This window comes from Lutra lutra, chromosome 6 (assembly GCF_902655055.1).
Source record: "Lutra lutra chromosome 6, mLutLut1.2, whole genome shotgun sequence".
In the NCBI taxonomy this organism is placed as follows: Eukaryota; Metazoa; Chordata; class Mammalia; order Carnivora; family Mustelidae; genus Lutra; species Lutra lutra.
The window spans coordinates 32,619,292-32,759,023 of NC_062283.1; the positions used below are offsets into that span (position 1 = coordinate 32,619,292).

The 139,732-nt window shown below is 48.5% G+C and overlaps 5 protein-coding genes and 1 pseudogene across 36 annotated transcripts; 4 read left to right on the forward strand and 2 right to left on the reverse strand.

The window, feature by feature from the left end:
• Positions 1-3,774: 3,774 nt before the first annotated feature.
• On the reverse strand, positions 3,775-13,131 carry LOC125101568 (diphthine methyl ester synthase-like; annotated as a pseudogene).
• KIFC1 (kinesin family member C1) lies at positions 12,864-26,353 on the forward strand. 3 transcript variants are annotated; one of them, XM_047733380.1, is made up of 11 exons: positions 12,864-12,986; positions 18,179-18,319; positions 18,431-18,530; positions 19,504-19,557; positions 19,675-19,725; positions 19,931-20,328; positions 20,987-21,766; positions 22,417-22,707; positions 22,810-22,883; positions 23,011-23,086; positions 26,203-26,353. In XM_047733380.1, exons 2-11 carry the CDS (start codon positions 18,293-18,295, stop codon positions 26,245-26,247), a joined length of 1,896 nt encoding a protein of 631 aa, XP_047589336.1. In that variant the 5' UTR covers positions 12,864-12,986; positions 18,179-18,292; the 3' UTR covers positions 26,248-26,353. The 3 variants fall into 3 exon arrangements, with proteins under 3 accessions (XP_047589336.1, XP_047589335.1, XP_047589334.1); XM_047733379.1 differs by lacking the exon at positions 12,864-12,986 and adding an exon at positions 13,006-13,178; XM_047733378.1 differs by lacking the exon at positions 12,864-12,986 and adding an exon at positions 13,014-13,178 and having other exon boundaries at positions 19,934-20,328.
• A 666-nt stretch (positions 26,354-27,019) lies between these two features.
• Positions 27,020-32,527, forward strand: PHF1 (PHD finger protein 1). 10 transcript variants are annotated; one of them, XM_047733382.1, is made up of 15 exons: positions 27,023-27,619; positions 28,346-28,521; positions 28,614-28,695; positions 28,806-28,901; positions 29,297-29,397; positions 29,502-29,650; positions 29,851-29,946; positions 30,097-30,165; positions 30,301-30,424; positions 30,537-30,604; positions 30,766-30,870; positions 30,994-31,183; positions 31,273-31,367; positions 31,639-31,716; positions 31,877-32,527. In XM_047733382.1, the coding sequence occupies exons 2-15, from the start codon at positions 28,363-28,365 to the stop codon at positions 32,163-32,165; spliced, it is 1,701 nt and encodes a 566-aa protein (XP_047589338.1). In that variant the 5' UTR covers positions 27,023-27,619; positions 28,346-28,362; the 3' UTR covers positions 32,166-32,527. The 10 variants fall into 10 exon arrangements, 7 of the variants coding, with proteins under 7 accessions (XP_047589342.1, XP_047589344.1, XP_047589339.1 ...); XM_047733381.1 differs by having other exon boundaries at positions 27,024-27,620; positions 28,348-28,521; positions 31,636-31,716; XM_047733386.1 differs by lacking the exon at positions 30,994-31,183 and having other exon boundaries at positions 27,020-27,619; positions 31,877-32,088.
• A 105-nt stretch (positions 32,528-32,632) lies between these two features.
• CUTA (cutA divalent cation tolerance homolog) lies at positions 32,633-34,482 on the reverse strand. 2 transcript variants are annotated; one of them, XM_047733656.1, is made up of 6 exons: positions 34,346-34,482; positions 33,742-33,950; positions 33,309-33,368; positions 33,152-33,197; positions 32,980-33,029; positions 32,633-32,860 (listed from the first exon to the last, which is right to left on the reverse strand). In XM_047733656.1, exons 1-6 carry the CDS (start codon positions 34,445-34,447, stop codon positions 32,734-32,736), a joined length of 594 nt encoding a protein of 197 aa, XP_047589612.1. In that variant the 5' UTR covers positions 34,448-34,482; the 3' UTR covers positions 32,633-32,733. The 2 variants fall into 2 exon arrangements, with proteins under 2 accessions (XP_047589612.1, XP_047589613.1); XM_047733657.1 differs by having other exon boundaries at positions 34,211-34,346.
• A 367-nt stretch (positions 34,483-34,849) lies between these two features.
• On the forward strand, positions 34,850-68,146 carry SYNGAP1 (synaptic Ras GTPase activating protein 1). 20 transcript variants are annotated; one of them, XR_007128190.1, is made up of 20 exons: positions 36,509-36,651; positions 39,935-40,056; positions 42,172-42,277; positions 48,450-48,541; positions 48,960-49,081; positions 50,869-51,022; positions 51,242-51,340; positions 52,806-53,432; positions 53,582-53,726; positions 53,956-54,100; positions 55,619-55,855; positions 55,994-56,195; positions 56,396-56,574; positions 57,248-57,289; positions 57,686-58,760; positions 59,156-59,329; positions 60,932-61,143; positions 62,262-62,365; positions 63,431-63,510; positions 66,213-66,266. XR_007128190.1 is itself a non-coding variant. In XM_047734259.1 (20 exons), exons 1-20 carry the CDS (start codon positions 36,585-36,587, stop codon positions 66,253-66,255), a joined length of 3,945 nt encoding a protein of 1,314 aa, XP_047590215.1. In that variant the 5' UTR covers positions 36,509-36,584; the 3' UTR covers positions 66,256-68,146. The 20 variants fall into 20 exon arrangements, 18 of the variants coding, with proteins under 18 accessions (XP_047590214.1, XP_047590215.1, XP_047590211.1 ...); XM_047734259.1 differs by having other exon boundaries at positions 62,275-62,365; positions 63,431-63,441; positions 66,213-68,146; XR_007128189.1 differs by having other exon boundaries at positions 36,510-36,651; positions 62,275-62,365; positions 66,213-66,341.
• An 822-nt stretch (positions 68,147-68,968) lies between these two features.
• ZBTB9 (zinc finger and BTB domain containing 9) lies at positions 68,969-71,944 on the forward strand. The gene is made up of 2 exons (XM_047734252.1): positions 68,969-69,238; positions 69,420-71,944. The coding sequence occupies exon 2, from the start codon at positions 69,505-69,507 to the stop codon at positions 70,921-70,923; it is 1,419 nt and encodes a 472-aa protein (XP_047590208.1). The 5' UTR covers positions 68,969-69,238; positions 69,420-69,504; the 3' UTR covers positions 70,924-71,944.
• The last annotated feature ends 67,788 nt before the right edge of the window (positions 71,945-139,732 follow it).

The window sequence follows — 139,732 nt, forward strand, 5'->3', positions numbered from 1 at the left end:
TCAAGGTCCAGGGGCGCCTGGGTGGTTTAGTCATTAAGCATCTGCCTCCTGCTCAGGTCATGATCCCAGGGTCCTGGGATCAAGCTCCGAATTGGGCTCTCTGCTCAGCAGGAAGCCTGCTTCTTTCTCTAGTTTCCAAAACTTTTTCATCACCCCATTAGACCACTCCACATTCATTAAGTAAACACTCCATTTTCCCCCTGACTTCATCCCCTAGTAACCTCTAATCTGCTTTCTATATCTATGGATTTGCCTATTTGCCTATAGACTGCATATATCTTATGAAAAGGAATCACGCATGGGTGCCTGGGTGGCTCAATTGGTTGAGCGTCTGACTTTGGCTCAGGTCGTGATCTCAGGGTCATGACCAGGGCAGGGTGTCTGCTTGTCTCTCTCCCTCTGCCTCTCCCCCTGCTCATGCGTGCTCTCTCTCTCTCTCCCCCAAATAAATACATAAAATCTTAAAAAAAAAAAAAAAAAAGGAACCACGCAGGGCATCTTGTTGCCTCAGTCCATTAAGCCTTCCACTCTTGGTTTTGGCTCAGGTCATTATCTCAGGGTCTTGAGATCGCCTGGCATTGGGCTCCCTGCTCACTGGGAGTCTGCTTCCCTTCTTTCTCTCCCTCTGCTCGCCCACCCCTGCTCATGCTCTCTCTCTCTAAGATAAGGAAATAAATCTTTAAAAAAAAAAAAAAGGGAATCACACTATATGTGATCTTTTGTGTCTAGCTTCTTACATTTAACATAATGTTTTTGGGGTTCATCAAAGTAGCCTGTATCAGTATTACATTCCTTTATATGGCTGAATCCTTACTATTCCATTCTATGTATATATCATAATTTGTTTATCCATTCATCAGTTGATGGACACTTGGGTTGTTTCTACCTTTTGACTATTATAAGTAGTGCCGCTACAAACACTCTTGTACAATTTTCTGTGTGGACATATGCTTTTATTTCTCAGGTAAAATTGCTGGTTCATGCACAAAACGACCCTACTTAAAGGGGTAAGGACAGTTTCTAGTTGGTAGTAGGATACTGTTGCAGTAAGGAAAAGAGGCCAGCATGAATGAAACTCAGCTCTGATTTGGACAGAAGTAACTGGGCATTTATAAGGGAGAATGAGGGAACAGGAAGGAGGGGTGAATAGCTGACTTTGTAGAGTGGAAGTGAAGAATTACAAAAAGCAGGAAGCGGAGTGGTTGATCATGTGACATCCATTTAGGTTTATTAACTGGTGCTTATCCAGGTTAGGCTCTCACACTCCCACAGAGGCTGGGAGACAGGGGCATACCTTTACGTGTTGGCTGGAACAAACAATAAGTTCTTTGGTAGCGTCGAGTTTTCTCAGGCAGGCACTTTAAATGGGACAAGGGTCATCCTAGGAATGTGGCCTTGAACTCTTAGAAACAACGCTGTGGCATTTAAGTCTTTATAGGGCTAGATGGAAAGGGTTTAGAGGAACATGGCTGGAGTTCGGTCAGTTATACGGTAATTCTGTACTTAATTTTTGAAAGAACCCTGGTTATCTTTGAGTGCCTTTTGAAATACATGTGAATATACTGCTATTTCAAAAATTAAAGTAGTAATAAAACGCACATTATAGAAGACATCATGCATAGGCATATAACCAAGAAGAATTACTATCAAGAATTTATGGAGAACTTCCTCAAATCAATATGAGAAAGACAATAAACCCAACAGAAAAAGTGAAAATAGTACGAAAGACAACTCAAAGAAGAAACAAAAACTGTCAATTAAAAATAACAACGAGATAACATTTTACATCCATCAAATCAGCAAAGATGAGTCCGCTAATAGCAAATGTTGGTGACTATGGGGCAACAGGGACCCTCTTTTCTTTTTAAGATTTTATTTATTTATTTGAGAGAGAAAGAGAGAGTACGAGCTGGAGAGAGAGCGAGAGCAGAAGCAGGGTGGTGGGGGAGAGGGAGAAGTGGACTCCCCGCTGAGCAGGGAGCCTGACATGGGGCTCACTCATCCCAGGACTCTGAAATCATGACCTGAGCCAAAGGCAGAGACTTGACTGAGTAACCTAGGCACCCTGCAGGTTTGAGGAATTTAAGGAAGCTTTGTAGCTGGATTTGTCCTGGAGAAATCTGGCCATGTGGTCATGATGAGCACACTGGACCATTTAAGCCATGGTGACAGAAAAACATATGTAAGGCCTTATCTTTTTTTAAGGTTTTATTTTTAAGTAGTCTCTACACCCAAACTGGGGCTTGAATTCACAATCCCAAGATCAAGAGTCACTTAATCTACTAACTGAGCCAGCCAGGCACCTCTTTAAGGCCGTCTTTAGGGGTGTCTGGGTGGCTCAGTCAGTTAAGTGTCTGCCTGCAGCTCAGGTCATGATCCTGGAGTTCCATTTCAAGCCCTGTGTCGGGCTTCCTGCCCCGGGGCCCGGGGGGTGGGGGGGGTGCGGCAGTCTGCTTCTCCCTCTGCCCCTCACCCCGTTTGTGTGTGCTGTCTCTCTCTCTATCAAGTAAATAAACAAATAAATAAATAAAACTTTAAAAGAAAGAAAGGTATCCTTTATAAAGAAAATATAATGGGCACCTGACTGGCTCAGTTAGTAGAGCTAGCACCACTTGATGTCGGGGTTGTGAGTTCAAGCCCCAGGTTGGGTGTAAAGATTAATTGAAAGTAAAGTCTTTTTTTTTTTTAACTTCAAGTTTATTTCTTTATTTTTTTTAAAAGATTTTATTTATTTATTTGACAGAAAGAGAGGTCACAAGTAGGCAGAGAGGCAGGCAGAGACACAGAGGGGAAGCAGGCTCCCTGTCCCTGACTTTTTGTTGTTTTTAAGATTTTATTTATTTATTAGAGAGAGAGTGTGTGTGTGTATGGGTGTGAGCATGAGGAGGAGGAAGGGGAGAGGGAGAGGAGAGCCCAACTTGGGGCTTGATCCCAGGACCCTGAGATCATGACCTGAGCCAAAGGCAGAGGCTTAACCCACTGAGCCACCCAGGCACCCTTGAAAGTAAGTCTTAAAAAAAAAAGAAAAGAAAAGAAGTCTTAAAAAAGAAAATAGAAGACCAGATATGAATTTTTCTTTGAAGAACGGAAGCCTTTTTTTTAATTAACAAAGGGCTCACTAACGAGATTCGGAAAACTTCAAAGAGCTAAATAGAAATCTCAAAGTGAATGCATTTTTACGTTGCACTTACTGCTTTCCAGATTCTGGCCCCCCGAGGGAAGAGAATGCTCACTACTGTACGTGTTGTGCTGAGGATGTCACATCCATGATCTCTGAGTTCAGGTCGTTGCCTCTCTACCTGCTCATCTACCGCACTCCTCAGTGGGTGAGAACTTCCAAAAGGGCAGGGACTAGCATGCCTGGGTGGCTCAGTCAGTTAAGTGTCTGCCTTCAGCTCCGGTCATGATCCTGGGGTCCTGGGATCAAGCCCCAAGTTGGGCTCTCCTCTCCCTCTGCCCTTCCCCCTGCTCATGCTCACACCGCCCCACACACACTCTCTCTCTAATAAATAAATAAAATCTTAAAAACAACAAAAAGGCAGGGACTGTGTCTGTCCTGTCTCTGCTGTGTGCCTAGCACTTTGTGTCATGAGCACAGCTGTGCCCCTGGCTCTTTGCCACAGCTGGCCCCCAATAAAGACTTCTTTTTTGTGTTTTAATTGCTGAGTCAACAGCTATCTTCTTGGTCTCTTGTTTTACATTTATTAGATAAACCAAAAGAACTGTTCAGCTTGTTGTATGAACACGTGTAGAGGCATATATGACTGAAATTAATTATCTAACAATACAGAATGTATTGTTTAGGATGTAAAGTCCATCAAGGCTTCGGGATTCTGAGCTATTTTGCTAGAATGGAAAACCGCCTGAGCCATCTCCATCTCCAGCAGATGCATGTTGTTTCCTGTGATAATTAAGGCATGTGATGGTCCTCCCAAGTCCATAGCACGCGTTTGCTGCAAGTGCCAGTTGCAATTTTCTGGTCCTGGCTAAGCTAACACGTGTCTCCTTGGTAACTACTGATTCTTCTCCTCATATTCTTTGATTCCAAACAATCTCCAGAAGTTGCTGCGCTGCTAGGTTTTCATTCACATAACAAGAAGGTTCAGAGGTCTTCCTTCCTTCGATGAAATTTTCCAAAGACTGCTCCTTTACTTCTATATCCAGGACAGTATGTGCATGCTGTTCTGTCTTTTCTTCACTTTGTCAAAGAAGCTTTCTGGTCTCCGAGTGCCCCAAAAAACAACAGAAATTATCTCTCCAAATTTACACAACTGTAAGCTATAGCAGCCTATAGCATTTATTATGGAACCATTTTGAATAACTCCATAAGAGATTCCCAGTTTCGTTGCTCTCAGAATAAGATCCCTGTATGTTGTAGCCCCAAATGGATCATCAGCCTCAAGGAAGGCAACACCATTGATATCGGCATCCTTCAGAATATTATCTGCTTCTTGTTCCACTTCTTCTTTATGATCAGGAATCAATTTTTTTTCATAAGACTCTTCCAGGCGTTCTTCCCTACTGTCAGGACTGAGGTATAGGCGTCTACATACACTTAAGTGTGTTGTCTTCCAATTTCTGGCCCCTTGGATGTTGTTCTTGGCATCACCCAGGCCCAAGTTGACCAGGTTAAATACATTTCAAATTCCAGGGGCAGGGAGGCCACTAACGGCTGCCTTTCTGAAGAAGCAGCTACTGATCAGAGTGCTGCTGCTTCTTCTTCTTCTTCTTCTTTTTTTTTTTTTTTTAAGATTTTAGGTATTTATTTGACAGACAGAGATCACAAGTAGACAGAAAGGCAGGCAGAGAGAGGTGGGGGAAGCAGGGTCCCCGCTGAGCAGAAAGCCAGATGCGGGGCTTGATCCCAGGATTCTGGGATCATAACCTGAGCTGAAGGCAGAGGCTTTAACCCACTGAGCCACCCGGGCGCCCCTGATCAGAGTGCTTCTTACACTGAATTTGCATCCTGCATAAAAATGAAGCAAGACATTAAGTGTAGTAACACTTTTTTTTTTTCCTTTTATGACTAATTTTTTTTCTGAGGAGCACTGACCAAAGAAAGGAAGATGGTTTCTTAGACCTGTTTTAAAGGGTGTGTTTTCCCTGGATTTTTGACATTGCTTTTCAGAGGGATAATTGACCTTACTCTTTCACTCTCAAGACAGGAATCATGTACATTCACCCCCTTTTTACTTAACACCTTTCATTTCCCATCAAAGAAATTATGCTAAAATATAGAAAGCCACATTTCCTTCTTCTAACCCAATCTCTACCCTACTTTTATGATTAGTTATTTCCCAGTCTGGATATGAAAATTTATGAGAAACTCTGTAGGACATTCAGTGTGCTTTGTAGTAGTGGAATTTTGTGATCTGGACACATGGTGGAAAAGAACATTCTTGTAGCAGTTTGAGATGGAGCCTAGACGGTCCCTGGCCTTTGAAAGTGCCCTCACGCCCAGTGTCACATGGGTGTTCTCATCCCCCATCTTGCTTCCCCTGCTATGTGAATCTGTGCGGTTATCTGTGTTTGGATAGTCTGGAAGAGCAGGGAGAAGAAGAGATGGCAAAAGAGCATCCAGCCATCTGTTGTAGTTAATGTCAGGAGCTCTCTTATCTCTCTGAGAACTGGAAAGTCACTGGGGGAATAATTACCACATGGACTAAAAATCTCTATTAGTCTTTGGGTAGAACAATGCAAACAGGAATTTTCCAATGTTCCCCATCCAATCTTTGTGTCCTCAAAAACATCTCAACGGATGTTGAGATGGGGTGAGGGGAGATGGGGCGGGGTGAGATTTAATCCTCCATCTCAGGGCAACTAGGTATCATAACCATGTCACATGACATTTGAAAATAGTGAAAAGTTTTGCTTTTTGATTATTTTTCCCTACTCTTTTTCTTACGCTTCCTCTTTTCTCCAAACACAATTTTTAATGTAGTGTATATACCAGGGACTTCTTCATGTACTTTGCATCCTAAATGCTTTCCTTTGTGGAGAATCCAGAAGCAGTGATGTGTTTTTAATTTAATTTATTTATTTGAGAGAGAGTGAGTGTGAGAGAGCAGGGAGAGGGAGAAGCAGGCTGCCCACTGAGCAGGGAGTCTGATGTGGGGCTCGATCTCAGGATCCTGGGATCATGACCAGAGCCTAAGGCAGATGCTTAACCTATTCCACCCATGAGCCCCGCAGTGATATGTTTTTTGAAAGCAACTGTGCTATAATACCTTTTTTTTTTTTAACTTGAATAACTCACAAGGAGGGAAACTGTAGATTTGGAATTTAACTTGGCAAGATAATATGTAGATATGATTAACTATAATGAAATCGGCAAGGTCTCAAACGGAGCTATCAATATAAGGTTGATGTGCAAATGTAACTTCATATAACAAAATATAATTTTAACTTGAAGTGAACAAACACAATTTTCTATAACAAATGGTCTGACAGATGCAATTTTCTATAATGAAAAAAGCCTTAAATTTTAGGTTATAATTTCTGGAGGTAAAAGTAGCCTATCACAGAGGCTACCTGATTTTATCTCACTTTTATTTATTTATTTAATATTTAATTCAATTTAATTTAAATCCAGTTTATTTAAATTCAATTAACATACAGTATATCATTAGTTTCAGAAGTAGTGTTATTATTCAGTTGTGTTTATTTATTTATATTTTAAAGATTTTATTTATTTATTTGACAGAGAGAGAAATCACAAGTAGGCAGAGAGGCAGGCAGAGAGAGAGGAGGAAGCAGGCTCCCTGCCAAGCAAAGAGCCCGATGTGGGGCTCAATCCCAGGATCCTGGGATCATGACCTGAGCCGAAGGCAGAGGCTTTAACCCACTGAGCCACCCAGGCACCCCTTGGTTGTGTTTAATACCCAGTGTTCATTACATCACGTGTTCTCCTTAGTGCCCATCCCCCAATTACCCCATTGCCCTCATCCGCTGCTCCTCCAGCAACCCTGTTTGTTTCCTCAGTTTGTCTCCCTCTCTGATTTCATCTTATTTTATTTTCCCCTCCCTTCCCCTATGAGTCTCTGTTTTGTTTCTTAAATTACACATTTATCCCACTTTTTAAAATGAAATGGAAACAAAAAAAAAAATGAAATAGCAGTTACTCTTTGGCTAGAGACAGAGCCTACCTAAAACTGATTTTGAAAAAGCTTCTTCCCCTTGGCCAGATGTTGGTCTGTTGTAACCTGGAGTCCACCTTGACACCTACTGTCCATACCTATAGCTTTGCTTGTACGTGTACCCAAGCTGCACTGAAAGATCTCAGGTCACTGAAGTTCTTTTCTTGTAACACTTTCCATTAGACATCACTGTCACTTGTAACTGATTTGAACCAAAGTTGAATTACAGTCTTTTAAAACTTATAATTTATTTTTTGCCTGTTACTGTGGAGTCTTCTAATGATATGGCCCTGTGTTTAAGGTCCATCTCTTTAGGGACGCCAGGGTGGCTCAGGGGGTTAAGTCTCTGCCCTCGGCTCAGGTCATGATCCCAGGGTCCTGGGATGGAGCCCTGCATCTGGCTCTCTGCTCAGCGGGGAGCCTGCTTCCCTGCCCCCACCGCCGACTGCCTCTCTGCCTGCTTGTGATCTCTCTCTCTGTCAAATAAATAAATAAAATCTTTAAAAAAAAAAAAAGGTCCATCTCTTTAATTGGCTCTAAGTTCCCTGAGGGCGGGGCTATGTCAGTTTGGGCTCCAGGTTGAATCACTGGTAACAGGACACAGAAGATGCACTGCCCCAATACGTGTACTGTATGTAATATATACATGGTATTAGAATTATATGTAAACTAAATTTGCATCAGGTCATAGAGTTTTGTCATCTTCTATTTAATAATCATCCCCTGAGGAAGGGACGCCTGGCTGGCTCGGTAGAGCATGCAACTCTCGATCTCAGGTTTGCGACTTCAAGCCCCATATTGGGTATGGAGCATACTTAAAAAAAAAAAAAATGGGATGCCTGGGTGGCTCTGTCGATTAAGTGTCTGACTTCAGCTCAGGTCATAATCCCAGGGTCCTGGGACCTAGTGTCACATCGGGCTCCTTGCTCGGCAGGAAGCCCACATCTCTCTCTGCCTGCCACTCTCTTTGCTTGTGTGAGCTCTTTCTCTCTCTTGCTCTCTGATAAATAAATAAAATCTTTAAAAATGAAATAAAATTAAAATTTATTTATTTATTCATAAAGATTTTATTTATTTATTTGACAGAGAGAGAAATCACAAGTAGGCAGAGAGGCGGGGGGCGGGGGAGGGGCATGAGGGAGCAGGCTCCCTGCTGAGCAGAAAGCCAGATGTGGGACTCGATCCCAGGACTCTGGGATCATGAGCTGAGCTGAAGGCAGAGGCTTAACGCACTGAGCCACCCAGGTGCCCTAAAATTAAATTTTAAAAATTAAAAAGATAATAATCATCCACTGGTAGAAATTTTGGTTGTTTGCAGCACTTTACTTTTGTTAGTTTTTGTACACATTTCTGATTATTTCCTTAAATTCTTAAATTGGAACGTTACTTTATGAGGCATCGATGCTTTTGAGTTTCCTAAACTTCTAGGAAAGAAGTTCCTAGCACTAAGGTATGGGGGGTACCAATTTGACAAGGAAACATATTTCATTTTTCTCATTTTCTTTTCATTTTTTTATCTTATTGTGTAAGGTATTTGTATGATATAAATGTAAAAATATTCCCCCTGCCCCGGCACACTTTGAATTGCCTGGTCTTCACTTCCTGCTCAACCCAGACAATATGGGTTTTTTTCTCCCACTCCAAATACTTCTTTCCCTGGAGGACAAAAGGCAGATAGTGCACCTCAGACCTAATGGTAGTTACATTCTTCTACCATGGGCTACTCAAATCTCGGTGCCTGAAGAAAGACCCGTAATTATCATTTGTGGATTTGGGGCAAGTGATCTAGAATAGGGCTCCTCCTCCGCTGTGTTTTCGGGAGGTGAGTGTGTAAGGGCCTCTGGAGAGCTCCTCGGCACCCTTTCCCCTACAGTCACCACAGTGCTGGAATTCTCTGGGAAAAACTGGAGGTCTTCCTCTCCAGAATAAGCCACAAAACCAACTCCTCCCCATGACTTCCCGTGGAAATGAGTGGGTTTCCCTTCACAGGACTGGTAGCTATCCATGCCTTGGATATACTACAAAATAACACCCTGGGATAAAGGGAGAACAATGTTAGGGGAAATCAACCACCTCTGGCTGGGTCCTCTCAGACCCACAGAACTAGACCTATCCTTTGGGACCTCAGTTCCTGGCCTGTCACATCTCCACTCCCGTCAGGATGGAAGCTGCTCTTTCCACTCACTTACTTATCTCGCTGCTCATAGCCAAGAGGAGCCCTTCCTCTGGAAATCTCTCCTCCGGTCCTCACTTCTGAGAAAGGTGACCTGACAGCACTTGTCTTCCTTTTACCATATAGTAGTATTTTATTGTCTGTTATCCCTTCACTCCCAAACTGGAAGCTCTGAGAAGAGATTATGTTTGTCTTCATCAAAGCCTAGCACAGTACATGCCAAGAGTGGGCACTTCAGAAATGTTGAATGAATTGTACTTGAAAACTGAAGGACCCATTAAAGCTTTTCATAATAGTTTTAAGAAATGAAATTCATCCTTAAAGTGTACAAATCAGTACATAGTCATGGAATCGTCCAGTCGTCACCCTACTCTGAGACCAAGGGGTCTGAGGATCAAGGTAGTGACAACCAATGTTGTGGGCGACAGTAACAGAGGCAGAATACCTGCAAGGGTTAAGGCCTAAGTAATACACCTTCCAGGAGAGTGACCACGAGAATTTGCTGATGTAGGATGGGGGGTAAAGGGTTGACACCTTTCAGACAATCCAGATAACTTTACTGTACACCTTGCCGTCTGTGGAGAGGTTTACAAAGGGCTGTGCAAGAAAGAAGGAACCTGCCAGACAAGCCAGAAAGAGAAGCAGGAGGAGGAAGGGATGAAGGTTTCAGGAGTGTGATTTCCAAGCTAAAAAATCCTCCTCAGCTTGCAGGAGAAAATCTGAGAAGGAGTGAAGGACCACCAAGGGCAGTCCCACTCAGCCTGCTCCTGCCATGAGCAGATGGGTGAGACTTTACCAGGACTAGGCATGGAGAACTCTCATTGTCCCCTTTGGCCCAACACCAAGGTGGTGGAGAGAACTGACATGTTTACAATGTCAAGTCTTTCTCTGTAAGCACATAGTATGGCTTTCCATTAATTTAGATTTTGGTCAATATCGTTCAATAAAGCTTATCATTTTATCCATAAAGGCCTGCATACCTATTGTTAAATTTATTCTCAAGTACTTTATATTTTTGTTGCTATGGCAAATGGTATATTTTTATTAAAATGTTTATCACAGGGGCGCCTGGGTGGCTCAGTGGGTTAAAGCCTCTGCCTTCAGCTCAGGTCATGATCCCAGGGTCCTGGGATCGAGCCCCACATCGGGCTCTCTGCTCGGGAGGGAGCCCGCTTCCTCCTCTCTCTCTCTGCCTGCCTCGCTGCCTACCTGTGATCTCTGTCAAATTAAAAAAAAAAAATCTTAAAAAAAATGTTTATCACAACCTAACAAAGTGCGCAGATCAAGTGTACACCTTGACTTCATATATGTATATGTTCATGTAACCAAATGGCAAGCTATTTTTAAATATTTATTTATTTATTTGTTTGATAAAGAAGGCATGTGTGTGGGGAGGGGCGCAGAGAGGGAGAGAGAAACTCTCAAGACGACTCCCCAACTGAGTTCAGGGCTAGTCCTCACAACCCTGAGATCATGACCTGAGCTGAAATCAAGAGTCAGACCCTTAACTGACTGAGCCACCCAGGTGCCCCTCAAATGGCAAATATATTTTTTTAAGATTTTATCTATTTGACAGACAGATCACAAGTAGGCAGAGAGGCAGACAGAGAGAGAGAGAGGAGGAAGCAGGCTTCCTGCTGAGCAGAGAGCCAGATGTGGGGCTCGATCCCAGGACCCTGAGATCATAACCTGAGCTGAAGGCAGAGGCTTTAAGTGCCACCCAGGCACCCCAAATGGCAAATATTTTTTAAAAGTTATACTCGCTGATGGTTGCTGATGCTAGAAATGCAATAGATTTTGTATACTGATTTTTTTGCTATATTGATTTTATACCCAGCAACCTTGCTAAATTCACTTACCAATTTTATCTTGATTTTCTTTTAGGGTTGCTACACACACAATTATATCATCCACAAATACTGATATTCTTGGTTTTTTCCAATCCTTATATATTTGTTGCTGCTGTTTGTTGGGCTGGCTAAACTCCTTGCATTGACTAGGATTATTGAGAGCAAGCAGTCTTGGCTTGTTTCTCGTCTTAATAGAAATGCTTTCAACATTCCACCATTATTATGATGTGTGCTGTAGGATTTTTGAGGATGTCTTTTATCAGTTTATGAGATGTTCTTTAACACCAGCAGATGTTGAATATTTTGAGTAGTTTTTAATGCATCAATTGACATGAGTAAACTGTTTCCCCTTTAATATACTAATGGGTCCATATTTCTCCTGGTCTAATATTTCATTATAACTTTGAGAAATGTCTTTTGCTGTATTTCTTCTCAGTTCTCCCTCTTTGCCCATCCCACAAGTTGTTGATCTTCTTGTTTCCTCCCTCACTCCTCTTCTCTCTCTCTCTCTCTCTTATTTTCAAGCTCCTACTTTTTGTAGGTTTCCTAATCTATCAAAGGTTGGGGGATGACCACCCGGTTTTCAGACACTGTGTTTCCCCACAGTCTGCTCCCTCCACAAGCAGGTTTCAATCCAAGCACTGGAGTAGAAGATATGTGGCTTAAATTCCAGTTCTGTCAATCTCCAAAAATGCACCAAGACAGATTCCCCCCTGCCTTTTAGTCTCATCCATAAAATCCCATCCCATCTGCAGGTTGGTTGGAAACTCCGACGACCAAATGCAATAGAACCTCCCTGCAAATTACTCACAGGTAAGGGTTTGGTGTCTTTGACACTAAGAGGTAGTGTGAGGTAACCTACAGCTTGGATTTTGAAGCTAATGGAATCTAGATCGACTCCCACGCAGCAGTGTGACCTTGTGCTTGTTACTTTCTAAACCTTTCTAATCCTGCCTCCTTCGTCCAGCCTGCAGAAAAAAAGATGCAAAACATTCGACACATAGTAAGAGCTCAGTGAATTTAGCAATTAAGAGATAATGCACGTGCACACAGCCTGAAAAACATCAAATATTCCATAAATGTAAGCCGTATGCCATCGGTGGGTTCGAGGCTCCGAAGGCCCGAAGTCAGCTCCCCAGCACCAGTATCAGAGCCCGGGTACCTAGTAGGTAGGGTGATGAAGGGGACTGCAGAGAAAACTCCTCTGAGCCTCGAATCCCCACTTCCGGGCTTCCAGGAGCACCAGGCTGTAACCAAGCTCCCTAAGTTTGGTGAAAAAAATGCCAAAATGACTGGGGAAGGAGCAGCTGCGGCCACTCTCACACTCGCGGGAGGGCTCCTGCTCCCACTTTCTGGAAGCTTTCCCGGGAGTTCAAACCCGCGGAGACGCCCCGCACCACCAACAGCAATCATGACGAACCAGTCGAGAGTAACGAGTGCGCTCCCGGATGCAGTCGCTAGGGGGGGGCTCGTCGCGTCCCGCCCCGGAACCGGGTCCCCGTTTGCGCACGCGTGATTCCTTTCCTCTCGCGCTCCGGCCCCCACACCAGCTACGTTCGTGCGGCGCGTTCCAGGCACTTTTCTGACGCAAGGCGCGGCAGCTCGGAGCCGAGCGGAAGTGCAGCGCGACTACTGCTACAGGAGGGGAGAGTGAGGGAGGTGGAAGCGGAGCCGGAAGTGTGACAAACCAGCGTGTCTCCCCGACGCCCGCGAAGCAGGAAGGAGAAGGAGCCCGCCTGGCGGGGTGTGGCTTCGGGAGGCGGAGGGCGCTGCGATTGGCCCTCGGCTGTGGCGACGGCGACGATTGGCCCTTGCGTGCAGAGGGAGGTGAGAAGGGTGGCGGCGGTTGGAATTCAAAAGTGGCGGGTGTGGCATCGGGATAGCCACCGGAGTCCGGAGCGCGCGTGCTTTGTGTCGCGAGCCGGCGAGAGAACACGGGTGCCAGGAGCCCCGGCGCCGTGTCCTCTTCCATTGTGCTCTCCTGGAGCGTGTGGCACGGAACTGGACATGGAGCCGCAGGTGAGTAGAAGCCGCGTTGGGTCTCCTGCCCCCGATGCTGACGAGCCTCCTCGGCTCCCGGCCCGCCTTGGTCCTGCCTGTTTGGAGGGCGAAAGTCCGTGCGTCCCTGCACAGTGGATAGGACGGACGGAGAGGGCGGGAAGCAGCCCCAGGAAGTAGGAATGCATGACAGCCCGTCCTCCCCTGATTTCAGGGAGCCCCATACACCCTTCCACACTTTCATGTCTCTAGGATTTCCCACTTTGGATTCTCAGGCTTGCCTGGCTCCTACCTACTCGGTTCCTACCCACGATTGCAGTGTGTGATTGAGAAGGGAGAGATCTGAGATTCCGTCTGCCATTGGGGAAATGGTACCTGAGGCCAAATCCCCGCTGAGGATCTTTCCAGTCCTCTCTTGTTGCTGTCGCTTTGGAGTGCTGGAAGGGATTGAGGGATTGGGATAATCTGAACGGAAGAACTCCTCATTCTCTCTCCTTCTCCAGGTTTTACAGAGATCTCTGCCCCCCCGAGACTGGTTTGACTTAGTTTCTTTTCTTATCAGCGACCTACTGCGCCCCACAACCATCTGCAGTCTCCCCTCCCCAGTGGAAAGAGATGTGTGACAGCGAGAGTGTATTGACAGAAAAAGGCTCCTGTCTGGATTCTCTGTTTACTGTTTACTATAAGATTTACCCAAAACAAGTTTCAGCCTGAAGAGATGTTCTTTGTATCCTGAGAGCTGAAGAGCAGAGCAGTATGATTGTAACATGTAAAATAATGGAAGCCTTCTCATGTTTACTGAGCACCTACTGTGTGCCAGGCTCAGTTGTAGATACTTGGCATGCAATGATAAACAAGACTAATCCCTGTCATCTCTCTAGATGCCATTCTATGAGAAGCTGCCATTCTGTGGGGAGATGGGAAATGTGTCATGTTAAATAACTCTATTCTTGGTGCACATTTCTGCAGGCAGTAGGAAAAATAATGTCACCTCCTTTTTTCCCCCTCCCTTTTTATTTGTGTAGAAGCCTGTGGTCTGGATATATCACAGTTTAAGTGTTCCCCAACTGGTGGACTCTAGTTTCATTCCTTTAAAAATGTATTGAGTCATGCCATATAGCAGACATTATACTAGTTATATAGTTGTGAACAAAACAGATACGTTCTTATGCTCACAACCTAATGTAAGGAAAGACAATAAACCAATAAACTAAAATTTAAAACACCAGGGCATCAAATTGTTCCAGAGTTTTCTCTATAGGGATGCACTGTAAACATCCTTGAATATATCTCATGGTATTTGGAATCTCTTCATGTTGTTTCTTACAACTTCATGTGAATCTGCAATGAGTTTTGTTTTTTTTTTAAAGATTTTATTTATTTATTTGACAGAGAGAAATCACAAGTAAGCAGAGAGGCAGGCAGAGAGAGAGGAGGAAGCAGGCTCCCTGCTGAGCAGAAAGCCCGATGTGGGGCTCGAACCCAGGACCTGGGATCATGACCCGAGCCGAAAGCAGTGGCTTAACCCACTGAGCCACCCAGGCGCCCCTGCAATGAGTTTTAAATGAAAAGTTTAATTAGGAAACAAGAATAGGGGCGCCTAGGTGGCTCAGTCAATTAAACGACCAACTCTTGGTTTCGGCTCAGGTCATGATCTCATGGGTCATGAGATCAAACCCCATGTAGGGCTCTGCACTCAGTGGGGAGTATGCTTGAAGATTTTCTCCATCTGCCCCTCCCCCTACTCAAGTGCACTCTTTCTCTCTCCAGTAATTTTTTTTTTTTTTAAGATTTTATTTACTTAGGGGCGCCTGGGTGGCTCAGTGGGTTAAGCCGCTGCCTTCGGCTCAGGTCATGATCTCAGGGTCCTGGGATCGAGCCCCGCATCGGGCTCTCTGCTCAGCAGGGAGCCTGCTTCCTCCTCTCTCTCTACCTGCCTCTCTGCCTGCTCTCTCTCTCTGTCAAATAAATAAATAAATAATCTTTAAAAAAGAAAAAAGATTTTATTTACTTATTTGACAGAGAGCACACAAGTAGGGGAGAGCAGCAAAGGGAGAGAGAGAGAAGTAGGCTTTCCTCTGAGCAGGGAGGAGCCCAATGTGGGGCTCGATCCCAAGACTCCAGGATTGTGACCCCAGCCGAAGGCAGATGCTCAACTGACTGAGCCATCCAGGAGCCCCAAATAAATTTTTTTAAAAAAGAAAAGCCAGCCCTTCCTCTTGTTCTCTTGATTGTTGGAAATGTGGCAGGGATCATTGGAATCAGCCTGGACTCCTCCATCTCCCTCACTGCCTGCCCTCTACCTTCCCTCACCAGGCCTGCTCCTAGTTAGATCAATACTTGGTTTCCAGTAATCCAGCCCTCCTCTTCATTCCCACTGCCAGCCTTCTCTCAAATGGATTTTTACTTAGCCCTCAAGCTCCTAAAACAGCCCCTCTCGGCTGAGTTCCATGAAAATTAAGCTCTATGCATCTTTTATATCTAATGAATTAACTTCTCTCTTATGCTTCTAGAAGGGTAAGAGGTGTATACATCTTTGGGAGAATTGAGAAAGTGCATCATTTTTTGAAGAGCTTAATTTTCTGGTACTCCAGTTTGGAAAGAATACTCTATAAATTTACTTCTGGGAGAGCAGGGATTTTATTCATTACTCTCACCCCAGCTTCTAGAACAGTGTCTGGTACAGAGCAGTCTTGCAACAAATCTTAGTGCAACAAATCCTTGTTGGATGAAGGAAGAAAGGAATGATACATTCTTTCTGCCTGTCATACCCCTCATCTACTTCCATTCATTCCTCACATTGCTATTTTGGTATAAATCTAGTCTTACTATTCTGAAAAAATCATCAAGGTCCCTCTTGACTTCAGTAAACACTAGACTCTTCATGGCATGCTGACTGCCACAATCCCTTCCCTTCATCTCCCCACTTTCCGCGCATACTCCATGTGTCAGCTAAACAGAACAACTTGACGTTCCTTGCATGCACCCCTCCTTGCTTTCTGCCTGGGATGCTCTTCCTTGGCCCAAGCTCCTTGGCTAACTCTTTCTCATCCTCAAGGTTTTGCCTTAAAAGACCTTTTAGAAGTATTCTCTGTCACTCTCCCCTCTGAACTATATGCTCAACCCCTCCTTGGGGCACTTTTTATGGTAGCTGTCAGTAAAGTTTTAATAATCTCTTTAAATGCTTCTCTTCCCCATTTTTTCATGAGTATTTTGGAGGCAGGGATCACATCTGTTACTCCCAAACCCAGATCATTTTCTGGCACATAACAGGGCACTAAGTAAATATTGAATGAATGAAGTAAGCCAAAGGGCAGAGACACTGGCCTTGGAATTAAAAGTTAACTATAGTGAAGATCAGAAGTTGATCTGTCTACATAGTGCTCTCCTGATTGTGGGATCAGAGATGGTTTTAGCACTGAGAGTTCTGTGTCCTCAGAAACCCGTTAGTTCTGTGCAATCTAGAATGGTTGGTCACCCTAGACAGGAGTAGCCATGAAACAGACATAATCTCCAGGCACTGAACTGAGGTGCTTAGGAGAGGGTCTGTCTTTCCCACTGCTCCCCCCACCCCCGACACACACCTCTACTTTGGTGATCTCCATACCGGGTCATGTTGCTTCTTAGTCTTCTCCATGCAAGTCAGCTTACTTACAACTCGTTATTTTTTATAAGTAGGCTCTTTTGTATATTTTTCCTGTGCCTGATCAGAAACTGTTATCTGGTTTTCCACATAAACAAGACTAAAACCTAAACTCCCCCTTAGCCTGGCATCAAAGTCCTACGGGTCAATACAGTCCAGCAGTTAAACACATGGCCTCCAGAACCAGGCTGTCTGGATTCTAACCATGGCTCTGCCTTTTACTCACTGATGACCTTAGACAAGCTATTCTACCTCTCAGTGCTTTCCTTCCCTCATCTGCAAAATGAGGCTAATAATAGCTCCTCCTCAGTGGGCTGCTGTAAGGATTAAGTTGATACAGAGGAAGCATTTAAAACAAATTCTAAAATGTTACCCACTTGAGGCGCCTGGGTGGCTCAGTTGGTTGAGCATCAGACTCTTGATTTCAGCTTAGGTCATGATCTCAGGGTCATGAGATTGAGCCCCACATGGGGCTCGGGCTGGTTGTAGAGCCTGTGTAAGACTCTCTCTCTCTCCCTCTCTAAAAATAATTAAAAAAAAAAAAAGTAAAATATCTGCTCCTCCCATCTAGTCTTCAGCCTTTTGGATCATCCGCTCTCTCTCTCAGTTATGATTCTCCACTGCAGCTGAAAGAGCCTATTGGTTTCCCAGCCATATCATGTGTGTGTTTGAGGTTTTGCCATCTGAAAAAAGTGTCCATTTCTCTGTGCTTGTTTATTTATTTATTTAAGGTTTTTATTTATTTATTTGACAGAGAGATACAGCGAGAGAGGAACACAAGCAGGGGGAGTGGGAGAGGGAGAAGCAGGCTTCCCGCTGAGCTGGGGGCCCAAGGCAGGACTCAATCCTAGGACCCTGGGATCATGACCCGAGCTAAAGGCAGACACTCAACGACTGAGCCATCCAGGCACCCCATCTCTGTGCTTGTTTAAGTACTACACTTGGGGTGCCTGAGTGGCTCAGTCAGTTAAACATCTGCGTTTGTCATGATCCCAGGGTTCTGGGATTGAGTCTGGTATTAGGCTCCTTCCTCAGCGGGGAGCCTGCTTCCCCCACTCCCTCTGCCTGCTACTCTCCCTCTCTCATGTACATGCTCTCTCTGTCAAATAAATATTTTTTTAAAAAATAAGTACTACCCTTAAAGTTAGCTGAAGTCCAGCATCTAACTTTTCCCTTAGATCTTTCTCCCACTTTTGCATTATATCCCGCTTCTCTCTGTGCCTTTTCACTGGCACATGATCTGTTGGCCTCGGTTTGTGCACAAGAGGTCCTCAGTCAGTGCTTGTTGGTGGTTGAGAATTAGGCTAGGGGACCAAAGAAGGGAGTTCTTGGGACATTTGGGCTCTAGGGTGTGTCTGAAGGGTCTCTCTTTTCCCAGCAGAGGTCCCCCTTGTTGGAAGTGAGGGGGAACGTAGAGCTGAAGAGGCCCCTGGTCAAGGCTCCTTCTCGCCTGCCTCTCCCGGGAACCAGGTTTAAGAGGGGACCTGACCGGATGGAGGCTGCCTTGGAGCCAGAGAAGGTGAGCTGGGTGTGGAAAAGCTGTGTGTGTGCGTGTGTGTGTGTGTGTGTGTGTGTGTGTGTCTAACCCAATCAGGGAGAGTAATTGGACCCCATTCTTGTCTATCTCCAGAAAAGGACACGAGGACTAGACACAGTGACCAAAATTGCCACGTCCCACCCCAGACCACCAGCCCTCACTGTGAGGCCACAGACACAAAGCCAGACCACAGGTGGGTTCTAGCAGTTGGCAGAAACCAAGGTCATAGAAGTCCAGTGCTCTTTAGCTCTCTTATTTCTTGTCTTCCAATTTTAGCTTATTTTAAATAGGTCATAGGTCTCACTTGTTTCAAAATTCCAAAGACACAAGGGGTACCTGGGTAGCTCAGTGGGTTAAGCATCTGACTCTTGATTTTGCCTCAAGTCATGATTTTAGGATCATGAGATGGAACCCCAAGTCAGGCTCTACTATGGGTGTGGAGCCTGCTTGGGATTCTCTCTCCCTCTCCTGCAACGTCCCCCACCTCCAAATTCCAAAAGCACAAAAGTCATTACACAGTGGAAAGTCTCCTTCCTACCCCTGTTTCCCAGCCACCCAGTTCCCCTCCTCAGGAGCATTCTGCGGATGTTCTGTCCCTTCCAGGGCGTTCTGTGGGCGTTCAAACAAATCTGGACATGTTCTCCAATTTTTTTTTTTTTATATATATATAAATGGTAATGCACTTGACACATGGCTCTGCCCCCTGCTCTTTTTGCTTATCTTGGTGTACTTTTTTTTTTCTTTTCTTTTTTTTTTTAAGATTTTATTTATGTATTTGAGAGAGAGAGAGACAGAGAGTGTGAGAGAAGAGTGAGCAGCAGTTGTGGGCAGGAAGGGCAAAGGGAGAGGGAGAAGCAGATTTCCCTCTGAGCTGGGAGCCCGATATAGAGCTCCATGTGGGGCTGGAGCCCAGGACCCTGGGAATATGACCTGAGCTGAAGGCAGATGCTAAACTGACTGAGCCACCCAGGTGCCCCTTTCTTCATGTCTTGAGTAATATCTGCCTTGGGAAGGATATCTTCAGAATCTGGCCAGACTTCAGGGAAGAGGGAAGTTATCTTATTTCTAATCCTCAGAAAAAAGCAACTACTCTGTGCCTGGCCCAGCCAGAGTTCATGTCCCCCTGAGACTGATTGTCTATTTTGTCCTCTCCCATCTCCCAACAGCTCCCAAAGTTGCCAAGAAGGCAGGACCCCGCTGTTCCACAGCTATAGGCACAGGTAATAGTTCTTCAGAGCTGGGGCTGAGAGGAGATCTGGGGTATGTGTAAAGGGAGATGATGGAGGCAGAAGGACAGTGGTGCTGTGATTCCTTAAGTTAACTCCCCGATTCTCTAGTGTTGAAGAATCAGAAACCAGGCCCTGCCGTTCCTGCCCAGAAACCTGGAGGTAGGTGCCAAGCATAGCCACCAGGTGAGAGGCTGGGATAGGGAAGAGAGGAGGTGGTGAGCACCCAAAAAAATTCATTTGGGTCCTTCCCTCTGTGGAGGGCAAAGAGATGTAGCAGCAGGTGTGGAGGCCTTAAAGGCTGGGAGGGAGGAGAGATGGAAAGCCACGACCTCCCTGACCTTTGTCCTTTCTGTACCCATCTTAGCAGCTGCCCCTCCCGTGCTGGGAGGGAAGAAACCCACCAAACGTCCAGCCTGGGACTTAAAGGGTCAGTTATGTGACCTAAGTGCCGAGCTGAAGTGCTGTCGGGAGAGGACTCAGACACTGAACCAGGAGAACCAGCAGCTGCAGGACCAGCTCAAGGAGGCCCAGCAACAGGCCAGGGCCCTGGGGGCAGAGTGCAAGACACTGGAAGGGGAGTTGGCCAGGGTGCAGGCCCAGGCCGAGCAGGGCCAGCAGGAGCTGGGGAACCTCAGGGCCCATGTCCTGGAGCTGGAAGAGCAGCTGGGCACAAAGCAGGGCTTGGTGCAAGAGCTCCAGAAAGAACAAGTGGGATTGCAGGAGGAGCGAAGGGGACTGGCTGCCCGGCTGGAGGAGCAGGAGGTAAGGGCCACCTTCTCACCAAACGCCAACCCTCCTTTCTGGGTTACCCTGAAGCTCTTTGGGCTTGGAGTCCCTGGCCACCTCTTTCCAGCAGTATTCCTCTGTCCTTCTCCACCCCTGCCCACTTCCTGACTATATCTTGCCTTTAGCCCCACTTCTCCCTACCCTGACTGCTTTCGTAGCAAGCACCCCCCCATCTGTGTCTCCCCTAGTCCTCCAGCTCCTCCTCTGTCTCTTTGTTTGCTGATCAGAAACCCCCACAGTGTTTTCTCTTCCTCTTCTCATGTCTGTTTCCCTACTTGGTGAGCACCAAATAGATGGAATTACTTGCAGCTTCTCAAATGATTCAATCTTCTCTTCAGGATGTGCAAGTGCACGTCCCTCTTTGTGGAAAATTCTTCCTGTTCTCCGTCTTTTCTTTGGTTTATTCTGATACTCTCAGGCATTAGCTTAACTACCATTGTCCCTGTGCCCCTTTTGGGGATCCCGTAGCACTCCCTAATCTGGTACCATGATTCCTACTTTCCTTACCTCTTTCCCTAGCAGACTGTGAAGTCCTCGGGGACAGGGACCACCCTGGCTCCACCCCCTGCCTCATCATTACTTATCCTTATGCTTCGCTATGTCTCACCCTCTGTGTCCATTCCGTTCTGGACAGAGGAGGCTGCAGGCGTCGGAAGCGGCTCTGTCGGGCAGCCAAGCGGAGGTGGCATCTCTGCGACAGGAGGCTGCCACCCAGGCGACCTTACTGGTGGAGCAAGGAGAACGTCTCCATGGGCTAGAGATGGAACGCCGGCGACTGCACAACCAGCTGCAGGAACTCAAAGGCAATATCCGCGTGTTCTGCCGGGTGCGCCCTGTCCTTCCGGGGGAGCCCACCCCATCCCCGGGCTTCCTCCTGTTTCCCTCTGGCCCCGGTGGGCCCTCGGATCCTCCAACCCGCCTCAGCATCTCCCGGGCTGACGAGCGTCGTGGGACCCTGAGTGGGACGCCAGCCCCCACCACCCGCCACGACTTCTCCTTTGACCGGGTTTTCCCACCCGGGAGCGGACAGGACCAAGTGTTTGAGGAGATCGCCATGCTTGTCCAGTCAGCCCTGGATGGCTACCCAGTATGCATCTTTGCCTATGGCCAGACAGGCAGTGGCAAGACCTTCACCATGGAGGGCGGGCCTGGGGGAGACCCCCAGGTGGAGGGCCTGATCCCTCGGGCCCTGCGGCACCTCTTCTCTGTGGCCCAGGAGCTGGGCGGCCAGGGCTGGACCTACAGCTTTGTGGCAAGCTACGTAGAGATCTACAATGAGACTGTCCGAGACCTGCTGGCCACGGGGACCCGGAAGGGCCAGGGCAGTGAGTGTGAGATTCGCCGGGCAGGGCCGGGGAGTGAGGAACTTACTGTCACCAATGCCCGATATGTTCCTGTCTCCTGTGAGAAAGAGGTAAGCCCCAAAGGGCACTGGGACTGGAGAAGTGGGGAGGAGTGTTCAGGGTGGCCCAGGATGCAGGTGGATGGGGGAGGGGACAGGAGAGAGTGGAAGGGTGGGGGAAGAGTAGGTCTTGTGGGTGGGTCGACACATCAGTCCTGGCCAGTGGGCTGTGAGGTCGATCTTTCTGCCTTAGGGAACGAGGGGGTGGAGTGACGCACCTGCCGAGGGCTTCCTGGCCCCTGCTGGCTGCCTCTCAGGTCCCATTTCCTGCTGCTACTCTTGCTCAGCTCACTCTAGCCATGCTGGCCTCCTGGCTGTTCCCTAGCCATCTCGTCAACAGTCTCCTGTTGGGGCTTTTGCCTGAATGTTCCTCTCCTCCAATGGCTTGCCCCCTCACTGCCTTCAGAGTTTAAGGCACTGAAGCTGTCCCTGGCCATCCTGTTGAAAATTGCAACCCTCACCTTACCTTCACACTCCTTACTGTTCTATCTCCCTCCTTAGTACTCTTAGCCATAGCTGTACGTTATACTGCGTCATTCTGTCTCTTCACTGGCTAGAAAGAAATCTTCAAGAGGGCAGGCGCTGACTCTGGTTCATTGCTACCAACATAGCTGTATGCTGACCCCCTGACTGCTTTTGCCGCTTGCTGTTCCCATCCCCAGGTGGAGGCCCTGCTCCAGCTGGCCCGCCAGAACCGGGCAGTGGCCCGCACATCCCAGAACGAGCGATCATCACGTAGTCACAGTGTGTTCCAGCTACAGATCTCTGGGGAGCATGCTGGACGAGGCCTGCAGTGTGCGGCTCCCCTCAGCCTTGTGGACCTGGCTGGGAGTGAGCGGTTAGACCCTGGCTTAGCCCTTGGCCCTGGGGAACGGGAACGCCTTCGGGAAACACAAGCCATTAACAGCAGCCTATCCACCCTGGGGCTGGTCATTATGGCCTTGAGCAACAAGGTGGGAATGGGGATGGGGGGGCTGGTGGGACCTGGGGTAAATTGAGACTGCTCATGCCTAACCCTATCCTATCCTAATCACCTGTCTCCCCCAACCCTCTAGGAGTCCCACGTTCCTTACCGGAATAGCAAGCTCACCTACCTGCTGCAGAACTCTCTGGGTGGCAGCGCTAAGATGTGAGTGAAAGGGACAGACAGAGTGGTTGGGTGGAGACTGCGACGCTAGGGTCAGGGGCGGGAAAGAAGCAACAGTGTCCACCCAGCCACTGATGCTGGGGTTTGGCCCCCTCTCCTCTCTCCACAGGCTCATGTTTGTGAACATTTCCCCCCTAGAAGAGAACGTCTCTGAGTCCCTCAACTCCCTACGCTTTGCCTCCAAGGTGCAGTTACCACCAAGCCCAGGCGCCGTTAGGACGCCTGGGTGGTTATAGACTTCTTCATTCTGACCCTTTAGGAGCCCATTCAGCCCTTCAGGCCAAGGGCACATTCATCTGGAAAGGATTGCCAGGCATCTGGGGCACCACCTCTCTGGATCCATTTTCAGCTATTGGGTCTTGAGGTTTTTTAATTTTAAAAAATAGGTAGTTAAAGAGGTCAAAAATGAAGTTTTACCACTGCCCCTGTGCACCCCATTCTCCCCACCTGTCCTGGTAGAGGTAGTCGTTTTTAACATTTAACATTTTACTTTCTTTTCGGTGTTTCTTCTTGCAAATAGAAACAATATGCATGTGCTTATTCCCTCCTCCTTATACGGAAGCCATCTCTCTCTCTTTTCATATATGTATGTTGTTCTATACTGTGTTCTGCTTAGCAAGACAGCCCTGAGATTACTCCCCACCAGCACACGGAGATCCTCCATTATTTTTATGTCCGCCTGGGACTGCACTCTGGCTGCACCAAAGTTTATTCACCAGTTCCCTCTACTGGACACTTGGATTGTTTCCACCCTTTTTTCTATTATAAACAAGACCATGTTGACTAACCTCGCCATACACGTCATTTTGTATTTGTGTAGTTCTATCTAAGTAGGAAAGCTTCTTAGCAGTGGGATCGCTGGATCAGAAGAGACTTAGTGCAGGTTCCTGGGTGGCTCAGTCAGTTAAGTGTCCAACTCTCAGTTTCAGTTCAGGTCATGATCTCAGCGTTGTGAGGTCAAGCCCCATGTTGCATGGAGCCCACTTAAGATTCTATCCCTCCCCCTCTGCTCCCCTGCCCTGTGCATGCACACAGTCTCTCTCAAAAAAAGAGAGAGGGGCACATGGGTGGCTCAGTCGCTTAAGCGTCTGCCTTTGGCTCGGGTCATGATCCCAGGGTCCTGGGATTGAGCCCTGCATCGGGCTCCCTGTTCATCGGGGAGTCTACTTCTCCCTCTCCCTCAGCTGTGCTTGCCTCTCCCTCTGCTTGTGCTATCTCTCTCTCTGTCAAATAAATAAATAAAATCTTAAAAAAGAGAGAGAAAGAGAGAGACTTAGATGTTTTTCAGACCATTCCAAGTAGTATGAAGTCAGGCTCCAAAACCCACTTAAATATTAAGTGGAGGGAAGGCATGCCCTGAATTCTCTAGGAGACTAATGCTTCTGCCACTACAGTTTCTTTACTGTCTGTCTCTGGAGGATAATTTTTCCCTCTGACTACTCCTTTCTTGAGGGTATAGCCCTATGGTGGGTTCTGGCTTTATTCAGCATCTCTGGTCAGGTGTGCCCTTCTGCTGTACCTGGGCTTCCCCGCAATGAGCATTTGTTGCTGCCAAGGAAGTAGTCTGTTCCCTTGGTACCCTGCCCTGGGCTTCTGTTTTGATCAGGATTCCCCTTGCTATCGTGCAAGTTCAAGTAAAGTTATATCAACATCATTAACAGCCAACAGCATAAACTCTTTAGTATCCTAAAGTTATTGCGTTATTAAATTTCTCCTGATTGTCTCAGAAATGTCTTGAATTTATTAGGCTTGTCCCAATCCGGCTCAAAGCAAGGGGCACCCATTCATCTTGTCGAAATGTCTCTTAAATTTCTTTTAATCTGTAATAATCTCACCTCTTTCATGGTATTTATTTGTTGAAGAAATAGGGTCATTTATCCTGTAGAATATACCATATTCTGGATTTTGGCTGGTTGCTTCCTCCTTCTTCCAAACTTTTTGTTATCTAGTCGATTTAGGGGCTTGATCAGATTAGAATCAGGCTTATATTTCTTGACAAGAAAACTTAGACAGTACCGTATACTTTCTATTGCATTAGGAGGCACCTAATATCCAATTATTTTATATTTAATGAAATAAAAATCAATCATGGGATTTGGGTGTTACCAGCTTGTTACCATTTGAAAACTCCCTATTGACTTAGTGATTTCACTTAGTGATTTTATAGAACAATGATCGCACCTACATGTATTATTTCATTAGGGAGCTTAATTTTCTCTAAACTTTACATTTATTAGTCTCGTCTCTTTTATAAAGAACTTTCCCTTGCCGTGTATTTGGTTACGCTGAAATCCAGTCTATATAGGAAAGGCAGGGTAAATGCTAGATTGTTTATCAATTTTCAGTCTTAGAAGTTGGTATCTTGGTAACTTCCAAAGGTGACCAAGTGAGATTTTTTACAGGTGTTATGGATTTGATATATATTCTTTGTAGTCATTATTCTTTCTGATGCTCAAATTGCCCCATCTTTGGCCAGTGGGAGCTCTTTTTGGTTGGCTCCTGTGTCCTTTAGACAGGACCCAGTAGTCTTTTTTTTTTCTTTTCAGCGTAACAGTATTCATTGTTTTTGCACCACACCCAGTGCTCCATGCAATCCGTGCCCTAATACCCACCACCTGGTTCCCCCAACCTCCCATCCCCTGCCGCTTCAAACCCCTCAGATTGTTTTTCAGAGTCCATAGTCTCTCATGGTTCACCTCCCCTTCCAATTTCCCTCAACTCCCTTCTCCTCTCCATCTCCCCTTGTCCTCCATGCTATTTGTTATGCTCTACAAATAAGTGAAACCATATGATAATTGACTCTCTCTGCTTGACTTATTTCACTCAGCATAATCTCTTCCAGTCCTGTCCACGTTGCTACAAAAGTTGGGTATTCATCCCCCAGTAGTCTTTATTCTAGATTCATCTTGTACATATTCTGCCGAGACTTGGGATCATTTATGTTCCAAGGAGACTTAGTTCTTAAATGAGTGTTATTCATGTTTTGTCTAACTTATTCACCGGTAAGTGGTGGGAGAGCTTGGGGTCTCTGGGCTACGGTATTCTGAAAATGGACACTCCATCTCTCTCTGCTCCTTCTATCCCTTCTCAAGCAGGCCTCTTCACCAACTCCAGACCTGGTGTGGTTAGTGGGCATAGACCTAACCTTAACTGAGACCAGCCTGAACCTGCCTTCAGAGCCCTTGTTTTAGTATTTTCTGAGGGCAGCCCCAATACTGGGAGTGGGAGACAATCTTGGAGAAAACCGTTATTTTGGTTATTCAGAAAACGTTTTTATCCTGTCTAAACCCTCTGCCCGCAGGTGAACCAGTGTGTTATTGGTACGGCCCAGGCCAACAGGAAATGAAGACAGATCCAGATCCTACATGTGTGTTTCGGGGTGGGGTGGGGCGGCTGAGGGATGCTTTGTTGGGGGGGGAGGGGCTCTGTGTGACCTGGGTCTATCAAATAAAGAACAGTTTTTTGTTTTTTTTCTTTAAATAAAGGCTTTATTAGCGATGGCCCATATCTGTAAAAATGGAAACTGTGGATCTACTCTGCCAAGTATTTGTGTTTTGCAGAGCAAGGGGCTTCAGCTTTTCTCCCTATGAGGCCATCTCCTGGAATCTCGCCTAAGCCTCCCATACCACCCCCGCCCCCCAGTTGTCTTCCTCTAGGAGATGCGCCGCAGGCCCCAGCCCCACTCGGGAGCACTCTTCTCGTGGGTGTGGGAGGGTGGGAACCCGAGCCCAGGGGCGGGGCCGACGCGCCCTCCCACAAACTGCCGGCTCTTCCTCCCGCCCTTTCCCTGCCTTCCCGTTCGAACCGCCGGGGCCAGCCCGCCCGCTGCCCATTGGCTGGCTCTCGGCGGCGTTACCGCCTCGCTGCTAGCTCTCCCGGCCGTGCACCCGCCCTGGAAGCGCTGGGCGGGACGCACGCCCGCTGACTCGCTCGCGCCAACAGCTAACGGCCACCGCCCCATAAAGGAGGGGCTCAATCTTCCCAGGTGCCGCGCGCGGGAGGGGTCACGCGTGCGCAGAAGCGCGGCCGTGGCGTGTGGGGGGGGGGGAACTTGCCACGGGGAGGGCGGGGCCGGGGGCAAAGGCGGGAGGAGGGCGTGGCGGGGGCGAGGGAAGGGTGAATGGAGGGCGGGGTCGTGAACTGGGGCCGGGGGGCGGGACTTGGAGTGACCATGGAGGTTGGGGGGGCAGTTAACGGATGTGGCATGGGGCGGGGGCCAGGCTGGAGGCCGGCTGCCGGGAAGGGGGGGGATTCCCTCCTGCCCGAGGGCGGGTCTCCCTCCGAGGAAGGGGCTGCGGGGATTCCCTCTCCCTCTGGGCCTTGACTTCCCACCCGCCCGGTACGCGGAGAGGCCACCACTCGCTCGGCGCCCTCCAGGCCCTTTGGAGGTGAGGGAGGTGGGGTGAGGTGGTGCCCGCCCCCCCCACCGGCTCCTCCTTCCCCCCAGTCCTCCCCTCCCACCACCCTCCCCCCGAGCCGGTTTGTCCCTCCCCTCCACTCCCCTCCTTCCCCCCGCCGCCTCCTCCTGCCGCTGCCGCTGCTTTGGCTGCTGCGTCATACGCCCCAGAGCTGCCGGGACGGAGGGGCTGGGCCTGGGGACCCCCCGGCCCTTGCCTGCCCGCCCTCCGACGCCCAGACGTGCCCTCCCCGCGCGGGGGGTTCGCCTCGGTCTCCCACGTCTGCCTCTGCCCGGCTCCCGGCGGCCCCAGCTGTCACTGGTAAGGAGGCGGCGGGAGGCGCCCGTGGGGTGGGGGGGGGGCAGGGAGCCGGGGGTCGGCGCGCAGGGCGCGGGCGGGAGAGCCTCGCCGCCAAGCCATCGGTTAGCGCTGGGCCGACTCAAGTCCCCTTTCGGATTCACCGTCATGGGGAGTAGAGACCGGGACTGGGACACGCCCCCCTCCCGGGGCACTCAGGGAAGTTATCTAACCCGGGGGCAGGGAGCCCCGTATTTGAGGGTGACCTGACATAACCTGGCGTCAGGATGATTGTTCTGAATGAGACACGCGGGCCCAGGGAGGCATCCGTTTCTATTCTGGAAAACATTTCCAGAAAAGCTCCCAAAACACATCTCGGTAGCAGAGCACCCCAATTATAATACCTCCAAACAGGAGAAGGTGACAGAAACTGAATGGTAACCTTTGCTTCTGCAACCATCATTTCTCCTAAAACCTCAAGGCCAGGATATAGTACCCCAGGGGAGCTCTGGAAGCTGGGAAACTAGAGAACTAGGTTGGGGGATGTGGGAGGGGGTGTTAGGGAGAGGAGAGCCAGTCACCAGAGTTGGAAAAGCTGGAGTCAAGAAGCTTGGGAGGGGTGCTGTGTGGTTTCCTATCAAGGTGTCTCAGATGTGGAGACTGGAACCACGGTTACTTGAATCCTTGAGGCAAAGAAAAATGGGGAGTTGCTCAACATTCATAACCTTCTCCCATCCCACTTCTGGCTAGGCCCCCCCCAGGATGCAATGGCACAGCCCCCCCGGCTGAGCCGCTCTGGTGCCCCCCCACTTTGGGACCCAGCCTCCCCTGCTCCCACCTCAGGCCCCAGGCCTCGTCTTTGGGAGGGTCAAGATGTGCTGGCCAGGTGGACGGATGGGCTGCTATACTTGGGGACCATCAAGAAGGTAAGGGATTTGACCTCTGACCTATTATCTTTCCCCCATTCTCCTTATGGAGTTCTGATTCCTGTGTCATCCCCTGTGCTCATCCATTCCAGGTGGACAGTGCTCGGGAGGTGTGTCTGGTCCAGTTTGAGGACGATTCCCAGTTTCTGGTTCTATGGAAAGACATTAGCCCCGGTGAGACCCTCGAGTCCCAAGCCTGTGCATGCCATGAAAAGCAGAAACCTGGCGTGGGGGATGGAAAGGGGGCTTAAGGATAGGCCCCACAACACTGTGTTCCCTCACAGCTGCCCTCCCCGGGGAGGAACTTCTCTGCTGTGTCTGTCGCTCTGAGACTGTGGGCCCTGGGAACCGGCTGGTCAGCTGTGAGAAGTGTCGCCACGGTGAGAGGGCAGGACACCTGAATGGTCCAGCTTGCTCTGAGCCTTCCAGGCTGCCTCTCAAGTCTTCCCTCCACCACTGGTCCTTATGCTACCTGTCCTGGCTGAGTCCCCAAGCCACTTGCTCTGGGCCAGTCTCAACTCTGTAACCTCACTCCCTTCCAGTACAGGGGGAAACAGCCACGGAATGGGGAGGTGTGAGGTTTATAGACAGAGGGTGGTTTAGATACACCCTTTTCTAACCATAAGACCTCCCCAAACCCTTAGGAGTCTGTCCCCTAACCTGTAAAATAAGGGTAATTCACCCACTACAACCAGATCATGGTCAAGGATGAAATGAGGTGGCTGAGACTCCTCCTGTCCCAGTCGCTAGCACCATCAATATTATTGTTATTCAGCTTATCACCAGGACTGCCACGTTCCAAGGGCCCCTGCCCCTGGAGAAGGAGAGGGCACATCCTGGGTCTGCCGCCAGTGTGTCTTCGCCATTGCCACCAAGGTAAGTCACTTTCCTGTGGGAGCCTCCCATCCACAGCCTCTCCCAAGCCTTTCCATGCCCCCCCCGCACCCCTCTGAGGCAGGCTGTCTGTTCCCTGTCTGCAGAGGGGGGGTGCACTGAAGAAGGGCCCCTATGCACGGGCCATGCTGGGCATGAAGCTGTCACTGCCGTACGGACTAAAGGGGCTAGACTGGGACGCTGGACATCTGAGCAACCGGCAGCAGAGCTACTGTTACTGTGGTGGCCCCGGGGAGTGAGTAATGACAGATGGGGGGCAGCGGGGGTTTAGGGAAGGAGTGATGGCAGTGCGGGTAGGGGGAAGCCCAGGGAACGAAGGAGAAAGAACAGGATGAGGGGAGTGCTGAAGAGGACAGAAGGAGGTGGTGCAGAGGGCATGGGGCGCCTCAGGTGGGGGCAGTGTCTGGAGGTCACAAGGCCTGTGCCACCCCTCAGGTGGAACCTGAAGATGCTGCAGTGCCGGAGCTGCCTGCAGTGGTTCCACGAGGCCTGCACCCAGTGTCTGAGCAAGCCCCTCCTCTATGGAGACAGGTGAGCCAGGAGCGCGGCCTCGGCTCCCATTTTCTCCCCAGCCTCTGAAGCTTGACTCCCCTGCGCACCCCATCCTTGTGAATCCTCCATAGCCTGGTATGGTTTCCTGGCATAAGGTGTGTTCTCTCCTTCCCTCTTGCCCACTTCCAGGTTCTATGAGTTCGAATGCTGTGTGTGTCGGGGGGGCCCTGAGAAGGTCAGGCGGCTACAGCTTCGCTGGTGAGCTGATATGACCTCAGCATAGGTCCTCTCAGCAGCCCCAGGAGGTCACCCGGTGTGCCCCAGCCTCCCACCTCAGGACCCTCTGGGCTTTTGCAGTGCTGCCACAACCCTGACAACTTAATATTTCTTCAGGGTGGATGTGGCCCATCTTGTCCTCTATCACCTCAGCGTTTGCTGTAAGAAAAAATACTTTGATTTTGACCGTGAGATCCTCCCCTTCACTTCTGAGAATTGGGACAGTTTGCTCCTCGGGGAGGTAAGGGGTGGTGAAGCTTTGGGGGGTGAGGGGGGAACAGAAGTATAAAAAAAGGGGGGGAAGGGAGAGGGACCACTGCTCCCCTGACCCCTTTTGCGCCCCCCTTCCCCAGCTCTCAGACACTCCCAAGGGAGAACGTTCTTCCAAACTCCTCTCTGCTCTCAACAGCCACAAGGACCGGTGAGTTGGAGGGGGGCTCAGAAAGAGAGACAGATACAGAGGCCTGGGAGGAAAGGGGCTGCAGCCCCCTGGGAAGATCATTTTTGAAAAGCACTGAGTAATGGCATAGAGGGACCCTTTATTACTGCACTGACCCTGTATCATTTCTCTCCTCACCCCAGTTTCATTTCAGGGAGGGAGATTAAGAAGAGGAAATGCTTGTTTGGTCTCCATGCTCGGATCCCTCCCCCTGTGGAGCCTGTTACTGAAGATGGAGCCCCCACCAGGTCACTGGTCCAGGGAGGATGGGGAAATCCTCAGGGTATTAATGGGGGAGGCATACCTATGGAGATGGGGAGGTCTTTGGGGTGTCCGGGAGGGGGCTGGGGGGATAAGGAGGCCTCTTACAGCTTCCCTTCAGGGCAGGGCCCTGGGGGAGGGGTCTCACGTCCCCTGGGGAAGCGCCGGAGGCCGGAGCCAGAGCCCCTGAGGAGGAGGCAGAAGGGGAAAATGGAGGAGCTGGGGCCACCCTCAGCAGTGCGCAATCAGCCCGAGCCCCAGGAGCAAAGGGAGCGGGCTCGTCTGCAGAGGGCACTGCAGGTACAGGGGCAGGGGGAACCCCATGAAGCCAAATGGTGGTGTGGGAAGGAATCAAGGGTTATCTCTTAGTGCTCTGCTCCTTCTTTTAGGCCTCAGTGTCTCCACCACCCCCCAGCCCTAACCAGAGTTACCAGGGCAGCAGCGGCTACAACTTCCGGCCCACAGATGCCCGCTGCCTGCCCAGGTCAGTGTTCCTTCACCCTCCAACCAGTTACGTACCCCTAGAATCTCTCTTCCAATTTTCTACATCCTCTGGACTTTCTTACCCAGAATTATTTTCCATCTCCCCCTTGGCTACTCACTTCTTATCCTAGAGACTTTCAGAACCAATGTCTGATCCCTAATATTCTGGGGCTGGGGATGCCTTGGGGCTGTTTGAGCTCTGTTCTTCTCAGTGGGAGAGGGTCCTCTTCCCCTGCTTCAGGTCCTGACTTTCCCCTCCCCAACCCCAGCAGTCCCATCCGGATGTTCGCTTCCTTCCACCCCTCTGCCAGCACCGCAGGGACCTCTGGGGATGGTGAACCCCCAGACAGGTGAGATTCTTCCCCTTTACCTGTGCCACCCCTCTTCTTCATGTCTGTACTCTTAAGTTCCTCAGTCTCTAACCCGATTTCTTTGTGCCTCAGATCCAAACGTGAGCTCCATTTTTAGTCCTTATCTGCATCTGGACTCACAACTGCCTTCTCTCCCTAGGTCACCCCTGGAACTTCACATTGGTTTCCCCACAGACATCCCTAAAAGTGCCCCCAACTCGATGACTGCCTCATCGTCCTCGGTCCCAGCCCCCTCCCCAGGTCTTCCTAGACGCTCAGCACCCCCTTCTCCCCTGTGCCGTAGTTTGTCTCCTGGGACTGGGGGAGGAGTTCGAGGTGGGGTTGGCTACCTGTCCCGAGGGGACCCTGTCCGGGTCCTTGCTCGGAGAGTACGACCTGATGGTTCTGTGCAGTACCTGGTTGAGTGGGGAGGTGGGGGCATCTTCTAAACAACCTGCCTCTGCCTACCTCCCCATTCACACACACCGGCACTTTCGTACCCTGACCTCTGACCTCACCTACAGCTGGGATGTACCTGGGGAGGTGCGAGGGGGTGGGTAGTTGTCCCTACTGCCCAGGCTGGAATCCAGGTGGGAGTTTGGGGAAGAGGCTCTCTCTTCTCTACTCCCTTCCCGATTCCTGACCCTTCCCCCATCCCTCTTCCCATTTCCTTTGATGTTATTTTGTTACAGCTTTTTAAATATTTTTTAAAATTATTTAACCCCTGGGGATGGAGACTGAAGAGGGAGGGGGGGATGATAAAGGATCCCGGACTCTGTATGATTGAAATAAAGGTAAACAAACAGATCTAGCAGCCCTGGGTCATTCTGGAAGATGAGAACACAGGGACTAGCGCACTTTTAGTCTTCGCAACCAAATTCACACACCTGACAAGGAGAAAGGAAAAAGGCAAAAGGCAGAGAAAACCAAAGACAGGATTTATTAGGGGCCCAGTCATCTCCTGGAGGTCAAAGGGCATGAAGTATACAAGGGAAACAATGGCAGAAACAGGGTTCCTCATGGTAGGACTGTGCTGGAGTCGGAAACAGACTCTGTAACCTGGCGTACCCAGTGCAGGTATGGGGAGTTCCCCTGCTCCACAGGCAATGCAATCACCTCAGCCACTTCGTAAGGGTGCACAGAACTGTGAAAACATGGGGGGGGGGGGGGAATCACTCAAAGATCTACCTAAAGGAGCCCACCCCACCAGACTGCCCAGCAAATGGGCTCACTTGGGACCACTACCCACGTCAAAGTTCTCACCGAACAAAATCTGTCAAAGCTGGAACCAAGGAACTTTGGGTTTTAATCATCTGCGAGGCAAAACACAAACACGACTGAATCAAGGAATGGGGCTGATTTCAGGATCTCAGGTGAGGGAATGGGGTCAGTGTCAGGGAATCCAGTTTTCACTGGATGGGGAAATGTTTCTCACCATCAGCACCTCATTGTCCTCCTCAATCTTTCCTTTCCACTCATAGCTGAAAAGGTCAGGGAGAGAGTGTTGAGGGAGCAAAGACTGCCCTCAGGGAAAAGCACTGCCAATCAGCCCCTAGAGTTAGGTTAACCCCCCAACTCCTATAAGGACTCACATGGATGTAATCTGAGGGATGAGGTTAACGCAGGCTGCCAGGCGCTTCTCCACCACAGCCCTGAAGGAGAAGAGAGAGCCCCATTCAGAACGCCCCACGACCCGGATTTTTTTTTTTTTTTTTTTTTTTTAGGAGGTTTGTTTTAGACAGAGAGTGAGAGAAGGAGAGAGAGCACAAGTGGGGGTAGCAGCAGAGGGAGAGGGGAGCAGAGAGCCCGATGTGAGACTCGATCCCAGGATCCTGAGATCATGACCTGAGCCGAAGGCAGAGGCTTAACCCACTGAGCCACCCAGGTGCCCCACGACCCGGATTTTTGCACTGGCAGCCCAGAAGCACGGTTCCAAAGCCGGAGGTTAAGCAGGAAGCTGCTGGAGTGCACTCTTCTCTCCCACCCCCAACTCGCTCCTTCCTCGCTCCACACCGAGGTCCCCACCTGGCGATCTCCTTGGCGACCTTCTCGTTGGGGCAGGTGACAAAGGCTGCAGAGACCGAGCCGGGAACATAGCCGGAGCTCGAGGCGGGCGGGGGCTGGGACGGGGGGCTTCCTGAAGCCATGGACAACAGAGCTCGGGGGAGCAAGAGAAGGCGGGAGGCCACAGGCAGCAGCGCCGGCATCCAAAGAAGCGGCAGGAGCAGAGCGGCCTGAGAGCACGAAATGAACAGGGTGTCACCCCACAAATACCCGAGGAAATTGCATCTCGGGAACCCTTCACTTGGATAGACAGGCTCTGCCCTCCCTCTTCTGCACCCCGAAAGAAAAGGTCCCTGAAGCTGGGAGAGAAACTTGAGAAATGAAGGCAGACTCGGTCTCCACTCCCTCTTCAGGAGCCAACCTCTAGGATTTGGGGTGAGGGTGGTGGTAGAGGCTTCGAGGACCGGAAGGGGCGGGGCCGGTCACTCACCCCTCCGCCGAGCAGGATTACGGGAGCCCGCCCCCCCCTCATGCAGCCTATGCTGGTTGAGGAGGGTTGAATATCAACAACCGCACGTAACGCCGCGAAGGGACCCCAAGCCCAGGAAGAGCGGCCTCTTCTTACCTGGGTCGCACCCACGTGATAAGAAAACAGGGCACACCACGTGACAGTAGAAGCCCACCCGAACCTCCAGAGCCAGCCAATCCTGGCCCTCACGTGGCACATCTTGCCCCGCCTCCCTTCGGGGGAGGAGCAAAAGGGAATTTGGCCAATCGACGGACGGTTCTGCAGTCGTGCACGGAAATGGCGCGCTCGTTTCCCTGTAAACCGGAAACGGCCAATGGCAGGCTGAGGAGAGCCGCAGCGGCGTTCCACTGTCACGTGAGGGAGCCGGTCTGTCTCAGGCGGCTGTCCCTCCAATCGCAGGCCAGTCCCGCAGGCCACGTGATAAGAGAGCTGGCTCTAGAAAGAGGGGCTGGAGACCCCGCTGACTCGATGCGTCAGGTTGTGGAGTGGGGAGATAATTCTTAAATCCCAGAATGTGCCAAGTTAGAGCCCTTAAACTGTTTCCGAGGCCTTAAGGAGTGGCAGGGTCTGAGAAGATTGAACCTCAGGGGGTGAAGAGAGCGCCCCCTGCCTCTTTGGTTAGGAGTGACATATGCCTAGGTTGGGTAATGAACGATAATCTGAGAAACCAGCTGTCCCTGGGCAGGGGATAGTGGTTAGGCAGGGATGGGCACGGCGACACGATGGCTAGGTGGGGAAAGAAAGATGCATTTTAAAAGGACAGAGAGAGACCCTGCAAATGGGATAGAGGGTGATGAAAATGGGGCTGAGGGCAATTCAGCCTTCTTAACCGAAACCCCCAAAGGTTGAGACAGACTGGTGAATGGGCGGGGGATGGAGAGGGGGAGAGAGAGGGCTTCAGGTTGGAGATATGGAGGACTCCAGGAAGTAGTGATGGTCCTTTTGTCCCTTACCCCTCTCCTATTTAATTCTCTAGGAGTGGTATACCTCTGAATCTTGGGTCTCCTTCCCTTAACCCATCCCCCTAGGAGCCAGGACCTGTCCTACATAACTTCCCTGGGGCCCAAGCACATCCAGTGACCCAAAAATGGAGAGAGGGGCCAATGAGAGGAGAGAAAGGTGGGAGGAGGCAGCAGAGAAAAGGCTCTTGCCACTCCCCCTCCTCAGTATTCCCCCTCCTTTCAATGTTTGGGGTCTCCAGTCTGCTGATGGGCGTAACTGGGCGTTTATAAGAGTTCTCTCATACCTGTGTCTCTGGGGATGGGGTCTCCCTGAGATCTGTCTTTGGGTTTGGGTTTGTTTCTGAGCTAGATCTCTGTAGGGCCTTTCAGTATTTGCAGTGGATCTTTCTCAGGACTGAGTTTCCTTTTTGTTTGGGGAGTATCTGTTTGTGGAACTCAATCACTCTCTGAGGTCTTTCAGACTCTTCTTCATGAGTTCGGGGTCTCTGCATTCTATATCTCTGAGCTGCATGAGTGTCTGTCCCTGCCTCTCTCCCTTCACCCCACGCTCAGCCCCCAGGTCTGGAGTTTATCTCTTGAGTTATCAGTCTCTGAATCTGCAGTTTCTCTTCTCTGAGATATGAGTCTGGGGTCTGGTATCTCTCTCTGGATCTGAGTCCTCTAAGAGCTAATTCTAGGTCTGGGTTTTTTCTGAATCTGGATCTCACCTTTTTCTTTGACTCTAGGTGTCTGATCTTGTTCCTGAAAACCACCACCTGATTCTGGAGTCTAAGATTTCTGTAGCTGTGGAGAACCTTTTGAAACTGGACACTCATATTTTGACCTCTGACCCTTCTCTCAATAGGGGATCTGGGATTTTTTTTCCTGAGATTGGGGTCTCTTTTCCTCCAGATTTTGAGTTTGTGCCTCAGATTAACCCCCCCCCCCGCCCCCCGGGGGTGGGTAGCAAGGCGTCTTTCTCTGTGGGTCTGGGGTCTCTCTGTCTCAGCATCTTAGGTCTACATCTTCAGAACTGCACTCTCTCATTCTGGTGTGTTTTTGAGGCAGGGGTCTCTCTCCCTGGTTCTCACTGTGTAGGGGTGGGGGGTGCAGAGTCTCTCTCTCTCCTCCTCCTCCTGCTCTCTCTTCTGTCGCTCGCTCCCCCGCCCCCCTCTCTCTCTCTCTCTCTCTCTCTCCCGGCTGCCGCTGCTGCCGTTGGCTCCTATTCTCCTCCTCCTCCTCCTCTCTCCTCCTCTCCGCTCCTCTCCGCTCCTCTCTCCTCCTCTCTCCTCCTCCTCCTCCTCCACCTCCTCCTCCTTCTCCCCCTCTCTCTCCCCCTCTTTCTCTCTTCTCTTTCTCCCCCGTCCCCCCCCGCCCCCTCCCCCCCAGGCCTGATGAGCAGGTCTCGCGCCTCCATCCATCGGGGGAGCATCCCCGCGATGTCCTATGCCCCCTTCAGAGGTACGGTGGGGAGGGGAGGGGGAGGGCCAGTTGGGGGGGGGCAAGAGGGGGAGGGGCAGGGCGGGGGGGGGGAGGCAGAGCCGGGGCCAGGGAGGGGAGCAGCTGAAATGGAGGGAGAGAGAGGAGGACTGGGAAGGCAGGGATGGGAGCAATGGGGAAGGAGGGATTGGAGGCCAGAGGATAGGGGTAGATAGGGGCCGGAGGGGCCAGGAAACAGGCTTAGAAGGGGGCGGAGGGCAAAATGATGAAGGGGAAAGAGATTGCCAGAAGGGGTGGGATGATAGAGGGAAAGGTTTGGGGGAAGAGCTGCAGAAATAATTTGGAGGTGGGAGCTGAGAGATGAGGAAAATATTAAGGAAATAGACGGACAGTCTTAGGAAAGGGGCTGGGGGGGAAATGAAAACATAGGGGTGAAAGGAGAAGCAAAGAAGATGGGGGTAGAATACTGTGAAGGGGCCCAGAGAATGGTAGGGGGTTGAAAAAGAGAGGAGGATGGAGGGAGAGAAGAAGGGGCCAGATGGAGAGAGAGGGAGGCAGTGGGGGGTGGGGGGGATGGAGGGTCCAGATGGAGGGAAGTGAGGAGAGAGGGAAGGGCTGGGGGAGGAGAGACCAGGGCAGGGGGAGGGCCAAAATTATGTGTGTGTTTATTGAGGGGGGAGGGGGCAACAGAAGTAAGATTGAGTGATGGAAGTAGAGGGCAGGTTAGGACCCTGCCCCAGACTCTGACCCTTCTTAAGGCCTTTGACCAGTGAAATGTAACCCCTGGGGTCCTATCTGCCCCCTTCACTTCACCACTTTTTACCCCCTCCCCCACCTCCAATCCCTATTACCATTCCCCCTCCCTCCTCTGGTGTCCATCACCTATATCTTTCCCCCCATATGGTGTCCGTTCCTTATATGAGTCCCCCTTCCGTCCTTCTCTTGTATCAGTCCTTTTTCTGGTCCATTCTCTCTCCCTCTCTTCTGTCTGGTAGCTCCCGTCTATCTCTACCACCTCTTCACCTGTCCTTCATGACCCCCTTGTCCTAGTACCCCTGTTAGGTATACCTCATTTCTTCTGCCCCGTGTCCACTTGGGCTCTTCTGGTATATTTCCTTGTCCCTAGGGATTTACTCTCCTTTCTCCATTCTCTTCTCTTGATCCGTCCCTATGATTTGTCCCCCAGCCCATCCTCTATCCCTACCCCATTCCCTGCCTTGTCGCTGCAAGTCTGTGCCTACCCACTTTCCCCTAATACCTCAGCTCTTTACCACCCAGTCCTCTTTTCTCATCTCCTCTACTTCCTGGGGTGTTGGAGATTTGGGTGCAAAGATGGCAGGTTTTGATGGTTGGAACAGGACCTAGAAGACCTCCTCATCTGAGCCCTGTGGGACTTCTTATCCTAGTAAATTTTTCCCTTTTCTCAGCTGTGTTAGTCTGTCTCTTGCATCTGCCTCCCGGAATCATCCTTACTTAAGTCTAGACAGTGTGTGTGTATGGGGGGGGTGTGTTTCCAGAGTTGCTTCTAAGCTGAGTTCCCTGGGGCCTTCTCTGCTCCCAGGTGGAAGGTGTCCCCTGACCTCTAACCTGCCACCCTGTGGCTGCAGCCTGAACCAGCCCCTCCCAGAATGATCGTATGGGTTCACGGCTTTCTCCTCTGGGAATCCTCAGAGCCTGAGTGCAGCAGGTGCGTTGCCTGCAGCGTGTGCAGCCTCAGAGCCTAGGGACTGGTGATCTCTGTATCTAGAGGGTTTCGGATAGACTCTCTGAGATGGCTTTGAGATAGTGAAAGTCTCAAAGTATTGGGATTTCTAAATAAATGTATTCTAGGGGTTCATCTCTGACTCTGATCTGCAGGTTGGGTAAATTTGAAGAACACGTTCGTAGACAGAAAGGGGCTAGATTTTTCAAAAACTTTTCTACTCAGGTAATCAGTTAGAATGGAGCTTAATGACCAGTTCTTTTCCTTCATGATACCCATGATGAATTTTCTTGTAAAGGTGACAGAATTTGATTTTTTTTCCTCTAAATTCTTTCTCAGGGCGGTACCTTAAACCTATTTTCTCTCACTTTGAGGTCACCAATTTGATTTCTTTCTTACTTCCATAGTGCCTCTTCCCTGTGTTCCTTTGATGGTATGTGGCATTGGCATTTAAAGGAGAGACAGTGTGCAGAGATAAGGGTGAAGGAAGAACAGCTAAGTTGGGTAAGATGCCCCTGGGGGCATCTCCTAGTATGGGCAATGCTTGGTCTACTCTTTGTCCCCACCCCCAGCTTGAAATTTTGGGAGGCCCCCTCTCTGTCCCAGGCCTGGATCTTCCATTCTTCCTTCCCCATTTCTTCCTCAAGCTCCTCACTGTACCTTGGAGAGTTTCCTCACCAGTGGAGTTGGCTTCCATCCTGTCCTTGGAGACTAGGGGAAGTAAGGGGTCGTTATGGAATCTTTGATCTCTGGGCATGGAGTGGGAAAAGAGATCAATTCAATCTCTGTTCATTCAAACAAAGGCATGTTTCCTGCCTCCTCACTCTCTAGCCCCTCCCAAAACCAGATGTTGGCAAGACCTATCCTCTCCCTACCACCAGAAGAACCAGAATTTTCCCAGAGTTGAGCAGGGCTGGGCTAGAGGAGGAGGGAGCTGAGAATAGAGGAGAGGCGGGAGGAGAGGCCCTCTCCTGTCCCGGACTTTGTGAACTGGTAAGCTCCCTCACATCTTCTCTTTTCCAGATGTTTAGCTTTCAGAATTTCATGCCCAAATGTTCCTATACCCCTGGCCCATTCTTCTTTCCCACAGCTGTGTAGCTTTCTCCTCTCACTCTCTTATAGCTGGGGGAGCCACCTTCCCTCCAAGTCCTTGTCTTCTGTGGTTTTTTGGGTGCCCTCCCTCTTCCCAGGCCCCCTGCCACCACCATTCTGTGTGCTTCTCTTCTGCCAGTTCTGCTGCACCCTCCATCTTTTCATTTTTTGGATGTGGAGAGCACCACCACCTTTCTCGGCCTCTGAATATGTGCCCTTTCTGTCATGATATAATCCCCCTCCCTGAACCGCCCCTCTATATTTTTTTCCTGCAGTCTACAGAGCCCCCATGTGATGTGATTTCCCCTCCCCTCTCTCCTCCCAGATATATAGGCTTGTCTTCTGTTCCTTTAAATAAGTTACCATGTGCCTCACCCCCATCTGTGATCTCCAAGGCGGGTGGGGTCTTATTCTCTTACTTTGTGGACTCTCTTCTTGCCATTTTGGGCCTCTGTCTCCTAAGTGCATAGAACCTCCCTTACCATTTCTGTGTGTCTCTGTCCCCCCCAGATGTACGGGGACCCCCTATGCACCGAACCCAATACGTTCATTCCCCATATGATCGTCCTGGTTGGAACCCACGGTTCTGCATCATCTCGGGGAACCAGCTTCTCATGCTGGATGAGGACGAGGTGAGCAGAGTGGGAAGATTGGGGAGACTTCTGGGTAACATGGGAGAATGTGGAAAGAAAGATGAGGAGAATCCTCATTAGTGAAGGGGTGAGAGGCACAGAGAAAGCAAAGGAGAGAGAAACACTTGCAAGTGGTCTGAGGAGGGTGGCCATTGAGGTTTGGGTTGGGGTGTGCAAAAGGGTAAACATTCTGTCACCTTCGCTGGGGGATCTTTCTGGGCCCATACAGTGTTGGGGAGGAGATGTGGTTCTGAAGACTTGGGGGTGGCTCCTGTTGTGGTCCTGGCCATATTGTGGGATAGGTTAGGATGGGAAAGGGAAACTGAAGGGCTTGGAGAAGGGGTGGCAGGAAATGGGCATTGCTTTGGAGGGATCACCTCCCAAGTGGTCCTCGGGAACCCTCTCCTGTTCTTCCCCCATGCCAGCAACACCCATCACTCATCACTCCCAGGCCTGCCCCTATCGTGAGTGGGAACTGAGGGAAACCGGGACCAGGAAAGGGCCAGAAGGTCCTAGGAGAGATGACAGAAGTCAGTGGATCTTGGTGTGGATGGTGATGAAGACTGGGAAGGTGCCCAAGGTCAGGGTTTGGAGAGACCAGGAGAGCTTTCACGAAGGACATCAACCAGGAAAAAAACAAGGAAGGAGATGCCTGGGGAATGAGGGGAACTGAGAGTAGGGGACATTTTCTAAAGCAGTAGGAGTGGGAGAGGGACAGGGACTAGCCAGTGTGTGGGAGGTGGGGACCAAGCAGGGCCATTAGAGCCAAGAGAGTATGGGTTCTAACTGGTCACGGGATCAGCAGTGGAGGACCCATCAGAAGAAACAGTGGGTACAGATATGAAAGGTAGAGGCCCAGAGGTGTGCTTCAGCGAGTGGGGGGGATTTGGGGGGCCAGCTTTAGAGAGTGATAGGTAGCCTTGGAGACCAGTGAGGTGGTGAGAGGTGTTCCTGACACTGTTGGGGAGGGTGTGGTGCGGCAGGGCTAGAACTGGCTGGGGTTAACCGGGGTCTGGAGGGACCTGAGGGTCAAGGGAGAGTGTGGAGAAGCTGGCTAGAGCTTCCAGGTCACAGAGTGAAATCCAGGTGTCTAGGGGAGGACATGATGACTTTAAAGGAAAAGGTGGTTTGGGAGTCCAAGTTTTAGGCATTGGCCATTTGAGTGATTTACTAGTGGCCGCCAGTCTTGACTAGGTTGGGGACTGTAGGATCAGTTAGGGGAACTGGAACCAATAAGAGTGGGGACTGTTGTGAGGATTGAGAGGGTGGGATAATAAAGGAATGACAGAGCTGGACAAAAGTCCAGGGGAGGTGGCCAGCAAGCTGAGGGGCAACTGAGTGGCTAGAGTCTGGAGTGGGAAGGGTGTGGGAGGGATGGACAGGTGAGCAGTGTGTAGGGCCACAGGGGGCTGGAAGTAGGTGGATTGTGGACCTGGAGCTAGGGACTAGCAAGGTGGGGTGGTTCTTGTAGGGGTGGAGAAGATTGGAGCTGGGGATGAGGCTCAGGAAGAGGGAATGGCTCAAGAGAAGGAGGCAAGTGAAAGAGGTTGAGCAGGGGCCAAGGGAAGGAGATGAAGGGTGGGGGAAGGTGACCAGGTCCTTTGAGCAGGGCGTGGAGGTTGGGTCCCAGTCTGGCCGAAAGCCGGGCCGTGGGAGGGAGACAAGCTGTAGATCCTGATTATAAATGCAGCTTCTGCTACCCCCGTGACAGGCACGGAGGGAGGGAAGGTGGTGAGGGAGGTGGGAGGTTGGGAGGAAAGCGGGGAGAATGGAGGAACTGAAGGTCAAGGGGACAGGGGATTACCAGAGTAGCAGACTCCTGCGGGGTTGCGGGAAGAGCTGAGTCGGGTTTGGGAGAATTTCCCGGAGGGTGTTTCAAAAGAAATGAAGGGAGGAAAGAGGAGGATGGGACGGGAGGGAAAGGAGGGAGAGAGACTTGGAGAGAGAGGGGAAAGAGAAACCGACTCATCCCGAGACGCTTAAAGAGCATGCAGGAGCAGGGGCCGAAGGTGGGCAGGCCCAGTGGAGAGGGAGGTTCATCCTTCCGTGGTGGGGGAGGGAAAGAGGAGGGACGGCCTGGGCCGGTGAGGTCTGACACACCCCCGCATCCCCTAGATACACCCCCTTCTGATCCGGGACCGGCGGAGCGAGTCCAGTCGCAACAAACTGCTGAGACGCACGGTCTCCGTGCCGGTGGAGGGGCGGCCCCACGGCGAGCATGGTACGGCGGCCGAGCAGGCTCTCGTGCCCCGGACAGTGACGGGGAGAGGGCTGAAGGTGGACGGGACTGCAGGGGAGGGGGGAGTCGGGGAAATGAGGGAGCTGTCAGGGGGTGGGAGGAGGAGGAGACACGGTCTCTCATCCTGCGAGTGGGAGCCTGGAAGGAGAAGGCGCCCTCCTCTGGGATCTGGAGCGGAACTGGGGCTGTGGGTGAGAGGCCCCAGTGGTCTTTGCTGTGTTTCGCTCCCTTTTTGCTCTCCAGCAGCGAAGTTTGCCTGTTTTCCTGGTGCTTGTAAAAATAGTCTCCTTAGATCTTTAGCTTCCTGTCCGAGCGCTCCTGCCCCTGCCCCTCCCAGCCCTTGGTCTGGGATCGTGGAGAGAACGACCTAGTTCCTGCCCTCCCCCGCAGACCTCTGCCCCACCCCCACGCTCCTGATTCCTCTTCCAGACCTTCTGGCCTGTGGGCCCTCCCTCTTTTCTTGCCCCCCTTTCTCTTCTCTTTAACTGCTTCTATTGTCTGCAGTAATGTCACCCCCTTTCTCTTTTCTCTCCCGATTTCTCTTATTTTCCCCATCCCTCTTGATTCTTCTGTCGCTCCCCTCTGCTCCCGGTGGAACTTCATCAGACCCCCATCATCTCCTTTCTGTCTGTAGAGCTATCTGCTCAGTCTGTCTCTCCAACTCTCTCCCTCTCTCCATCTGTCTCTTCCCCTCCCTCCCTCTTTCTGCCCCCCCCTCCACCCCCCTCTTTAGTCATTTAAAAAAAGATTTTTGTCTTCCTGAGAAGTTCGCTTAAAAGGTTTCCATGGGAACAGTGAGGGGAGATGAAGGCAGAGAACAGAGATCTGCAGCCAAGGTGCAGAGAGACGCCCTCAGCCCCCAGAAACCCCTTATCACTGCCCCCTACCACTGCATTTCCCTTCCAGGACTAGGGATCCAGTTCCTCCATCCCCCCAACCCCTGGTGACCCTTTCTTCCACCAGCAGCCCCTTCCCTTAGGGATCCAGGCTCCCAGTTTCTCTTCCTCAAAGAGATCCAGTGTCCTGTCTCCATCCCTTAGCTCCCTATATATAGCCCTCTTCTGATAGGCACAGGTCTCACTGCCCTTGGGGGCCAGCTCTGGGACCCTGGGTTGGTAGGTGGGTGGGTTGGGATGTGTGTCGTTGTCATGGAAACCTCTGACCATGGGGTGGGGGGTGTGGAGAGCACATTTCTATGAGGCAAAGCCAGGTGGTGGTGATGGTGTGTACAGAGAATGTGTGTGATGTCTGTCACATCTGTGTGTGTGCGTGTGTGTGTCATGTTCATGTCTGGGAAAGATTTGTGTGTGTGCACATGTGCATACCTGTGTGTCCAGGCCAGAATGGTCACATGCTCACGGAGCATGTTTATCATATGTCGGGTGGTTGATACCTCTACCCACATAATCCCCATGTTTCTCCTTATCCTGAGTCCTTGGGGTCTGGGGTCTCTGGTGTGAGTCTCCGGTGTATTTTGGGTGGGGGCATCCGTGTTTGTTTGGAGTTGGGGATGATATGTGGAGGTCGTCGTGTTGAGGGTTCAGTAGGGGTTAGAAGAGGGTCCTGGAGTATATCTAGTTGGGGGGAGGGTCTAGTGAAGAGTTGATGATAGCTGGTGAACGTCTGGGATTTTCAGGGGGACATGGAATCTGTAAAGGGCATAGAGGATATGCATGGACACAGGGATCTTTAGGGGCTTGGGGGCCTGGGTCCGCGAAGGTATGTGCTGAAGCTGTGGACGCTGGAGCCCAGGAGAGGTCGCCGGACCTTTGAGGGGCATTGGAATCCAGGGCTCCTCCTCTGCTGGGTGGAGCCGCCGCCCCTCGCTTCCTCCGCGGTTTTGGTGGGGGGTCCTGCTCGGGAGGAGATGGTGGGAGGCCCGGTTGGTTTTGGGGGTCCCCTTGCCCCCCTCCCCCGTCTCTCTCGCGCTGTCTCCGGGCGACGGGGCTCGTGACAGAGGCGGCCACGGCAGCAGCGGTCGCCTAGCAACGGCGGCGGGGCCCGGGCAACGGCGGCAGCGGCGGGAGCGGCGGCGGAGGGAGCCGTTCCCGCGGCCGTCACCGCGCGGCCGGCCGTCCCGGGCCCCGCCGCCGCCCCCAACGCGCCGGGCGGTGCGAGCCGGGCCGCGCCGCCCCCTCTCCCGCCGCACCCCGCCCCTCCCCCGCGCAGGGGCGGGGCCCCTCCCCCACCGGGGACACCCCCGACCCCCCCCAGGGGGCGGTGCGAGGTAAGGGCGGGGCCGGGCGGACGAAGAGCGCGCGTGGGGGCGGGGGCGCGCGTGTGCGTGGGCGCGGGGAAGGGGGTGGGGAAGCCGCGGCGGCGGCGGCGGCGGCGGCAGCTGCTCCCTCCGCATGTTCTCGCTGCATCTTCCGAGTGGGGGGAGTTATGGTAACTGGAGGGGGACAGCGGAGGTGGGGGGGTCGGGGACCGGCCTCCGGGGGGCCAGGGTCGCGAGCTCGCGGGGGAGGCCGGTGTGGGGTGGTCTCTGAGCTCCTTGGTGGAGACAGCAGCCCGTGTGTCTGTGTATGTTTTCGTGTCCATGCTCCTGTCCCCCGTGTGTCGATGCCATGTGTACCCGGGGCCCAGTTCCTCATGCACACATGTGCACCCAGCCGTGTGCAAGCCTGTCCTCTCTCATCGTGCCTCTGTCCGGTTCCTGCCTAGGAGGCTGCTGGGCCATCCACTGGCCATACTGGTACATGTCACCTCTGACCCTGAGCTTGCATGTCCCTGGCTGGAGCTCACCTCCAGGCAGTCTCCTGTGTCTAGGGATGTGTGGCAGTCTGAGCAAGATTTTCTCTGCCCTGGTGGCAGGTGTGTGTCTTTGCATGTGTTCCATCATTGGCCTGGGTATCTGTGTCAATCCCAGCACGGGTGTCCAGGGCGTGTCTGGATGTGGGTGGTGTGCAAGTGGGGGAAGGGAGTGCGTAAGTGGGCTTCTTGGAACCCTACTATATGTGAAACACCTTTGGGGTGGGCAGGTGTGAGCCCCTGCTCTGTCTGGGAGTGGGGACAGAAAAGGTGAAAAGGAAAGGAGTGGAGAGAAAGTGGAAAAGTGGGGAGAAAGGAGGTGAAGAGGAATGAGGGAGGTTTCGCTAGGAGAAAAGAGATAGCTGGAGAATGGGAATGTGGGAGATGTTTGAGCCAGACTGAGGAAAAAAGAGGATAAGAGAGCTTAAGATGGGGAACTGGATGGGGATGGAGGGAGAAAGGGTCTGGAAGCTGGGGAGGAGGAGTGGGGAGATCAGAGAGGCCTGTGAGTAAAGCTGTTGGAGAGAAGTAAGGGGCAAGATGAGAGAGGCCACTGGTTCATGTAGGCTGTAGGATCAGGCTTAGTTGGATGAGGGATGGCCCCTCAGGCATGGAGCCTGGCTCATGGGGCCTGTCACCGCAGGGACTGTCAGTAGAGCTTCCTGTCCCCAGCACAGAGTTTTGCCCCCCATTTCTCTGCTCTGTCCAACTCTGTTCCTCATCCTGCTCTGGGGAGTACAGTGACAGCCTCCCTCCTTGGCTCCCCTCGAGAGCTGCCAGCTGGGTATGACAGGGAAGAAAGGCTGAAGGGAAGGTTAGGGATTTGGCGAATTGGAGGGCAGGGGGAGATTCTGTGGGTGATGGCAAGATTAGAGAGGTTGAAGAGGCGGGAGTCCAAGCCCTTGCTGTGTGTGTGTGTGAGAGTGCGATTGTGTGTGTACACAGGGTGTGTACATGTGTGGGTGTGTGCACAATGCCTGTGTTACGGGTATGTGTAGGTGGCTGTTATGTGTGTGCATGCGTGTATACATCGTGTAGGGATGGGACATGGAGACCCAGGATTGCAGGATGCACTGACCAGGTTTGCTCTGTGTGTGTACACGCGTATGTCACTGTATGCAGCATTCATAACAGAATGTCCTGTGTTTCTGTCACTTTCTTTTTTTCTACATGTTTTCCTTTTTTGTGGCAGCGAAAGGCTTTGTAAGCATTTGTGTTTGTCGCCTCCACGTACCTGTGACTTACGTGTGAGTTCATGGGTCTTAGTTCCTGGTAACGTGTAAGGTTAGATTACTTCCAAGAGCCAAGGAAGCCAGTTCACAAATTTGTTCTCTTTCTGTTAATTCTGTAGCTCCAAAGTAAAATTTTAGTTGATTTAAAGTTAGTCTTTGTGCCTTTATTAGAGGAGCTTGCATGTGGAAGTAGCGGCTGAGTTTGGTTTCTTTGGAACGGGAGTGAAGGCAGCCATACTGAAGAAATGGAGAGACTAAGAAAAAGATATCCTGACCCCTTAGATGCATTGTTGAATGTGTCCTAGATGGGTAATTGATGCATTTGCTCCTCATTTTCTCCTCCTTGGAGAGCAATCATGGATGCTTGCGTCGGAGTCAATCAAGGGCTCGGGGAGAAGAAGGGGTTGTCCTGAGATGAAGTGGATGTGGTCATACTTCTCATGTGAATGAATGATGTTTGTGCTTTCGGGGTACCAGGATACCTTGCTGTGATTGGGTCCACAGTATACTCAGGCATGTATCTTAGAGGTTAAACCAACTTCTTGTGTGTGTGTGTGTGTGTGTGTGTGTGTGTGTGTCAGGGTTAACTGTCCATTTCTGTAATGTGCTGCCCACATGATTGCCCAAGGGACTGGGGCCACATGTCCACACCAGTAGCTCTCATGTGGGTGTCTGGGTCAAAATGTGTACTCTCCTGTTGCAGTGTTCACATATGTCTAAGCATGTATCCCGTGGGGTATGTGGGCCTCAAGGTCTCAGAATGTGGATCTGTGGCACGCCCGTGCTCACAGTTGTCTATATGTCTCATAAGCACCTAGATTCCTATTTTTTGTACTGTGGTTATATACACGTACCCCCACAGTTCAGTGTATGTTTCTGTGCTCTACACACTGTTCCTAAGGGTCTGGCAAGGGTTCCTGTGTTATGGAGCCCACATTTCTGTAGACAGACCTTCTAACACCTGGGTTTTAGAAGCAAAGGGAAGCTAGAGACTGATTCTAGGGCAAGTTGCTGGCTATTTGCAATTCTGGAAGCAGACAGTGAAAATGTAGCTGTGGTCCTCCCTTGTTCCGGAACTTAGAGAGTTAACAGGCAGCTCTTCCGGTCCCACCCCTCCCAGTCTGTAGCTTCTTGTTGCCGTGGAGATGGTAGCCCCGCCCCTGATGCAGCACCTGCCCCCCCATTGGCTGCAGTGGTGACTGTGGGGCTGAGGGGGGAGCCCAGGCCTGGGCAGCCATTCTGGAGCTGGAGCCGGAGCTTGGCATCCCCCCACTTTCATTCTCCTCTAGCCCCTTTGCCCCTCTCAATTCCCTGGCAGCAGAGCCTCAGCTTCCCTCCTCGAGCTGCCTCCCCTCTAGACTCTTGGCAGTCCGGCCTTCATCCGCATTCTCCTCCCCTCCTCCTCCTCTCCCTACCCTCACTTGGGAGTCCCCTGAACCTCCACTGCTCATCCTCCCCGCTCTCTGCCCACTCCCCCACTCTCCTGCATTCTTCTCTTTCCTCTACCCCCTCCTTCCCTTCTGAGTCCCAGCCACTGCAGTGCACGTGGAACCGGCCCCTTCTCCCCTCCCCCCCTCATCTGCCCCTTCCTTGGATTTTCTGTCCCCAGGCTTTTTCCCCTGCCACTCCTCACAGGTCTCTTCTAAGACTTCCCCCTCCAGACCAGGGAGGGGGTCATGGGAGGCAGCCCTGGCTCTTCAGACGGACAGGGGTTCCAGGAGAGGGGAGCAGGTGAAAGATGTGCCCAGCTGAGGGGAGAGGAAAGCCTGCCTATGGGCAATGACCTTTAACCCAACTTCCCCCCCCAGCTAGCCCCTTCCTGGGGGGGTGGGCACCAAGGACCTAGCTTCCGTGGATCTTTGGTGTCCTTCTACCACTGGGGTTTTACTGACCCTCTCAGCCATGCCCTTCTGCTGACTGCCAGTCCCAGTCATGGGCCTAAGGCCTCCCACCCCGTCCCCCTCGGGGGGCTCCGGCTCGGGTTCTTTACCCCCTCCTTCCCGCCGCCAGCCTCTCAGCCGCCGCTGCTCTTCCTGCTGCTTTCCGGGGGGTAGGTGAGGCTGGAGCTGAGGGGCAGAGGGAGGTGGGCAAATGGGCTGGGGTCAGAAGTGGACACCTGGGCTAACAACGACCCCTCCCAACCTCCCTTCTGGCTCTTTTCCCCTCTCCAGAATACCACTTGGGTCGCTCGAGGAGGAAGAGCGTCCCAGGGGGGAAGCAGTACAGCATGGAGGCCGCCCCCGCTGCGCCCTTCCGGCCCTCGGTGAGTGAAGGCGCCTGCCAGATGTGGCTCAGCTGGGCCCCCTCCCCTCCAGTCCCAGCTGGAGTCCCAGCATTCTGAGAAAGGGGGCAGGAGAGAGAGAGAGAGAGCACGCACTTGCCTCTCCCCACCTCTTTGGTTTCCCCCTCCTTGGCTCTGTCCCCCTGTTTCTCAGACCAGCCCTCCCACCTTCTCCAAGCTGGTGTGTGTGTGTATGTGCATGTGTGTGAGTGCTTGCACCCGTTGGGAGCAAAGGAAGACAAATTGGTAGCAAGGTTCCTATCTCCATTTCCTCACCTCTAGAGGCTTCCCTTTTCTCCCACCCCACTTTCATCCAGGGACTCTTTCCCAGGTGAGGGGTGAGTAGGTAGAACTGACCCTGCCCCAACCCACCCATATCCCCATTTACAACCCACCCCAGCAAGGCTTCCTGAGCCGGAGGTTAAAAAGCTCCATCAAACGCACGAAGTCACAACCCAAACTTGACCGGACCAGCAGCTTTCGCCAGATCCTGCCTCGCTTCCGAAGTGCTGACCATGACAGGTACAGGGGATGGGGTGAGTGGGGTGAGTTGGATGCAAGACAGGGGGTCCTTGGGTGAGATTGGAGGGAAGGGGCTTGTCTGGGTGCAGAGAGTGAAGGCCCTGGATTGGCTGAGGGAGGCTTTGGGCCAGGGGACAGAATGGAGAAGAGGCAGCAGCAAGAGAGGGGCAGGGGATAGGGAGAGGACAAGCAGAGAGGCAGGAAGGGGAATGAAGGTGAGGCCAAGGAGGGACTCTTGTGGCCAACAGAAGGATGGGCTCCAGCCCAGGATTGAAGGAGCTGTATAGGACAGAGAAGGAGTAGTGGAGCCTGGAAAGAACAATGAAGGAATCCAGGGAAGGGGGCAGTGGGTTGGTAGGAGAGGGAGCAATGTGACCTAGGGAGAAGGGTGTGAGGGCATGGCAGCTGCTTGGAGTGGGGCTGGGGTTGGCAGATACCAATGGACGAGGGAAGGGGAGCATGAGGGAAGGGGAGGCTGGCACAGCTACACAGGTGGACAAAACAGGGAGGGGAAGCTTTAGGGTTAATCATGGATTGAAGTGCGAGGAAGAAGCCCTCAGAGAATTTCTGACGGTACTGTCTCTGAGGCTGGGGTTGCAGGAGATCTGATACTTGCTTCTGTTGTCTGCTTCTTGGGGTCCCTCTTTGGGTTTCCCCTCACCCAATCACTCCCTAGGGAGAACCCTGTCCTTCCTTTTCCCCCATGTCTGGCCGCCCCCAGGATTGGGCAGGTAGGGAGGTTGGGATAGGTGAGTCACACCGTCCCCTGCCCCCCTCCCATGTCACCAGAACTGGATTTGGGCCTGGGGGCGGGGTGAGGGCATGGTATTCCTGGCCGCGGGGGCGGGGGGCCGGGGGAGCGTAGAGCTGACGGCAAAGGAGCCCAAGATGACGGGGCTGCTATAAATAGCTTCATGGAGGCTCCCACACCCGAGCTCCCCCTCCCGCTTTCCTCCTGCTCTCCACTCTTCCTCCCCTAGCCATCTCCCAGCCGCTCACTATCTTATCCCTCTGTATTGTGTGGCCCGGCATCCATTCCCTCAGCCCCCTTTACCTTCTGCTGTCTAGTGCAGTCCCTGCTTGGCCCCCAATCTCTGTTCCCACGCCCCTCTTTCCGGCTGCTCCTCCCCATTCTCCCATCCGCTCTCCTTCTGCACGTGGCTTTGCCTCCACCTGCTCCCTCCTGCCCTACCTCCCCCTCTTTCCCAGGCCCCATTTTCCAGCTTTTCCTTCACACTTCTCTGCCCACAGCTTTCTCCTATTTCTTGTGATTTATCCCCCCTCTTTTTCCTGATTCTGCTAAAACTTGTCCTCTTCTTGCATTCATTCATTCTTCGAATCATTTAATATTTCTTAGGTACTAGCTGTGTGCCAGGCCCAAACAAACATCTTCTTTGTACTTCTGGTTCTTTACTTCCACTTTTTCCCCCTTATATTGAGGCTCTGGTTTCAGCTTGAAGTCCCACCTGGAAGTGCCCCAGTTCTCTCTCTCTCTCTTTTTTCCCCTACCATGGTCTATTTCTGGGTTGAGATATTTCCAGGTGTCCCCAGTCCTCACAACCCCTTAGGTGTGAATTGGGGGGGTAGGGGATTCTTAAAGGGTCCTGGCTTCTCTCACTTTGCTCGTGTCCTTCCCCAAGGATAGGCCAGCTTTCTTTCTGTCCCTGTCCATATGGGAAGGGGGTTCAGGAGGCTCTTTCACCTAGGATAGGTCTCTATCCTAGAGCTGGCCCTGGTGTGTCAGAAGAGTGAGGCCCTGATCCTGTGGTCTGACCCTTCCCTGCCAGGGCCCGGCTGATGCAGAGCTTCAAGGAGTCACACTCGCATGAGTCCTTGCTGAGCCCTAGCAGTGCAGCCGAGGCCTTGGAGCTCAACCTGGATGAAGATTCCATTATCAAGCCAGTGCATAGCTCCATCCTGGGCCAGGAGTTCTGTTTTGAGGTACTGAGTCTAGGGGGCTGGAGAGGGCAGGAGTGATGGAGGGTGAGGGCACAGAGGCCTGGAGAAAGTGGCACAGGTGGGGATGGTAAGGAAACAGAAACTTCTGGGGCTGGGAGAGAGGAGGGTAGGTAAGGGAGGAAGACATGGTGATGGGGTCTTGGGTGCTTAGGAGTCACCTCCCCTCTGGATCCCCATCTCAACCCCCCCACCCCTCTTTAGGTAACAACGTCTTCAGGAACAAAATGTTTTGCGTGTCGTTCTGCGGCCGAAAGGGACAAATGGATCGAGAATCTACAACGGGCAGTGAAACCCAACAAGGTATTGGGAGTAAAGGAGACACAGACAGCATGGGCAAGGCAAAGGTCAAACCACAGGGGAAGCAGGGGGCCTAGAGGGCAAGGTGAGCTAAAGGGAAGTGGGGCTTGGGGAAGAGGGGACCTGGATGAGCAGGAGGTGACCCCACATTTCTCTGAGTCCCCATTTCTTTTGCCATTCTTTCTGCCTCAGGGTCTATTACCGTAGAAGTCATAGACTTATAGTGTTGATCCATCTTTCCTGGAGGCAAGCAGTGCCCACCAGTACCCTGACAGCTGGACACCTAGACCCTGCTTGCCATGTTTCTGGGAGACTCAGAGTTGTCAGTTAGCCAAGCTTCTAGACCTTAGTTTCCTCTCCATAAAGCTGGTGGGAATGGGGTTTATATGACAATTAGATGATCTCTAAAGTCCTTTTGGCTCAGAGATTCTACAAGTCTGGGTTCTTCCCAAAGCTTCTATCTCCCAGGAGAAATGCTCCCAGTTCCATGAGCTCTTCTCGGATCCCAGGCTCCAGTGAGCTCACAGTCCTGGCAGCCCTCTTCTGGGGGAATCCCTTGTTTTTCATTGTCCATAACTAGACCCAAGAGGCTGGGTGCAGTCTGACCCATGCGGAGTCGGAACACCGAGTTCTGTTCGTGCGGCAGCCTCCCCTGAGCTTGACCAAGACCTTGTGGTCCTATGCATCCCCGGGCCCTTTCGCACTGACTCCGCACATAGCCTTGCCCATCCCGTATTTATGTAACTCACTTTTTTGTTTGTTTTTGTAGTCAATCCCTGATTGTTTTGGGGGGACTCCCCAGTTCACCCCTTCAAATTCCACCTTACTATTTTTGGTCTATTCTTTGAGCTTTTGAAACTTTTCCCAAGGCTGATTCTGTTGTCTGATGTAGGAGCCCCTTGCTGTACTAGTTGTCCAGGGCCGCAGTAACAAATTACTGCAAATTAGGTCACTTAAAATGAAAACTTTATTCTTTCAAAGTTTAGAAGACCAAAGTCCAAAAAGAAGGTGCTGGCAAAACCCTGGTCCCTCTGAAGCTCTAGGAAGAACCCTTCCCTGCCTCTTTTTGTTTTTCTCATTTTTTCTTCCTAGCATCTTGATAGCTCTTTGACTTGTAGCTGCATCTGTCCAATTTCTGCCTCTGTGTGCCTTCAGTTTAGGTATCTAAATCCCCCTCGCATATAGAAATGAGCCATTGGATTTAGGGCCCACACTAATCCAGAGTGGATACGACTTGATATGAGTAGATCAGCAAGGACCCTTTCCTCAGTGAAGGCCACATTTATAGGTTCCAAGTGGACACGAATTTTGAGGGGGGTACACTGTTCAACCCAGTACACACATCTTCTCAGCCTTCTGACTGCCGTCTTAGAGATCCTGTCACGTTGTCTCATTGCCTCTCGCCTTTTGGTGTCTCTGTCTCTCTCTCCCTTCCCTGTTATCCGCTGGGCCCACCCTACTCCCCTAGGACAACAGCCGCCGGGTGGACAATGTGTTGAAGCTGTGGATCATAGAGGCTCGGGAGCTGCCCCCCAAAAAGCGGTACTACTGCGAGCTGTGCCTGGACGACATGCTGTATGCGCGCACCACCTCCAAGCCCCGCTCGGCCTCAGGGGACACCGTCTTCTGGGGCGAGCACTTCGAGTTCAACAACCTGCCGGCTGTCCGTGCCCTGCGGCTCCATCTGTACCGTGACTCAGACAAAAAGCGCAAGAAGGACAAAGCGGGCTATGTCGGCCTGGTGACTGTGCCCGTGGCCACCCTTGCTGGGCGCCACTTCACAGAGCAGTGGTACCCCGTCACCCTGCCAACGGGCAGCGGGGGCTCTGGGGGCATGGGGGGCTCAGGAGGGGGTGGGGGCTCGGGGAGTGGCTCCGGGGGCAAGGGCAAAGGAGGCTGCCCGGCTGTGCGGCTGAAGGCGCGTTATCAGACCATGAGTATCCTGCCCATGGAGCTGTATAAGGAGTTTGCAGAGTACGTCACCAACCATTACCGGATGCTGTGTGCGGTGCTGGAGCCCGCCCTGAATGTCAAGGGCAAGGAGGAGGTGGCCAGTGCACTGGTTCACATTCTGCAGAGTACGGGCAAGGCCAAGGTGAGCACTGTGACCTCAGGAACAGGTGACCCAGCAGTGGGCACTTGCTCGGGGGCGGGGGTGGGGTGGATAGTAAGGATAGGGCACTTTGTCTTTGGAATGAGCTTGGGTTGGACAGAGGCCGACCCTTGGATTTTCCCGGGCCTCAGGACTTCCTTTCAGACATGGCCATGTCTGAGGTGGACCGGTTCATGGAACGGGAGCACCTCATATTCCGCGAGAACACGCTCGCCACTAAAGCCATAGAAGAGTACATGAGACTGATTGGTCAGAAATACCTCAAGGATGCCATTGGTATGGCCCACCCTCCGGTCTCCCTCCTCCCAAACTTACCAGATGTCCATCCCAACCCTAAACCTGACTACTCCAGACCCAAGGTCACCCTTCCTCAGCTTGATGCTTCCCAGCCTCGAGTCCCTGGCCTCTGGCCTCCAGCCATGGGATTCCGCGATTCTCCAACCCAGGCAGCCCCCATCCCTGCCCTTGGCAAGTGTGACCACCCTGTGTTGTGCCCCCACCCCAGGGGAGTTCATCCGTGCTCTGTATGAGTCTGAGGAGAACTGCGAAGTGGACCCCATCAAATGCACGGCATCTAGCCTGGCCGAGCACCAGGCCAACCTGCGGATGTGCTGTGAGTTGGCCCTGTGCAAGGTGGTCAACTCCCACTGGTGAGACTGGGAACGCTGGGTGGGGGCCGGGGCCGGGGGCCGGGGTCGTTCGTTCATCTGTTCATCCATTTGTCCATCCACAAAGAGGACTGAGTACTGGGTATGGGCAGAGCAGTGTGCTGGGGGCTGTGAGGCAGACAGACAGGATTGAGGCTTGGCCCTGCCCTGAGAGGGCATCACCCGGAATGAGTAGGGACGGAGTAGATGCACAGAAGGCCACAGAACAGTTGTAGTAGGTGTGAAGTGTCAAGTGAAGCTTCCCCCAGGAAACGTAAGGTCAGAGAAGGCAGAGCTTTGATGGGGACAAGCAGGGAAGGCTTCATGGAGGAGATGTCCCTGGGGCTGGGCTTTGAAGACTGGGTTGGGTTCTGATACATGGATATGGTGGGCAAAGGAGACATTGCAGGAGAAGGCTGTGGGACGGGCACATGAGTGAAGGTGAGCAGCCCGGGAGCTTTCGGGGGTCAGTAGTTAGCTCAGGTTTCGTGGAGCCCGCGGCTCCTAGTGGAGAGTGGAAGGAGGAGAGAGGTCCGGACAGGGGGGTTGGAGTTAGAATCTGGAAGTCCTCAGCTGTCAGGCTAAGGAGACTGAGTTCACCGGTGGGTCATGGGATGCCATTAGTGGTGCTAGTGCCAAGAAGTATCACAATCAAGAAGATTAATCCTTAAGTGGTGTAGAGTGCAGGGCGTGACGAGTAGGGAGAGCATGGTGCAGGCTAGCTGGAGGTGATTGTTTTTGGGTGAGATATGGATCAGGATGGTGGCAGGGAGGGGAGAAAAGGGCCTGCTGTGAAGGCCCCTCTGAGGAAGGGATCACCTGGAGTTGTCAACTGACTGGGAAGAAGGGAACTTGTCTTTGGGGAGTCATGGATGACTCGAGAGGCCATGAGGCTGGTGTTTAAGACCTGCGGCCTCATTGACAGAACCCAGGGAAGTCAGGAGGAGGAGCTCAGAGGTGTGGGGGCGATGGTGAGCTCTGTTTTACACTACACGAGTCAGAGTTTAAGGTGTCAATGGGATGCTGAAGTGGAACGGGGAGGTGGGGGAGTGAGTGCTGAGCCATCGCAGGGAGTGGGGATCACGCAGGGGCACCTCCATCCCCATTTCCCTGGAATCCAGAAGAGTTGGGGGGTCCGAGCTCCCTGTACCTCAAGTGACCCTCCATCTCTCTCCCATCTCTGTCTCTCCCTGGTGTCTGTTTTTCTTCTACTCCTCTCCTTGTCTCTCTCATACACCCTCCGTCTCTCTCCCGCATGTCTCTCTCCCTTCACCTTCTCTCCCCCTCCATTTCTCTCTCCCCGATCTGTCTGTTCCCTCTCCCATAGGCCTCTTCTTCCAGCAGCCTTCCGTCTTCCTGCTGCAGTCCCTCCCTCCCTGTCTCTCCCTGACTCTGTTTCCACACCCTCACCTCCTACCACCCCCCTCAGCATGTTTCCTGGAAGCTGAGGGTCTCTGGGGCTCAGTCCCGGTCTCTCTCTTTCTCTCTCTCTCTCTCTGTCTCCCCACCCCTTCCCCTCAGCGTGTTCCCGAGGGAGCTGAAGGAGGTGTTTGCATCTTGGCGACTGCGCTGCGCAGAGCGGGGCCGGGAGGACATCGCTGACAGGCTGATCAGCGCCTCGCTCTTCTTGCGCTTCCTCTGTCCAGCCATTATGTCGCCCAGTCTCTTTGGGCTCATGCAGGAGTACCCAGATGAGCAGACCTCACGAACCCTAACCCTCATCGCCAAGGTCATCCAAAACTTGGCCAACTTTTCCAAGTGAGGGAAGCCTCAGGCAGGGGTAGGGTGGGGCTGGGGGTGGCCAGGAAGGGTCTCCCGAGTCCCCAGAGACCCTCAGACGGGTGGGCGTGAGGCCTTCTGTGTGCGTGACCTCTACTTTCTGGACACCTTGGCCAGGTTTACCTCAAAGGAGGACTTTCTGGGATTCATGAATGAGTTTCTGGAGCTGGAGTGGGGTTCCATGCAGCAGTTCCTGTATGAGATCTCCAACCTGGACACGCTGACCAACAGTAGTAGCTTTGAGGGTTACATCGACTTGGGCCGAGAGCTCTCCACACTCCATGCCCTGCTCTGGGAGGTGCTGCCCCAGCTCAGTAAGGTCAGCAGATGCCCATCTGCCCCCTCCCCAGGTGTTTCCAGAGGCTCCAGTGGCCCGAGAGACCACCCCTCGCACAGATTTTTCTCCCCTCCTTATCCCCACCCCGTCTCTACCACTCCCCCAGTTCGGACACCCTTCCCCCCGTACCCTCTGGGGCCCTCTTAGAGCTGTGCGCTCAGGTAACAGCCTCACCCTTCCAGGAAGCCCTCCTGAAGCTGGGCCCACTGCCCCGGCTCCTCAACGACATCAGCACAGCTCTGAGGAACCCCAACATCCAAAGGCAGCCGAGCCGTCAGAGCGAGCGGCCCCGGCCTCAGCCTGTGGTGCTTCGGGGCCCGTCGGCCGAGATGCAGGGCTACATGATGCGGGACCTCAACAGGTGAGCACCGGGGACCCCCATGCCTGTGCCCTAGGGACCCCGACTTCTCTGCTCCGGGGACATCTCACTGGGCCCCTGTGCATCTCTCTCGGGCGTGAAAGAAAGGAAAAAGAGGCAGGCTCTCAGAGAAAATGGTAAGGAGACGGGTTAGGCTGAGAGCCCTTTAAGGCCAGGGGGAGCAGGCATCTCCGAGCCCCAGGAAGAGTGAGGGGGCTCCTCTGGCTCCAGCCTATTGGAAGCCTGGGGCTTCCTGCCACGAGCTCTGCTTTGCCTAGCCCCTCTGCCGGCCCATGCCTGCCCCAGAGCCGAGGTTCAGCCACACATGCTGGATCAGCCGTGTAGCACCCAAACACTGAACCGTCTCTGGTCCGGTCGGTAAATAAGTACCACCCCGGCCCCCACCAGAACCTAGCGGACCTCAGTTACCACCCAGCGCTGGGGAAGTAATGTGGGGATCCTAGCAGGGCCTCCTGAGCCCAGCATCCATTTCGATGCGGCGGCCTCGGCTGCTGCTTATTCTGCTGACCGCCCTGCTTGTCCCTCTGCCCCGGCCTCCCTCCACGATGCCATACCCATTCCACCATTCCCACCTCTCCTTCCATGCGTCCACGCCTTCTGCCCACCTCTCTCCTTCTCTCTGTCTGTGCTCGCCCCTCTTCCCATCTCTCTCCAGCTCCATCGACCTTCAGTCCTTCATGGCTCGCGGCCTCAACAGGTGAGGGGCTCTCCCCTCCCCCGTCCCCCTCTCCTCTCCTCTCTGCTCCCCCCTCCCACTCCAGTGGCCTTCACCTTCCTCCTCTCCTCTTCTCCTCCATGCACCCTCATCTCCTCCATATCTGCCCGGACTTGCCCCTCATCCCTCCTCTTGGTGCCCCCATCTCCCCTCCTCTAGGCCTCACTCCCTTCCTGGAGGGGTCTCTTCCTTTCCTTTTTCCCATGTATCCCCTCCCATGCTCCCTGCCGGCCCTCTCCAGAGCTGCCACCACCAGCTCCCCGCCCTTCCCTACAGGTCCCGCTTCTCACCCCAAGGCCTGTGCCACCCCACAGTAGGCTCAGTTGCCAGTGGCCACGGCCTCACCTCCTGCTCGTATGCCCCTTTCCCTTCCCGCAGCTCTATGGACATGGCTCGCCTCCCCTCCCCAACCAAGGAAAAGCCACCCCCACCACCCCCCGGTGGGGGTAAAGACCTGTTCTATGTAAGCCGTCCACCCCTGGCCCGCTCTTCGCCGGCATACTGCACAAGCAGCTCGGACATCACAGAGCCGGAGCAGAAGATGCTGAGTGTCAACAAGAGTGTCTCCATGCTGGATTTGCAGGGCGACGGGCCCGGTGGCCGCCTCAACAGCAGCAGTGTGTCCAACCTGGCGGCCGTTGGGGACCTGCTGCACTCGAGCCAGGCTTCCCTGACTGCGGCCTTGGGGCTGCGGCCTGCACCCGCAGGACGCCTCTCCCAGGGGAGCGGCTCGTCCATTACCGCGGCTGGCATGCGGCTCAGCCAGATGGGTGTCACCACGGACGGTGTCCCTGCCCAGCAACTGCGCATCCCCCTCTCCTTCCAGAACCCTCTCTTCCACATGGCTGCTGATGGGCCAGGCCCCCCAGGGGGCCACGGAGGGGGTGGTGGTCACGGCCCACCTTCCTCCCACCACCACCATCACCACCATCACCACCACCGAGGTGGAGAGCCCCCTGGGGACACCTTTGCCCCGTTCCATGGCTATAGCAAGAGTGAGGACCTCTCCTCAGGGGTCCCCAAGCCCCCTGCCGCTTCCATCCTTCACAGCCACAGCTACAGTGATGAGTTTGGACCCTCTGGCACTGACTTCACCCGTCGGCAGCTCTCACTCCAGGACAACCTGCAGCACATGCTATCCCCTCCCCAGATCACCATTGGTCCCCAGAGGCCTGCCCCCTCAGGGCCTGGAGGTGGGAGTGGCGGTGGGGGCAGTGGTGGGGGTGGCGGGGGCCAGCCGCCTCCATTGCAGAGGGGCAAGTCTCAGCAGTTGACCGTCAGCGCGGCCCAGAAACCCCGGCCATCCAGTGGGAATCTGTTGCAGTCACCGGAGCCGAGTTACGGCCCTGCCCGTCCACGGCAACAGAGCCTCAGCAAAGAGGGCAGCATTGGGGGCAGCGGGGGCAGCGGTGGCGGAGGGGGTGGGGGGCTCAAGCCCTCCATCACAAAGCAGGTACGTGGGGGTGGGAGGAAGGCCAGATGGGGGAGGGACAGGAAGGGAAGGAGGAAATGGGTTGCGGAAGTGGGGGGGCAGAATAGTCTGGGGTCTGAAGTCACACTATTCTCACCTTCTTTCATTCATTAGCTGTATATAGAGCTCCTGCTATGTGCCATGTCTTGTTCTGGGCACCGTGGCTTTGACAGTGAACGCCACCCAAGCCATGCCCTTGTGGAGCTCACGTCTCCAGAGGGGAGACATGATAAATAATTAAACAGCATTCACAAGGGCATCGGCACAAGAGCAGGGGAGCAAGACTGGGATGGTTATCTCCTTTGGCAGCACTCTCTCCTAAATGCACCCTGCCTTCTCCCACCTTTCCTCTCTACCCCCACCTCGCCCTGTCCCAGCATTCTCAGGCGCCATCCACTTTGAACCCCACCATGCCAGCCTCCGAGCGGACGGTGGCCTGGGTCTCCAACATGCCTCACCTGTCCGCTGACATTGAGAGTGCCCACATTGAGCGAGAAGAGTACAAGCTGAAGGAGTACTCCAAGTCGATGGATGAGAGCCGACTGGATAGGGTACGCTGGGCCCCTGACCTTCCCAGTACGCACAGGGGAAGCACCGGGGGTCAAGTAGTTACAGGGGGAAGAGACAAAGATCTGATCCCCCTTTCCTGAGAAGCCTTCAGGCTTCTAGGGGAGGCTGGGCATACACAGTCTGTTGGAAAGCCAATTTCCAACTGTATTTTGTGGCTTATACTCATCATAGGCTGTTGGCGGAGAAATGGTCTATGTTAAAGCTTATTTCTGTGTTCCTCCCCAGAGAAAACATAAGCCCTGGCTTCTGTAACTACCCAGGGAAGGGAGGGCTGCTCTACCAGCGGTGTGAGCTGCTGAACTGGGTGGGGACAGATAGGTTATAGGTGTACTACAGATGATGTCCACCTTACCCACCTTACCCAGGTGACAGAGGGTCGCTGTTGGGAAGTGGTACTTATTGGCCCATGTGTGCAGAGACCAGACTCCGCTCGTGGTGGCCCAGAGCAAAAGACAACAAGAGCTCCGGGGCCCCACACAGATAACTTAGCAGAAAGTTCCTTGGGGAAGCTGTTGGTCCAAGGACTCTGAAGAAGAGGCTGGCTGTAGGATTAGGTTGATGTAAAGACTGTAGGACCCCATCTTGTGGAGGCAGAAAGAAGTTTCTCAGGAGCTGTGGTCTTTGAGCATAGGAAAATGTTTGGGACTGATCTAGATGGATTTGGCGTAGCAAGTTCCATGAGAGAATTAAGCCTTAATGCCATAAGGTAGCCACCTGAGGTCATAAATAACATCTCTTCTTTACGTCTAGAATGGAGTTGATTATGTATGTGTCCTCTTTGGAGAATGAGCAAATACTCTTTCAAATCATATTTTCTGTTCTATGGCTCAGATGAGATATTTTTGTTGAGGAAGGCTCCAGACTGGAACCGTCCAGTAGAATTTTCTGCAGTAATGAGAAATGTTCTGTGATCTGCACCATCCAGTATGGTAACCACTGGCCATATGTGGCTGATGCTATTGAGGAACGAAATGTTTAGTTTTACTTACATTTTAAAGAGCCACACATAGCTAATGGCTGCTGTATTGAGTAGCACACACAGCTACAGACTCTCGAGCCAACAGGGCAGATAAAATGGCTCTCCTATGCCCTTCTAGCCCCAGAATTCCAGGATCATTATCAACAGAGACGCAGTCCTAGATTCTCAGCCTGGACTTGTCTGAAGCCCAGACCTGTTATCCCACATAGCCTCTCCTTATCCAATGTCTTGTCTTCCTGGGTATCCCCCTCCCCTGCTCTGGTTAGATTGAGCAGTCACCTTAATCTTTAATTTCTGGGTGCGGTCACTCAAGGTGTGTCCTTGAGTCTGTCTAGGTTCTTGTGTGGGCCCTCATACGTCCAGATTTACATGTGAGGGCAGGTATGTATTTCTCAGGGTATGGGACCATATAGTTTGCCCCATGGAAGGACCTTCTCAAAAGCCCCCATGTCTGGTATGATCAGCAGGCAGGGGAAGGACTGGAGAAGGCCGCTGGGATGTCCCTCACCATGCAGTGGCTGCATGGAAGGCAAGGACAGAGACTGGGTGGTGGGGTCGGGGTGAGGCACCCCTCATAGTGCGGGGTCTTGTGCCCGGCGGGCAGGTGAAGGAGTATGAGGAAGAGATCCACTCACTGAAGGAACGGCTGCACATGTCCAACCGGAAGCTAGAAGAGTATGAGCGGAGGCTGCTGTCCCAGGAAGAGCAGACCAGCAAAATCTTGATGCAGTATCAGGCCCGACTGGAGCAGAGTGAGAAGAGGCTAAGGCAGCAACAGGTGGAGAAGGATTCGCAGATCAAGAGCATCATTGGCAGGTGAGGGGCGGCCTGGGGAGGGGTAGCAAGGGAGAGCCTGAGGCTGAAGAGAGCCAGTGAGCTCCCTCTCCAGCCTCCAGTCCCAAACTCAGGACACCAGGAGGAAAGCCCATGACCCTGCTCCCAGAGATTGCCACTCACTCACCAATCACCAAGTAGGGAGAAACCTCTAGTTAGTGCATAAATGTCCCTGTGCCAAATCCTGATTTCTCCCCTGACAGAGTAACTTCTGAACCCCTAAGAAAATGTGCCTGTTACTGTCCCATCACTGTGTGTCTGGCCCCAGCCTAGGCCAAGACTCCCCACTGGTTTTTCTCAATCAAGCCTATGACGTTCTCCCCGAACCCATGAGGAGATCCCTAACCAGAGTAGCCCCTAGCCATCCCTATCCTGGGTAAACCTTCTCCAGCCCTGAAAAGATGTTCCATTAGAAAATGAATGACCCTTCTTTTAGCATGTGCACATTTTCAACAGCTCTGTCAAGCCCTGGCCTCCAAAGGTGTCTCAGACAGGGGGTCAGCTATCCTGAGAAGTGGATGGGACCCCAGGCCCCACTCTAACTAGAGCCAGTCCCATTTTGACCCACTCTGAATGTAGCTTTGAGTAAGATTAGTTACAAGAAAAGAGCTTGACTTGAAACTTATTTTGAAACCCCCCTCTAACGGATATCCTTGATGAGAAATCACCTTGAGAATCTTCATCAAAGGCAGGGAGGTGATGGTAAATGATGACTGTAGAGACCCCTCTTGGGCTATGGGCATCCCAAGGGAGGCCCTGGAGGTGTCCTAGGTTCAGTGAGGTGGAATGGGAGACGTAGAAGCCAGGCTTTCAGCCATAGAGGGGCTGCGGGAGGGCATTGTCCTGAATGAGAGGGTGGAGGGCCAGGGGGTGTCTGGGTGGTCGAGGTCTTTGAGGCCCAGAAAGCTTCCTTAGCAGGGAGATGTGAGGGTCCCTGAGAGGGAGGTTAATACAGGGAGTCTTTTGGGTTGTAACAATGGAAGGATTCTGAGGGCAGAGGAGGACACCAGAGGCTTTTCCAGAGAGCTACAGGGGTTCCCCAGGATCAGGAGTTCCCCTGACAGGCTCCAAGCCCGTGCGCGCCACTAACCCCACTGAAGCCCGTCCCTTCAGGCTGATGCTGGTGGAGGAGGAGCTGCGCCGGGACCACCCCGCCATGCCTGAGCCGCTGCCCGAACCCAAGAAGAGGCTGCTCGACGCTCAGGTGGAAATTACAATGTCATTTATCTTCTCCGTGTCCCATCCCCATCCATCCCACTGTCCTTCGTGCACTCACTGCACCAGCCACCCAGCCCCATCGCCATCTGTCTCCCACTGTCCTCCGTTTGTCCACTGGCTGCTCTTGGCAGCACCCCCCACCAACGACCCCATCTTCATCCCGTCGTCTGTGCCTTTGTCACTCCTGGCAGTGTCAGCCCCACCCCTGTGCCTTCCTGCCCCATCTTTCCCACTCCTGTCTGGGTCTCCGAACATCCACCAGAACCTCAGTCTCTCTGCCCCCAGAGCCCACCCAGTTCCCAGCACCCCTGCCCTGTCTGTGCCTGCTCCTGTTCACATCAGGGAATTCAGCTTCTTCTGAGCTCTTCTTGGGCCGAAGGGCTAGAGGCTGTAGTTTGCTGGAATAGAGTATGAGTTCTAGCTTCTCAGGCTCTGAATGGTGCTCATCACCTCTGTTCTCTTGGCTCCCCAATTTCCCTGTGTCCCCGGGGAAGCTCTGAAATAGCTTCCTGTTCTGACTCTTTAGCTCTTGAAGGCCCCTCCCACCCCATAAGCCCTTTTTCCCTCAGTATTTAAATCCAGTGAAGGCCTCTGGCCTGTCCCTCCCTCTGGTCCTCACACCTGTCCAGTCTCCAGCTCCCTGCTGCCCTCCCTCTCTTCTCAGCCAGCTTTTATTTATTTATTTATTTATTTATTTATTTATTTATTTATGTTAAAAGATTTTATTTATTTACTTACTTGAGAGAGAATGAGAGGAGAAAGGTCAGAGGGAGAAGCAGACTCCCTGCCAAGCAGGAAGCCCGATGCAGGACTCAATCCCAGGACTCCAGGATCATGACCTGAGCCGAAGGCAGTTGCTTAACCCACTGAGCCACTCAGGTGCCCTCTCAGCCAGCTTTTAGGACCTCCCTTGTGCACCCTTAACCCTTGCTCTCCCCAATTCTGCTCCCTTTCCCACCCACGCTCCTCCTTCCTCTGCTCTGACCGCCAGGCTTCCCCACCACGACCGCCAAGGCTCCTGACCCCGTGACCCCACTCTCTCCCCCTGCAGCTCCTCATCAGGTAATTCTCCTGGTTCCGCTTTGACCACGGGCGGAGGACACAGGGGGAGGTGACTCCGGACCACTGCAGGTTGGTCATGAAGCCCACTTCCCTCTGACTCTCTGGAGCGTCTCCCCACCGCTCCCCAACTGCTGCCTCCACACCCGAGAACCTCCACAGACCCTACCCTCCTGACATGTCCTGCACAGACCCATCTCCAAGCCACTGCCCAAAGAGAGCACTTCCTGCTGCTCCCCAAACTGTTCAGTGACACCCTACCCACTCCAAGCATTTTACCCTGGACAGGCCCAGCACATCCCCCCATCTCCTTCGATAGAACCCACCGCCCAGCCTCCTCTCAGTCCTCTTCCTCTGCCTCTCCAGTGTATGTCTGTCACCCCCCATTTCACCAGAGCGTCCTTGGGAGTTGGGGAGTTAGGGGTGGGGTTTGTTAAGGGGTGGCAGTGATGATGGGTTGGGGGACCCTGGCTAGAGGGGCTGAGCTGACTGCGGCAGGTAGGTGGGGGTTTCCTCTTCCCTCCCTAACCTTGGTTCTCCACCCCTCCCCTGTTCCTCTCTTCCTCCTCCCTTACATCTGTGAGGTAGAAGGCATCTGCAGCTCCTGCTGGGCCCCACTGGTGGGAATTAGGAATGGGTAGGCTACCTCTGGAAGACTTTGGGAAGGGGCACTGGAAAGAATGCTGTTGGGATGTCAGGAAACTAGGCAGGGTGAGTGGAACAAGAAGGAACAAAAAAGGAGCCTTGACAGATGTTAGGATGCAGACTGGCCTGTGTGGCGTGGGAGTTGGAAGTGGGGTGAGCCGTCTTCCTAGATAAGATCATGGGCTCAGTAGCCATGTGGATTCCCAGGCAGAGATGCCAGGAACAGCATGTTAAATAATCTCTATTCTTCTTGTCAGAGCTTACTCCCCCTCTCCCGCCACCCAGTGGCCTTGCCGGACGCACAGTCCTACCTAAAAACCAGTAAATGGGAACCTGTCAGCCACTGACATCATTTCTGAGATGCTCTCTTTTCTGTGGGATTGATCTGCAGTGGGCAGTGGCTCTTCACACTGTAATTTTAACTCTCTGCCTGCCCAGCCTCTCTGCCAAAGTAGTTCGTGATCTGTAAACAGATGCTAGAAGGCACCAGGGGACCGCACCATTTAAAGGACTCCTGCAGTGAATTCTTTTGTAAAATGAATAACGGCACCCTCATTTATCTACTTTCTAAATTTGGGTCCATGGGGGTGTAGGGGGCATGCCTGTGCTCTGCTGCCAGCAGACAGGCAGAGAGGAGGGGATCTGAGGTTCCCTTCCCCTGCTCTCCCACCATACTCAGGATCCCCTACCATACGTAACTTCCTCTCTTGCTGACTTTGGGAAAATGTTCGAGGTGCTCAGTAAGATAAGGGGGAGGTTTTGCTCAAGGCTGGGGTTTTGGTGACCTTCGAAGAGGTGAGCTCTTTGATTTGGAAGGGAGACCTGACCTGGGAGCCTCTACTTGGGATGTTCTTCTATCCTACAGAGATATGGTTACACCTAACAGGCCTAAATGCCCAGTGGCCCGGGAAATAAATAGGACCCTTCCTAAATCACTTTCAGGTTTTGGTCCCTCTGCAATGCAGCCATTGGCTTAAAAATTAATTTTGTGCCTGTATTTTAAAAAGCCAAGTGAGTGACTGGAAGTGTAGTTAGTATAGACAGCTTGCTTCTCTCCCAGCAGAGGAACAGAGGAACAGCAGAAGCCAAAGCTGAGGGCAGGAGGCAGGAGCTAGCTGGTTTGGGGTGGGGAGTAGGGTCTGGTACCCCTCTCCTTCTAACTGCGATCCCAGGGAGAGGGATTGAAAGGAGCATGGGGGTGGAAAGGAATGAAGCAGTTCTGCTTCCTGGGGGCACAGAGATGGGGCCATGCTGTGCCTCTGCAGACGCTCAGTAGCACAAGAGAGAGGCAGCCCTCCCACAAGGTTTTTACCATCCCCCATCACTTCCCTGAATCCCTTGCCCGCCCCCCCCAGTACAGTTAAACCTCTCTCTGATTTGGAATGTTTCATTCAAGAAGATGACCACTCTGAACAAGTGACAGAATTGGAATGGCGGTGTCTATTGAAATGCACGTCTTCAAAACACATCCACTTAAGTAGGACTCAATGAACAGGGCTTTTCCACTCGAGGTCCTCAGGGAGCATGTGTTCATGAATAGATAGGATTCAAAAGTCTGTTGGCTGGTACCCTCCTACAGACACGTTCCCACCATTGATTTGCTTAGCACACCCTTTCTTCAGAGCTGAAGGAAAATTCAAGCCCAGTTTTTGTTCAAATTATGAAAAAACTCCAAATCCATAGGGGTTCGGATTAATGAGGTTTTGCTGTACTGCCTCCCCTTGTTCCCTTAACACAAAGTTCCTACCTTGGATTGGGGGTGGACTGGGAGGGGGTTCCAAGAGGAGGAGGGAGGCTGGGTAGGGGAAGATACAAGGGGTTAGGTTGCGGGTGAGATAGGAACTCGTTTCTTTTGAACTGGTTTCCTGGTATGACTCCCTGGGTTGAAGGCCCGTTAGGAGTCAGGGGGTGAGATTCTCTTCTCCCTGATCCCAGAAGATGTACCTTCTACTTCAGGTGAGAAACAAAATAGGAAGATGGAGGTGGGAGGGGTTGTCCTGGGGGCAGGGAGGGGGACATGATTTATGGAGTGGGCTGGTCATGGAGGGGGGCATGGCTAAGGGGGCTGGCACCCAGGCCCCCGCGAAGCGTCTCAATAAGTCCGCGCTCTCCTCTTTGGTGTCTTGCAGGAGAGGCAGCTTCCCCCCTTGGGTCCAACAAACCCGCGTGTGACGCTGGCCCCACCTTGGAACGGCCTGGCCCCCCCAGCACCGCCCCCCCCACCCCGGCTGCAGATCACCGAGAACGGCGAGTTCCGAAACACCACAGACCACTAGCCCACCGAGCATCATAGACCTTCCTCTCCCTCCCCATGCACCCTGCCCTGGAACAGCACCCACCACCAGGACTGGATGTCGCCGAGGGACAGCGGGATTGCCTCCCTGAATGCCTCCTTGGGGGGCACCAATCCCCCACCCCCACCGCACCATTTCCAGGGGGGAAGAGTGCGGACCCTTAGCTGTCCCCTTTTCCTTCCTGTTGGGGTGCTGCCCCCTGTGACCCCCAGGGACCCTTGCCCCAGGACACCACCTACCCCACACAGACCCCTTCACTCCGGGGTGCTATCCCCATCCTCTGCCTCATCGTTCCCCTGAGCACTGGGGGACAGACCCTCGCCCCCACCCTGGGGGTGTGGCACCTCCAAACTTTCAACTTCAGGGTGATTTTTTAGCAGTAACCAGAGCTGACAATCTAACTCCCCTCCACCGCCCCATTATGGCCTCCCCTGTCCCCCTTGCTATGGGGAGGGGACCCCGGGTGAGGGGGCCCTAATACCCCTTGATTTCTCAGGAGCGTCTGGGGGGGCTCAGCACGCACAAACTCCTTCTCCTCCTACTACTCTTAAATTTACTCCCTCCCCACCCAGAACCCAGATGGGGTGGAGGGGCCACCGGGGCAGGGAGGGGGCGGCAAGGGGGGAATGGGAGTCATCTCCCCTTCCTCCCACACCTGATCTGCTCTTGGCTGGTCCCAGAGCGGGGTGAGGGGGCTTATGCCCCCCCCTCCCCCAGTGTGTTGGGTGGGGTGGAATTGAGGTTGGGTGAGGGGTTAGGGTCTAGGAGGGTGTGTATGTTAGGGAGGACAGACTAGTTGGTCTGCCCTACCCTGACACACACAGCCCCCCTTGCCCCTCCCCTCTCTCTTCTTGGTCTCTACTCCCAGGGGGAGGGGGGAACTTACTCTAGGAAAAGCCATGTCTCTCTCCCCCAGGGTGGGGGGACCTGTGTTGGAGGAGGGGTGTTGGGGGCCCCCCCTTCCATGACTCTGTCCCCCCGGGGGAGGTAGGACAGGGCTGGGCTTCCCTCTCATCCTCCCCCCTCCCCAATCTCCCTCCACCGCCCTCCCTCCCGCCAGCTCCACAATTTTTCGGTGTTTCTCTGTACATAGCTCTCTGGCGGGATAGGGGAGGTAGGATGGATGGGGTTTAGGGTGGGTAGGTCATGGGAGGGGAGAAGCCCCTCCTTGGCACCCCCTCTTCCCTGACTGCTGTCCCCTACCCAGCCTTGCCCCCTCATCCCTTCTTGCGTTTGGTATTGAGACTCTTTCCAGACTTCACCCTTCTTTCTTTTGTATGGACAGTTCCCCTTCAGTCCCATCCCCCTACACATATACACCCAGCCGGGGCCAAATTTATACTTATATAAAAGTTGTAAATATGTGAAATTTTATCCCTGTGCCCTTTCCTTGCTTTCCCAACCTTAGACCCTACCCCTGGACCCTCTTTCCTCCTCTCTTTGGCTGTTGTAATTATCTGGGGTTTGTACTGTACATATTGGGGGTGTGTGTGTGTGGGCTGGGGGCAACCCCTCTGTACAGAGCTTCCTGGCCCCCTCCCCCCCACGCTTCCCTCCCCCTCAATCACCCTAAGGGTAGGGAGATGCTCTTCCTACCTGTTTTATTTTGTTTTCTCGTTCTCCCTCCCCACCCTATCCCACCCCACTCCCAGCCTTCTCTGTCCTCCCCCACGATCCCTTTTTCTCCACTCCCAGCCCCATTTCCTTTTTTTCTGGAGTGTGTGGTGAAACAGAAAAATCATGTTTAATAAACGGAGATTGTTCTTTTATCGCTGTGCTGACTTTTTCCTAACCGGGGACCTCCAGAAGGACTAGCAGGGTCCTGCTTTTTGACAGGAAGCTGACAGCCTGGGAGAAACCATATCCCTGCACGATGCCAAAGCCTCCTCCAGAATATAATTCTCCGGACCCAGCGATTTATCAGATTTATTCTGTTTTTGAGCAGGGGGTTGTGCACTGGCCAAGCTTACCCAATCTAGCTCTCACCTTAAACCGAATGAATAAAGAGGCCAAGGAACATTATCTGATTAAGAAAAATTCCAAGTACATATGTACACACATATACATACGTGTTTAGTAATTACCTAGATATAAGGTTTATTTAATTGCTAGTTAAAATGCTTCCTCAGGGAATGGGGTAAAGAACTTGGTTTCTTAGCAAATCTTGAGTTCTAATCCTAGGCCCGTCACTTGCCAGCCTCGGTTTCCCCCGAGGAAACTGAGTGCGGCAATACCTACCTTGCAGGGATGGGGAAGGATACGAGGTGACGTGGACCATAGCCGGCCCACACAATAGATGCCCACTTAATCTCTCCTTCTCAGCACCTAGCTGGGGACGGGCGCTACATTTAATCACCCGCGGGATTTAGGGGTTGCCCCCTCCTTCCGGGCTACGGTCTCCTGTGGACTGTCCCGCGGTCCTCCCGCAGGCGCTGCCTCCCCATCGTCCGCGCGGGGGCCAAAGACCTCCTATCATCACCGCCTTCTCGCCTGCGCAACCAATCAACACGAGGCTTGTAGGCCACTGCCTTCCGATTGGCTGCGGCTCTGGCAACGCCCACCATGCCTGGCGTTGGCGTCCGGCGGGAAGGCGGAGGCTTCCGGCCCGGGACTGAGCAGTGACCGTGGACGCGCTACGACCCTGTGCCGCGTGTGTACCGGCGGGGGCGTGGCGGCGGGAAGGGCTTCCCGGCCGGTGCTCACGCTCTCCCGGCGGCCGCGGCTTCCTGGGAGAGAAGGGCACCTCTGGGCACCGTGAGGAGTGTAGCGGCGGGCGCTAGCGGTCAGGGGCCGGCGAGGTCAGGCGCGTGGCTCGAAGGACCTCCTCATCTTCCTCCACAGGCCCAGGAAGTGAAACCCCGGTTGGTCTTTTGTGGTTGTTTCGTTTTTCTTTTCTTGGTGGGGGAGTGCGCGGGACTGATGTGCAGAAACTACCACTGACTGAAAAGTTTCGGCCGGTTGGGTTGGGGAGGCGGTTGTTGTGTGAGGAGACGTAGTTGTCCTTACCCAGAGCTTCTGTGACCCCATCTCTTTCCTCCACAGCCTTCATCCCGCTAGGGGGTCCGCCCCCAGCCCTTCGTCTCCTGTATCCGGTCCTCTGGGATCTCGCTCTTTCTGAAGCGGCCGTATGGATACCGCGACGCCTGTGCCCCCTGTACCCCCCTCCCCGACCTGCAACCCGGCCCCACGGACCATCCAGATCGAGTTCCCGCAGCATAGCTCAGTGCTACTGGAAGCCCTGAACCGCCACAGGCTAGAGGGAAAGTTCTGTGATGTGTCCCTCTTGGTGCAGGGTCGGGAACTTAGGGCTCACAAAGCAGTGCTGGCCGCTGCCTCTCCTTATTTCCATGACAAACTTCTTCTGGGGGATGCGCCGCGTCTCACTCTGCCTAGCGTCATTGAAGCCGATGCCTTCGAGGGGCTGCTGCAGCTCATTTATTCAGGACGCCTCCGTCTGCCACTGGATGCTCTCCCTGCCCACCTCCTTGTGGCCAGTGGCCTCCAGATGTGGCAAGTAGTCGATCAGTGCTCAGAGATTCTTAGAGAACTTGAAACCTCAGGTGGTGGAATTTCAACCCGTGGGGCGCCCTCTTACCACACACTTCTTTCCACCACATCCTCTCCAGGAGGCTGGTGCATTCGCTCTTCCCCTTTCCAGACCCCCGTGCAGTCTTCCACCTCTACTGAGAGCCCTGTTTTAGGGGAGGGGAGTGAACTGGGAGACGTGTTACAGATTCAAGTTGAAGAAGAGGAGGAGGAGGAGGAGGAGGAAGAAGATGAGGAGGAGGAGGACCAGGGGTCTGCAGCGCCCTCTCAGACACCTCAGCCTCAGAGAGTATCAGGGGCTTTTCCTTGTCCTCATGGATCCCACCCATTGCCCATATCCACTACTCCCCGCAGGGTTTCAGAAGGTGAGAGTGCACCACTTGAGCCCCCTGCCCCTCACACTGCACTGCCCCCCAAAGTCTTCTACATTAAGCAGGAACCCTCTGAGCCTAAAGAAGAGGTATCAGGGGGTGGAACTCAGTCTGGAGGAACAAAGGAGGAGACCAAAGTGTTTCCTGGAGGGGACACTGAAGGGAATGGACAGCTAGGGTTCTTGCTGCCCTCAGGAGCAGGGGGGACATACGGAGGAGGAGGAGGTCCATCCTGGAAACCAGTGGATCTTCATGGTAATGAAATCCTGTCAGGGGGTGGGGGACCTGGGGGTGCAGGGCAGGCTGTGCACGGGCCTGTCAAGTTAGGAGGTACACCCCCTGCCGATGGAAAACGTTTTGGTTGCTTGTGTGGGAAGCGGTTTGCCGTGAAGCCGAAGCGTGACCGGCACATCATGCTGACCTTCAGCCTTCGGCCCTTTGGCTGTGGCATCTGCAATAAGCGCTTCAAGCTGAAGCACCATCTGACAGAGCATATGAAGACCCATGCTGGAGCCCTGCATGCTTGCCCCCATTGCGGCCGTCGGTTCCGAGTCCACGCCTGTTTCCTTCGCCATCGGGACCTATGCAAGGGCCAGGGTTGGGCCACTGCTCACTGGACTTACAACTGACTGCTGAGGCTGTACACTAATTTCTAGGATAAGAGAGCCACTGCTGCTGTTGGATACTTTCCCCTCACAACCGTCGCACCCCTCTCCTGGATCTTGTAATCATGCCAAGAAAATAGGTACATTCTGGATATCTTGTTCTTAAGTGTGGGTGTCAACCTGGCAGATTTGGGAAGTCCTATTTCTCATCTCCAGGTTTTTGCTAACCACCCCATTGGAAGGTAGTTTACAGGGCATACATAAATTGATCACTTGGCCATAATCGACCTTATTATGGAGGAAACCAGACTTCAGATTAGAAGTTTGTTTGGTGAGAGAAGAGTTAGAGCAAAAAGATGTAATGATAAATGTTTCGTTTTTGGTCTCCATGTGGTATTAGAGGAGCTGGTCTCCCTTGTAGGGACGTTTGATTCCAAGGTCTAATAATTCCAAAACTAATAAGCTCTATGCTCTCCTCTCCCTTGTCATTGCTGAAATGTTGTAGACAGAGTTCTTTTTAAGTACTCTTAAAAAGAAAGAGTACTTTCTTTTGTTCGCTCTTTCCGGAGGCTTCTCCGATCATAACTTGCTCTGCACCTTCCCAACACTTCTGTTTTTAGTGTTGTAGTTGAGCACTTTAACAAATTGAGCATTCCATGTGTCATTCTTAGAACCCTCTTTTTAATAGAGGATGTTCCTTCAACAGCCTGTGCCTCTTGTTTACCTTTGTCTACCACTGATCACCCCTATATTGATCACAGTGATTGGAGTGTGACCAATGAACTCAGGAGATGGCCACTGACCTAAAATGCTCTCAGGGTAGCACCACTATTGAACAAGTGGCTGTTGTCCGAGGTTGGGACAGCATATACAGAAAGCTGAAGAGTAACTGTACAGTAGGACCACACCCTCTTCCTTTCCATCCCACTCACACATGATGGGCCCTTTGTTGAGAGATAGAAAAATAGATATTGGAATGGGGAGATTGTCACAGGTTACTTAATTTCTTTAAATAAACTTTGCCCTGAAACCTAAGCTGGCAATAGACTGGATTGAGTAATTTATGTGGGAGAGAGAGCCTGAAAACAGTTGCAAAGACTTGGGTATGTTCCTTATGCAGCAGGGTTATGATTTTGGGGGAAGAATGGGATGGTTTCACATTGGTGCAGAGAACACTGTCCTGGATGTCAGTGGGCCAGATTCTAGGCCCTGACCTGCCACTGAATGATCTCAGGTAAGTTACCTTGTCTTTCAGCATATGAACTGGTTTTTGTTTTTTTTCGTGGGGTGATCTGGATCTCCAAATTCCTTCTCTGTCTTTTTATTTTTTAAAGGAGTTGGTTCACGTGATCTTTACCTATAGTCTTCCCTGGCTTTATGTTTTGTGTATGTTTAGTTGTTGTTTGGGTTGTTCTATAAACGTTAAGTGCGATGAACATGCTAGACCCTGTTATACTCCAACCTCAAAAAGTTCACAGTCACTACCAAAGCTAGACAAATAATGACGATGTGGTATGGTAAGTCCATTAGTACAGGCTACTGTAGTGGTATAAAGGAAGCCAAGAGAAGCCCTTATAAGCCAGCAAAGGTTTCACAAAGATCTCTGTGTACTAGAGCATGGCAACAATGTGGTTGGGTGAATGTGAGTGGACATGAGTCGAAGTCATACCTAGGGCCAGGATTCATAGCTTTCCCCAAAGCATGTTCATTAAAAGTTGTTACGTATGGCACCCAGAAGAGGCTGAAAATGTGACTTTATGGCTGTGAAGTTGAATTCTAGCTGTGATCTGTCAGCCTCTCTAAAGAGTCATGCCCTCGTACCATCTCCGTGGTAAGGACTGTAAACACATTGGGAAAGGGGTCAGGGCTACCAAATCACACCCACCTGCCATTCTTTTGGCACACGTTCCGTGGGTGGCTACAGACACAGCTCAGAGATACTACAGGTCCAGTCCACTGCAACAGAGCTAGTCAAATGAATTGTTTAGCTTCTCAGGGCATATAGAAGTTAGGTTTTTATAATAGCCTATTAAGTGTGCAGTAGCATTATAGCCATAAAGAAAATGTATCACCTAGGTGGTTCAGTCAGTTAAGCATTGGATTCTTGATCTCAGCTTTGGTCTTGATCTCAGGGTGGTTAATTCAAGCCCTCCATTGGGCTCCACACTGCATGGAGCCTACTTAAAAAAGAAAAAAAATCTATCTTAAAAAAATACTTTATTGCTAAAAAATACAATCATCTGAGCTCTCAACAAGTAGTTATCACAGATCACCATAACAAATATATTAATAATGAGAAAGTTTGAAAAATTGAAAGATTTCCAAAATGTAATACACTGACACAAAGTGAGCAAATATTGTTGGAAGAATGGTGCCAGTAGACTTGCTCCAGACCTTCCATTGCAGACCTTCAAGAGACATGTTATAAGCCTTTAGTTTGTTAAAAAGCAAAAAGCAAAAAAAAAAAAAAAAAAAACCCAAAAAACAAAAACCCCTGCAATATCTGCAAAGTGCAGTAAAGGGAAGCATGATAAAGTGAGGTGAGCCTATCTATCATTGAGCAGGATCCTTTGGTTACAAGGAAGGGAAGCTGGCTCTGACTAACCTTATCAAAGCAGGAATCTATGGAGGTATGTGGGAAAGTATGCTTATATACTTCCTTTATATGGAAGTATGCTCCTTAAATGAAAGGAAGGGGTAAAGGACCAGCCTTTGGAAGGTTAAGACCTTGGTAAGGATAAGCTCTTGGGGTCCAGGGAGCAGGAACTCCTGGGGAATCTTTTCTGGTCATATGTTTTTTTTTTTTTTTTTTTTTAAGATTTATTTATTTATTTATTTGACAGAGAGAAATCACAAGTAGGCAGAGAGGCAGGCAGAGAGAGGAGGAAGCAGGCTCCCTGCTGAGCAGAAAGCCCGATGTGGGGCTCAAACCCAGGACCTGGGATCATGACCTGAGCCGAAGGCAGCGGCCTAACCCACTGAGCCACCCAGGCGCCCCTGGTCATATGTTTTGTGATGATCTAGTCATTCCTATTTCTTGTGTCACTTAAGATAAAATTTCCCAGGAGAGAGGAGCACCTGGGTGGCTCAGTCATTTGAGAGTCCGACTCTTGGTTTTGGCTCGGATCATGATCTCAGGGTCGTGAGATCAAGTCCCACATAGGGTTCAGCACAGAGTCTGCTTGAGATTCTCTCCCTCTCTGTCCCAGTTCTGTCCTCTGACCAGAGTACCCTGGTGTATTCCATCAGGGCAATAAAATGGGCATGTAATCCTTAAGGGGAAGGCCTTAAAGTCCTGGGATAGAAGGGTAGAGAATGGTGCTAGCCATCCCACAGGAACACCCAATCTTCACATGTTGCCCATCTTGGGATCCTTAAAGCCTCCGATATATCTGGCACTTAATAGATGCTCAAGAAATGGTGAACCTGCCCAACCTCACCCTCTGCCCTCTGAATTTAAGGCAGAATTACTTCTTGCCTTTCCTTAATCCCCATAGTGCTTTGTAATTTCTACTGTAAGCCAATTAAAATACCACGTCAGAGTTTTGGTTTTGTTTTGAAGTTATTAGGAATTAAACAGAAAACAGGTTGCACTATGAAAGACCTGGATTTATACCTGGTGCCCCATCTCAGTCATGGAACAGCCTTTTGTAGTCTCCTCAAAAAATGGGCTCTGTGACCCAGGATTTGGTATGCCCAGGCTTGTGAGGGGCCGTGCAGATGTTCCCACTAGCCCCAAAACAACAGTATGGCAGCCATGCCCTCCAATGGCTTGCTTATGACAACCCACACTATTACCCACGCCACCTAGGTTCCACTTCCAGTAACAGCTTCTGCGGAAGTGCAGAGTATCTTGGGGAAACCATCCCTAACTACTCCAGTCTCCCCAGAGCCAACCCGGGTCACTGGTGGGGAAACTTCTCTTTTGGGAAGTCCATTCTCCCACCCCTGGCTACAGTGCTGGAGTCTTCAGATTGCTTGGAATCTTCCAGGCCTCCAGCAGCACGATCATTTGTGACTTAGCTCTGGAAGCAGCCTGGTGGCCAGTCTGTCAAAGCCAGCACCCAGCCCCAGCTTTGAGTGACCATCACCAGCTACCAGACTTCAGGAGGTGCTAGGCTCATCAGAGCCCCACCCCTCCCCATAGACTAGGCAGGCAACAGCGAGCAGAAGCAGTTGGGTTCTTTTAGAACAAAACAGCGAAACACCAAAAAGGAAGTTGAGAGAAACCCACTCTTTATTATCCAAGCCACACACAAGCCTTCCTGACACCTGTAAACATAATGCCTTGCACAAAGTGGAAAATAAACTCCAAGCAACCAGTTTTAAAAAAGATTTAAACAAATTTAAAAGTGTACCTTTTTGCCTCTGTCCTTTCCTCCTTATAGTGGAAGAAAGGTCACTCCTTCTACCAAGGCTAGCTCCCTTCCCAGAGCACTTGCTCTTTTAATTGTCCCCTCCGTCCAGCATCTTCACTCTCTGTCTGGAGTTCCTTGTTCACACTTAATCATGCTCACAGGTCTGTAAGAGTTAGTACATGTAAAATGCTTAAAATGGTGCCTTGCCCTCAGTAAACTCTATAAATGTTAACTGTTATTATGAGTGAAACTGTTAGTTCCCCACACCTTTACTGGGATCAGTGTTCTCATTGAGGGCACATATATAAACGGAAAAATATTTTCAACTAAAGGGGAAATGTTACTACCTTTCTCATAAATGCTAGAGTTCTTCAGGGGTCTTTTCACCCTTTTCTAACTTTATACACTCCTCGGTGATTTTTATCCACTTTTCTAAGTTAAACCATTTAAATACTGATGACCCTTAATTTTATATCTCCAGTTTTCCTGACAACGCCCCCCCCCCAGACCCACTTAGATTTCCTCCTTCTTTCCTCCCTTCAACAATAGGGCCTGCTGGGGCACCTTAGTGGCTCAGTCGCTGAAGGGTCCGACTCTCGATCTCAGCTCAGGTCTTGATCTCAGGGTCGTGAGTTCAAACCCCACATTGGGCTCCATGCTGGGAGTGGAACTACTTACAACAAAAAAACCCCCCAGTAGGGCCTGCTGTGTACCCAGCACTGTTAAGAGGAGCAGGATTGGCACGTTAAGAGATGGCTGTATACACCAGCTATGTAGGTGCTTCATAGACATCTCAAGCTCAATATGTCTAAAATACTGTACCTGTCTCCAGCCAGCTGCTTCCATTGTTTCCAGATTTAGTAAAAGTTCCACCATCCACCCAAATGCCTAAGACTGGAAGCTGGGAGTGTTCTTGGGCATGTATCTCACCTCCCATACCTGTCCTACCAATCCTAGCTCCTAAATATTTCAAACTGATGAATTCTTTCGTTCCCGCTACTACCACTGCAATCTTCCGTCTTGCTTCCCTCTCTGTCTCCGCACACTATGGGCATCTTTCTAAAGCGTTAAGTACTGTTTCACTAGCTCTCTAGAACCTTTCATTTGCTCCCTCCTGCTCTTGGATGAAGTCCAAAGATCCGCTCCCAATTACTTCACTCTTGCCGCTCATGTCTCCCTTGGGCCTCTGCATTTTTTGCCCCTCATGCTCATCTCTGTGCCTCGATGGTTACCTATCTAGAAATAGTCTTCAGTGGGCTAATTCCTACTCTCTTCAGATACCAGCTGAAGCATCACTTCTTTTAGAAAGTTGATCATTAGGCCAAGGTAGGACTTCTGCTATGTGCCCTAGTAGCCCGAGTAGCTCTTACTTCACTGCATCATGAAACTTCCTTGGCATTCCCATATGTATGTGCCAGCTATCCCCTATTACCCATCATATGTGGGTGCTGTTTAGGCATGCTGGACAAGGCTTGCCTTCGTAAGATTACATTCCAGTCCTATAAGGAAAATAAACCAGATCATAATGTGGAGCATAACAGAAAAGGAAGGCACACTGTACACATCGATTTAGTGTCCAAAGGAGAAGACCCAGACATGCAAAGTAGGGAAGGAGAGATGATTCTAGTACAGTGTTTAGTAGATGCAAAGGCCAAGAAAGAAAATGAGACTGGTATGTGTGACAGGAAAGCCAGCGGACTTGGGAATGAGATGTTGTATTTGTCTATTGGGGCTGCTATAACCATACCATAGGCTAGGTGGCTTATAAACAACAAAAATTTATTTCTCACGGTTCTGGAGACTGGGAGGTCCAAGAATAAGCGCCGACAGATTGAGTGTCATGAAGATCTGCTTCCTGGTTTCTAGATGGTCATCTTCTTACTGTGTCCTCACATGGTAGAAAGAGAAGGGAAGCTTTTTGGGTCTCTAGAAGGGCACTAATACTATTCATGGGGCTCTACCTTCATGACTTAATCACCTCTCCAAAGCCACCCCTCCTAATACTTTCACAGTCAGGGTTAGGATTTCAAATGTATGAATTTGGGGGGAACACAAACATTCAGTCCATTGCAGATGTAATTGAAGAGGTGGGTTGGGGCTGGGTTATATAGAGCCTTTCAGATCCTGTTAAAGCATTTGGATTTCATTCAAAATGCAATGGGAAGGCAGTAAGAGTTTAGAGTAGGGGAGCAATGATCTTTTAACATTTCAAAGAGATTCCTCTAGCTACAGAGGGAATATGGATCATTAGGGGGCAAGAATGGAAACGGGAAGACCAATTAGACTACATCAGTAGGGCAGCCAAGAGGTGGATAAAAGCAGCAGATATGGAGAGAAGTAGATGGATTAAAGCTATTATATTTGGAGGTAGGACTGACACAGGACATTCTAACAGATTAATACAGGGATTGTGGGAAAGTAAAAAATCAAGCAAGACCACTAGAGTTTTGGCTTGAGTAATTGAATAAGAGGCCATTTACTGAGTGGAAGACAGGAGTAGAAGAACTTAGGAGTGGATCAAGGGTTTTATTTGAATGGCTAGAACCAGCTGGCTGTACTTGTCCAGTGTTTTTCTACACCAGGGATTAGCAAACTTATGCTATAAAAGATCAGATAGTAATTTTAGGCTTTGCATCTCAAGAAGCAAAATCAAAGATATTATATAAGTGTATAAAAATTAAAACAAATTTCCACAATTTTTTATTGACAAAACTCAAAGTATAATGATTGAGTACAATTTTTTAAATAATATACATCTGCTTAATTGAGGTACAAAGTTGGTGTTCCCTGTCATCAAAATCAATTGCAAATGTTTATTTGTTAATGCTGATCTGTGATGGGACTTCTTGTATTTTGTCTTTGAAAATGTCTTCATACAGATAGTACTGCCAAATACTGTTATTAATCCAATACCATGTAATTTTAATTGAGCGTATTCATTACCTGAAAGGCATTTATAGAATTCTTTTATATTCTTCCCTTGAGATTTGCCTTTTATCATGTCATTACTTTATAGATTAATCACATCCAAATGAAGGTTAGGTGGAAACTTCTCAATTGCACAATTAAATGAAATACAGAAATTTTCTTTGCACTGTATCGAGGTTTGAAAAACACTGCTGGAACTGTAGTTCGAGCTCAGAAAATATGTGTGCTGCAAATCCATGTGAGAATGGGGATCTTGCTTTTTGTTTTAACTTTTGATAGCACAAGAAGTATATACAGCAGCTTGACATTGCCTGTGATTCAACAACTTTGATGATTTTGCTGCAGTATATGTTTCGTATATTGGCACTGCTTTCTTGTAATTTTATTTTATTTTAAAGATTTTATTTGTTTGTTTGACAGAGAGAGACACAGTGAGAGAGGGAACACAGGCAAAGGGGAGTGGGAGAGGGAGAAGCAGGCTCTCCACTGAGCAGGGAGCTCGATGCAGGGCTCGATCCCAGGACCCTGGTATCATGACCTGAGCCAAAGGCAGACACTTAATACTGAGCCACCCGGGCGCCCCTGCCTTATAATTTTAGATTGAATTCATTAGGAAACATCACCATGTCTGCAGCAAGTGTGCACCCCATGGATGAATGGATAAACAAAACATGATATTTACATACAATGGAATTTTAGTTAGCCTTAAAAAGTTGGGAGATCCTGATGCATTACAAAACATGGGTGAATCTTGAAGACATTATGCTAAGTGAAATAAGCCAGTCACAAAAGGAAAAATATTGTTTATTTTCATTTATATGAGGGATTTAGAACAGCCACGTACATAGAGACAGGAAGTAGAATGGCGGTGGCCAGGGGCTGAGGAGAGGGGAAATGGAAAGTTATTATTTCATGGGTACCGAGTTTCAATCTGGGAAGATGATAAAGGTTCTGCAGATGGATGGTGATGATGGTTGTGCAACAGTGTGAACACACTTATCGCTTCTGAGCTGTACAATTGAAAATGGTTTAAATGATAAACTTTATGTTACATATATTTTACCACAATAAAATGAACAAACAAATAAATGAACTATGAATAAACTAATGGATCTAGGCATTGGGCATCAGTGGCTGCAAACACCACAAAAAAGAAACAACTGAACCATATGTGCTTCTTATGGAAAATACCACCACCACCTACGAATCAGTCTGGCCCCAAATGATGAATTTGAATGTGATCAGACCTCAAAATATAACTACCAGTTCACAGAAAATGCAGAGGGTAGGGAAACGTGTTAAACCACATAACAGTGAAGTGATCAGCAAAATTGAGACTGCAAGAAATTCTGAGGAAAAAACACACCCCATTTTCTTCACCAAAATAATTGTAAAGGGACAAAGGAGAAAGAGGGAAACCTGTAGTTTGAAAGATCTTTTTTTAAAGTTTATTTATCTATTTTTTTTAGTAATCTTGACACCCAGCATGGGGCTTGAACTCACGGCCACAAGATCAAGAGTCTCACACTTCCAATGGAACCAGCCTGGCACCCCCTAAGAGACTTTAAAAGACATATTAACTGGGGTGCCTGGGTGGCTCAGTTGGTTAAGTGGCCAACTCTTGATTTTCGCTCGGGTCGTGATCTCAGGGACGTGAGATCGAGCCCCACATCTGCTCCATGCTCAACAGGGAGTCTGCTTGTATTCCTTCTCTCCCTTTCTCTTTAACCCTCCTCACCCCACTCGGGCTCTTTCTCTCAAATAAACAAACAAACCAACCAACCAACAAATAAATAAAACACATATTAACCACAGTGCGCAGACCTTATCTGGATCATAGTTTTTTAAAAAGGTTTAAAAAACAACAATTATGGCCCCTAGGAGACAACTGGGGACTCAACAACTGACTGGACATTTGATGATATTAGGAGTCACTCTTAAAGTTTTTGGTTGTGATAAGGGTATTGTGGTTAAGGTTAAAAAGAAGGGCCCTTGTGTTTTGATGGCATTGGTGATTTATGGGTAGATAAATTTATCTATAGTTATGGATTGAATAAAAATATTAAATATACACATATATGAGCTCTAGATAATTGTATAAATTAAATTATAATTTGTGTATATATTGCCAGTTTTTTTAAAAAAGACTGAGAAATAAGTTTGGGAATAGCTATACACGTTAAGGGTATCTGATCAGAAATTTTATAAAGACTTTTTTAAAATTTTTTATATTAATTTATTTGAGAGAGAGAGCATGAGCAGGGTAAGGAGCAGAGGGGGAGCGAGAGGGTGGAGTGGAAAGAATCTCAAACAGACTCCGTGTTGAGCTTGGAGTCCCATGTGGGACTCGATCCCACCACCCTGAGATCATGACCTGAGCCAAAACCAAGAGTCGGACACCCAACTGACCGAGCCACCTAGACGCCCCCAGAAATTTTATATTATAAACACATTCTGGTTTGTGTGCTGGTCCAAGTTAATAAAACATTCTGCTTGACTCTTAAAATCACCGGTTGCTCTATGCATTGATGTAGAAAGATTTCCAGTATATTTTGTTAAGTGGAAAAAAAGCAAAGTGTAGAACAGTTACACGTAATATGCTATGTTTTGTATGGGAGACAGTGAGGGTGGGGAGCAAATAAGAAAAGTGCATTTGCTTATATTTGCAAAAAGAAGCACTACTAGAATAAACAAGAAAACAATAAAAATGGGAAAGAAGTTGAGGGAAGGACAGAAAGAAGACTACATGTACTTTAAGATTCCTCTGTGTGTACTTTGAATCGTGTAATTCCACTACCTAATCAAAAAAATAAAAGAAATTTTTGGGACACCTGGGTGGCTCAGTTGCTTGAGCATCTGCTTTCAACTCAGGTCATGATCCCAGGGTGCTGGGATTGAGTTCCGCCTTGGGCTCCTTGCTCGGCAAGGAGCCTGCTTCTTCCTCTGCCTGCCGTTCCCCCACCCCCTGCTTGTGCTCTCTCTCTCTCTCTGACAAATAAATAAAATCTTTAAAAAAGAAAAGAAAAAAAAATTTTAAAATTCTTTTAATTTGAGAATAAATAAATTGAACCATATCACCTTGGCAGCATCATCACAGAAAGAATTCTGAAGACTACTACCTTAAAGGTAAAACAAAAACAAAAACAAAAAACCTCCAGCTATAATTTTAAACCTTTATTTACTTATTTTTAAATATTTTAATTTTTTTTTTAAGTAAGCTCCTTGCCCAACATGGGGCTTGAACCTACAACCCTGAAATTAAGAGTCACGTGCTCGGGGCGCCTGGGTGGATCAGTGGGTTGAGCCACTGCCTTTGGCTCAGGTCATGATCTCAGAGTCTTGGGATCGAGCCCCGCATCGGGCTCTCTGCTCGGCAGGGAGCCTGCTTCCTCCTCTCTCTCTGCCTGCTTGTGATCTCTCTGTCAAGTAAATAAATAGAATCTTAAAAAAAAAAAAAGAGTCACGTGCTCTACCAACTGAGCCCGCCAGGCGCCACTCTCTACAGTTTAAACTTTATTTTTTAAATTTTTTAAAAATTTATTTATTTGACAGACAGAGATCACAAGTAGGCAGAGAGGCAGGCAGAGAGAGAGGAGGAAGTAGGCTCCCCATTGAGCAGAGAACCCAATGTGCGGCTCGATTTCAGGACCCTGGGATCATGACCTGAGCCTAAGGCAGAGGCTTTAACCCACTGAGCCACCCAGGCGCCCCTATAGTTTAAACTTTAAATCCTTAAATATTAAATTCTCTTAAATTTTAAACTTCTTTCAGAAGTTCTTTTGTTTGTGGTATTATCAGTAATGGAATTTTGAAAATATAGTTTTTTCTTATAAATAGGTTAAAGTATAAGTAATTATATTAATTATATTAATAATGTAAATAATAAACTTTTAGTATAAGAGAAAAGATACTATGTCACCAAAGAAACTAAGTAAAAACATAATAATGTGAAGAATGAAAAATCAATATGAACTCATGAGTTTTCAAATATGTGTTTTTCTAGTTCTGCCCATGGAAATGGATTAGAATCAATGAGCAACCCTAGTGCCTTTGTTGTGATCTCTAATACCATTCCCCATTAAAACAAAGAATGGCCTTGTACAGCACAGGGAATATAATAAATAATATTGTAGCAACTTTGGTGACAGATGGTAATAGACTTATTATGGTGACCGTTTCTTAATGTATATAAATATTGAATTGCTTTGTTGTACACTTAAAATGAATACTATAGTATATGTCAACTATTCTTCAATTTAAAAAATTTCTAAAGAGTAACAATGGGGGGCGCCTGGGTGGCTCAGTGGGTTAAGCCGCTGCCTTCGGCTCAGGTCGTTATCCCAGGTCCTGGGTTCAAGCCCCGCATCAGGCTTTCTGCTCAGCGGTGAGCCTGCTTCCTCCTCTCTCTCTGCCTGCCTCTCTGCTTACTTGTGATTTCTCTCTGTCAAATAAATAAAAATAAAATCTTAAAAAAAAAAAAAGAGTAACAATGGAAACTGAAAGAAATGAACAAAAAACCAAAGCAAATTATGGTTTCTTTAAGAAACTGTTGGTTCCAGGTCTAAAGCAGGCATTTTTCAAGGTGTGCCTGGGACATGTTTTTATGTTAAAAACAAGAAAGCTATAGAAGTGGGGTGTCTGGGTGGTTCAGTCATCCAAGTGTCCAACTCGATCTCAGCTCAGGTCTTGATATCGGGGTTGTGAGTTCAAGTCCCATGTTGGGCTTCATGCTGGGCATGGAGCCTGCTAGAGATGAAAGAACAAACAAACATAAGAAAAGAGAAAGAAAGAAAGAAAGAAAGAAAGAAAGAAAGAAAGAAAGAAAGAAAGAAAGAAAGAAAGAAAGAAAGAAAGAAAGAAAAAGAGAGGGAGGGAGGGAGGGAGGAGGAAGGAAGGAAGGAAGGAAGGAGAAACCAAGCTGTAGAAGAAAATGTCATATCAAAAGAACCCAGGAGCCCATATGAAGGTGTTCCTGCTGAACAAAGTTACAACACTCTGAGCAACTAAAAGAGTGATTGTCTTGAACACACTGAATCGATGAAAATTCATTATTTTGTAATGATACCCAAAATGAGAATAGTCAAGAAGTCTCACTTTTACCATTTAAGGGAACTATTAAAACAACTACTTACTTTGAAAATTGGTATAATTAGAGGGAAAATAGTAAGCATTTATTTTGCTCTTTCAGTAAAAATTTATTTTAGGATAACTGAATAGTTCTAGATAATGAACAAAACCTTCACAAAATGCTAAGTAATGTAAAAGAAATAAAAGAATTAGAAAAAGCATAATTTCACAAGCTCCAACAAAACTAGTGACTCAGGTAAGGATTATCAATTGGTGTTAAAACCAATAGATGAAAAAAAGAACCAACAATAGATGATTGGTTACTGTAAACATGCATATAAAGTCAAAGTAACACCATGCAGATTACTTTCTAGTTTCAAGAGGGAAAGCATTAACTGTAAATCAGGGGATCATGTTGCCACCCTAATCTAGGAGTTCAATCTCAGCATCACTAATGGTTGATCATAGGTGTCTTCTAATGGGATACAGCATTAACTAGACAACAATATGATAAACTATATGATTTTATTCTTCCTAGTACCTTTTATCCTAGTTCAGGCATCCCTCAGGATTTTTAGGAATCCATTCCTAAAAACATGTTGGAAAGTGAATTTTTAGGTAGTAGGAGTCTATAAGTCATTATTCTATTTTTGTATGTCATTATTTTATTTTATTAAATTCAATTAATTAACATATAGTGTATTATTAGTTTCAGAAGTAGAGTTCAGTGATTCATCAGTTATAATAATACCCAGTGCTCATTACATCCCGTGCCCTCCTTAATGCCCATCACCCGGTTACCCACTCCCCACTCCCCTCCCCTCCAGCAACTGTTGGTTGGTTTCCTATGGTTGAGAGTCTCCCTCTCTAGGGGCACCTGCGTGCCTCAGTGGGTTGGGCCTCTGTCTTCGGCTCAGGTCATGATCTCAGGGTCCTGGGATCAAGCCCCGCATCAAGCCCCGCATCAGGCTCTCTGCTCAGCAGGGAGCCTGCTTCCCGCCTCTCTCTGCCTGCCTCTCTGCCTACTTGTGATCTCTCTCTCTCTGTCAAATAAATAAATAAAATCTTTTTTAAAAAAAAGTCTCCCTCTCTGATTTCATCTTGTTTTATTTTTCCCTCCCCTTATGTCATTATTTTAAATGAAAACAAATAATAATGTATTTCCAGCATGTCTAAAAACCCCAATCAATTTCCCTCAGTGCTTGAAACAGTGTAGAAAAAATATATAACAATTAACCAGGTTTTTCTGCTTAATGTAAAGCCTTTAAAGCACCAGTTACTTAATTGTTTAACAATTAACTCATTAATGAGTTTATTCGTGCAGTAACATCAGATAGGAGTGTTTTCCTCTTAACTTCAGCAATTGCATACTGTAATGTAAATGAACAGTGAAATGATACGTTAAAGACACATAATGGAGGCAAATAACACTCAGCAATAGTGAAATAAACAAGTCAGGTTTTTAAATGTGGTTCCTGAAATTGCAGTGTCTCCTGAGTGAGGCTGGAGATAAGAAGGGAGATACGGAGGTTGTAGTCACTGTTGCCATTTAGTGGTGGATGAAGGTGAACAAGAATGAGCTTGAGAAGGAGTGGAACAGTAAATGTCTAAGGTTCATCCACGTCCGGATCCAAGAAGCTGGTGGGTAATCAGCTTTCCTTGGCAATGAGTCTCAGAAGTGAATGGTTGTGAATTGTCTTCAGAAAGTATTGACAAAGCATGACAAGAAACTAAAAATGGGCAAGTGTTACATTCCATTTGCTTGTGCTTTGCAACCTCTGACCACCCTAGACTGTGCTGGAAATTGCGTTTTAAAAATATATATATTTATTTATTTTAGAGGGGGAAGAGGGAGATGAGGGGGAGGGGCAGAGGGAGAAGGAGAGAGAGAATACCAACCAGACTCCCCCACTGAGTGCGGAGCCTGATGCGGGGCTGGATCTCACAATGCTGAGATCATGACTTGAGCCAAAATCAAGAGTTGGCTGCTTAAGTGATCCAGTCACTCAGGTGCCCCAGAAATTGCACTTTTGAATGCGATTTTTCTACTCTTGTCATGATCATGATCTCTTGTAAGCAACAATGATCATTCTGTTTCCATGATCTAAAATTTCCTTTAGTGGTGCCTGCCCAGCTCAGCTGGAAGAACATATGACTCTTGACCTCGGGTCGTGAGTTCAAGCCCCATGCTGGGTGTGGGAATTACTTAATAAATTACTTAAATAAATTAAAACTTCAAAAAACAAATAAATAAAATTTCCTTTAATGATTCGTTGTCGAGTATTAGTCCGCTAGGGCTGGCATTTCAAAACACCACAGGCTGTGTGGCTTAAATGATAGGTATTTCTTTTCTCACAGTTCTGGAGACTTGAAGTTCAAGATCAAGATGCCGGGAGGTTTGGTTTTTCCTGAGGCCTTTCTCCTCGGCTGGCAATCTGCCACCATTCTCACTGGTTTCCTCACATGGTCTTTCTTTGTGCAAGGGCATCAGCTTAAGTTGTGGGGCGGGCTCACTTCAGTCCTTAACACTGCTTGTCCTCCAACTTAGTTCCTTCTAGCATTATTCCCTCCAGTGCGATGCATTCTTTGGAAGGAGCATGGTAAAGCTCTCCAGGATGAACAACATTTGAATCATTTGTCTGTATTTTCTCTCACATGAGAAATAGGGTATTCATAGGAAATGGAAGCACGTGCATACATGCATGTATCTTTTTATGCTTTCATCTCTTAATACACTATCATTTCCAATATACATGTTTCTCTAGTCCCTTTTTCTTTAAATTTAATTTTTTGAAGATTTTATTTTGTAAGCACTCTCTACATCCATCATGGGGCTCAAACTCACAACCCTGAGATCAAGAGTCCCACGATCCCCTGACTGAGCCAGCCAGGTGCCCCTCTCTAGTCTCTTAAGTTCAGCTGCTTTCTTCACACTTTTTCCACTTGAGTCACTTTCATTTTCTTTTTTCTTTCTTTTTTTTTTTTTAAGATTTTATTTATTTATTTGACAGACAGAGATCACAAGTAGGCAGAAGAGAGGAGGAAACAGGCTCCCTGCTGAGCAGAGAACCTGATGTGGGGCTCGATCCCAGGACCCTGGGACCATGACCTGAGCCGAAGGCAGAGGCTTTAACCCACCGAGCCACCCAGGTGCCCCAGAGTCACTTTCATTTTCTAATGTGGGAAATGGATACAGAAAATGCATAACATTAGACTGTGCATCCTTGCCCCAACGCCACCCTGTCTTCCAGGTTATTGTATCGTCACACCATCTTGATACCTATTGGTGTAGGATCTCCGACTTTGTTATTTTACTTCAAGATTGTATTTGCTATGCTTTGCCCTTTGCAATTCCAGATACATTTTAGAGTCCATTTGACATTTTCCACAAAATAAACCTGCTGGGGTTTTGCCTGCAATTACACTGAATCTATTGATCAACTTAGGAAGAACTGATATCTTTACAATATCGAAACTTCCACTGTGTGAATATTATACAATCTACATTTATTCAGTCTTTACTAGTTTCTATAATAATTTTCATTGTAAAATACACACAATAAAGACGGTGGCTTTGGCAGCGAGGGGCGTTACGACTGCTGCCGACAAGGACTCGCCCCCTGTGGCTTTTGTCAGGAAACGTCCCTAACCTCGAGTGAACGGAGAGAGCATTTTGCACAGTTTGGCCATGTACAAAAGTGCACTGGATTTCACAGAGGCATGGATTTAACAAAGAGATGGGATTTCACAGGAGTATGGATTGGATTCTGTTTTCTTCAGAAGAACTTCAGAATGCACTATAAGAAAATTCTATCATTGATGGAGTAAAGGTCCACATTCAAGTTCAAAGACCATAAGTTTTATAAGGTGATCAAACATCTGATGAAAGATTTTTGAGGCTATTACTACCTATTAAATAAACAAAATTGAAAAAAATACCCATAATATAATACTTCACATCTTAACTATTTTAAAGTAATGTCGTGTTATAAAGTACACCCAAGATGCTGGGGAACCATCACCATTATCTAGTTTCAGAACTTTTTTAAAATTATTTTTTAAAAATTTTTATTTAAATTCAATTAGTCAACATATAGTACATCATTAGTTTCGGATGTAGAGTTCAATAACTCATCAGTTGTGTATAACAAACAGCCAGTGCTCATTACATCACGAGCGTGCCCTCCTTAATGCCCATCCCCCAGTTACCCCACCCCCCCACCCACCTCCCCTCCAGCAACCCTCAGTTTGTTTCCTAGAGTTAAGAGTCTCTCATGGTTTGTCTCCCTCTCTGATTTCTTCCCATTTAGTTCCAGAACTTTTTCATCACCCCAAGCAAAAACCCTATACCCATTAAGCAGTTACTCTCCATTCTCTCATCCACACATCTCCTGTAATCTGCTTTCTATGAATTTGCCTGGTCTAAATATTTCATATAAATGGAATCATACAACATATAGCCTTTTGTGTCTGGCTTCTCTCACTTGGGATGTTTTCAAGGGTCATCTGTGTTTTAGAATGTATTGGTATTTCATACATTTTTATGTCGGAATAATATTTCATCATATGAATAGGTTATATTTTGTATATCCATTCATCCATTGATAAACATTTGGGTGGCTTCCACCTTTTGGCTATTGCAAATAATCTTACTAGGAACTCTGGTGAACAAAGATCTGTTTCAATCCTTATTTTCAGTTCTTTTGACTGTATACCCAGAAGTGGAATTGCTGGATCCTGTGGTAATTCCATGTTTAACTTCTTGAAGAACTACTCTTCTGTTTCCACAACAACTGCACCAATTTACATTTCCATTAGCACTTTGCCCATTTTTATCTTATTTTTTTAAATGTTTATTTATTTTTTAAATTTCTTTTCAGTGTTCCAGAATTCATTGTTTATGCACCACACCCAGTGCTACGTGAAATACGTGCCCTCCATAATATCCACCACAAGGCTCACCCATCCCCCCACTCCCCCAAAACCCTCGTTAGTTCCTCAAGTCCACAATCTCTCATGCTCCCCCTCCAATTTCCCCCAACTCCCTTCTCCTCTCCATCTCCCAGTGTCCACCGTGTTATTCCTTATGCTCCACAAGTAAGTGAAACCATATGATAATTGACTCTCTCTGCTTGATTTATTTCACTCAGCATAATCTCTTCCAGTCCCGTCATGTTGATACAAAAGTTGAGTATTCATCCTTTCTAATGGAGACATAATACTCCATAGTATATATGGACCACATATTCCTTATCCATTCATCTGTTGAAGGGCATCTTGGCTCTTTCCACAGTTTGGTGACTGTGGCCATTGCTGCTATGAACATTGGGGTACAGATGGCCCTTCTTTTCACTACATCTGTATCTTTGGGGTAAATACCCATAGACTTTGCCCATTTTTAAGTTGGGTTGTTTGTCTTTGGTTGTTGAGTTGTAAGAGTTCTTTACATATTTTGGATAGTAGAGCCTTTACATATATATTTGGCAAATATTTTCTCCCATTCTACGATATATATATTAAAGATTTTATTTACTTATTCATGAGAGACAGAGAGAGAGAGAGGCAGAGGCGGGGGAGAAGCAGGCTCCCTGTGGAGCAGGGATCCTGATGCAGGACTTAATCCCAGGAACTTGGGATCATGACCTGAGCTGAAGGCAGACGCTTAACTGACTGAGCCACCCAGATCCCCCTGATATATATATTTTTGGCAAGTATTTTCTCCCATTCTATGGGTTGTCCTTTCACTCTCTTGATAGTGTCCTTTGATGCACAAAAGTTTTAAATTTTGATGGGGTCCAATTTTTCTATTTTTTGTCTTTTGTTGTTTGTGGCTTCAGTATCATATTTCAGAAACCATCGCTAAATATAAAGTCGTAAAGACTTCTCCCTAAGTTTTTTAAGAGTTTTATAGTTTTAGGTCTTTTGTTCGTTTTGAGTTAATGTTTGTATACTGTGTGGGCTAAGGTTCCAGATTCAGTACTTTACATGTAGATTGTCTAATGTCCTTTCATTTCAGCCTGAACAGGTCCCGTTAGCATTTCTTATAGAGCAGATGTACTAGCAAAGATCTCCATCAACTTTTTTTTTCTTTTTTTTTTCATTTTATTTTTTATAAACATATAATATATTTTTATCCCCAGGGGTACAGGTCTGTGAATCACCAGGTTTACACACTTCACAGCACTCACCATAGCACATACCCTCCCCAGTGTCCATAATCCCACCCCCCTCCCAACCCCCCTCCCCCCATCAACCCTCAGTTTGTTTTGTGAGATTAAGAGTCACTTATGGTTTGTCTTCCTCCCAATTCCATCTTGTTTCATTTACTCTTCTCCTACCCCCTTAACCCCACATGTTGCATCTCCTCTCCCTCATATCAGGGAGATCATATGATAGTTGTCTTTCTCCGATTGACTTATTTCACTAAGCATGATACCTTCTAGTTCCATCCATGTCGTCGCAAATGGCAAGATTTCATTTCTTTTGATGGCTGCATAGTATTCCATTGTGTATATATACCACATCTTCTTTATCCATTCGTCTGTTGATGGACATCTAGGTTCTTTCCATAGTTTGGCTATTGTAGACATTGCTGCTATGAACATTCGTGTGCATGTGCCCCTTTGGATCACTACGTTTGTATCTTTAGGGTAAATACCCAGCAGTGCGATTGCTGGGTCATAGGGTAGTTCTATTTTCAACATTTTGAGGAACCTCCATGCTGTTTTCCAGAGTGGTTGCACCAGCTTGCATTCCCACCAACAGTGTAGGAGGGTTCCCCTTTCTCCGCATCCTCGCCAGCATCTGTCATTTCCTGACTTGTTAATTTTAGCCCTTCTGACTGGTGTGAGGTGATATCTCATGGTGGTTTTGATTTGTATTTCCCTGATGCCGAGTGATGTGGAGCACTTTTTCATGTGTCTGTCGGCCATCTGAATGTCTTCTTTGCAGAAATGTCTGTTCATGTCCTCTGCCCATTTCTTGATTGGATTATTTGTTCTTTGGGTGTTGAGTTTGCTAAGTTCTTTATAGATTTTGGACACTAGCCCTTTATCTGATATGTCATTTGCAAATATCTTCTCCCATTCTGTCAGTTGTCTTTTGGTTTTGTTAACTGTTTCCTTTGCTGTGCAAAAGCTTTTGATCTTGATAAAATCCCAATAGTTCATTTTTGCCCTTGCTTCCCTTGCTTTCGGCGATGTTCCTAGGAAGATGTTGCTGCGGCTGAGGTCGAAGAGGTTGTTGCCTGTGTTCTCCTCAAGGATTTTGATGGATTCCTTTCTCACATTGAGATCCTTCATCCATTTTGAGTCTATTTTCGTGTGTGGTGTAAGGAAATGATCCAATTTCATTTTTCTGCATGTGGCTGTCCAATTTTCCCAACACCATTTATTGAAGAGGCTGTCTTTTTTCCATTGGACATTCTTTCCTGCTTTGTTGAAGATTAGTTGACCATAGAGTTGAGGGTCTATTTCTGGGCTCTCTATTCTGTTCCATTGATCTATGTGTCTGTTTTTGTGCCAGTACCACACTGTCTTGATGATGACAGCTTTGTAATAGAGCTTGAAGTCCGGAATTGTGATGCCACCAACTTTGGCTTTCTTTTTCAATATTCCTTTGGCTATTCGAGGTCTTTTCTGGTTCCATATAAATTTTAGGATTATTTGCATCACCTTGATCCCAAAACCAGACAAGGATCCCATCAAAAAAGAGAACTACAGACCAATATCCTTGATGAACACAGATGCAAAAATTCTCGCCAAAATACTAGCCAATAGGATTCAACAGTACATTAAAAGGATTATTCACCACGACCAAGTGGGATTTATTCCAGGGCTGCAAGGCTGGTTCAACATCCGCAAATCAATCAATGTGATACAACACATTAATAAAAGAAAGAACAAGAACCATATGATACTCTCCATAGATGCTGAAAAAGCATTTGACAAAGTACAGCATCCCTTCCTGATCAAAACTCTTCAAAGTGTAGGGATAGAGGGCACATACCTCAATATTATCAAAGCCATCTATGAAAAACCCACCGCAAATATCATTCTCAATGGAGAAAAACTGAAAGCTTTTCCGCTAAGGTCAGGAACACGGCAGGGATGTCCGTTATCACCACTGCTATTCAACATAGTAGTAGAAGTCCTAGCCTCAGCAATCAGACAACAAAAGGAAATTAAAGGCATCCAAATCGGCAAAGAAGAAGTCAAACTATCACTCTTTGCAGATGATATGATACTATATGTGGAAAACCCAAAAGACTCCACTCCAAAACTGCTAGAACTTGTACAGGAATTCAGTAAAGTGTCAGGATATAAAATCAATGCACAGAAATCAGTTGCATTTCTCTACACCAACAAGACAGAAGAAAGAGAAATTAAGGAGTCAATCCCATTTACAATTGCACCCAAAACTATAAGATACCTAGGAATAAACCTAACCAAAGAGACTAAGAATCTATACACAGAAAACTATAAAGTACTCATGAAAGAAATTGAGGAAGACACAAAGAAATGGAAAAATGTTCCATGCTCCTGCATTGGAAGAATAAATATTGTGAAAATGTCTATGCTACCTAAAGCAATCTACACATTTAATGCAATTCCTATCAAAGTACCATCCATTTTTTTCAAAGAAATGGAACAAATAATCTCCATCAACTTTTATCTGGGAATGTAGTAATTTCTTCCATATTCTTGAAGGATTCATTTTGCTGGATGTAAAATTTGTGGGTGGCAGGTTTGTTTTTTTTTTTCCCCAGCTCTTTAATTACATCATCCCACTGCCTCTGGCTCCATGGTTTCTGATTAAAAGTCAGCTATTAATAGTTATTGATTATCCCTTGCACATTATGATCCACTTCTCTCTTGCTGCTTTCAAGATGCTTTCTTTATCTTTGGCTTTCAGCAGTTTGATTGTGTGTCGCAGAGTGGATCTCTTTGAGTTTATCTACTTGAAATTTTTTGAGCTTCTTGGATGTGTAGTGTCCCGTCTTTTTTCGCATTTGAGGGGTCAGCTATTAATTCTTCAAATATTCTTTCTGCCCCTTTCTCTCCTCTACTTCTTGGGACTCCCATTGGGCTTATGTTAGTATGCTTGATGGTGTCTCACAGGTCTCTTAGGCTCTGTTCATTTTTCTTCATATTTTTTTTCTTTCTGCCCTCAGACTGGAGAATTTCATTTGACCTATTCTTGATTCTTTTCTCTGTCTGCTCAAATCAGCTGTTGAAACCTCTAGTGGATTTTTCACTTCAGTTGTTTTACGTTCCAGCTCTGGAATTCCTATTTGGTTCCTTTTTATCATTTCTGTCTCTTTATTGATGCCCTCCTTTTCTCTCTCTGTGAATGAGCCATACTTTCTTGTTTCCTTGCATGCTTCATAATTTTTTGTTGAAAACTGGACGTCTTGAATATTATTTAAAAAAAAAAAAAAGGAAAGGAAAGGAAAATTACTCTTCAGGTCTTTCCAGATTGGCTCTGGGTTGTAATAACTCCTTCAGTGCTTGGATAAGTCATTTACAACTCTTTCTTTGTCTTCCCTTCCTACTTGCGCTGAGCCTGAGGAACAGCCAGAGTGTGTGGATTTTGAGGTTCCCCAGTATACATGAGAGCTTTTTAAGACCCCTGTTTCCCAAATCTCCCTGGCTTTTCCTCCCAGCTTTTTATGGTGTCTGCTGTTTGCTGCAACAGCTATATTTGCCCCAGGGGGCAGCAGTTTATTCATTTGTCTTTCAGTATTCTCAAAGAATGTTCTCTGCATGAGCTGTTCTGCCCCAATAGAATTTAGAAATAGGGAAACAAAGGTATGACCCTTACATCAGTCCTTCAGAAAAACTCTAAGCAGGTCAAAACAGACAAACATAATTCCTTGGGGACGGAGTCCATTTTGTTCCCTCTGGAACAAGGTACACATACTGGGAATACAGTATGCCATCTTTGAGACTGCCAGCATGCCAGGGAGTAGGCAAGACTAAATGAAAACATCTCAAAGCTCTCTTGCCTTGTTACTGGAGCCTTTCACATGGCCACATGCCCTCCCCTCTTGCTTACATGTGCTCTCTCTCTCTCAAAAAAAAAAAAAAAGAAAAAGAAAAAAAGAAAAGAAAGGAAGGAAGGAAAAGAAAAAAGAAAAGAAAAGGAAAGGAAACTCTTACATCAGAATCAATGCCCTGATAAGAAGAGAAAGACACTCTTGTACCTGAAATGGGGATATTGAGTCCCAGATTGCCCTGAACTTGCTTAGACCTTAGGAAATGTCTCATTTCCCTTTTGTGGAGGATAACAACTTCCACTACTAAAAACTTGAAATATGTGGAGACAGTTGCCTTGTAAGATGATAGCTGCTATCCTCAAGATTTGCCCCCAATCTCCCATGGTCTCTAGGCCAATAATTTGGACCATTTTTCATCATGGCCCAACTGGGGAAATACTGATTCCACTTTAGGAGAATAGAAATTAGGGGCGACTGAGTGGTTCAGTGGGTTAAGCCTCTGCCTTCAGCTCAGGTCACAGTCTCAGGGTCTTGGGATCAAGACCCACGTCGGGCTCTCTGCTCAGCTGGGAGCCTGTTCTCCCCCCGCCCCCACTGCCTGTCACTCTGCCTACTTATGATCTCTCTGTCAAATAAATAAATAAAATCTTTAAAATAAAAAATAAATTATTCATGGATCTGGATCTGGCTAATATGTACCACGAGTGACTGGGAAAATATACCAGGAGTGACTGGGTGTTAGATGAAGGGTGTTGTGATATAAGACTGGATAAGGAAGAGTGTGTTACTGTAAGGACTCTTTCTTGTGTCTCAAGATTTAATGTCCTGGAAAATACACCCAGAACTGATCCTAGTACATCACTGAGGAAGCTCCTTGATACTTGGGAAAACAATACCCCATAGTAAAGAGAGATGGAGATGCTGGAACTGCCTTGGAAAACTTAGTGTAGACAGGCTAGAATGGGTTTATCTCAAGATTAAAGATCCCATCAGTTGACTGTGTTCCCTGAAGGCCCAGAGGACACTCCCCTCACTAAAGTAATAAGAAATGTACTAGAGATGAACCTTGACATTGTTGGAAATAATCATTAACAGCTGTTCTTTGAAAACTAAGTTTTATCATAAAGGAGATCGATAGGGAACCAGAGTCCCTAGTGTCATTGAGGTTGATAGGATTTTGAAAGTATAAACCCTGACTTAGTTATTAGAGGCAAGGTAGTTATAATTACCATATTAGGTAGCAAAGCCAGAATGGCATCCAGAGGGAAGAAACCCATGAAGATTTGTGGCCATGGCTTATAGGCCATGGTATTCCCAATACAAGATAGAGAGAAAGCCAGTTAGGCTATTACTCAACCTGTATAACCAAAAAAAAAAAAAAAAAAAAAAAAAAAAAAAAAAAATCAAAAGGGGATGAACCAAAGACTGATATTTGCTACTGAAAAGAAAATCATGATCCCCTCAACTCACTGCTACCCTGGAGCCAATTCTCTGACCCACAGAAGACTGAATTATCTTGAGGAAGGACTCTGTGACAGCACAGTAGCAATTCTTCTTATCCCAAAAGGACCTATCAGAATTTACTAAGGAAACTGTACACAGAAAAAAAGAAAAAGAACTAGATCTTTTGAGAAGTATGGGTTTCATAGTTTGAGGTAACACTTGTGTCGGATATCCAAAGTGACATGAAGGCCCCACTGTTATGTGAGGTATGGAGCCTGGGTGATACATGGAGTCTTGGCCCAAGTTTTTCTCCTAGTGGCTCTGTGGACCCATCCTTTGGTACTATCTCTAATTCCTAAAACCATGGTAAGAATGGATATATTTAGATTCTGGTACAGCCCTCATAGTGATTCCCTGACCAATGGAGTTAAGATCCATAATGGTAGGAAAAGACCAGTAACACTCCCTAAACTGTCTCTCCTCCTCCTGCTAAGCCAAGATAAGTTAGTAGTAGTTTTGCCTTCTACATGGAGTGGCCTAGATTAGTATCATCCTCAGATACTCAGAGAATTCGGTATATAGATGCAGTTGTTGTACATGTATTTCCACTATTTATATATTTAGTTATGTATTTATTTCCATAGCTCTATTTATTTCCAAATATAGATATATATTACCACTTATTTCACCACTGTGACACCTGCAAAAACTAGACTGATCATGGTGGATGGTAGTAGCCTATGTGGTGGTCCAATATAGCCCCTGGGTCTTGTACATGGCTTCTGCATTGGTCATTGTATTCTTTTCTTTTTTTTAATGTTTTTTAAAGATTTTATTTATTTGTGTGTGTGTGTGAGAGAGAGAGCATAACCAGAGGGAGAGGGAGAAGCAGGCTCCCTGCTGAGCAGGGAGGCCGATACAGGGCTCTATCCCAGGACCCTGGGATCATGACTTGAGCTGAAGGCAGACACTTAACTGATGGAGCCACCAAGCATACCATAATTTTTTAAAAATTTTAAAAAGATTATTTATTTACTTATTTGAGAGAGAGAGAGCACAAGTGGGGGTTGGGGGAAGGGGCAATGGGAAAGGGAGAAGAAGACGTGGGGCTTGATCCCAGGACTCCAGGATCACGACCTGAGCCAAAGGCAGATGCTTAACCAACTGAACCACCCAGATGCCCCTTTATTCTTTTCTGTTTCAGGAAGGAAGATCAGAAACAATTCACATTCACATGCAATAGATCACAGTGCATAGTCATGGTCTTTCCCAGAGCTACTCTCTTGCTCCTTCTCTTGCTCTCTTGTCCTAATATAGGCTAACATGACCTTGATCATGTGAACATTTACTATAATATTATACTAATCCCCTATCCTGAAAACACTTTGGACAGGGAAATAAGAAGTAACAAGTAGTCTGGATACCCCCGTAAGATGCAGGTATGCCAGAGAATAGACGATAAGCCATATACAGATTCAGGAATATCTCAAAGGTGTCCATCCAGGTACCTCTCCAAGGTAAAGGGCAACTTTCTGCACCTTACATCTTCTGCTAACAAAAAGATGCACAGTGACTGTTGGTGTTTTTGGATTTTGATCACAGCAACATCTATTTGTTGTAAATTTTTTTCCTTTCTCTTTGGTTTTCAGCAGTTTTACTATGATGTGCTTAAGTGTGTGTGTGTGTGCTTCTTGAATCTGTAGTTTGATGTTTATTAATTAATGATTGGGAAATTTTTCAGTCATGATTCTATCAAATATTGCTTCCGGCACATTCTATTTTCCTCTTCTAGAACTCCAACTACACACGTTACACTTTTTTTTACCATTTCTTACTTTTATTTTATGCTCTTTTTGGTATTTTTCATCTTTTTTTCTGTCTGTTTCAGTCTGAATATTTTCTACTAACCCATTTTTTCTGCTCACTAATCTCTCTTCAGCTGTGTCCATTTTCTTGTCAAATCTATTGATATAGTAAATGTTATATCATTTACTGCATTTTTGCATTCTAGAATTCCCGCTTTATTTTTATAGATTCCAATTCTCCTGAAAACTCTCCATTGTAGGTGCCTGGGTGCCTCAGTCATTAAGTGTCTGCCTTTGGCTCAGGTCACGATCCCAGCATCCTGGGATCAAGCCCTGCACCAAGCCTTGCTTCGAGCCCCCCACCGAGCCCTCTACCTATCTATCCAGCTCCCTGCTCAGCGGAAGCCTGCTTCTCCCTCTGCCACTTCTCCTGCTTGTGTTCCCTCTCTTACTGTCTCTCTCTCTATCAAATAAATGAATAAAATCTTTAAAAAAGGAAAAAAAGAAAATTCTCCATTGTGTCATGTTTTTTTCCTTGAACATAAATCAGCTATTTTAAAATCCTCATCTGAACTCCGAATATCTGGATTTCCTAAGGATCTGTTCCTACTGAGTTTTTTTCTTGGTCCCATTTCCGGGTATGCCTGTTTTTTTTGTTTGCTTGTTTGTTTGTTTTAGATTTTATTTATTTAGAGAGAGAGTGCAATCAGGGAAGAGGCCAAGGGAGAGGGAGAGAAAGAATCTGAAGCAGATTGTGAGCCCGTACAGAACCCATTGTGAGGCTCGAGCCCATGACCCTGAGATCTCATGGCCCTAGCCAAAACCAAGTAGGGCACTCAGTCATTAAGTGTCTGCCTTTGGCTCAGGTCACGAGCCAAAGTCACCGACTGGTCAGGTCAGGTCACCGACGGAGCCATCCAAGCGCCCCATGCCTAGTACTTTTTTATTCAGTGCTGAACGTTCTGTATGAAGAATTGTAGAGACTCTGGATAAGGTTATCTTTCTCCAGAGAAGACTTATTTTATTTTTCTTAAGGTATTATTTATTTATTTGACACAGAGAAAGAGAGAAAGAGAGAGAACAAGCTCAAGCAGGGGGAGTGGATGGCGGAGGGAGAGGCAGGTCCCCCGCTGAGCAGGAGACCCCATGCAGGGCTCAATCCCAGGGACCCAGGATCATGACCTGAGCTGAAGGCAGAGGTTTAACTGAGCCACCCAGGCGCCCCTGGAGAAAACTTATTATAGCTTCTCTAGGCAGGAAGTTAGAGGTATGACAGATTAATTTGATAAGGAATTGGGCTAATTTGTGGCTGGTGTGCTCTGTAGGCTTCTGATTTCTTGTTTTCCATTACTTCTAGGATTTAGGCCTTATTTAACTGGCAACCTGGGGTTTATAGGGAACTCTCTTCCTTAATTGGCCTGCACTCCATGTTTTAACGTCCCTAACACCATGAGACAGCCAAGAGCTCTGTTATAGATTCTCATCTTCTTGGCATATATACGCTTTCCTCTCAGCTCCCCAGCCTCCCACTGGGCTGCTTGCAAAGAGGCAAACGTTTCACAAGGAAAGCTCATTTTGTAGGACTCTCCCCTCTAGGATCTCGGCCCCTCAAGCCCTGGTTGTCTCAGGAGCCCCCTTTCTGACAAACTTCTTGGTGTCTCACCCTGTGCCACTTACAGACTGGCAAATACTGGGTGAAGAGTTGAGTGGAATTTGGATTCACCTCAATGATTTTTCATTTTTCATTCCTTCTGGAAACTTGGCCCCTCAAATTCTGGCCGTCTTGGGAGCTGTCTCCTGTCTTCAAATAAAATGTGTTTTGTTTTGCTTTTATTTGTAAGTAGCTGTCTTGTTCTTGGTGACAAGCTTAGTCTGCTACTAGCCATGCCATCATAGCTGAAGCGGGGACGGTGTGTCTCTTCTTCCCTTGGCAGCCCTTTCTCGCTTTATTTTGCGTATCATTTACGGCCAATTGGCATCTTTTTATGTTTGTTTATTTATTGTCTGTCTTCCCTCATTACAGTGTGAGCTTTAAGAGAGCAGGCAACCGATCTATCTGCTTCATTACTGTGACGCTAGGACCTAAAACTGCCCCGTACATGGGAGGAGACGAATAAACAGTTTTAAATAAATAAATGTTGCAAGAACCTGACAAAGGAGTTGTAAAAACATTCTTTCTGTTTTCTCTCTCTCTCTCTCTCTCTTTTTTTTTTTCCTGGAACTGCTTGCATGTAAGCACGGTAGCAAAGTGATTGAGAGCATTCTGCCCATTATCAATTTATTAATTCCCAGCTCCAATATTCTTCCGTACTCGCTCTGCAGTAATGGACTGGACTGCTTAAGCATTTCTTCTGTATAGTGAGTATAACGTAGAGGGCACAGGAGGACGGAGGGAAGAAGGGAGCTTTTCTTTCTAGCTCTGATTTGCTGCATTTTGCTTTTGTTGCCCCTGCTACATGGTCTATTAGCAGTGTGTGTGTGTGTGTGTGTGTGTGTGTGTGTGTGTGTGTGTGTGTGTGTTTTGGCCTAGGCAGGGACCATTCAGGAGTGTTCTGCTCCAGCCACGTGCCCAGAGAATGCAGCCCTTCAGCTACCACGAAGCTCCAGTGGACGCAGTGACTACTTTGTGGCTGTCCTCCCGGTGTAGATAAGGTACATTCCAGGCCTCATGGCCATGGCCGTGCCCTGACTCCCTCTGCATGCCCACCCACCAGCCTCAGCTTGCTTCAACCCAATTATTTCCCACTTGTGGCAAACACCACATACTCCATGTGCCTCAACTGTCTCGACATGTCTGCCCACCAGCCTCAGTTCGCTTGTGCCCTGGAGGATTGTTTCCTGCTTGCCTGATGATGGCTGACGAGCTCTGGCCTGGGCAGTCCAGCAAAGTTCTCAGCCATCCAGTGGGTTGCAACCATACCTTCTCCAATAAGGTCTGAACCATAGGCTTGGGTGCTCTCCCTCAGCTTTAGGATACTTCTTAACCTCTTTATTGTTACTAACCTATCAATTAATAAATCTTTATATTAAGCTACCATGTTTAAATTACTTTGTGGTTTCTGTCTTTTGACTGAACACAAAATAATAAAGAATTGGTACCAGGAATGGTCCCAGGAAGTAGACCCATACGGGTGGCATTTCGACATTGGTTTGGCCACACCCTTGGACTTGAGCACACTGCTGATCTCTTTGTTGATGAGAAATGGGCTGCTGATAACCATAGCATGCAGCGGCATCACAATTAATTGGACGATCATCTGAGGTTGATTGTGATGAAGTGCAACTGTTGGGGAGCCCATGTGGTTGCAGCCTTTCACTGTTACGACATTAACAATGACCGTAAGGGCGCACCTATCTGGTTCAGTTGGTGGAGCATGCAACTCTTTTTTTTTTTTTTTAAAGATTTTATTTATTTATTTATCAGAGAGAGAAATCACAAGTAGGCAGAGAGGCAGGCAGAGACAGAGGGAGAAGCAGGTTCCCTGCCGAGCAAGGAACCCGATATGGGACTCGATCCCAGGACGCTGGGACCATGACCTGAGCCGAACGCAGCCGCTTAACCAACTGAGCCACCCAGGCGTCCCAGCATGCAACTCTTGATCTTGGAGTTGTGACTTTGCCACATGTTGGGGTAGAGATTACTTAAAAAATAAAATTGGGAGATGGAGAGGAGAAGTGAGTTGGGGGAAACTGGAGGAAGAGATGAACCATGAGAGACTGTGGACTCTGAGAAACAAACTGAGAGTTTTGGAGGGTAGGGGTTGAATGAGCCTAGTGGTGGGTATTAAGGAGGGTAGGTATTGCATGGAGCACTGGGTGTGGTGCATAAACAATGAATCTTGGAACACTGAAAAAAAATAAAATTACAAAAAAAATTTAAAAATAAAATCTTTAAAAAAAATAATGACTATAAGAACTATGGTATGAGGCAGAGGTTTTTTTGTTTGGGTTTTTTTTTTTTTAAGTAAACTTGAGCACTTATAAAGAGAAGATAATAGCTCAAGACTGTTAAGTCTCAGCTCATGTCATGGAATGAGAACCAGAGAGCTTCCATGATAACCCTAAAAGAATTTCTTATTTCTTACAGTTCTAGGGCTGATATTGCTAAAAAATCAAAACCAAAATTTAATTGTGTAGGCTTCTAAATTATAATGACTGTTGCCAAGTTTGTCATGTAAAAATTAGGGCACTGATCTAGAAAGAATGGGATTTTTTTTTTTAATTTGACAGGGAGAGAGAGAGAGATCACAAGTAGGCAGAGAGGCAGGCAGAGAGGGAGAGGGGGAATCAGGATCCCCGCCGAGCAGAGAGCCTGATTTGGGGCTCAATCCCAGGACCCTGAGATCATGACCTGAGTCGAGTTAGAGGCTTAACACACTGAGCCACCCAGGAGCTCTGAGAATGGGATTCTTAACCTTGAGATTGAGACATCCCAAATGAATGGAGACAACCAAATAACACTGATCATCTTGAGCTTTCAGGTCATTCTGAGCCCCCAGAGTTTGCCTTCTGGTGCCTGAAGATACTAGCTTTCCTCTACTTGAAAAACTTGTGACAAACGGACCTGAGACAGATGCGTTGAAAGAGGATGCTCGTTCTCTTCAGGACCCATCACAGCCATTCCTTTTTGCCACTAGGCACATAAATAGTGTAAGCCTTAGCATGCTGCAGAGGTCCGGGAACACAACATGGCCTAGGAGAAAGTAGTTCAGGTATCAGAATAACTGCAGGACTTTTCTAACATATATTGGTAATAACCTGAGGAATGCATATGGGAATGGGTTCTTAGTTTGGTAAACCAAAGAGGGAAAGAAATAAAACATTACATCAGAAAAAAAAATTTTAAACCCACTATATCAAATTTTTAATAAATTGTTTATGTAAGTAATCTCTTCACCCGTTGTGGGGTTTGAACTTACCACCCTGAGATCAAGAGTCCTGGGGTTTTCCAACTGAGCCAGCCAGACACTCCCAGTATGTCAAATCTCTTATAGGAATATGCTTACTAGAATTCCAGATGTAGTATGTTAGTTTGTGTAGCTAGAGGTGGCTCTAACTTCTTAATCGGTTGGTTGGCTGAAACTTAAACTCAATATTCCGGTATAATGAGGTCTAATTTAATGAGGTAAAGATGCCAGAGCTTTTCTGCTATGATATGAAGGAGGACACCCAGATGTGCAGGGAGATTGCCATGTTGGATTGGATTTATCACATGTGACCTATGCCCTAACTATATCCTATGGGAAGGGCCAAGAAGACAACCCCTTTCATAAGGCATTGTGAAATACGTTAGTCTATCCTTGAAAAGTTCTGTGGTTTTTCTCCCTTGTAGGGCAGTTATGACTGTGGGGGATGGTGCACTTCTGATTTCAATGAGGATGATAGTACTATTCCACTGCAGCAGAGGTCAAGTGGAAGCATTTAAACATCAACCACAGGGACACCTGGGTGGCTCAGTTGGTTAAGCCACTGCCTTCAGCTCGGGTCATGATCCCGGTGTCCTGGGATAGAGTCCCACATGGGGCTCCTTGCTCAGCAGGGAGCCTGCTTCTCTCTCTCTCTGCCTCTCCCGCTGCTTGTGTGCTCTCCCTCTCTCTTTAAAAACAAAAAACAAAAAACATCAACCACACATGGGTTCCTCAACCAGAAAGGGCATCAGGGATGTTTGAGTGATCAGAATGCCTTGACCTGCAGAGATCTTTAGTGGGGACTAATTGATCATGGTGTCCTTAGGAATGAAATAGATGATCAGTCTCCTAGAATTGCTAGATCCATGTAACAGGGAAAACTAGGTCTGGTAGCCAAACACCTAACTTGAGTCACCATAATGGAGAATGGTGCTCAGTTTCCAGACTTAAGTCAGTGCACAGACCCAAAGCACTTTCCAAAAGCCAGGTTCCCTTGAGAAAGGACCCTGCTCCACTGCCACAAATAAACACTTAATCTTCCTGCAAGCATTCCGAAAGGAACCCACAACTGTTTACTAGAAGGACCGTGTACTGGGGAAAAGGAAATACCCAGACCTTTCAGGGATTACCAGACACTGGCTCTGAATCAATGCCAATTCCATGGGATTCAAAATGCCACCGTGGCCCACCACTCAAAGTAGGGGTTTATGATGGACAGGTAATAGACTCTCAACTCAAGTGTGACTCACTGTAGGCCTAGTTGATCCATGAAGCCGCCCTGTGGCTAGTTCGTGGTTTCTGAGAGTATAATTGGAATAGATATATTTGGCAACTGGCAGAATCCCCATATTGGCTCTTCCCTGTGGGATCATTACGGGGTCATTATGGTAGGCAGGGCTAAATGGAAGCTTCTGGAACCTCCGCCCCCTGCCAAGATAGTAAACCAGAAGCAGCACTGCATCTCTAAGGGAAATGAAGACACTGACACTCCCGTCAAAGACTTGAAAGAAGCAGGGCTAGTGATTCCTAACCCTTCCCATTTAACTCACCAGTTTGGCCTGTGCAAAAGTCAAGTGTAATCTTAGAAAAATGACTGTGGACTACTGTCAGCTGAATCTGGTGGGACTCCGACTGCAGGTGTCCAAAGGCGAGATGTAGTCTCTTTAGGGCTTTAGGGTGGTATCTTTTATTGGAACTATGACTCATCTAGAAGGGGCGTGTGTGTGTGTGTGTGTGTGTTGTTTTTTTTTAGGATTTTATTTATCTATTTATTTGTCGGGGAGAGAGAGAGAGCAAGCGCACAAGCAGGCAGAGAGGCAGGCAGAGGTGGAGAGAGAAGCAGGCTCCCCACCAAGCAAGGAGCCCGATGTGGGACTCAATTCCAGGACCCAGGGACCATGACCTGAGCCGAAGGCAGTGGCTTAACCAACTGAGCCACCCAGGCATCCCTGTGTTGTTCTTTTTTTTTTTTTTTAAGTGGACTTTACATGGGGCTCAAACTCATGACCCTGAGATCAAGAACTGAGCTGAAATCAAGAATTAGACACTTAACTAACTGAGCCATCCAAGCACCCCAGGTGTGTTTTAAATTTATAAAACTATAGATCTTTAAATGTATCTTCTTAAAATATTGATTTTTGGGGTGCCTGGGTGGCTCAGTGGGTTAGACCTCTGCCTTTGGCTCAGGTCGTGATCCCAGGGTCCTGGAATCGAGCCCCGCATGGGGCTCTCTACTCAGCGGGGAGCCGGCTTCCCCCTCTCTCACTGCCTCCCTCTCTGCCTACTTGTGATCTCTCTCTCTGTGTCAAATTTTAAAAAAAAAATACTGATTTCGGGATGCCTGGGTGGCTCAGTCGTTAAGCATCTGCCTTCGGCTCAGATCATGATCCCAGTCTCCTGGGATCGAGCCCAGCATCAGGCTCCCTCCTCCTTGGGAAGCCTGCTTCTTCCTCTCCCACTCCCCCTGCATGTGTTCCCGCTCTTGCTGTGTCTCTCTCTCTCTGTCAAATAAATAAATAAAATCTTTTTAAAAATATTGATTTTTAACTTGATTGCACTGTGGTCTAAGCGTATTGCCTTATATGATAATAACTTTTGCAATTTGCTGAGATTTACTTTGTACCCTAGTACACAATTTTTGCCATTGTCCCATGTGCACTTGACAGGAATGTGAATTCTCTAGTTGTATGCAAGATTGCTTGTCTATATAATTCTTAATTTACCCACCTAATCTGGATACTTCTGAGATATCTGTCAAAATCACCTATTGTCATTCGGAATTATAAATTTCTCCTTAAATTCTGGTTTTGCTTCTTATATTGATAGACTATATTATTTTGTGCATACAATTAAGAATTTTTAATTCTTCCTTGTAAATTATATCATCTGTGGTTATGTAGATTCTCTTTATTTTGTTTTTAAAAATCATCAGACACTTTATTTTATTTTATTTTATTTTTGTGGAGACACACAATGTTATATTAGTTTCAGCTGTACAGTGGTGATTTGACAAACGTATATGTTATGCTATGCTCACTGCAAGCATAGTCACCGTCTGTCACCAAACAACACTATTACAATGCCATTGACTCTTTTCCCTATGCTGTAGCTTTCATTCTTGTGACTTATTCATTCCATACTGAAAACCAGTTTCTCCATGCCTCCTCACCCACTTTGCCCAGCACCCTGCCCTCCTCCCCTCTGGCAACCTTCAGTTTGTCCTCTGTATTTATGGGTCTGTTCCAGCTTTTTGTTTGCTCGTTTATTCATTTGTTTTGTTTTGTTATGTTTTGTTTTTAGATTCCATGTATGAGTGAAATCATATGGTATTTGTCTCTTTCTGACTTATTTCACTTACTATCCTACATTCTAGGTCCATCCATGTTGTTGCAAATGGCAAGATGTCATTCTTTTTTATGGATGAGTAATATTCCACTGTGTATATATACCACTTCTTTATCTATTCCTTTCTCAGTGGACACTCGGGCCACTTCTGTATCTTGGCTCTTGTAAATTAAGGTGCAATAAACAAAGAGGTCTGTATGTCTTTTCAATTTAGTGTCTTCTCTTTTCTTTTTTAAAGATTTATTTATTTATTTATTTGAGAGAGAGAGAGGGAAAGCACACAAAGGAGAGGGGCCAAGGGAAGGACAGTCTTAAGCAGATTCCAGGCTAAGCATGGAGCCCGATATGGGGCTTGAACCCATGACCCATGAGATCATGACCCCCTAGCCAAAATCAAGAGTTAGACGCTTAACCGACTGAGCCACCCAGGCGCCCCTGTGCTACAGTTTAGATAATTTTGTCAGATTTATCTTCCATTGCCCAATCTTTTTTTCTCTTTTTTAAAAGATTTTATTTATTTATTTGACAGAGAGAGAGAATACAAGTAGGGGGAGTAGCAGAGGGAAGGGGAGAAACAGGATCCGCACCAAGCAGGGAGCCTAACGTGGGACTTGATTCTGGGACCCTGGGATTATGACCTGAGCAGAAGGCATGTGCTTAACAGACTGAGCCACCCAGGCACCCCTTCCAGTGCCCAATTCTAACCTCAGCTACTTCTCGTCATCTGTTTAATTCATCCACTGAGTTTATAATAATCATTCATAATCATTGATGTGTAGCATTTTTATAGCATTCTGTTACTTCTCCTGCTTTTGACTTTTTGTTTTATAACGTCAATGCTTTTTAACATATTTACAGCTTGAGGCTTATAATTCCATTGTCTGAAGTGATGGAAGGTCTAATTCTGCTCTTTGTTGTGTAGGTAAACTCTCATTCATGGTGGATTATTTCCTTGTGGGTTTTACCAGTTTTGGATTGTGAGCTCATGTTCATGGCCTTGAGAAGCAACCTCCACAGACTATTGTGATCAGATCAACGAACTCATTTGAAGATAAGTCTCAAGTTCAAGTGAAAATAAAATCACACTGAAAAGAATATATAGACGGTTAAGAACAATACACCAGCAGGTCATGCTATTTGTAAAAACAAACAACACAAAAACCCCATGAGACTGACAGGCTTAAACCAACAAACCCCGGGCAGAATCACACCAGGGATTAATAATAAACACTCTGTCTCATGTGCCAGGCACTTTACTCATATCTTCAACCTTTGTAACGACCTCAAGGGAGATGATATTCCCATTTGACGGAACAGAAACTGCAACAGAGTCATTAATGTGTAGCTAATGGGGGACCCCAGTTAAAACCCAGATCTGAAAGTAAAGTTCATGCTTTTCAAATTCACCCCATTGTTCCTCAGAACTATTACTGGAGAGAAACACCATCGTTTGGACTGCATACATATTTTCTCCTAGTTCCAATTTTAATTCAGGCCAGTTAACCCCACAGATCATAAAAATGTGTTGAATAATTAATGAAAAAAGGGAAAGAATCCATAAAGCTACAAAAGAATTGCATTTTAAGTAAAGAAATTTTCGTTCTTCATTTGCTTTCCTTTTTGCAATTTGGGATTTTGTTTATGTACAAAGAAGGCAATTAACAAGAAGCTTACTTAGGAGAAACCCGTGGAGCTCCCCAAAGCTAATAAAAATGTATCTGAATGTTCTGAGTACAACAAAGCAAGCCAGCGTAAATTTAATCTCTTAATAAGGAGTTTGTGGATGTAACTTCAACACAAACAATTTTATATCAGTAGACCAGGACATGTTAAAGCCAATCGGTGGCAAAACATTTCAGTCATCAGTCCTTTGTTGCCCAGGTCCAGAGAGGACACTGCCATGTGCCCCCTCAGAATACAGGTTCGGGGTGACCTCCCCTTGCCTGTCCAGCTCTTCTGGGAATCATCATCCAGGACCAGCTGGGGTGTTTGGGAATTGCCCACTGTCTTACATATTATCAGCATAAATTACACCTAGTATTTAGGGGAGTTAGGGGGTCTGGTTTTAATCAGGTTGATGCAATTCATGACTTACTTAAAATGCTGGTCTGGGTTTCTTGATTTAATCAACTTTCAACAAAAAGTTAGTGCTTGGTATTTGATAGAAATCTTATACATGATCTTCACCCCTCAGGTTTGGCTCTAGGTTACATTTTACTGTAGGGTTTTAAAAAAAAAGTTAATACCATTAAATAACCAATTAAAATCAATCATTAACTTTGCAAATGTATCCAAAGAAATATGGAAAAGATTATTTTGTTAATAAATTTAGCAGAAAATAGAGGATGTGAGTAATTGTGGAGTCTCACTGGGACGTGATCTCTGTCCAGCTAATTGGTCAGTTTTGACATTCTGACCTTGTGTTTACTTTTGTCAGACTCTTTGAAGAGACCACCATTCCAAAAAAATACTGACATTAGAAAAGTATTTTATTTTCCTAAAAGAGCCACATCATATAATCTGGATGATTTCTCCTATGTGTTTGACTTTAACAAAACTGATTAAATGATTTTAATACTATGAAGCAATACAAATAAAATTTTGTTAAAATTGAATTTTGTAATCATCTCCACGTGAAAAATCACCTTGCCTTCCTATTTAGATGCTCTCAAAGATAAGCTTTCTTCCTCTTTCAGTTTCCCCAGGCTACACAATGATTTATTTCCAATGGAAATGTTCTTGTCACATCTGTCTTCAGAAGGTCACTGCTGGGGTGCCTGGGTGGCTCAGTCGGTTGAGCGTCCGACTCTTGGTTTCAGTTCAGGTCAGGATCTCAGGGTCATGAGATCAAGTTCCTTATCTTGCTCCAAGCCCAGCATGGAGTCTGCTTGAGACTCTCTCTCCCTTTCCCTCCGCCACTACCCCTACTATGCACTCTTTTGCTCTATCTTCTCTCTAACTAAAATAAATAATACATAAATCGTAAAGAAGAGAAGAGGAAGAGGAAGAGGAAGAAGAAAGAGAAGAAGAAGAAGAAGGGGGCGCCTGGGTGGCTCAGTGGGTTAAAGCCTCTGCCTTCGGCTTGGGTCGTGATCCCAGGGTCCTGGGATCGAGCCCCGCATCGGGCTCTCTGCTCGGCGGGGAGCCTGCTTCCTCCTCTCTCTCTCTGCCTGCCTCTCTGCCTACTTGTGATCTCTGTCAAATAAATAAATAAAATCTTTAAAAAGAAGAAGAAGAAGAAGAAGAAGAAGAAGAAGAAGAAGAAGAAGAAGAAGAAGAAGAAGAAGGAGAAGAAGAAAGCAAAAACCACTGCAAACTGCATATGGGTGTTCACCCTAGCTGTGTGCCGTCTTGCACAAGGCTGGACACAGTTGTCTCTGCACAGGCCTGGGCAAGGGGTTATGACTGGGTGCATATGTGCCAATTGCACAAATTGCCTTTCCAGGGGGCCACATTCTCTACCTATCCACTACTGTTGCCCAAGGATCCCAACTCCACAGATCCTGGCCAGTGCTGCATGTTTCCTACCTTTCTACCTTTGGTCTCTCTAACTGGAATAAAGTGGTGATGTTATTGCCATGAATTTTTCATTTCTTTTTTGTTATTTTTTGACAGATCCACCACAGGTTTATCCATACAAATAGCACAGGAGGCCACCAGCCCATTGTACACAGAAGCCCACAGGTCCTACCAGTCCTTCCGTCCTCACACTTGGCAAAACAGAGGCCTCTGCACTGGAGCCTTTGTGGGTGCCCAGAGCTGGAGTCACAGCTGCAGCCTGGGCCTTGGTTTGAGCCTTGGTCTTGGACTTCGGGCTGCAGAGCCCCGAGATCCCTGGCAATGCAGACACGAGCAGGTTTCCCGAGATTGGAGCGAGCGATGCAGGCAAGTCGATTGAGCTGTGGCTGCCCCATTTTGGGGTCTTGGGGCTTGGCGAGGTCCATGATAGCCTTGGCACGTGCACACATGACCTTGGTGTTGATGGCCTGCATCTTCTTCCAGCCCTTCTTATTGTGCTTCTTGGCAAAGCCCATGTTCCTTAGGAACTGGAGGGCTGCCCTCTTAAGAGATTCATGTCTTTTTTTTTTTTTTTTGAAGATGTATTTTTTATAGTTTGAGAGAGAAAGAGAGAGAGAAGGGACAGGAGGAAAGAGAGAGAGAGAATCTCAAGCAGACTCTGCGCTGAGTGAGGAGCCCCGCATGGGGCTTGATATCACGACCCTGAGATCATAACCAAAGTGGAAACAAAGAGCAGGACGCTTAACCGATTGAATCACCCAAGTGCCCTGGTACTTTTGTGACCAGGGTTTCTTGATGCCTCTTCTGTGCCACTTTTGTGACTGACTGTCGTGGTATGGTTCTTGGACTTGGCCATGTCTGAAACGAAGCCTGCTCCCCAAAGCGCCTCCCATTTCATTTACTGCACTTTTTATTTCTAGAAGTTCAATTTGGTTCTTTTAAAGATGTACCATATCACTTTTTCTATTCCCTACAGAGATATTCAACCTATTTCTTTACAACTGTAAGCTTAGTTTATCATCTGTTTCACACAGTTCCATTATCTCCAGTCCTTACATGGGGTAGCCCCTCAGCCACAGGGCATCTTTATACAAATTAGAAAAAGTGGCCCTTCTTCAACCACGTGTTTTTGTTTTTGTTTTGTTTTGTTTTAAGATTGTATCCACTTATTTGACAGAGAGAGAGCACAAGCAAGGGGAGGGGCAGAGGGAAAGGGAGAAGCAGGTTCCCCATGGAGCAGGCAGCCGGACGTGGGGCTCGATCCCAGGACCCTGAGATCATGATCTGAACCGAAGGCAGATGCTCAATGACTGAGCCACCCAGGCGCCCCCAACCACGTGTTTTTTTAAAAATTAGAAGATTATCACAAAACCTGACCAGCTCCACCAGGGAGAACATTCCAGCATGCTGGTGGCACACAAATGCACACACACGCTGTCACACACTCACACAACCCCCAGCTGCTGGGGTGTGTGGCTGCTGACGGCTACCCACTCCCTCAGTGCCACCCCAGCCCCCAGGGGTCAGATGTGGAGTCTGGTAGCTGCAGAAATTGGGCTTCTAGGGCAGCAGGCTGGAGCCTGATTTCCTTGTTTCCCGAGTCTATCTTTGACTATGTGCTGGTTGTTTTATTATCTGGAGGAATAATTCGGGATGAAGGTAATTTCCTCCACAGAGCCTTGGGGGCATGGCCAGCACTGAGCTACTCAAAGTCGAGGCTTGGGATACCCTGCGTTGCCCAGGTCAACAGAACCAGGCCGTAATCCCAGCAGGCTGGTCCCTTCTGGTTTACCCTTAACCTGGCTTATTGGGGGAAAAATGGGTCTCCCATTAGACTTCCCACTAGGGGCTATTATGGGGACATATTCCTCCCAAGCGGCCTTCAGGAGGAGAGCGCAGCCCTCCACTAGTGGGCAGAGGTCCTCAGGAAGAGAGCAGCTTCTCCCTGATCCCCGTGCCCTACAGAGTGATGCTGTCCCATCTTTTCGGTTACAAAGGCTCCTTTCAGCATTTTATGCAGTTTTTTCAGTTTCAGCAGGAGGGTTACCAGAGAGAGTTCTGCTATTATCAGTGTCCTGTTGTTTTCATTTGCATTCCTCTGATGAGTGGTGAATCCCAGGCTGGCTGGCAATGGTACCAATTTCCTCTCCAGCCAAGTGCCCGTTCATCCCCTGTGCCCTCTTTTCTCGCGCTCTCCCGCCTTTCCCTTGTTGATGTGAAGGTGCTCCTGAACACTCTGGATGTTAATTCTGTGTTAATTGCATATAACATCTTTCCCCCGCTGTGTTATCCAGCCAGTCAGTCCCTTTCCGGCGGCCTTAGCTGAACAGAGATCCTTGATTTTGAGGCGGGCAAATTCAACATACTCACCTCTGGAAGGCGTACAGTGTGTCACTGTGACCCTTCATCATTCAGAGCCAGGTTTCCCAGCGTCATTTGACCTGCGTGAAGCAGAGGGGCACCGACCTCCCTCTATTGTTCACTAAGCTCATATTTGCACAGGCTAAGTCTGCAGCGTTGGCGACCTAGCCACATCGCTGCCTCATTTGTTAGTTTCCAATAAAAACCACAGGTCCCTGTCGTGCGTTGCTGTGAGGCCCCCGCCCCCCTCCTCCCCAGCTCGCCACGCTAAGTCTGAGACCTATGGGCAGAGCACAGATCGCTATGATTTTTCATCTTGAGTCAGCCCACCATTCCAGGCTGCCAAGTTATTTTTGGACCCCAATTCTGTCATCCAGTGCTCTGGCTGTCCCAGTTTTTTGGGGCCACCTGAAACTTTGGTAAATATGTCATCCATGCCTCCACCTGCGTCACCGGTCAGAAGGTGGGCCGCGAGAGGACGAAGGCCTGAACATGTGCCCGGAGTCTTCTTTCAGGCAGATGTTGATCAGTTAATGATAACATTCCCCGAGAGTTCTTGAGGAGCAACTAAATGCCGGAGCCTAGGCGAGGTGCTGGGAACCCCAGGTGGACGGGAAAACAAGTCCTCCGCCCTCTCAGGGTTCACACTGCCTCCAAGGAGGCAGAGACAATTCAGTCTACAAATGGTAACTTCCACATGTTCTGTGCTTCTGTTTTTACAAAGAACTCCCTCACGGATTGTCTCTTTGGAGCCCTCTCTGGGACAGGCAGTCAGGCGGGAAATGAGTATACTCAGCCACACACCATCCTTAGGTTCCCTGCCGGCTTTCAGGAAATCAGCCAGGTGCTTTGCTGAAATTCCTGTACGCTGCGTCTACACTGCAGGTCAAGCACTGAAAGAGGACACAGGTCTGGCGTGAAGGTTGCCTCACCAATGCACGCCGTACCCCTTTATACCTATTTACTCATTTTTTGTTCACAGTTCACTGCCAGTCTCATTTGCGACACTCCCTGCAACGTCTGTGAGGCCTGTTCTCATGAGGTGCTGGGGTGTCATTCAGCAGGACCAGAAGATTCCAGAGGATCTTAGAATCTGCTCTGTTTATCCAGGGAGGTATTTACCCTCCAGCCCAGCAATTCAGAGGGGCACTGGTAGAGCCCTCTTCTTCTGGGTCCAGTGCATCTCCTCCACTGGCGGGAGCAGAGGCAGGGGTCGGGGCCGCGGGGTTCTTTGGGGGTCCTGTCCCATTAATGGAGGAGGAAATGCATTTACCAGGTCGTGACTAGCATTCCCTTTTAAATAAACAACGAGTAGACGGTATCAGAGGGCTCTGTAGGTGGTGAGGGTACCCGCTTTTTCATGAAATTCTCCTTTCAGTTACATAGTAGATGTGCGTGCGCCGGGTTCTTATGAAGATCCATTTTGTGCTGTGAGTCTTCGTGGAAAAGGTTCCAAAGCTATGGGCAGAGTGATTAAATCCATCCTCTTGAGTCCGCTAGAACTGGGTTCAACTCTGCGACTTTGGAGCCAGTTCCCCAACCTAAGAGGATTTCATCGATAACACAAGATTGTGGAACCTATCTCCTCGGGCTTTTATGAGGATTAAATGACATAATAAGGGGAGATCACTTGGTTCAGCACCTGCACTGTAACGTGCTCCGAAGATGGGGCGGTTTTCTCACTTTGGAGCTATGCACACATGGCCTGGTTTCCTTCTCATCCCCAGCGCTGTTAATTTCACTTCCTACTTTCTATTTTCAGCAGTTTGGAGAAGCAAGTCTGTGGCTTTCTAGCAATCCTGGATTTTATGGATATTATCTCTCACATCTCGGAGGGTTTCAAGGCTCATAAACCCGCTTCTCCCGAGGCTCGCGGCTTGATGCCTGTGTTGCCTGCGGGTTTGGGGGCGGCTCTGCACCCCCCACCTCCGTCGGAGGCCAGGAGGTATTTTAAAACCAGGCTTTCTCCTTCCTTTTCCGCTGAGGAATGGAAACCTTTTCCTGCCTGCCCTCCCAGAGCTGTAAGCCCATTCCCTGGGCCAGACTTCTTTTCCGGCATCCCTGCACCCCTGCTCCTTGGTCAGGGGGAAGGGGTGAGCTCAGTACCCAGCCCGGGCACCCCAGGCGCCCTCACTTTTCCCGACCCGGGGCGCTGGAGCCAGCTGCCCGCCCCCTCCCTGAGCCAGGGTCCAAGAGCGGGATGGGCAGACTGCCAAGCCCAGCTCCCCCCAGGACCAGGCGCTGGGTTGATGGCCACAGGAAAGCCCCTGCGGTCCTTCCATTCCTTTGCACCCAGGGCTGGAGGTCCAAGAGGACTAAGGAATGCTCTCTGCGCTCAGAGGCTCGGGTCTTTAATGCCACCAGTCAAAAAGCCTTGTATCAAGCAGTGGGTGCAGGCGGCCCGGGCACCTGTAAGAAGTTCCCCCAGGAGGGCACCTCCTAACAGGGAACATTGCCTTTCTTAACAATAAAATTTGAATTCAAAGATGTCACAGTTTATAGCACAACAGAATTAGGGTCAAAGACGTTTGAAAGACCAAGCAGAGTTTGCGTTTGAAAAAGCATTTCGGGGATTTTCCTCCTTCATTGTCTATCCAGCAGGAACCGTCCTGGTTTTTCTTTTCAGATACACACTGAGGGCCAGGTGTCAGGAGGGGAGCAGGATGCCAGTGTTTCCCTTCTGGGCCGCGTGAATCCCGGGTCATGAAGTCCACTCCACTCCTGGAGACAGGTCCACAAGTGACTGTGGGACACTACCCCCTGTTCACAGCTTGCAAATAAGCATCATTTGGAAAACACTTTGCCATTAGGACACCAGTGGACAACAAAATGGATGCTTCTTAAATATTCCAAGATCATACACTCTTTCAGGCAATCTCATTAAAACTAGGCTTTTTAAAAAACTCCATGGGTGCCTGGGTGGCTCAGTCAGTTAAGCGTCAGCCTTCAGCTTGAGTCATGATCCCAGGGTCCCGGGATGGAGCCCCACACCGGGCTCCCTGCTCAGCAGGGGAGGCTGCTTCTCCCTCTGCCTCTGAATGCTGCTCCCCCTGCTTGTGCTCTCTCTCTCTGTGTCAAATAAATAAAAATCTTATAAAAATAATAAAATAATTTTTTAAAAAGTTAAATAAATAAATAACGCCAATTTGATTGGATTAGAAACTACTTTTCTACAACTCTTCTTTAGCCAAAAATGTTATAAATTGTTTTTACTCTGTGTTTTATACACCATGTGGACCTAGTGTGTCAAAATTAAATTTTTTTTAAAATTTTTTCAAGATTTTATTTATTTATTTGTCAGAGAGAGAGACAGAGTGCACAAGTAGGCAGAGTGGCAGGCAGAGGTGGAGAGAGAGGCAGGCTCCCTGCCGAGCAAGGAGCCCAATGTGGGACTCGATCCCAGGACCCTGGGATCATGACCTGAGCCGAAGGCAGCGGCTTAACCAACTAAGCCACCCAGGCATCCCACAAAATTAAATTTTAAGAGACATGGATATATAGAGAGATCAGCTGAGCCAAATCCTCATCCTGAAAACATTACTTACAAAAGATACTAGTCACTTGTGGTTAGTAAACCATCGAACATGTCTGGTTCAGTATTTTAATTTCTCATTCTGATGACAATACATTAGAGGCCCTCGACATAGAAAGCAAACTTGTCCAGTAATTCCAGCTCCAACGTCAAACCTCAGAGGCAGGTGTGAGTCTGGCCCACTTTCTTGTAGAGAGTAGAATGATGCTTGTGTGTGAACATCCCCAGGAGCCTAGACAGAAGTAGAAGTGTTTGGGGCGCCTGGGTGGCTCAGTCAGTTAAGTGTCCGACTCTTGATTTCAGATCAGGTTGTGATCTCGGGGTTGTGAGATCAAGCCCCAAGTCGGGCTCCACTGTCAGTGTGGTGTCAACTTAAGACTCTCTCTCCCTCTCGAATAAAATAAATAAATCTTAAAAAAAAAAGAATAAAGAAAGAAATGTTTGCTTCCATCAGATGGTCAGATGGTTTGAAGACTTCGGCCTGAGGGACAATGCAAGGGGCGGAGGGCCTTGGGCTGGGGTTGGGGTAGCACACTGCGCCGCCTCGGGCTGGCTGAGTGGGGGCGGGGCAGTGAGCAGCTGGGGGCGGGGCTCAAAGGGAACACCTCAGTCTGGGAATAAAGACACATATACCCTCTTCCTCCCGGTGCTAACCCTCCAGGGAGAAACTTCATCTCACCATCACCGTCTGTCTCCACATCACAACATGATCTATTCTGGCCAAGGCCTCCACCTAGGATCTTCTGTTTAGTTCTCTTTAGTTCTCTTTTGTTCAAGGCTGAGATGACCTCAGCTCACACAATTCCCAAAAGCACCCCACTGTTGGTGTCCCTGTTTAAGATTTCCCTAGGCATGGGATGCCTGGGTGGCTCAGTTGGTTAAGCCACTGCCTTGGGCTCAGGTCATGATCCCAGTGTCCTCCGATTGAAGCCGCATGGAGCTCCTTGCTCGGCGGGGAGCCTGCTTCTCCTTCTGTCTGTTCTGCCTGCCACTCCCCCTGCTTGTGCTCTCTCTCTCTCTCTCTTTGACAAATAAATAAAATCTTTGGGGCGGGGGGGAAGATTTCCTAGGCAAAACATTTGGCTAGGATGAGCTATACTGGCGAAGATCTGAATATGGGCCCGATGATAAGCCCAGCTCCTCCCGTGGGTGCCCCCGCATTCAAGAAGAAAGAAGACTACCTCTTCTCCTGCAAGCTTGGGATGTGGGTTTAGCAATGTGAGGATAGTTGTCTCGTGGTTGTGCAGAGGTGTGGAGAGTTGCCCCATGACTGCAGGTAAGCAGCTTCTGCCCACCAATCCCCCGCCACTGCCCCGCTGTCAGGCCTTCTAGAGGTGCTCAGGGAAGCCATTATGAGTTTCAGGTCTTTTACTGCCTGCCCCGGGAGGCCTTGGCAATGCTATTCCTCACCGCCTCCCCCCCCTCCCCAAGCTCGTGAGGCCTCTAAAGACCCTGATACAATGTGCCCACTGCAGGATGATTCCAGAAAGGCCATGGCTTGTGGCAGGGGGTGGGGGGCATGCTACATCTGACACAGACGGTGGATATCAGAAGACCCCGGCTTTCATCAGGCCAGCGTGACTCAGTCTTACCCTCCAGCTTGAGACTCGCTTGCTGGCCGCGCTGCCTCTGCCCTGATCTCTCCAGAACTGGCTCCCTTCATCATGGGCTTTGTTACCATCAGTTCACCTGCAAAACCCAGAGCGGACTGGAAGGAGTCCCAGCAAGAGTGACGGCCACATCCTGGAACCCCGGAACCTATGAGTGTGAATAGATTTGGAAAAAGGGTGTTTGCCAATGTAATTAAGAATCTTGAGACCAGATCATCCTGGATTACGAGACGAGCCCTAAATCCAAAAACAAGTGTCCTAGGAGCCACAGGAGCGACACGGATGGGACAGCGGGCCTTGAGAAGACACAGGCGGATAATGGAGTTCCATGGCCACAAACCAGGGAGCGTTGGGAGCCCCCCGAGCTGGCAGAGGCAAAGGAGCATCCCCCAGGGGCCGCAGAGGGAGCCCGGCCCCGCCCGTACCTTGATTTTGGACCTCTGGCCTCCAGAACCCTGAGAATTCCTATTGTTCTAAGCTGCTGGCCCGGTGCTGGGTACTGGGGGAGCCCCAGGGAGCTCAGACAGGGCCCTCAGCAGAGCCAGCGTCCCTGCCCAGTACTGTCCCTGCCCAGTCCTACCCCCGCCTGCCGAGCAGCAGTACTCAGAGATGACCGTCCCTCCTCAGACACTTCCTTCCCTGCATTCCTGGCACCAGGAATGTCTTCCTACTTCACAGGCCGCTTTCACAATCTTTCAGACTGAGTGCCCCACTTCTCCCTACTGCTAAATTTTGGAGGCCCCCAGCGCGACCCTCGTGAGTCCCCTTGGTGAAATCATCCTGTCCCACAGCTCTAAGCACCGTCCGCACACTGACGCTCTTGACTTCCCTCTGTAGGAACCTGGCGCCGCAGGGGCTCAAACACTGTTTGGAGGAAGAGTAACATCTTTTCACACAGATCAACAAATGCGTTCACCATAGGGGGCCACCTGGCTGGCTCAGTCAGTGGAGCGTGTGTGTGACTCTTGATCTTGGGATCGTGAGTTCGAGACCCACATTCAGCGCAGAAATTACTTCAACGTGTGTGTGTGTGCGTGTGTGTGTGTGTGTCTGTGTGTCTGTGTGTTTACCATATTCACTTTGGAAGCACTCTTGGATATATGCTCTTGTTCTTCTCATAAAAGCCCTGTGACTTCTGAGTGACTGCGTGCTGGTTCTTCGGCTATTTTATGGCAAAACCCAGGTTTCTGGATCTTTCATGCCTCTCCCACCGCCCCTCTCACGACACTGGAGCACCGCCCCCCCCCCCCCCCCGGAAGGTTCTGCTCCACTGACCCTGCTGTTCCAAGACCGCTGGGCATTAGAAATCCCGTCTAGTGACTCCACCCTCTGATTATCAAGGCTTCTCGAGAGGTTCTCTCTCTGGAACAGGGGCTGGCAAAGTAGGATCTGCGGGCCAAATCGGGTCAGCTCTCTGTTTTCGTAAAGCAAATCATGCTGGAAAGCAGCCACCCACATTGGCGTACAGATTTCCGGTTGCTTCTCTGCTCCAACAGTAGAGCTGAGTTGCGACCACAGAGGCCGGACAGACCCCAAGCCGAACATTTTTACTCTCCAGCTTTACAGAAACAGCTTAGTGACCCGTGCTCAGAAATTAGCCACAGGGAAGGCTTCCCCCTCCTTGCTGGGTTTGCACCATTGGTCTCCTGCATCCATTCCGGGAGAGAGGAAGGGGTGATCTTTTCCTGCTTTCCCACTGGTCACACTCCCGGGCTTGGAAACGGTTATGAAACCTACTATGTGAATGACAGTCTCCGTGGTTGCTAAACACCGTTGGGCCCTCCTCCCTCCCCGTCAATGCCTCTCCCTGAATGGGGTCTCTGATGACCAGTAAGGTTGGGATTTCTCCTAACGGCCTTCCCACATCTGCAACACTCCCAGGTTTCTGTCCTGTGTGGACTCTTCTTCGATGGGCCCTTCCATTGGGCTTGGCTGAAGGCTTTTCCAGGCCTCTCGCACTCGTAAGACTTCTCTGGAACAGGAAGAGTCTGATGGGTGAAGACACAGGGCTGCTCCCTGAACACCTTCCCCGACTCACCACAGGTAAAAGGCTTTCCTCCAGAGGCTACTCAGAGGAGCCCAGTGTTGGGAGCATTGGCATTTGTGGGGCTTCTCTACAGGGTGAGCTGTGGGGCACAGTAGTGAACATAATACAGAAAAGCCCTCCGCTCTTGTTGCATACAGACGGCCCAGCTGGGGTGTGAACGCTCCGGTGTGTGATGAGGTGGGGACCGCTCTCTCTGTGGCCTCTACAGCTTTTTCTCCAGCGTGGGCTGTGTGGTCAGCCTCCTGAGAAGAGGCCCCTCCACACACCTTACAGACACACCATACTTCTTCCCATCAGGAAGAAAAGGAGAAAGGGCCTCGTTGTCTTGGAAAGTTCTTCTATATCCATTACATTCACAGAGCTTTGTCGATTATGAAGGACCAATGAGTAGCCTGAGCGACTAACTTCTAGAGCTTTCTCTCCACCCTCAGCGCTCAGGACACTTCTTTCCCGTGTCAGAAGCTGGGAGCTGGAGCTAAAGGTTTTGCCATGTTGCTCCCGTTCACAGGCCTTCTGTCTGCAGCCCGTGGTAGGAGCCCTGGACACACACCTTCCCACACTAGCTGCAGGAGTGGCGCTCTCTGGTGTGAGTACACGGATCCATCAGAACGTGTATGTTTCTCGGGGCTTCCTCATGCTCCTTCCCTCCATCAGACTGTTCTCAAGGGCAATTTCTCTGGGCCGCGGGAACGGGAGAGCGCAAACCTCTCTGCAGCAGATTTTCCACTTAGCAGTAAGTCGTGACTTCCCAGTGGACCTCTTCCCGCACTCGCCATACTTGAAGGATCTTTTCTCCTAAGACTTCTTGTGGTTTCTCGGGACTCAGGGGATTCGACAAAATTAGATCTCTGGGGCCCAGCCTCTGGGAGTTCTCCCCACACCTTCCCTCCCCACTTAGCATTCTTGGAAATGCCCTGCTTCCCAGCTGACTCCACCTTCCCAGCTCTGCTTTCTTCACTGCCTGACAAAGAAAAACACCTGCATGACCATGACCAGAGGATAGCCATGGGTAGCCCCTGTGCACCAAAACCAACCTGAGAACAGAACCAGCGAAGAGAGAATGCTGGGGTGTGGCCCTCATCCTCCCATGCCTCCGTGGGAAGGGAGGGAAGGGGGCTTGGACCGGGCCAAGAGGCAGCAGACGGAGAAGGCCGGAGAAGGCCGAGTGTGCTGGTAACACACAGAGAGTGGGAGGGAGAAACGAAGGGCCGGGCAAAACACATAGGGGGTGAACAGGAAGTCAGCTGATGTGTAGAGACGAAGTGAGTCCCCAGAAGGAAAGGGGTAAGACGACACAGCAGCAGGTACAGGGGAATGGCTGCTGGCGAATTTCCTTGGGGTCTTCACTGCCCGCAGACAGACCAGACAGAGGCAGGGGCATCAGCCGATGTCCTCTGGGTGCTGATGGCTAACCCAGGGGAGAGGAAAGGTGCACTAGGGTATTCCTGTAGAAGTTTCTATACGATTTCCCCCTAGTGGCTGAGAGAACAAGAGAAAATAAGGACTCATCTGAATTAGCGTTCTGCCCTTGGATGCGTCAATGTATCGGAAGGCACACAGGCAGGAGCTACCTCAGGAGGGATACTAGTGGACTCCCCTCACTCACCAGTGTGAGCGAAGCCCTCCATCCGCAGCGGCCAGCAGATCTGGTAGCCATCATGCTCCCCCTTGTTCTAGGACGATGATCAAATTAGGCTGGGGAAAATAAAATTCTATTCATAGCACTGGAAACAGGAAAAGGGAGATAATGGACCCAAAGCAGCCACAGTCTCTCTGCCAACATGAAACAGACACGGCTGGGGATGCCAACAGGCTGGGCTGCTCTCTAAGGGGACAGCCATCTTGGGCCGGAAGTTGAACTCCCATGGTCAAGTTCCTCGATACAAAGACAGGTCACCTGGGGGCTGGAGAGGGTAGACTCAGATCCCAGGAAATGTGCCCATTTCCAGCAAGGGAAGTATCAGAACCCAATTATGGGAAGCAAGGGGACCAGGCAGCTAACAAGGATTCAAAATCTTAAAACCAAGTCAGGTCACGTTCCCAAAATTCTCCACCATGTCTTTTTTTTTTTTTTTTTAAGATTTTATTTATTTATTTGTCATAGAGAGAGAGCACAAGCAGGGGGAGCAGCAGACAGAGGGAGAGGCAAGCAGAGGGAGAAGCAGGCGCCCCATGGAGCAGGGAACCCGATGCGGGACTCAATCCCAGGGCCCTGGGATCATGACCTGAGCCAGAGGCAGACACTTAACTGACTGAGCCATCCAGATGTCCCTCTCCGTCATGTCTTTTTTTTTTTTTTTTAAGATTTTATTTATTTATTTGACAGAGATTACAAGCAGAGAGAGAGGAGGAAGCAGGCTCCCCGCTGAGCAGAGAGCCTGATGCGGGGCTGGATCCCAGGACCCTGGGATCATGACCTGAGCTGAAGGCAGAGGCTTTAACCCACTGAGCCACCCAGGTGCCCCTCTCTCCATTATGTTTTAATGGAGATTCCTCTCGGAAGGGTTAGGCAATGCTAGTCCCTGTGAGTGACGAGTATGGCCGGGGCCTCGCACATCCTCAGAGGTCACCCAATCCCCAAACACAGGATCTGCTGCCACTAAAAGAATAACCCCTGAGGGATTTTTCAGCACGGTGAAGGGGTGGTTCTGAGTCTGTGTTTATACCTGAGGAGCAAGGACAGCTATGGAACAAGACAAGGGTCTTCCAGCAGGGAAGGGGATGGTTAGGGCTGCTGTGGTCAAGCAAATGCAGTGGCAATGAAGGTGCAAGGGAAAACTGTATTTCCCTCCCCTGCTCTCAGTACTTTTGGTCACCAAATATGTGTGTGTTCGGGGGGGTGCCCCTACACCAAACAGTTCTCCAACACCAGCTGGGTGTCCTGCAATTTTTTTTTAAAAGATTTTATTTCTTTCTTTGAGAGAGAAAGCATGAGTGCACGCGCGCAAGTAGGGGGAGGGCAAAGAGAGAGGGAAAAGGAGAAGCGGACCCCCCACTGAGCAGGGAGCCTCGATGTGATGTGGGGGCTCAATCCCAGGTCCCTGAGATCATGACCTGAGCCGAAGGCAGATGCTTGACTGACTGAGCCACCCAGGCACCCTGCAATTAATTTTTTAAGATTTTATTTTTAAATTTTTAAAAACTTTCTATTATCATTATTATTATTTTTTAAAGTAGTCTCTACACTCAACATGGGGCTTGAATTCACAATCCCAAGATCAAGAGCCACACGCTCCACTGACTGAGCCAGCCAGGTGCCCCAAGGGAGTCCCATGATTTAACTCATCTCTGACACTGTCTACGTGGAGAGCGCATCAGATCCTACAGATTAAGGGCGCAGTTCCACTGGCCCAGACTCTTCGGATGCCAATCGCCAAGTCCAAGTTGTCACCTGCACTTCTGACTGACCGGCTCTAAATCAGAGGTTCGTGGGAGTCCCTCTGCAGGTGCGATTAATTTGCCAGAGCCGCTCTCAGGACTCAGGAAAACGGTTTACTTACTGTTGCCAGTTTATTACAGAGGGTATTGAAAGATATGACTACACAGCTCTACGTGAAGAGATACATAAGCAGAGCATAGGCGCTTCTGTCCCTGGTGGACTCAGTCTCTGCCATCGCCCCGCAAATGGACGTGTTTTTGTTCATCAAACTGGAAGCACTCATCAAATCTCCCTGCCCAGCAGTTCTTCCCGGGCTCACACCCAGTCCTCTTCCCTTCCCACAGGCTGGCAGGTGGGGCTGATAATTGCAACCCTCCAATTACTCGGTCTCTCTGGTGACCAGTCCCACCCTGAGCCTAGCCAGGGACCCTACCTGCCTCGTCAGCATGAACTCCTGTGGACTTGGAAGGGGAATCCTTAAGAGTAACAAGAGACAATCCTATCACCCAGGAAATTCCAAGGGTTTTAGGAGCTCAGTGCTAGGAATCAGGGCCAAAGACCAAATATATTTATTATACCACAGGAAAGAATCAATTAGGTGGCCAGGCAAGGTCTTGTGAAGCAGCGGAAGGAAGCAAAGCTTACCAGACCCAATGGCTAGGGCTGTGGCCGCCATCGCCACCATGGCTGCCATGACCACCGTGACCGGGCCTCAGGACTTCCCTCTGCAGAGACTGGGGACTTCAGGGCCACAATCAGTAGAGGCTGGGGGAAAGTTTCTGAGAACCAAAAAAAAGAAAAGAAAAAAAAAAGAGCCGGTCCTTTGCCTTGGACACTGACCCATTCCCAATGTCCGGGGAGACAAGGCAGGAATATTTCCAGAAGGGGGAGTGCGCACAGCCCTGCAGTTCTGACCCTACATTTAAATCTGCTTCAGAAACCAGACTCTGAGGCAACAATGGACAGTAAGTACCCAGCATCCCTCCTGAGGAAGACAATTGGGTTTCACTTTATTTTATTTTTTTTTAACTTTTTTTTAAAGATTTTATTTATTTGACAGAGAACACAAGTAGGCAGAGAGGCAGGCAGAGAGAGAGAGAGGAGGAAGCAGGCTCCTTGCCGAGAAGAGAGCCCAATGCTGGGCTCGATCCCAGGACCCTGGGATCATGACTTGAGCTGAAGGCAGAGGCTTTAACCCACTGAGCCACCCAGGCGCCCCTGGGTTTCACTTTAGCATTTTTTTAAATGCTTCCCACATATATCCTAACAATCTGGACTTGGGCCCCTAAGTAAGTAAACAGCTAAGTGTCACAAATAATCAATAATCAGGGAGACATGGCACGTCTCGGCAGTGAAATACCATGAGCTATAGAGAGAATAAAGTAGACTTATACAGAAAGACCTGGAAGTGTGTCAAGACGCAGTAAGGTGCTATAAGTGGGAAACCAAATTTCAGCTTGATGCTTGCAAAAAACATACAAGCTTACAGAAAACCGGAATGAATTTATTCTAAATTCTTGAAGGAAAGGATTAAGAGAGATATCCATTCACTTTCCACATTTATATTTACACAAAGCGTTTAATGAAAAACATTTTCTCTCGAATTTTTTTTTATTATGCTAGGCTATGAACATAAAATGTATTTATTTCTTGAGTTTTTTACAAACAATAGCAAAGACCTCTTTCTCACTCACGTCATAGCCGGGCTGTAGCTGCTCACGGCTTTGCTCCGTGGCTCTCAGGCTGAAAATCCAAGCCCAACCAGCAACCACTCTCTTTTCTAAGCATTTATTTATGGGAGAGAGAGAGAGAGTGTCAGGGGAGAGGCAGAGGGAGAGAATCTTCAAGCAGACTCCCCACTGAGCGCAGAGCCCACCATGGGGCTCAATCCCGTGACCCTGAGATCATATGACCTGAGCCCAAGAGCCGGAAGGTTAACCAACTGAGCCACCCAGGTGACCCACAACCACTCTTTTTTTTTTTTTTTTAAGTTGTGGTACAATGTATAGAACATAAAATTTATGTAGTCATTCTTAAGCATAAGTATTTATGTAGTAATTTTTAAATTTTAAGTAAAATTTATTAAGTAATTTTAATGGTATTAAAATTACTCTGTTCTGCAACCTTCTCCAGAACTTTTCTCATCTGCCCAAAGGGACACTTCACAGCCATTAAACAATAACCTCCCCCCAGCCCTTGGCAATCACTGCTCTACTTTCTGTCTCTGTGAAGTTGGCTCCTCGAGGTACCTCCTCATAAGTGGACTCAAACAGTATTTGTCCTCTGTGACTCCCTTACTGCATTAATACAATGTCCTAATACTGCACTAATATAATGTTCATCCACGCTGTAGCATGGGGCAGAATTTTCTTCGTTTGAGAGGCGCCTGGGTGGCTCAGTCAGCTAAGTGTCTGCCTTTGGCTCAGGTCATGATCCCGGGGTCCTGGGATGGAGCCCCGAATCGCATTAGGCTCCCTGCTCGGCAGGGACGCTGCTTCTCCCTCTCCCTCTGGCCGCTCTCCCAGCTTGTGCTCTCTCTCTCTCTCAAGTAAATAAAATCTTTTTAAAATTTTTATTTATTTATTTATTTGACAGAAAGGGAGGTCACAAGTAGGCAGAGAGGCAGGCAGAGAGAGAGAGAGGGAAGCAGGCTCCCCACTGAGCAGAGAGCGGGATGTGGGGCTCGATCCCAGGACTTTGAGATCATGACCTGAGCTGAACGCAGAGGCCCAACCCACTGAGCCACCCAGGTGCCCCCCATAAATAAAATCTTAAAATAAAAAAAGAATCTCCTTCCTTGGAAAGGCTGAGCAACATTCCATTGTAAGGATACCATGTTTCGTTTCTCTAGTCCCCCAGGGGCGGATATCTGGGTCGCTTCCCCCTTCTGTATTATCACTACGCCTGTGCAAATACCAGAGTCCCTGTTTCCAGTTCTTTTGGGAATATGCCAAGAAGCAGAATTGCTGGGTCATATGGTAAATCTATTTGAATTATTTTGAGGAACTGCCAGACCAGTTTTCCTAGCAGCCTCACAAGGGTTTATGATTTCTCCACTAGCCTACCCCAGCACTTGTAGTTTCTGTTTTGCTCTAATAGTCATCGTAACGGGTGTCAAGCAGGATCTCGCTGTAGGCTGGATTGCATTTCCCTGATGATTAGTGATGCTGAGCACCTCTTCTGGGAAATGTCTATTACTCAAGTCCTTGGCCCATTTTTTGATGGAGTTGTTTGTTTTTAATTGCAGGAGTACTTTATTTACTTATTTGAGAGAGTGTGTGGGAGCGAGAGCACAGGGGGGACAAGTGGAGGGGGGCGGTGGGAGGAGAGACAGAGGGAGAGGGAGAAGCAGACTCCCTGCTGGGGACTCGATCCCAGGACCTGGGGATCATGACCTGAGCTGAAGGCAGATGCTTAACCTACTGAGCCACCCAGGCGCCCCTACATTGTAGGAGTACTTTATATATTTTGGATCTCTTTCAATTTTTAAAGACTTTCCAAAAAACTTTTTGCATGGAACATGCCTACAATTCAAGAATGTCTTAGAAATACCATTTACAGTTGGATCGGGATTTTGCTGATATTTTTTTTAGCTTTTTATTTTGGAATAATGACAGATCTCACAGGATCTTAGATACCTGCGTCTGGAGTTAAAATAGCATCACCAGGCTGAATGTAAAGGCAGAGTAATTATGCAAAGCTGAGCAGGAGAGCTAGTCTCTTAGCCCATCTCTCCCCTCCTCACAAAGGCCACTTAATTCACAAATCAGAATGGGAAAACTATAGAGGGAATCTGCAACAGGGAAGAGTGACAAGGGCCATCCCTTCGTATGTATTACGAAGTTATTCTGGTTTCACTGAGAACATCCCCAGAAAAAAAATTTCTATCAAGGGTAGGCAGTGGAAATCATACTTTCTACCAAAAATGAATTGTGACAAATAAGAGGACAGACTTTTCAGAAAGCTCTTCCACTGTGATCAGAGGCTGCGAGTCACCTACTGACACCATCCTCCTTTCCTACGAACAGAAACGCACTTGTTGTATTCAGGGTGACAAAGGGCCCAGCTAAAGAGGCCACATCTTCCAGCCTCTCCTGTAGCCAGAGCTGGTTACATGATCCAGTTCTGGCCAATGAAATGGAAGCCAGAAAGTCACTAGACAGGGCTTCCAGAAGGTTTTTTTCAAGTCCTCTTATTTAAAAAAGTGTCATGGGGTGTCTGGGTGGCTCATTCGGTTAAGCCTCTGCCTTCGGCTCAGATCATGATCTCAGGGTCCTGGGATCAAGCCCCGCATGGGGCTCCCTGTTCAGTGGGGACCCCGCTTCTCACTCTCCCTCTGTTGATCTCTCTCACTTTCATGCGCTCTCAAATAAATAAATAATAAATTTTAAAAATATATATATAAAAAAATAAGAAGTGTGATATTTTGTTAGAAATGCAGAATCTTAGGCATTTAGTCCAACCTATGAACTGTGGATCTGCATTTTTACAAGAACCCCTGTTGGTTCACATATGCATTTCAAGGTTTGAGAAGCGGTGCTTTAAGGGGAGTTTTTAGCTTCCTCTTCCTTCCTGCCTGGAATGTGAATGCCATGGCCGGGCCTCCAGGGGCCCTCTTTTGACCACAATGTGACCTCAAAGAAGCCACATGCTAAGGAGGATAATGAAAAAAACGGAAGGAGCTTGGGGGCACTGATGACATCATGGAGCCCCCACGCTGTCCAGAACTGCCTGCCCCAGACTTCTTGAACACAAGAGAATAACCTCTACCCGTGGGACTATACCGAGAAGGAACCACTCCAGATGTACAGACTAGAAGAAAAAAATCAGAAAGCTCTCAGCAAGAAGCACAGTGAACTGTTACTGGATCATAAATCATACATCATCATCCCATTTTTAAGTTAATATAGGTAGGCATATGTAAGTACACAAAAATGCCCAGGGATGGGGCGCCTGGGTAGCTCAGTTGGTTAAGCGACTGCCTTGGGCTCAGGTCATGATCCTGGAGTCCTGGGATTGAGTCCCACATCGGGCTCCCTGCTGGCAGGGAGTCTGCTTCTCCCGCTGACCTCTCTCCTCTCATGTTCTCTCTCTCAAATAAATAAATAAAATCTTAAAAAAAAAAATGCCCAGGGGCGACTGGGAGGCTCAGTCTGTTAAGCATCTGACCCTTGATCTGAGCTCAGGTCTCTATCTCAGGGTCATGAGTTCAAGCCCCCGTGTGGGGCTGCACGCTGGGCATGGAGCCTACTTAAGGAAAAAAAAAATGTCCGCAGGATAGAAGCATAGACATTAAATGCTCATAGTGTAGGTGGTGGAATTATGAGTACATTTAATTTTCTTCTTTACACCTTCCTTTTATTGACTGAATTTTTCACATTCTGCATGAATTTCATTTTATAAGAAGAGAGGTGGTTTTTAAAAGGTAGAAAACACATGTGCCCTACATAGAAGTACGCCTTAAGGTAATTTTTTTTTAAAGGTATAATATTGAACAGGATAAAGAACTGCTGGGTTGCCCGGCTGGCTCAGTTGGAAGAACACGTGGCTCTTAATCTCGAAGGTCATGAGTTCGAGCCCCACATTGTGGGTAGAGATTATTTAAATAAACTTTACCTTAAAAAAAAAAAAAAAGGAGTGGGAGTGGGCCAACAGGAAAATAGCGACTAAAGCGAATGCAACTTCGCTCGACTAATGACGACCAGGGGCCTCACATGGAGTGTAAGTTGCACACCCTTGACTCCTGAGGCCCTAAAAACTTCCAGGTCACATCACACACATTTTTGACTAAACGTCTGTTCACCGGCTTGAGTCATTCCTTGGTTTTCAGATTCCACTAAATAACTTCTGGCTACGTTTCAAGATAAAATGATCCTCGAGAAGCAAAGACTAGTCACACTTGAGGCCCACGTACATGTAACCACTTCAAAGGCAGCTCAACATACACTTGAACTGGCACAGCAAGCCTAAACCAAGGAGGGCCTTTCAGAATCCTTCCTTTAAGGGGAAACCGTTCGGACACACACAAGTTTAAGGAAATAATGTGTGTGCTTCCTTCTCTCTCTTTACTTCTTGCATGACTCCCCACACTCTGTATATAAGAACATTTCAAGAATTTTTTTTTTTAAGATTTTATTTGTTTATTTGACAGGCAGAGATCACAAGTAGGCAGAGAGGCAGGCAGAGAGAGAGGGAGAAGAAGGCTCCCTGCTGAGCAGAGAGCCGGATGCGGGGCTCAATCCCAGGACCTTGAGATCATGACCTGAGCCGAAGGCAGAGGCTTTAACCCACTGAGCCACCCAGGCGTCCCTCAAGAATTTTTTTTAAAGATTTATTTATTTATTTGACAGAGAAAGGTGAGAAAGGGAACACAAGCAGGATAAGAGGGAGAGGGAGAAGCAGGCTTCCCACTGAGCAGGGAGCCCGATTCGGGGCTTGATCACAGGACCTTGGGATCATGACCTGAGCTGAAGGCAGATGCCTAATGACTGAGCCACCCAGGCGCCCCAGAACATTTCAAGAATTGAAACACACACACACACACATACACAATTTAAGCTGTCTTTTGAATACAGCTTAGTTAAAATGTGAATACAACATCCAAACTGGCAAAACTCACACTGAACTAAAACTGTACCCAGAGACTGGCTCAGCAGATTCTAGCACATGGATGCCACCCGGTGAAATTCAATAATGCCCACACCCGACTTGCTCGCACATACATTCATGAGGGGAAGAATTTTTATCTTTTTTGTTCATTGATGATCTCAAGCATCTAGAACAGGACCTGGCACATAGGAGGTGTGGGGAAGATTTTTTTTTTTTTTTGAATGACTGCATATAGCAACACACAAAGTCTTGCTTGAAGCAAAAAATTACCCTCAGACACACATTAAATCAATTTGCAAATGTCTCCAAGAGAAAAGGATATTGAATAGATTCCCACTAATCTCTGCATTCACCTGAATGTATAAAGCGAATACAGAGGGGCGCCTGGGTGGCTCAGTCATTAAGCATCTGCCTTGGGCTCAGGTCGTGACCTGGAATCCTGGGATCCAGCCCCACATCAGGCCCCTCATCAGGGCCCTGCTTGGTGGGGAGTCTGCTTCTTCCTCTCCCCCCACTCTCATGCTCTCTCTCAAATAAATAAAGTCTTTTAAAAAATAAACTAAAAAAACAAGGCGAACACACTTTTTATCAAGCAAATACTTAGATGTTACAAACACATGGGTTCTCTCCACACAAGGCAATGGGAGGTATTTTACGGGAGACAAAGATGACAAGGTGGTATGGATAGATGATGGATAGCCATGTAAACTGTTGAGGTTCAGACCACAGAGATGAGATGGCAGGCACTTAGGACCCTAAGAGAGGCCGGAGAGACAAGATTAACCAGCCGCAGAACCCACCCCCACTCAGGCTCCTTCTAAAGGTGAAGATCAGAAGGCCGGGACGTATGTGATTTGGGCTTTGTCTTTTTTTTTTTTTTTTTTAATTTTTATTTTTATTTATTTGACAGAGAGAGAGATCACAAGTAGGCAGAGAAGCAGGCAGAGAGAGAGGGGAAAGCAGGCTCCCCGCTGAGCAGAGAGCCCGATGCAGGGCTCGATCCCAGGACCCTGAGATCATGACCTGAGCCAAAGGCAGAGGCTTAACCCACTAAGCCACCCAGGTGCCCCTAGGCTTTGTCTTTGATGTAACTTGGAAAGCTGTGACAAAGACAATCTTACTCAAACATCTTCAAATGTGTATTAACAGGCTACCACGTAGCTTGCTGAGGTGGGTTATTAAGATCAATGTCCTTTTTTTGAATTCTATGATATATACTTTGACTTTCTGTATCCTTTTTATAGGGAATAGATGTGTGCCCAACTTGCAGAAATAGTCTAGTTCCCTTGCCAGATATATTTCTCACTGTAGATTCGCATGCTGGCTAATTATAACAGCTTGGAAGTTACATAAACGCCCAACAATAGGGAATCAGTTAAGAATAAAATTCATTATAGTGCGTATGTATAAGACGATGCAGCCATTAAAAAACATGATGTAAAAGTAGATATTGCCATAGGAAAAAGTCCACAAATAGAGGGCATATAAAAAATCAGGTTATAAAACAGAAGTATCAAGTAATCCCAGCTATGTTTAAAAAACTACTCAAGAGGCAAAAAATTCAGGCACAACCTTCCTAAGCATGGGGTTATGTCTCAGGGTATAATTAGAGATGACTTGTTTTATTCTGTAGTTTTGTGAATGTAGGTCTTCTTTTTTAAAAAATTTTATTTATTTATTTGACAGAGAGAGACAGTGAGAGAGGGAACACAAGCAAGGGCAGAGGGAGAGGGAGAGGGAGAAGTAGGCTTCCCGCTGAGCAGGGAGCCCAATGTGGGGCTTGATCCCAAGACCCTGGGATCATGACCTGAGCCAAAGGCAGACGCTTAACAACAGAGCCACCAGGCGCCCCTAGGTCTTATTTTTCTGTACTTTCCAAATTTTCTATACTGAACAAGAATGACTGTAATCAGAAAATAAGCAGCAATAATTTTTTTTTCAATTTTCATTCAGATGATCCTAGGCAAGTTAATCAGCCTGTCTGTGGTTTCTTTACCTGTAAACGGTAGAGGTAAAGAAACCTTTAGGTTACCAGGATATAAATGCTTAGAACAGGCCCTGGCAGGTGGGAACTGCTCCGTGAAGGCTAGCTATTCGCTCTGAAATTCTTGAGAGAGTCGTGGTATGTGCCTGAGGTCGGCCCGTCTCACCGTGGCGACTCTACTTGTGAAGCCAGCCAGAGAAGCCGGTATGCTTCTCCATCCCTTTCCACTACTGTGAACAGCTAACAAAGGCAGAAAGGGAAATTTAGAGCTGAATTCACAAATTTCCAAGTCTTTAGGCAGCAGGGAAGAAATGGAAATGTGAATGAAGCAGCTGGGAATCTGACAAGTTGGAGGGGGTGCCATGGCTCCCTGCACGGGGGAGGGGCTTTCTAGAAGTACCTCAACTCATTTATTTGTTTTATTTTATTACTTTGAAGATTTTATTTATTTGACAGACAGAGATCACAAGTAGGCAGACAGGCAGGCAGGGGGTGGGGAGGCAGGCTCCCCGCTGAGCAGAGAGCCCTATGCAGGACTCCATCCCAGGACCCTGGGATCATGACCTGAGCCAAAGGCAGAGGCTTTAACCCACTGAGCCACCCAGGTGCCCCACTATTTGTTTTAAATATAAATTTATACATACATACATATAAATATATGTGTGTGTGTGTGTGTGTGTGTGTGTGCGTTATTTTTTTTTTAATTTACTTGACAGAGATCACAAGTAGGCAGGGAGGCAGGCAGAGAGAGAGGGGGAAGCAGGCTCTCCGTGGAGTGGAGAGCCCGATGCAGGGCTCGATCCCAGGACCCCAGGATCATGATCTGAGCCGAAGGCAGAGGCTTTAACCGACTAAGCCACCCAGGTGCCCCATATTTTTTTTTTTTTTTAAGATTTGTCTATCGTAGAGAGAGAGCTTGGGTAGGGGAGAGGAGCACAGGGAGAGGGAGAGATTCTTATGCAGACTCCGTACTGAGCACAGAGTTCAATGCAGGGCTCGATCCCACAACCCATGGGATCACAACCTGAGCTGAAACCAAGAGCTGGGATGCTTAACTAACTGTACCACCAAGGTATAAATTTTTTTTAAAGTTTTTATTATTATTATTTTTTAGAGTGAGAGAGATGGAGCGCACATGAGTGGAGGGAGGGGCAGAGGGAGAGAGACGATCTCAATCAGGCTCCACGCCCAGCACGGAGTTCAACACGGGGCTCAATCCCACGGCCCTGAGATCATGACCTGAGCCGAAATCAAGAGTTGGACGCCCAACTGGCTGTGCCACCCACACGCCCGTAAACATTTTATTTTTAAGTAATCTCTACACCCAGTGTGGGGCTCAGACTCACAACCCAAGATCAAGAGTTGCATGTTCTACTGCCCAAGCCAGCCAGGCACCCCAATTCAGCTTATTTTAAAAGCGGGCACTAGGGGCGCCTGGGTGGCTCAGTTGTTAAGTGTCTGCCTTCGACTCAGGTCATGGTTCCAGGGTCCTGGGATAAAGCCCAGCATCGGCTCCCTGCTCAGCAGGAAGCCTCCTTCTCCCCCTCCAGTTGCTCCTCCTTGTGCTTTCCTCTCTCGCTGTGTTTCCCTCTGTAAAATAAATAAATCAAAGCTTTAAAAATGAAAAAAAAAATAATAATAAAAGCGGGCACTGGCCTAACAGCTCACATCTACCCTGGAGCTGCCTGGTCCTTGCTGCCAAGGAGCCTCGGAAAAAAGCAATTTAAAGTGACTGGAAAGTGACAGGTGTTGGGGCGCCTGGGTGGCTCAGTGGGTTAAGCCGCTGCCTTCGGCTCAGGTCATGATCTCGGAGTCCTGGGATCGAGCCCCGCATCGGGCTCTCTGCTCGGCGGGGAGCCTGCTTCCTCCTCTCTCTCTGCCTGCCTCTCTGCCTGCTTGTGATCTCTCTCTGTCAAATAAATAAATAAAATCTTAAAAAAAAAAAAAAAGTGACAGGTGTTGACAGGCCACCCTCCTCAATGCTTCCTTCTCTTCAGGGTGTTTACAACTGGGTTTCAGATATCTGTCGGCGTCCCCTGGGGTAGGACGTTGCTAAAACACACAGCAACGGTCAGTTCCTCTCCTCACGCATCAGTGGCTGTGTCACGGAGGCAGGCAGGCTGGTCTGACTGGTTCCAGTCAGAAGGACTGGGGAGAGAATTCAGAGGGTGGGAACTAATCCTGCAGCAAATGTGAGCTGTCTGACAATCCCAGAGACCGCATGATTTATTGTCACAATGGGGATACTTTTTACTTCTCAGAGTAGAAAGGAAAGCTGTTGATAATCACACCGGGACATTGGGTCTTGACTAGAAATGCCTGAAACACAGTGGGGTATACAGCTACCTGATTAAAATCGAGGGGTTCCCTAAGGCCTCGGGTAAATTCCAGCTCATCACCTGACAACTATCTACTTGCATGGCAGGAGGAAACCACTCTTTTCAAACCACCGCATACTAGTAAATAACCCAGAAGGCCTATTTCAAGGGCTTACTCCCCACAAAAGTTTGGGATCCTCCTCTCTGGAATCCTTGGACTGAAAGCCAGAGCTCTACAGCCAGGATGCGGGGCCCCAGTCCCCAGAGCTGATAGAGTAGAAGACTTGCAAAAGGAAAGGCAGTAGACATCCGTTGATTTCTCAGTCGCTGGTCTCTTCCTAGATATCTGATACCACACCAGCCTCAGGGAGGAGGAAGTAAGGGGGCTATTCAGGACTCAGTGGGGTCAGGGGCTGTGCCACCAGTGAACCTCTGTTCTCTTTCCTCACTGGACTCCAGGGGTTACAGATCAGCCACTGGCTCAGAAGCTACCAGTGTAGTAATGAGAGGAGGCCATGATTACAGGCCCAAGGCCAGTCCATAGATGATGCCAGCTGGGACTGAAATTGATGTGCATTCTACCTAACAAGTGTCTTCCAAATTCTACAGCTGGAAAACAGGACTCCATTACTTTCCCATGGTCCGTTTGATAATTATCCTCTTCAGCGTTCTTCCTATGTTGTGAATTTTTAGCTTCTCCAATTTGCCTCTCTTTTGCCTCCTCCTGCACTAATTAACAGAATTCCAACTCTGGCTTTGAAACCACAGAACTCCCCAACTACTGGTGAAAAACGTCTCAGCAAGATCAGGCGGGAAAAATATTTCTCTGTTCTCCTAACAGCTGCAGAAAAGCAAGCACTATTCAATGTCCCAAAAGTGTTCTTGCTAAGGTTATTATTTTTTTTAAAGCTTTTATGTATTTGAGAGTGAGAGCACGAGCGAACGAGCTAGAGAAACGGGGAGGGGCAGAGAGAGAAGCAGATTCCTCACTGAGCAGGGAGCCCAAGGCGGAGTGGTGCTCAATCCCAGGATCCTGAGATCATGACCTGAACCAAAGGCAGACACTTAACCGACTGAACCACTCAGGTGCCCCTTAAAAAGGTGATTTTTAAGGAGTCTTTCAAGACTCCTGGACTTCAGACATTGTTAATACATCCTGGGAAAGTAATCTTTAAAGTCTATAAATTTTAAAGACTTTAAAGTCTGTAACCCTGATTGCTTACTTAATAATTGGTAGTCCTGGACGGGTGTCAGTGGGGGGGGGCAGTTGGTTGAGCATCTCAACTCTTAATTTTGGCTCAGGTCATAATCCCAGGGTCAAGAGATTGAGCCCTGCCTCCAGCTTTGTGCTCAGCTCAGAGTCAGCCTGAGAGTCTCTCGCCCTCTGCCCCTCCCCCAACTCACATACACTCCCTCTTTCTAAATAAATAAATAAGTACAATCTTTAAAATAACGATAATAATCTGTAGTCCTGGTAGCACTATTTAAATAGATATGCTAGGTTTTTTGGAAGATGCGATTTTTCATGCTTAAGCCAGGAGAGGATCATTGTTAGAAACCTGATCTACTCATTAGAGCATGGAGATAAAAATGAATTAAAAAACACTGGCTTTATTGGATTTTGTTTTCAAACAGAATTTGACAATCAAATGTTTAACTTTATCAGCAATAAAGAGCCAACTGTTTCAATGTCTGGTGGCTAAAGTTATTCTATTTGCCTTTTGCAGATCTCTGCAAGGACTGAGCCAAGCTGTCTGGGTCATAGGAAGTACATGGATCCTGCACTGGGGCCAGGGCCCAACCCGCAGCAACCAGGAGAGAGCAGGAATGGGCTCTTGGCCCTTTGAGCAACCACGGAAGGTCTTCACCTTCTATAGGCAATACAGCTGGTCGTGTCAAGATCACTTTCCAGTCCTCTTCCTGTTTGGAGGGATGAGAAGTCCCAGTGATTTGACTAAGGGGACAGAGGTGAGGAAGGGGGGGTTGGAGGTCCCATTGTCATCACGCAGACACCTTTTCTCAGTCCAATGTCAGAAGAGAGGACACTCGTTTCAGACTGGTTCTTATCTGAACATGATGGTACTGAGGATTTGAGGGGGTCCAGAGCCAAAGTCCCATTCTCTACTCTGCCTCTGTTTCCAAAAAAAGAAAGAAAGAAGGAAAGAAAGAAAGAAAGAAAGAAAGAAAGAAAGAAAGAAAGAAAATGCAGATTTTAAACAGAACACGTAAAAACTCTAAGAGCTAGGGGCACCTGGCTGGCTCAGTCAGTAGAGCATGTGACTCCTGATCTCGGGGTCGTGAGTTTGAGCCCCATGTTAGGCACAGAGATTACTTTTTTTTTTTTTAAGATTTTATTTATTTATTTGACACAGAGAGAGAGAGATCACAAGTAGGCAGAGAGGCAGGCAGAGAGAGAAGGAGAAGCAGGCTCCCCACTGAGCAGAGAGCCCGATGCGGGGCTCGATCCCAGACCCTGAGATCATGACCTGAACCAAAGGCAGAGGTTTTAACCCACTGAGCCACCCAGGTGCCCCCAGAGATTACTTTTAAAATAAAAATTAATTAATTAATAACATCCGGGGGGGAACCCTATAAATGCTACTAAACTCTACTCACTTTAGAAATCCTAAGTTCACTGGGAACCAAGGAGGGTGGGAAGAAATCCATCTTAAGCCTTACTTTGCAGTAACTCTGAACCACAGTTCGGACCTGAGGGAAAAGGCTTGGATAGTCGTTGGTAATAGTGAAATGACCCAAAAATAAATAAATAAAATAAATTAAGCCAGGAGGAGAAAACTAACTAGAATAAATCTATATATTTTTTTAAAGATTTTATTTATTCATTTGACAGACAGAGATCACAGTAGGCAGAGAGGCAGGCAGAGAGAGAGAGAGAGAGGAAAGCAGGCTCCCTGCTGAGCAGAGCACCCAGATGTGGGGCTCGATCCCAGGACCCTGAGATCATGAACTGAGCTGAAGGCAGAGGCTTAACCCACGGAGCCACCCAGGTGCCCCTGAACCTATATTCTTAACAAAAGAATTCACAAGCGCTAGAATTCCTTGGGTAATGGGTACAAGTTGAAGGCAAAGCAGGACAGGGGTCCCAAGGGCCTTCCTGTACTCATCCCGCTATGGTTCTTTGCCCAGCCCAGATACACAAGCTTCACCACTTTCCAAGTGGCTTATCACTTCAGTTTTATAGACTGAAAATCCTATTCGTGGGCAAGAAAAAGGATCAGCACATTGAGGAATCAGGGAATGAGGGCAACCCTGCTGACGAGGGCCCTGATTTCATGACTCCAGGCAGGCTAACTGTCCTCATTCCTGCCCCTTGGCGCCCACCCACTGGCTCTAGATATTCCATTTACTTCCTTCTTTCCTCTTTTCCCATGACCAACTGTATACTTCCCAGCTTCCCACTACCTTGCTGTCCACTCTAACCTAAAAAAAGCTTCTCGGAGAAAGGTTTTTCTGCTGCTCACCACAGAAATACAGAAAATGGGTAGAAAGCCTGGTCTGTGTTGCTGGTTTTCCAGATACCCTTAGCGAATCTCTTTTCTACCACCCTTTCGTAATCAAGGGTGGATTTCAACTTCCGTTTGTACATACTTGCTCCAACACTTATACTGGGGGACTCTTTCTAACTATAAAATATGGGGGGCTGGCAAACTCCAGATGGGAATCTTCTACCTTAATGTCCCTCGAAATTTAGTCTAATTAAATCATTCTGATACAGGATTATAGTGGCAAAAGGAACCAAAGACTCATTTCCTATATTTGAGGGAAGCTGGAGAAATATGCTTTATAGGGCAAAATATACTCTGAGGCCCGAAAGGGCCTGGTGGCCCATCTTTTTCGTGTGTCTGGAAAGAAAAGACAGTGGCAGCGGGCAGCCACTCCCAAAAGCTACTAGCCAGTCCCAGGCCTGGGATCCTGCTGTGGAGAGTGCTTATGCAGAACTCTAGCTGTGAGAAAGGCAAGAATTGACAATGCTTAAAAAAACTGCCCACGTTTAACGACTCTTATTCTTGGGGTTGTGAGTTCGAGCCCCACATTGGAGGTAGAGTTTATTTAGGAAAAAGAGAGGGAGAGGGAGGGAGAATTAATTATCTTGCCTCAGGGCCCAGCAGCACTTCAAGGCTCTCTGTCAAAATACTGGGGACTGGGACCTATACAGCTCCATCCAGAGCACTTGCACCGAAAGAGGGCTTGCCCTACCAGTAAGGAGCATTTCAAACCAAGAGACATGCAAATTCCAAGCCTTTCCTCTAGCATAAAAAGAAACAGTATAGGGGAATTTGTGGGTGGCTCTGTCGGTTAAACATCCGACTCTGGATTCGGCTCAGGCTGTGATCTCATGGCTCAGGGCATGAAGCCCCCCTCCACGTGGGGCTCTTGGCTCAGCGGGAGTTGGCTTCATATTCTCTCCCTCTGCCCCTTCCCCCACTCGTGTGCTCTCTCTCAAATCAATCTTTAAAATAAGTAAATAGAAAAATAATATAAGGAAGAAATAAACATTGAAATAAAACCCCAAAACAGAAGGTTGAGCTCTGTTATTAGTTAAGTCTGAAGCTCGGGAAGCTCTCCAGACCCGGAAGCGTTCCACAACACATGAGAAGGGAAATGCGGAGAAGACCCCCCCAGTTAGTGAGAAGCTGCACTTAAGCCTTCGAATCGGACCGTCTAAGGGTAACAGGAGAGTTCTTACTCAGTGCCATGGCGTTTCCGTAATTCTTTAATATCACGTTCGTGTAAAGAGCCTTCTCGGGCCAGTCCAGGCGACTGCACTCTTTGTTTCTGAAGCCCACGACCACATCGTCGAAGGGCACCGGCCCTGGCAACAGGAGGTTTTGTGCACTCTGACGCGGGGTCGTCGCAGCACCTGCTCCTCGAAGGAGAAGAAAGGCGGGAACTTGAGGAGTGGGGGGTGGACGCGTCTGAGAAGAGTCGCTCTTGGCGGTGTGGGGGGTGGTACACCGAAGCTGGCACGGCCCTAACCACCCCGGGCACGAGGAGAGACACTGCTGGCGTCGACCTCCGCCGGGGAACCCGGGACACGCACCCACTCCCCTCCGGCGCTGGCGGCACGGCTACGTGAGGTAAACGGGAGAACACAGGGCAAAACAGGGGACTACGGCCCTCAGCGGCTCACTCGCCACCGACCGCACAGGACCAGTGAAACTGCATGGCTGTGCGACTGGCAGGGGCCTCGGCCCCGCCTCCAGCCAACTTCCGCGTCCTCTCTAGGCTGCTCGGAGGACCTCGCGTCTCGGCGGGCCGCTCCAAAGGGGTCCTGGATCGCGCGGCCCGTGGGTGCTTGGACAGGAAACAGGGCGTCCGGGGCCGTGGGTTAGGGCCTGGGAGATCCTGCTAGGTTTGTCCCGCTCGCCTCGCGTTTTACGCCAATCATTAAAAAATACGCCCCCCCCGCCTTGTATTTCCCATTGGACAACTAAAGAGAGAGAGAGAGAAGCCAAACGCACCCCAAATATACAGAAATAACTACTTTTAACATTTTATTTATTTTTTATTTTTTTGAAAAAATTTTTAACTTGAAGATTCCTTACAAGATTATTACAATAATCAATACAATGTGATATCACAATAAAGATAGACACACAAATGGAACTAAGTAGACTCAAAGCATAGCAATAAGCACCTAACAAAATACTCCATTACCAGATTGATACAACAGATATATATATATATATATATAAATTAAAACCAGAATTAGGTACTATCACATACCTACTAACATGACTGAAATTTTAAAATAGTAATGATAATCAAGTAAGGTGAGAATATGGAGCATCTGGAAGTCTCATTTTTACTGATGAGAGTATAAAATGGTATAACCACTTTGGTTGTTTGTGTTTTGTTTTGTTTTGTTTTGTTTTTACTGTTAACATTTTAGAGAATTCTACTCTGACAATTTTCTACATATAATTTGATATTTTTATGTTTTTGTCATCTCCAATTTTCCCACTTGATTTTGTCATATAAGCGCACCCTCCTCCATACTGTGACACCCATTATAACACTCTGTTAACTGGATTATCATCATGTATTTATTCATCCTATATCAAATTACCCAGTCTGAGCCCTGGAAATCAGCCTTCCACTGAATAGTGCCACTGACTTGGGTCTCAGCCTGTCCTCAAGGAAGTACTATGGAACTTGTCACTGTTTTCTCTCTGAGAAGTACAATACTTTTTTTTTTAAACAGCTCCTCTCTATAATCACTCAAAAGAAGACATTTTTATGGTCTTGCGATCAAGGAGAGTTTAATAGAGCAACTAACTGGTTAGTTTTGGCCTATGGACCCAGGGAGCTGGCTATTAGAAAGCTAACAAATTAAAGACTCAATCCCATTTACAATTGCACCTAAAACCATAAGTTGCCTAGGAATAAACCTAACCAAAGAGGCAAAGGATCTGTACTCAGAAAACTACAGAACATTCATAAAAGAAACTGAGGAAGACACAAATGGAAAAATGTTCTATGTTCATGGATTGGAAGAACAAATATTGTAAAAATGTCTATGCCACCTAGAGCAATCTATACATTCAATGCACTTCTTATCAAAATATCATCAACTTTTTTCACAGAGCTAGAACAAATAATCCTAAAATTTGTATGGAACCAGAAAAGACTCCGAATAGCCAAAGGAATGTTAAAAATGAAAACCAAAACTGGTGGCATCCCAATCCCAGACTTTGAGCTCTATTAAAAGCTGTGATCATCAAGACAGTGTGGTACTGGCACAAAAACAGACTCGTAGATCAATGGAACAGAATAGAAAGCCCAGAAACAGACCCTCAACTCTATGGGCAACTAATTTTCGACAAAGCAGAAAAGAATGTCCAATGGAAAAAAGACAGTCTCTTCAATAAATGGTGCTGGGAAAGTTGGACAGCCACATGCAGAAGAATGAGACAGGACCATTTCCTTACACCACACACAAAAATAGCCTCAAAATGGATGAAAGACTTCAATGTGAAACAGGAATCTATCAAATCCTAGAGGAGAACACAGGCAGCAACCTCTTCAACCTCAGCTGCAGCAACTTCTTGCTAGATACATCTCCAAAGACCAGGGAAACAAAGGAAAAAATGAACTATTGGGACTTCATCATGATAAGTTTTTGCACAGCAAAAGAAATAGTCAACAAAACCAAAAAACAACCAACACAATGGAAGAAGATATTTGCAAATGACGTATCAGATAAAAGGTTAGTATCCAAAACCTATAAAGAATTTTTCAAACTCAACACCCCAAAAAACAAATACTCCAGTGAAGAAATGGGGAGAAGACATAAACAGACATTTCTCCAAAGAAGGCATACAAACGGCCAACAGACACATGAAAAAATGCTCAATATCACTTGGCATCAGGGAAATACAAATCAAACACACAGTGAGATACCACCTCACACCAGTCAGAGTGGCTAAAATTAACAAGTCAGGAAACGACAGATGTTGGCGAGGATGTGGAAAAAGGGGAACCCTCCTACACTGTTGGCGGGAATGTAAGCTGGTGCAGCCACTCTGGGAAACAGTATGGAGATTCCTCAAAAAATTGAAAATAGAGCTACCCTATGACCTAGCAACTGCACTACTGGGTA

Bases quoted from the DNA above. Each gene is read 5' to 3' on its own strand.
- KIFC1 (XM_047733379.1), top strand. The intron at 20,329-20,986 runs GTAAGGGCCACC...CGTTCTGGACAG, and splicing joins CCCGGCTGGAGGAGCAGGAG to AGGAGGCTGCAGGCGTCGGA. The intron at 23,087-26,202 runs GTGCAGTTACCA...CTCTGCCCGCAG, and splicing joins CCCTACGCTTTGCCTCCAAG to GTGAACCAGTGTGTTATTGG.
- PHF1 (XM_047733381.1), top strand. From the start codon at position 28,363: ATGGCACAGCCCCCCCGGCTGAGCCGCTCTGGTGCCCCCCCACTTTGG. The intron at 28,902-29,296 runs GTGAGAGGGCAG...ATTGTTATTCAG, and splicing joins CTGTGAGAAGTGTCGCCACG to CTTATCACCAGGACTGCCAC. The intron at 29,398-29,501 runs GTAAGTCACTTT...CCCTGTCTGCAG, and splicing joins TCTTCGCCATTGCCACCAAG to AGGGGGGGTGCACTGAAGAA.
- CUTA (XM_047733656.1), bottom strand. From the start codon at position 34,447: ATGTGCCACGTGAGGGCCAGGATTGGCTGGCTCTGGAGGTTCGGGTGG. The intron at 33,198-33,308 runs GTGAGTCCTTAT...TGACCTTTTCAG, and splicing joins ATCCCTCAGATTACATCCAT to CTATGAGTGGAAAGGAAAGA. The intron at 33,030-33,151 runs GTGAGAAACATT...TTTGCCTCGCAG, and splicing joins AGGACAATGAGGTGCTGATG to ATGATTAAAACCCAAAGTTC.
- SYNGAP1 (XM_047734253.1), top strand. From the start codon at position 36,585: ATGAGCAGGTCTCGCGCCTCCATCCATCGGGGGAGCATCCCCGCGATG. The intron at 51,023-51,241 runs GTACTGAGTCTA...ACCCCTCTTTAG, and splicing joins GCCAGGAGTTCTGTTTTGAG to GTAACAACGTCTTCAGGAAC. The intron at 62,369-66,212 runs GAAATTACAATG...GGTGTCTTGCAG, and splicing joins GGCTGCTCGACGCTCAGGTG to GAGAGGCAGCTTCCCCCCTT.
- ZBTB9 (XM_047734252.1), top strand. From the start codon at position 69,505: ATGGATACCGCGACGCCTGTGCCCCCTGTACCCCCCTCCCCGACCTGC.